This window comes from Hyla sarda, chromosome 9 (assembly GCF_029499605.1).
Source record: "Hyla sarda isolate aHylSar1 chromosome 9, aHylSar1.hap1, whole genome shotgun sequence".
Lineage (NCBI taxonomy): Eukaryota > Metazoa > Chordata > Amphibia > Anura > Hylidae > Hyla > Hyla sarda.
In genome coordinates, this window is record NC_079197.1 from 109,469,807 (window position 1) to 109,591,702 (window position 121,896).

Below are 121,896 nucleotides of genomic sequence, written 5' to 3' on the forward strand. Positions count from 1 at the left end.
TGCTTTACATGTCTTTTTTTATATGTCTAGCTTCTGTATTTGGTTCACAAATTCCTCTATTCTGCTGTTCACTTATTCTGACATCCACTGCTCAGGAAGGTGCGTGAGCCCGCCCTCACTTACCATGCATTCACTTCCTCCTCATCCACTTACTGCAGTTACTCCTTCTGCTCTGTTTCCATGCTAAAGTACAGGACAGGAGTGAGCACAGAGGAGTTCTCTCACCCTCACTTCTTTGACATTGTCCCAGCTTGTGTTTCAGCTGGGGCATGGTTGCTGCTTCAGCCAGACAGGATTATGTTCTGAATGGTTTGGGGACCCCTAGTGGTCAAAAAAGACCATAGCCATGTTTTCTATAAAAGGGAGATAACATTTCTTATGGTGTATAGGGTGGGCCATTTGTATGGATACACCTTAATAAAATGGGAATGGTTGGTGACATTAACTTCCTGTTTGTGGCACATTAATATATGTGAGGGGGGAAACTTTTCAAGATGGGTGGTGACCATGGTGGCCATTTTGAAGTCGGCCATTTTGAATCCAACTTTTGTTTTTTCAATAGGAAGAGGATCATGTGACACATCAAACTTATTGGGAATTTCACAAGAAAAACAATGATGTGCTTGATTTTAACGTAACTTTATTCTTTCATGAGTTATTTACAAGTTTCTGACCACTTATAAAATGTGTTCAATGTGCTGCCCATTGTGTTGGATTGTCAATGCAACCCTCTTCTCCCACTCTTCACACACTGATAGCAACACCGCAGGAGAAATGCTAGCACAGGCTTCCAGTATCCGTATACACTGCTATATACTACTATATACACCGCAGGAGAAATGTTAGCACAGGCTTCCAGTATCCGTAGTTTCAGGTGCTGCAGAATGGGCAAAACAAAAATTGGAAGAGGACCCTCAGTTTACGCAGAAGATTTTGTTCAGTGATGAGGCAAACTTTTATGTGAATGGTGAAGTTAACAAACAAAACCACCGCTATTGGTCTGACACTAAAGCACATTGGATAGATCCCTCCAAGACTGTTGGAACACAAAAATTGATGGTATGGTGTGGTATATGGGGTACAAAGATAGTGGGGCCATTCTTCATCAATGGAAACCTCAAGGCCACTGGATATGTGAAATTGCTACATGATGATGTGTTTCCCTCTTTATGCACTAATGTGAAAATTTCATGAAAAATCTGAAAATTTTGCATTTTTTTCTAACGTTGAAGCTCTCTGCTTGTAAGGAAAATAGACTTTGCAAATAAATTATATATTGATTCACATACAAACATAAAGTAGACATATTGTGTATCATAAAGTTGACCTATTTTTACTTTTGGAAGACATCAGAGGGCTTCAAAGTTTAGCAGCAATTTTCTAATTTTTCACGAAATTTTCAAAATTTGAATCTATCAGGAACCAGTTCAGTTTTGAGGTGGATTTGAGGGGCCTTCATATTAGAAATACCCCATAAATGACCCCATTATAAAAACCGCACCCCTCAAAGTGTTCAAAATGACATTCAGAAAGTTTGTTAAGCCTTTAGGTGTTTCACAGGAATAGCAGCAAAGTGAAGGAGAAAATTCAAAATCTTTATTTTTTACACTCACATGTTCTTGTAGACCCAGTTTTTGAATTTGTACAAGGGGTAAAAGGAGAAAAAGCCCCACAAAATTTGTAACCCAATATCTCTTGAGTAAGAAATACCTCATATGTGTTTGTAAAGTGTTCTGTGGGTGCACTAGAGGGCTCAGAAGGGAAGGAGCGACAATGGGATTTTGGAGAGTGAATTTTGCTGAAATGGATTTTGGGGGGCATGCCACATTTAGGAAGCCCCTATGGTGCCATAACAGCAAAAAAAAAAAAAAAAAAAAAAACACATGGCATACTATTTTGGAAACTACACCCCTCAAGGCACGTATCAAGGGGTACAGTGAGCCTTAACACCCCACAGGTGTTTGACGACTTTCTGTTAAAGTCGATGTGTAAATGAAATTCTTTTTTAAATAAAATGCATTTTTTCCCCCAAATTTACAATTTTTACAAGGGGTAATGGGAGAAAATGTCCCCCAAAATTTGTAACCCCATTTCTTTGGAGTATGGAAATACCCCATGTGTGGATGTAAAATGCTCTGCGGGTGCAATACAATGCTCAGAAGAGAAGGAGACACATTTGGCTTTTGGAAAGCAACTGAAATGGTTTTCGGGGAGCATGTTGCATTTAGGAAGTCCCAATGGTGCCAGAACAGCAACAAAATCCACATGGCATACTATTTTGGAAACTACACCCCTCAAGGAATGTAACAAGCAGTACAGTGAGCCTTAACACCCCACAGGTGTTTGATAAATGTTCATTAAAATGGGATGTGAAAAGGAAAAATTTTATTTTTTTACACTAAAATGCTGGGGTTACCAAAAATTTTTCATTTTCACAAGTGGTAACAGGAAAAAATGTCCCCCACAATTTGTAAATACATTTCTTTGGCGTAAGGACATACCTCATATTTGGATGTAAACTGCTCTGCGGGTGCACACCAGGTCTCAGAAGAGCAGGAGCGCCATTCGGCTTTTGGAGAATTTTGTTGGAATTGGAGTCAGGGGCCTTGAGCATTTACAGAGCTACCATGGTGCCAGAACAGTGGGACCCCCCTCAAGTGCCATTATTTTGGAAACTACACCCCTCAAGGAAAGTAACAAGGGGGTAAAGCCAGTATTTACACCTCACAGTTGTTTGGAACATTGGGCCGTAAAATGATAAAAAAAAAAAAAATTCACAAAAATGCCAGTGTTACCCCCAAATTGTTCATTTGCACAAAGGGTAATAGGAGAAAATGCCCCCCAAATGTTATAACCCCATTGCTTTTGGGTATGGAAATACCTCATATGTGGACGTAACATGCTGTGTGGGCGCACTACAGGGCTCAAGAGTCATAGAGGTCTGTTTGCATTTGAGACCTATGGCTTATCAGTAGCTGACGGTTACATACATTCAGCGAAAATTAACAAAAAGAAACACCCACATGTGACACCAATACAGACATTACACCCCCTGGGGAAGGTGTATAGGGGGGACTGGACATTTGCAATGGACGGGTGTTCCCGAAATTTATTTTCCAGGAATGGATGATGTGTTCTATGGGGAAAATGAAAATTACAATTTTATTACTGACACGCCAATTATGTTCCCAGAATGATGTAAAAAGTAAAAAATATGCCCACCCTAATCCCTATGCTCTGAATCATTATTTTGGGAATGTGATGTGTGTGGCCATCCCTAACCTGTTGCCTCAAATGCGCACCCCGCTCAGGTGGGGAGGGAGCGCTGCGCATTTGAGGCAACAAACCCCCCCCCTCTGATGATAGTAACTCAGTGACCCATGACCCATTTATGGAAAAAATACCCCCAGAGGTCTTATAAGGTTTTTTTTGTTAGTTTTTTTTTAGTGCTCCATGGAAGTGTGATACTCCCTGAAGCTAACCTTAGCGCAGAGGCCCAGATGATCGGGCAAGTGTCACATTGAGTGGTGGTATCCTACATTGTCCCCCTCTTGTGACACACAGCTTTTTTCCAGGATTGTCCCTTCTTTTCAGTGTGGGGGACCTCACCTGGGAAGTGCTGGTCTGGGATGATCCTGGCACCTATATTTCCAGTTCCTTGGGAACTCCAGCCTGCTCTTTCCCGGTCGCCAAAGATCAGGTCCTTTAGGACTTCTTCTTGGAACTGGAGGAATGTCCATGTGTTGCCAGCGTACTGGGACAGTACAAAAGAGTTGTACATGGCAACCTGAACCAAGTAGACCGCAACTTTTTTTGTACCATGCCCGAGTTTTCCACATGGCCATGTATGGCTTGAGGACTCAATCAGAGAGATCAACTCCCCCCATATACTGATTGCAGTCCAGAATACAATCAGGCTTGAGGACCATTGTTGTGGTACCTCGCACAGGGACAGGTGAGTTGCCATTACCATGAATTATAGTCAGCATAAAGACATCCCTGGATAAAATTTAGAGGGAGGCCTCTCTGGTTCTTCCACACAGTCCCACAAGCTAACGTGGATCTTGCGGCGAGGGATGTGAACAAAGGGATACTGGTATAAAAGTTGTCCACGTACACGTGGTAACCCTTATCCAGCAGAGGGTGCCCAAGGTCCCACATGAGTTTCCTGCTAACACCCAGAGTGAGGGGACATTCTCGGGGTCAATACAGGAATCCTGTCCCTCATATACTCTAAACTTGCAAGTGTACCCTGAGGTACTCTCGCAAAGTTTGTAGAGTTTCACGCCATACTGCGCCTGCTTCGAGGGAATGTACTGACGGAAGATGAGTCTTCCCTTAAAACTGATAAGAGACTCATCTACAGAGAGCTCCCTTTGGGGTATGTAGGCCTCCGAAAATTTGACCCTAAACTGATCTATGACCCGCCTTGCTTTGTAAAGTCGGTCATAGGCAGGATTGCCTTTGGGGGGACATGCTGCATTATAAGTGTAATGGAGGCATTTCCGTATGGCCTCAAACCGTCCCTGTGTCATGGCCATACTGTAGATTGGGGTCTGGTAGAGGACGTTCCCACTCCAGTATTGCCTGACACTGGGTTTTTTGATTAGGCCCATATGCAGCACGAGGCCCCAAATGTCCTCATTTCGTCTGCATCGACAGCGTGCCATCCATTGGGGAAAACCAAAAAGTAATCTGGGTGGTGGGCGATGAACTGTTGGGCGTACAAATCCGTCTGCTCCACCATTAGATTCACAAAGTTGTCACTGAAATAAAAACCAAAAAAGTCAATTTCAGTGTATCCAACTATGTCAATCTGGATTCCTGAGTCGCCAACAAACTCAGGAATCTGTGTCTGATATCCCTCTGGGGGTCTCCAGACAGATTCACTGGTAGGGAGCTCCAATATACTTGTATGGGGGTCGGGCTCCTATTAAGAGCAGCATGGCCACTCGTACTAGTGTCGGCCACTGGGTCACTATCATGGAGGGGGGGGAGGGGGTGGCTCCGTCCACACTGGCCGATTCGATGTTGGAGGCAAGTAAGGCATATGCCTCCTCCACCAAATTTGCCCGGCGGGCCAATACTTATTTTCTCTACGGTGGCGGGGGGTGGGGTGGGGTAAGTGTGTGGGTGCAAACTAAATAACAGTGTGCTATTACAAGTCATACACCGTTATATTACAGCAGAACCCCCCCCCCCCCCCTGTGGCCAAAAAAAAGGGTGGCAAATCGCAGCGCCCTGAAGCCCTAATTGGGCCCGAGTCACGCAAAAAAATGTGTAGCGGACACTTGGAGACCTAGTAGGGGGTCAGGGGGGGGGGATTTTTTTTTTTTACTTTTACACCTACCTGTCCCTCACTATGACTCTCCCTGCACTAAGGGTGGCAGGAGGCCACTTTCTGTTATTTTTGACGGGACAAAAATTAGTGCATGCACCATTATTTGCACCGTCAAAAATAATGGACGTTAGTCATAATGGGACATAACTAATCCTAAAGGATGGTAAAAAGATCCCATTGACATTAAAGGGATTTTTTGACGGACGTTTTATGGACTTTCTGACGGGAGTTCATGACGGGAGCAAAAAGGTAGTGTGAAGGGGCCTTTACACAGCTCTTCATTAGAGTCATTCCTATGTAACTCAAACAGCGAGAGAAATGTATTGCCATTTATGAGGATTGCCAGGAGCCTGTCCAACAGTGGTTAGCTGATCACTGCTGCAACTCTCACACTGAAGACAAGGCTACTTGGTAACTTTGGGGGAGATTTACTTGTGTAGAGAAAAAGTTGCCCAGTTGCCCATAGCAACCAATTAGCTCACTTTTTTCATTTTTAACAAGGCCTCTGCAAAATGAAAGAAGCAATCTGATTGGTTGCTATGGGCAACTGGTCAACTTTTCCTCTGCACAGGTTTTGACAAATCTCCGCCTTTGAGTGTAAGATATCAAGTCTTAAGTCGAAAGACTAAACAACCTGTGATTTGTCATCAAAGTGCTGTCATGCAACAATTTTAACCTCTTGAGGACGAAGAGCGTACCTGTACGCCCTTGCCCCACTCCCATTCTATGACGTGCGCTCAGGAGCTGCTGCCAGGACCAGTGCCTAATGCCAGACATAACCAATCAAAGTGATGCCTGGCCCCTTAGACTCCGTGATCAAAGTTGATTGCGGTGTCTAAAATGCTAAAAAAAAAAAAAAGCTTCCCAGCAGCTCAGCGGAACTGATCAGGACCACCGCTGTAAAATCACCCCCCTTTTTACATAAAATAAAATATATATATATGTATACAAAAATAAACATAAACATATGTGGTATCTGGTCAGACCTAAATGTCTGAACTATAAAAATGTAAAATAAATTTAACGGCACAGTCAATGGCATATTCTTAAAAAATACCAGGGTCCGGGTCCTGTACAGTACACGCAATGTCCTAAAAAAGTTAAATGGAGCCGTCCTTACTTGGTGTCCAAAAGGAGCAGCTAACTGTGACATTGGTTATTAGTACAGAACATGTAATACCTCCCTGTACTATAGGGCACACTACCAGACAGTCAGTCAGTGCATACACTTCAGTAATACAGGGGTTTTTACCAATGAACGCCCATTCAGTTTTTCCAGCCATTGACACGTTTTGCAGATCTGGACTGTCTGTAGAATTGTATGTTGAGTCTGGTTTAAAGTTACAATGGTCCAGAAAAGACTGTATGTTGAAACTATTGTATGTTGAGGCCACTGAAAGTTGAGGGATCACTGTATAAGTTGGTTATCATTTTAAATGATGTACCTACAGAATAAAGATAAGGTGTTATTTGTACCGAAAAGTGCGCTGTGTGGAACTGAAAGCCCCCAAAAGTTACAAAATTGCGTTCTTTTTTAAAATTTTGCCCTACAAATTATTATTTTCTTTTTTATTCAAAATGTTTTATTTTGATAATAAAGGGGTACAGGAAAGGAAAAATAAGAAGGGTAGGGGAGAGAAGAAAAACATAACACACATTCCTTCGAGCAACATGCATGTTGATATAAAATGGTTACATGAGGAATGTAAAATACAGCAATAACATCTCGAACAAATAGGGCATATATTGAGTGGGCAATGAGTCATCGATTGCCAGCAGATTAATACGTTTGTTAGGTGTTCACAAACCTAGTATACATGAAAGATCTAAACTTAGTTATTACTATCACATCCATCCTATATACTAATAGTAATATACTAATCCTATATACTAATAGTGTAAATGAGAATTAGATCCTAGGAGTGGAAACCCATTCAAGATGGGGACTCAGGCGTTACCATTGTTCGTGTGTCCCTGGAGTGATAAAGAGAAAGATATTCCAATGACTGCGTAAACGACACCCATGAAAGCCAAAGCCTGGAATTTGATTCAGAATCAGATTTAGGGGTGTAGGGGGTGCATACACTCTATTAACTTCAGCAAACCATTCCGTTATTGACAGAAGGCGTGAAGACTTCCACAACCGTGGGATAACTGTCCTAGCTGATAAAATTAAGAATCTGAAAAGAGAACGAGATGTATGAGTAGGACTACCAGAAAACATAGATAATGACCCTGCAATGCTCCTTTTATCTAATTGCACACCCGTGACTTTATGAGTGATCTCCAACACGTTCGACCAAAAGGGTTCTAATAAAAAGCAAGACCACCAGATATGGCTCATAGTGCCTATTCCTTGGTGGCACCTCCAGCATAGTGCAGATGATTGTGGATAGAATTTATGTAAAAGAGAAGGTACTCTATACCATCTTGTATGTTTATGACAGGAAAAAAAGGATGTGTTCCGTTCAGTCTCCGTGAATGACCAATGTAATACTTTTTCCCAACTCTTCACATAGATAGGTTTATGTTCCTGATTCCCAGTAAGGAGCAGGTTATATATTAAGGAGATAGACTTCATGATAGGTTCAGAAGCTGTACAAAACTGTTCAAAGGGAGTTAAGTCTCTGAATAAAGAGAGAACTAACCTCCGGGCTCTGATAAAATGCTGCAAATGAGAGTATTCCATTAATAGTTTGCTCGTCTGAGGAGTATCTGGGAATCATTCCGAGAGGGGTTTGATAGTTGACTCAGACGTAACCGTTAAAGGGAAGAAGGAGGAGAAGTTTAAGAATCTAGAAGAAGAGAGGCCTGGTTTAAAGTACGGGTTGCCTAGTAAAGGGGTTAATGGACCGTCCTTAGAAAACAGGATGTTTAACCAAATATGTTCTGCAAAATGCTCTAAGAGAATGAGATATAGGCGGGAGCTCCCTATTGATATTAGGAAGAGTTGAGAGGGGCAACCTAAGGAAAAGGATTCCAGAGGAATCCATAGTTTCTTCGTGGGAGCATGGAAACCATCTAGGAGTCTAGAAAGAACAGAGGCCGTGTAGTTAAGTTTACAATCCGGCTGGCCTAGGCCCCCATCCCTCTTGCGTTTAATAAGAGTCCAGTGGGCTATCTGGGGTGGTTTGTGGGACCAAACAAAATTAGTAAAAAGAGATGTTAAAGTAGAGAAGAAAGAATAAGGGAGAAAAACAGGCAGGGTTTGAAAAAGATATATGAACATTTTACCTAGATTACTACCGTATATTTATCCCACCTATCCAAGAGAACTCTAGTTTTTCCCATTTTAACAGATCTGAACGGATTTGGGCAATGATTGGGGGAAAGTTAAGAGAATAAGCTTCAGTGAGGGAAGAGGGGACTCTCACCCCTAAGTATATAATAGAATGAGCATCCCAAGAGAAGTGAAAGTTGGAACGTATCCTGCTCACTTCTTCTTTCGTCAATCCTACATAGAGGCCACACTTTTTGAAATGTTAATTTTATAATTGCTAAAGGAAGAGTATTCCTTGATGGTGGCTAACAAAGCCGGAAGTGATAAATGAGGATTAGTAAAATAAAGAAGAAGGTCGTCAGCAAATGCTGAACATTTGTAAACAGCAGGAGGCAAAGTGAGGCCCTTCATGTTAGGATTTTTACGTATCGCCATCATCAAGTGTTCCATACACAAAATAGACAACATTGGGGAGAGGGGACATCCTTGTCTAGTACCATTTTGGATATACACTCTGGAGGACAAGGACCCGTAAATTCGTATTTGGGCCCATGGATTGGTGTATAGTGCCATAATTCTATCTCGCATGAAGTTACCTAAGTCTATCTGACGATGAGTGGCCTCCAGGAATCCCCAATTCACCCGGTCGAAGGCTTTCTCTGCGTCAAGCATTAATAGCATCATCCCTAGGCGAGAGCGTTGAGCGTAAGCGATAGAGGAAAACGCGCAAAGTGTGTCATCCCTTGCCTCCCTGTGGGGGACAAAGCCCACCTGATCCGGGTGAATTAGGGATTCCAGATGTGAAGATAGACGGATAGCCAGGAGCTTAGCATATAACTTAGCATCAGTGTTAATGAGAGAAATTGTGCGGTAACAAGAACATAATTGTGGGTCCTTGCCCTCCTTAGGTGAGACCACTATGTGTGCTCCAAGAAAAGAGGGTGGAAAAGGAATGTCTTTTCTTAGGGCCGGAGTACCCCTTAAAAGGTAGGGTCACATGTAACGGATCCGCAGCGTATTTTATGCTGTTGATCTGCCGGTGACCAGACCCATTTTGTGCCTGCGAGTCGCCGAGTGCACTGTGACATTGCGGAGCAGCTGCGATGTCTGAGTATATTTGCACTGATGAAGGTGAGGGGACTAAAAATATTCTTTTTTGTATCAAAAATTTAAATATTAAAAAAATGAGTGCATATATATATATATATATATATATATATATATATATATATATACACATACAGTGGTCCCTCAAGTTACAATATTAATTAGTTCTGGGACAACCATTGTATGTTGAAACCATTGTATGTTGAGACCATAACCCTATGGAAACCTGGTAATTGGTTCTAAAGGCACCAAAATGTCATCCAAAAATAGGAAAAAGTGAGAATTAAAGAAAAATAAGTAGATTACTAATATAGATAAAACAAGTCCTTAAATATAAAAGTAATAAAGATCTGCTGGAAGCTGTCACTGTCTATGTCAGTGTTTCCAAAGCAGGGAGCCTCCAGCTGTTGCAAAACTACAACTCCCAGCATAACCGGACAGCCTTTGGCTGTCCGGGCATGCTGGGAGTTGTAGTTTTGCAACAGCTGGAGGCTCCCTGCTTGGGAAACACTGGTCTATGTAGAGGACAGGAGCTTCTTCAGGGTCCTGTACAGTACACGCAATGTCCTAAAAAAGTAAAATGGAGTTGCCCCCACCTGGTGTCCAAAGGAGCAGGTAACCCTGGTACAGGTAAAGTATACAGAACATGTATTACCTCCCTGTACTGTAGGGGGCGCTACCATACACCAGTCAGTGCATACACTTCAGTAATACAGGGGTTTTTACCAGTGAAATATCCATTCTGATCTTCCAGCCATTGACAGGTATCACAGATCTGCACTGTCTGTACATTGTATGTTGAGTCTGGTTTCAACTTATGATGGTCCAGAAAAGACCATTGTATGTTTAATCTATTGTACGTTGAGGCCATTGTAAGTTGAGGGATCACTGTATATATATATATATATATATATATATATATATATACGTCAGCCATCTTATCTAATTGTCATGTATAGGTAATCTCAGATAATACATGTACAATGCCCCTCAGGTTGCACTGTGGTTAGATTGAAGTACTCTTAGTATATACAGTACAGGACATATACAGTACTTCACAATTAATATCTCAACAATATATAACCGTTCCAACAATTGCAGATAAGTTGCAGATAGTAATTTCTCATATAGTCAGGCAGTTATTTGCAAATGATAGTCTCTCATACCATAGTTCTATCATGCATTCAGCAAAATAGGGTTAGTATTATGAGGTTAGTAGATCAGATGCTCTGCTTGTAGTACGTTAGTACAGTGATCTCATATATTCCACAATAGGCATTTAACCATCATAAGGAACATGTCATATATTCTCTGCATTGCTTACTGCAAAAAGTGCCTGTGCCTAACAACTTGTACAGTCAAAGCAACAGTAAAAGTTCAGAAAGTGCATATACAGTGCAAATGGTTATTAAACACATACACCTAATATTACAGAAAAAATACCTGTTTTCCTGGGCATTGCTCCGTCCATACAGCTGGTCCTGATGGAGGCTGGTAGACTACGATTCAACGCGTTTCACTGTCCATTCATCAGGGATCGCTGACAGTCATTGATTTCCATATTTAGAACGCTCGATGTAGCGTGGTGTGCATGGCTTCTGATGGCGGCCGTGTTATTGTATGCACTCAGGTTTCAATATTTTCATTTTTGATACAATAAAGAATATTTTTAGTCCCCTCTCCTTCATCAGTGCAATATATTATCTTTTAAGGAGACTCATTTTTGAACTGTGAATTGTTGTGTGTATATTCACAATCAGTGCAATCTATGCGATGCCTGAGTACACTGCACATGCAGCTGCTCCGCGATGTCAGTATGGACTCGGTGACTAGCAGGCCCCCTGTGTGGCTGCTCATAGCGGCGGATTGCTACTGTGAGCAGGACAGGGGCGGGATGAAGCGAAGGAAGTGGGTGGCAACAGCTGGAGGCACAATGGGTCAGGTCACTGGCGGATCCGTTACGTGTGACCCTACCCTAAAGAACACTTCATGTTATTTTTTTTTTGCCCATATCATGCACACCATCACTAGTCCTATAGCACTATCTGTTCTGTTCGTGCGGGGGTCGACACGCCCCCTTCCCGTGGGCTGTCGGGGCTCCGTACAGGAGATCGCGGGGGGCCCCAGCGGTCAGACCCCCCGCAATCTGCAACTTATCCCCTATCCTTAGAATAGGGGATAAGTTGTTAACCACTGAGTCACCACTGGACTACTCCTTTAAAAGTCCTTAAGGACTGAGGACGTATGGATACGCCCGTGGGAATTTCCGGTCCCCGCCGCTGGCTGATGAACCCATGCCTGCCACATTAGCTAAAACAGAAGCACAGGGCATGCACAAGAACCTCTACATTATTCTCTAATAATCGCCTGTGCTACATTATATATGCATAAAAAACAAGATCAATTCCCAGAGTGCTTCTTTGAAGCCATATTTGGGTTCTAGCTGATCTGAAGAAGTATTCCTTTGCTCAAAACACGCAGAAGCTGCGGCTTCAATAGTTCTGTGGTTCACAAAACAATATTTGTAATCCGTTTGCAAAAATGTTTTTTTGTTTTTTTTTTGCATATATTTGAGGTCACAATTTCACAGCATTGTGGCATAACAAAATGGTGATATTAAAAGCGCTAACATCCCAGCTTTTCACTTCAAACAGTGACCTTCCAGGTTGCTAAGCAACAACAAACCTACTCAGCTAAAAATATGATTGAGTAAAATGGCTGGAAAAAACATTAAATTCACTGTTTGGCAAGGTAGACCTGTCATTAGCGTTGCCGTAATTCAGCAGTACTGCGGCCTCCGCTATAGAGGCTGGTTATATCAAGACAGATAAATTACTGCCCTCCGTCTGCACAGTAAGGCTACGGGTATCGGACCTTTTCCACATACTACAAATGTAACTAAACAATGCTATCCTCAGTTATCCCCCATTGTACCAGCCGGAGTAAAGCTGCCCGACAGCTTTGGTCACACATATGTAATAGCAATATAGCCCATATGTTCTAAATATAAATAGGGGCCCCTACTAATCAAAACTTCTGTCTTTGCCAGGATGATAACCAGACAGAAAAGATTTTATAAGCCAGTGTTTCCCTGCAGTTTTGCAACAGCTGGAGGCACCCTGGTTGGGAAACAATGCTGTAAGCAAAAGAAAGTGAAGCTTAAAGGGGTACTCCGGTGGAAACCCATTTTTTTTTTTAAATCAACTGGTGCCAGAAAGTTAAACAGATTTGTAAATCACTTCTATTAACCCCTTAAGGACCACAGGTTTTTTCACTTTTGCACCTACAGACCAATATGAGGGCTTGTTTTTTGCGCCAACAATTAATTGTACTTTGTAATGATATCAATAATTTCACCACTAAATATACGGCAAAACCAGAAAAAAATATTTGTGGGGCAAAATTTGAAAAACAAACAAACGCTATTTTGTAACTTTTTGGGGGCTTCCGTTTCTATGCAGGGTACTTTTCTGTAAAGATGACACCATATATTTATCTATATTTATGTTTATTTAATTGTGAAAAAGGGGATGATTCAAACATTTATTACTGAAGGGATTAAATCACATTTATTTTTATTTTTTTACACTTTAGGGGACTATTACATGCAATACTTAGACTGCATATACTGAACCATTCTATGCCATAGCATAGCATTGATCAACGTAATGATCGGACAGCGGGAAAGAAAGTATGAAGCCTCCCACTGTCCTCTCAGCTGTTCGGGACACCGTGATTTCACCGCAGCACTCCTGAACTGCTGCACTGAGCTAACCGGCAGTGTTTTCTCTGTTTGATGCCGCAATCAACTTTGATTGCGGCGTCTAAAGGGTTAATACGGGACATCAGCCCAATCTGCGATGCCTGGTAATTGCCGCGGGTCCTATTTACTGATAGCAACCGAAACCTGCCGGGTATGAAGCGCGCTCAGCTCTCGAGTACGCTTCACATAACGGGAGTCGGCCACGGACGTAAATATACGTCCGTGGTCGTTAAGGGGTTAAAAAGATTGATCCTTCCAGTACTTATCAGCTTCTGTATACTACAGAGGAAGTCCTTTTCTTTTAGAATTTATTTTCTCTGACCACAGTGCTCTCTGCTGACACCACTGTCCAGAGTAGGAGCAAATGCCCATAGCAAACCTATCCTGCTCTGAACAGTTCCTGTCATGGACAGAGGTGTCAGCAGAGAGCACTGTGGTCAAACTGAAAAGAAATTCAAAAAGAAAAGAACTTCCTTTGGAGCATACAGCAACTGATAAGTAATGGAAGGATTAGGATTTCTTAATAGAAGTAATTTACAAATCTGTTTATCTTTTTGGCACCAATTTATAAAAAAAAAAAAAAAAGTTTTCCACCGGAGTACCCCTTTAAGGCTATGTTCACATGGTAAATCTCTGCACATACATTGCCCCTGGATGCGGAGTGCTGGCATAAACATTCAGTGTCTCATAGATGGCAATGCATTTCCATGCGGAGTCCGCAAAAAGAATACGTCTACTCTTTCTGCAGATGCCGGAAATTGAATTTCCATGTCAAATGTTTGCAGCATGGAAATTATGCTACATGAACAGGGCAGCAGAGTCCCATAGAATCTACAGTATCTCTGTGCAGAATTCCAATGGGGATTCATTGTGAGAACATAGCCTAACAGTGCTGTCTCTTAGGCTCCAAACACACTAACAAAATTATCCTTCGGAATTTCCAGGAGAAAATTTCAATATGCACTCCGCTTGCAGCAGCCTCCCATTGATTTCAATAGGATTCTGCTGCCTAGTTCAGACATTGAAAGTTCCATAGCGGTACTTCTGACAGGTAACAACATTTGTCTTAAATTGCTCTATTCTGACCCCTCTCTCATTTATCATATACAGGGCTGTATGAGGGCTCATTATTTGTGCTGTAATCTGTAGTTTTAATTGGTTCAACCTTTTGCATATATGTGACTGGAGGTCCCTAGTCCTGGGACCACTATAATCGCTCTGCTGCTCTCAGTGCGCACAAGTGCCCTATTCACACGAGGCACGCTAGCATCCACTCCCACCACTGCTACAATCACACCGACCCTGCTGTCTCCCCGCACTACCGAGAATACACGGCATACCTGCCAGGCCGGTGCCATCCGAGGACCTCGGAAAGATCACAACCGCAGACCCCTAAAGGAGGAACACTGCCGCATCACCTACAGCGCAACTAAGTGCAGGGGACGAAGACCGGTCACCGCCGGAGGCCTGACACCTCCGTGCCATCCTGTCGAGATAGTCACATCAGCGATCCCAGGAGTGGTGCCGTGCACCGGACCCCGTTCTTTGTGCTACTATCTGGACTGTATCAACATTTGATACGTTATATGCAAAAATTGTTACTGTTTATTCAGAGTACCATTGTGGATAAAAACGTATGTTTCTCTGGCTACAATTGAACAACATTATCCATCTGATCTTATGATCTACCTACAGGACATTTACTGATTTTTAGATGCAAGATTATTAACCTCTTTTTTACTGAATCACTTTTTAAATTATTTTTGTATTTTACCCTATCTATACAGTGTTCTATGTCCCATGCAAGGGCCCTGCACGGACTGTGAGCATCAGCAAACATTACAATATATCATATTATTGAATAAATATTTTTAATTTACACCCATCTGGATCACTCTTTATTCTTTACCTATCTTTCTAGTATACCTTGAGGACTGATCTTAACCCCGCCCTTTTTCACCTTAAGGACTCGGCCATTTTTTGTAAATCTGACCACTGTCACTTTAAACATTAATAACTCTGGAATGCTTTTATCATTCTGATTCCGAGATAGTTTTTTCGTGACATATTCTACTTTAACGTAGTGGTAAAATTTTATGGTAACTTGCATCCTTTCTTGGTGAAAAATCCCAAAATTTGATGAAAAATTTGAAAATTTAGCATTTTTCTAACTTTGAAGCTCTCTGCTTGTAAGGAAAATGGATATTCCAAATAATTTTTTTTTGGTTCACAAATACAATATGTCTACTTTATATTTGCATCATAAAATTGATGAGTTTTTACTTTTGGAAGACACCAGAGGGCTTCAAAGTTCCGCAGCAATTTTCCAATTTTTCACAAAATTTTGAAACTCGCTTTTTTTCAGGGACCAGTTCAGGTTTGAAGTGGATTTGAAGGGTCTTCATATTAGAAATACCCCATAAATGACCCCATTATAAAAACTGCACCCCCGAAAGTATTCAAAATGACATTCAGTAAGTGTTTTAACCCTTTACGGGTTTCACAGGAATAGCAGCAAAGTGAAGGAGAAAATTCACAATCTTCATTGTTTACACTCGCATGTTCTTGTAGACCCAATTTTTGAATTTTTGCAAGGGGTAAAAAGGAGAAAATTTTTACTTGTATTTGAAACCCAATTTCTCTCGAGTAAGCACATACCTCATATGTCTATGTAAAGTGTTCGGCGGGCGCAGTAGAGGGCTCAGAAGGGAAGGAGCATCAAATGGTTTTTGGGGGGCATGTCACTTTTAGGAAGCCCCTATGGTGCCAGAACAGCAAAAAACCCCACATGGCATACCATTTTGGAAACTAGACCCCTTGGGGAACGTAACAAGGGGTAATGTGAACCTTAATACCCCACAGGTGATTCACGACTTTTGCATATGTAAAAAAAATATATATAATTTTTACCTAAAATGCTTGGTTTCCCTAAAGTTTTACATTTTTAAAAAGGGTAATAGCAGAAAATACCCCCCATAATTTTAAGCCCAATTTCTCCCGATTCAGAAAACACCCCATATGGGGGTGAAAAGTGCTCTGCTGGCGCACTACAGGTCTCAGAAGAGAAGGAGTCACATTTGGCTTTTTTGAAGGAAATTTTGCTCTGGGGGCATGCCGCATTTAGGAAGCCCCTATGGTGCCAGGACATTTTGGAAACTAGACCCCTCGGGGAATGTAACAAGGGGTAAAGTGAACCTTAATACCCTACAGGCGTTTCACGACTATTGCATATGTAAAAAAAAAAAAATTTTTTTTTACCTAAAATGCTTCTTTTCCCAAAAACTTTACTTTTTTAAAAAGGGTAAAAGCAGAAAATACCCCCCAAAATTTGAAGCCCAATTTCTCCCGAGTACGGCGATACCCCATATGTGACCCTTAACTGTTGCCTTGAAATACGACAGGGTTCCAAAGTGAGAGCGCCATGCGCATTTGAGGCCTAAATTAGGGATTGCATAGGGGTGGACATAGGGGTATTCTACGCCAGTGATTCCCAAACAGGGTGCCTCCAGCTGTTGCAAAACTCCCAGCATGCCTGGACAGTCAACGGCTGTCCGACAATACTGTGAGTTGTTGTTTTGCAACAGCTGGAGGCTCCGTTTTGGAAACCGTGGCGTACCAGACGTTTATCATTTTTATTGGGGAGGGGGGCTGTGTAGGGGTATGTGTATATGTAGTGTTTTTTACTTTTTATTTAATTTTTTGTGTTAGTGTAGTGTAGTGTTTTTAGGGTACAGTCGCACGGGCGGGGGGTTCACAGTAGTTTTTCGCTGGCAGTTTGAGCTGTTGCAGAAAATTTGCTGCAGCTCAAACTTGCAGCCCGATACTTACTGTAAGCCTCCGCCCATGTGAGTGTACCCTGTACGTTCACATTGGGGGGGACATCCAGCTGTTGCAAAACTACAACTCCCAGCATGTACGGTGCATGGTGTAAGGTGACTGCTGGGAGTTGTAGTTTGCAACAGCTGGAGGCACACCGGTCGTGAAACACTGAGTTAGGTAAAAAAAAAACTCTACGTTTCACAACCAGTGTGCCTTCAGCTGTTGCAAAACTACAACTCTCAGCAGTCACCGACAGCCAACGGGCATGCTGGGAGTTGTAGTTATGCAACCAGCAGATGCACCACTACAACTCCCAGCATGCACTTTAGCTGTTTGTGCAAGCTGGGAGTTGTAGTTATACAACAGCTGAAGGTACACTTTTCCATAGAAAAAATGTGCCTCCAGCTGTTGCAAAACCATAAGTCCCAGCATGTCCATAAGGGAATGCTGGGAGTCGTGGTGGTCTGCCTCCTGCTGTTGCATAACTACAGCTCCCAGCATGCCCTTTTTGCATGCTGGGAGCTGTTGCTAAGCAACAGCAGGAGGCTGTAACTCACCTCCTACTGCTGCTCCATCGCAGGCTGTCCCTCGCCGCCGCCGTCGCTCCTGGGGCCCCGATCCCAACATGGACGCCGGGGATCGGGGTCCCCAGCACCCGGGGTCGTCTTCCCGCACCCGCCCCCTGGAAGAGGGGCGGAGCGGTGCGGGAGTGACGCCCGCAGCAGGCGCCCTGATTGGTCGGCCGGTAATCCGGCCGACGAATCAGGGCGATCGTGAGGTGGCACCAGTGCCACCTCACTCCTGCAGACTCTGGCTGTTCGGGGCCATCAGAGACGGCCCCGAACAGCCAGTAATGCCGGGTCACTGGAGACCCGATTGACCCGGAATCGCCGCAGATCGCTGGACTGAATTGTCCAGCGATCTGCGGCGATCGCCGACATGGGGGGGCATAATGACCCCCCTGGGTGATATGCCGGGATGCCTTGTGAACGATTTCAGCAGGCATCCGGCTCCGGTCCCCAACCGGCTAGCGGTGGGGACCGGAATTCCCACGGGCGTATGGATACGCCCTGCGTCCTTAAGAGGTTAAGGTTGATTTTCAACCATCCAATTTATTCCATTTCCAATAGACCTTTGGGTGACGGAAACATCAGTTCACCTCAGGTATGTCTATTCACTGAGTGAGCTACACTCATTTCTTTATACCTTGTTCTTTCAAATTTCAGTTTACCAAGGCTCGTTAAAACATGAAAGTTGTGCTCTGATTGGTTGCTGTGGGAAAAAACCCCCAGACAATTAGGGTTTCAGGCTGATTAATAAATCTCCCCCTATATGTTTATATATATATTTTTTTTTCTTTTCCTTTTTTGGGAAAATAGGAAATGTGGGATGTTAATTTTTATTGCTGGAGGGGTTTATTTACAGTCAGGTCCATAAATATTAGTACATCGACACAATTCTAAAATTTTGGGCTCTATACACCACCACAATGGATTTGAAATGAAACGAACAAGATGTGCTTTAACTGCTGATTGTCAGGTTTAATTTGAGGGTATTTACATCCAAATCAGGTGAACAGTGTAGGAATTACAGGTGTTTGCATATGTGCCTCCCACTTGTTAAGGGACCAAAAGTAATGGGACAATTGGCTTCTCAGCTGTTCCATGGTCAGGTTTGTGTTATTCCCTCATTATCCCAATTACAATGAGCAGATAAAAGGTCCAGAGTTAATTTCAAGTGTTCTATATGCATTTGAAATCTGTTGCTGTAAACTCTGAAGCTGAGATCCAAAGAGCTGTCACTATCAGTGAAGCAAGCCATCATAAAACAAAAACCCATCAGAGAGATAGCCAAAATATTAGGCGTGGCCAAAACAACTGTTTGGAACATTCTTAAAGGGGTACTCCGCCCCTGGCATCTTATCCCCTATCCAAAGGATAGGATAAGATGTCAGATCGCCGGGGTCCCGCTGCTGGGGACCCCGGGGATCGCCGCTGCAGCACCCTGCTATCATTACTGCGCAGAGCGAGATCGCTCTGCACGTAATGACGAGCAATACAGGGGCCGGAGCATCGTTACATCATGGCTCCGCCCCTCGTGACGTAACCCGCCCCCGTCAATACAAGTCTATGGGAAGGGGGCGTGGTGGTCGTCACGCCCCCTGCCATAGACTTGGATTAAAGGGACGGGCCATGATGTCATGAGGGGCGGAGCCATGACGTCACGCTGCTCCGGCCCCTGTATCGCCCGTCATTACGCACAGGGCGAACTTGCTCTGTGCTGTAATGATGGCGGGGTGCCGCAGCGGCGATCCCCGGGGTCCCCAGCAGCGGGACCGCGGTGATCTAACATCTTATCCCCTATCCTTTGGATAGGGGATAAGATGCCAGGGGCGGAGTACCCCTTTAAAAAGAAGGAACGAACCGGTGAGTTCAGCAACACCAAAAGACCGGAAGACCGAATAATTCTTCCCCTGGTGAAGAAAAGCCTTCACAGTTCTGGAACAACATCCTATGGACAGATGAGACCAAGATCAACTTGTACCAGAGTGATGGGAAGAGAAGAGTATGGAGAAGGAAAGGAACATGATCCTAAGCATACACCTCATCAGTGAAGCATGGAGGTGGTAGTGTCATGGCATAGTGGGCATGTATGGCTGCCAATAGAACTGCTTCTCTTGTATTTATTGATGATGTGACTGCTGACAAAAGCAGCAGGATGAATTCTGAAGTGTTTTGGGCAATATTATCTACTCATATTCAGTAAAATGCTTCAGAGCTCATTGGACGGCGCTTCAGAGTGCAGATGGACAATGACCCAAAGCATACTGCAAAAGCAACCGAAGAGTTTTTTAAGCGAAACAAGAGGAATGTTATGCAATAACCAAGTCAATCACCTGACCTGAATCCAATTGAGCAGCATTTCACTTGCTGAAGACAAAACTGAAGGGAAAATGCACCAAGAACAAGCAGGAACTGAAGACAGATACAGTAGAGGCCTGGAAGATCATCACCAGGGATGAAACCCAGCAATGTCTGCTGATGTCTATGAAGTGTCAGAACATACTCTCACATATTGCACCGCCTGGAATCTGAGCTTATATCGTACTGAATTTGCTTTGAAAAGAATTGATAATGGGTTTTGCTGTGTGGATTCCACCAACAGAATAAACATGCTATAAAGGGGGTTATCTAGGATTAGAAAAACAGAGCTGATTTATTTCAGAAACAGCACCACACCTGTCCTCAAGTTGCTTGTGGTATTGCAGAGATTGCGCTGATGCCCGCCATTAACCTTTCAGATGCCATGATCAATACTGATCACAACATTTGCGGCATAATCGATGCTTGGGGAGGGACTCATCGGACCAAATCAGGTGAACGGTGTAGGAATTACAACTAATTCCTACAGCGTTCACCTGATTTGGATGTAAATACCCTCAAATTAAAGCTAACAATCTGGAGTTAAAGCAAATCTTGTTCGTTTCATTTCAAATCCACTATGGTAGTGTATAGAGCCAAAAATGTTAGAATTGTGTTGATGTCCCAATATTTATGGACCTGACTGTAGATTTAAAAACAAAAACATTTTTTTTTAACGAATTTAGTTTTTTTATGTCCTCATAAGGGACTATCTATAGCAATCATCAGATTGCTCTTACTGATCACTGTTATGCATAGGCATAGCACTGATCAGTAAGATTAATGATCTACATCTCTGGTCTTCCAGAAAGCAGATCAGAGAAGAAGATTGCCAGGCCAGCCAGGAGTCAGGTAAAGAGACCTCTGGCGACCTTTAGGACTCATGGAATTCCTGTGATTGGTCCGCTGGTGGTACGATGAGTCCCCCCAAGCAGTGATTATGCTGCAAATGCTGTGATCAGTATTGACAGCTCTGTTTTTCTAATCCTAGATAACCTCCTTTATAGCATGTTTATTCTGTTGGTGGAATCCACACAGCAAAACCCATTATCAATTCTTTTCAAAGCAAATTCAGTACGATATAAGCTCAGATTCCAGGCGGTGCAATATGTTAGGGTATGTTCTGACTCTCTTTTCCATCAGAAGAATACACAGTGGATTACCCTTGGATTTCTGTCACGTATTTCATCCTGGACATGGTTTAGCCCTATTCACTGGGGCTAATCTGCTTTTCCTATTTAAGACATTGGGGTTCATATTACACATTTTCCACACGTATTCTGTACTGGATAACATTCAGGGCTTGAGTGCTGCATGGACTCATGGGAACGGCGTTCCTGAACTTTTTCTACATCAGGAACGTTGTTCCCATACCTTTCAACCATGCCCCCACATGTCCTGCATTTAACTGTAAACACGTCCTATTGACCCTTAAATGCGGTGCTTGGTTGTAAGTTTGACAGAAAAAAAAAGAGTCATATTCTCCTCCCCTTGTCAATCAATCTTGTGGCTGTTAGCAGGAGTCCTGATAGTAATAATAATAACTTTATTTATATAGCGCACACAGATTTCACAGTGCTGTACAATCAAATTGGTCCCTGTCCCCACTGGGGCTCACAGTCTAAGCCTATCAGTACGGAGGAAACCCAAGCAAACACGGAGAGAACATACAAACTTTTTGCAGATGTTGTCCTTCATGGGATTTGAACCCAGGACCCCAGCACTGCAAGGCAACACTGCTAACCACTGAGCCACATAGTAAGTAAAGACTATTCCGAGAGCACACGGGTGCCGCTGCACTCACAGCCAGGATGCCTTGTATAGTGCAGGCTGAGGACAAACATTGCCAGCCATAGCAGACAGCCTGTAGATTGTATCGATCAGCCAATTCCTGCTGTCTGCTTGCTCACTAGAGGGAGAAACTGCAAAAAATGAAGACGGGGAAGGAGGCACACGTAGAGGCGCCGAGGCCCTTTGGGTTTTAGAATTAGGTAAATGCTTTAAAAGAAAAAAAAAAAAAACTTAACTCCTTCCTGCCACAAATATCAGAACATATATCTACTGTCCTAAGGTCAGAGTGCACATAACAGTGCTCACACATTAAAGGGAATACCCAGGAACAGAAAACACAGAGCTATATGTCTTTCAAAAACTGCGCCACCCCTGTCCTCAGGTTGTGTGTGGAATTACAATTGCGAAAAAGGGCTCAGTCCTTAAAGGAGTACTCCGGCGCACACTTTTCCCATTTTATCCTGTCCGCGCTGCAAAAGAAAACACACTTTCTCTTACCTGCCAACGAGCCCCCGGAGCTCCGGTACACTCCGGTACAGATGTTCGGTCCCCGGGCTGTATTCTTCTTACTTCCTGTTAGCCCGGCACGTCACACGGGGCTTCAGCCTATCACCGACCGCAACGATGTCCCGCCTCGGCTGGTGATAGGCTGAAGCTCCGTGTGACGTGCCGGGCTAACAGGAAGTAAGAAGAATACAGCCCGGGGACTGAACACCTATACCGGAGCTCCGGGGGCTCGTTGGCAGGTAAGAGAAAGTTCCTTTTGCTTTATTTTGCAGCCCGGACGGGATAAAATGAGAAAAATGCGCGCCGGACTACTCCTTTAAGGTGAAAAAGTGCTGCGTCCTTAAGGGGTTAATCAATCTGTGATATTGTTGTTATTTCAGTCTGCTGCAAGGACCCTGCGACAGTGCTCTTATTTTTTTTTATACATTTAAGTATTATTTTTATGCATTCATTCTGATTATTCTTCATCTTGGACAACTTATTCTATCTACTTTTTTTCTTCCCATATACAGTCAAGGCCGTAAATGTTGGCACCCCTGACATTTTTAAAGAAAATGAAGTATTTCTCACAGAAAAGGATTGCAGTAACACATGTTTTGCTATACACACGTTTATTCCCTTTGTGTGTATTGGAACTAAACAAAAAAAGGGAGGAAAAAAAAGCAAATTGGACACAATGTCACACCAAACTCCAAATAATGGGCTGGACAAAATTATTCGCACTCTTAACTTAATATTTGGTTGCAGAACCCTTTGGAAAAAATTACTGAAATCAGTCGCTTCCTATTACCATCAATAAGCTTCTTACACCTCTCAGCCGGAATGTTGGACCATTCTTCCTTTGCAAACTGCTCCAGGTCTCTCTTATTGGAAGGCACCTTTCCCCAACAGCAATTTTAAGATCTCTCCACAGGTGTTCAATGGGATTTAGATTTGGACTCATTGCTGCCACTTCAGAACTCTCCAGCGCTTTGTTGCCATCCATTTCTGGGTGCTTTTTGACGTATGTTTGGGGTCATTGTCCTGCTGGAAGACCCAAGATCCCGGACACAAACCCAGCTTTCTGACATTGGACTGTACAGTGCGACCCAAAATCCATTGGTAATCCTCAGATTTCATGATGGCTTGTACACATTCAAGGCACCCAGTGCCAGAGGCAGCAAAACAACCCCAAAACATCATTGACCTCCACCATATTTCACTGTAGGTACTGTGTTCTTTTCTTTGTAGGTCTCTGGTGTGGTTCGTGGCTTTGGGGTAGAATTAGATTTGGCTCCAAAGGTTATACAACCAGTTAAATATCTGCAGACCATGCATCTGAGGTCATCAATGGCTGAAACAGAAGATGGCTGCCACCGTGTGGTCTAGTGAATACAATATATATTCACAAAGACCAGGTTCATTAGACACTTAACTAAGCAGTATTACTGGAGACCAAATGCATTCATAAACACCCCACAGACCAACCTATTTTTTAGGAATTTTGTATGATTTATATCCTAATATTCAATGCACAAACTAGCATTACACACCCAAATACTGGCAGAAAGAAAGATTTTTAATGAAACAATTAACTAAACATATTCTAATTAGGGTGCTTTCCCACAGGGCGTATTCCTTGCTCACTATGCACACAGGGCTTTCCAGCGGCAGCCCTATGCTTGTAGTGAGTTTTAGAGGCGGGGCCGTGTGCCGGCGTGTCTGTGACGAGCGGCTCCGCATCCAAAACTCACTACACGCGTAGGGCTGCCACCGGAAAGCCCTGTGTGTATAGTGAGCAAGGAATACACAGCGTATTTCCCGCTGCTGCCGTAAATTTTGCACAGCGTCAAATAAGCTGCGTATACGCCCTGTGGGAACGCACCCTTAAGGTAGTTAGAATACTTAAAACTGCAGTGTAAGTAACACATGTTCAACAATTATAGCAAAAACACTATCTGTTGGCTATTTGGGTGGATTTTCCTTTAACCCCTTAAGGACCCGGGGTTTTTATGTTTTTGCATTTTCGTTTTTTCCTCCTTACCTTTAAAAAATCATAACTCTTTCAACTTTGCACCTAAAAATCCATATGATGACTTATTTTTTGCGCCATCAATTCTACTTTGTAATGACGTCAGTCATTTTACCCAAAAATCTACGTCGAAATGGAAAAAAAAAATCATTGTGAGACAAAATTGAAAAAAAACAAAAACACCATTTTGTAATTTTTGGGGGCTTCCGTTTCTACACAGTAAATTTTTCGGTAAAAATGACACCTTATCTTTATTCTGTATGTCCATACGATGAAAATGATACCCTACTTATGTAGGTTTGATTTTGTCGCACTTCTGGAAAAAATCATAACTACATGCTGGAAAATGTATACGTTTAAAATCGTCATCTTCTGACCCCTATAACTTTTTTTTTCCGCGTATGGGGCGGTATGAGGACTCATTTTTTGTATTGATAGGACTTATTGATCGCTTTTTATTCATTTTTTCAGGATATAAAAAGTGAACAAAAATACCATATTTTGGACTTTGGAATTATTTTGCACGAACGCCATTGACCGTGTGGTTTAATTAATGATATATTTTTGCATTCGGACATTTCCGCACGCGGCGATACCACATGTTTATTTTTATTTACACAGTTTTTATTATTTTTTTTTAAATGGGAAAAGGGGGGTGATTCAAACTTTTATTAGGGGAGGGGTTAAATGATCTTTATTCACTTTTTTTTTTGCAATGTTATAGCTCCCATAGGGGGCTATAACACTGCACACACTGATATTTTACATTGATCAATGGTTTCTCATAGGAAACCATTGATCAATGATTCTGCCGCTTGACTTCTCATGCCTGGATCTCAGGCACTGAGCAGTCATTCGACGATCGGACAGCGAGGAGGCAAGGTAAGGGACCCTCCTGCTGTGTCACAGCTGTTTGGGATGCAGCGATTTTGCCATGGACATCCTGAACAGCCCCCTGAGCTAACCGGCAATGATTTACTTTCACTTTAGACGCGGCGTTCAACTTTGAACGCTGCGTCTAAAGGGTAAATAGCGCGCAGCACTGCGATCAGCGCCGTGCGCTATTAGCCACGGGTCCGTTGTGACGCGGGACGGGAACGGGAGTGGACTCATGAGGTACCGGTACATCATGGGTCCTTAAGGGGTTAAAGCTACAACTATCATAAATGAAACACACAAAGGAATATAACTGAAAAATAATTAGCTTTGGGGAACCTTTATGGCAAGTATGAGAAACAGAGACAGGCATGGAGAAGTCGCTGCAGTCCTTTGTCTCAGGATCAGGCCCAAACAGGAAGTTGAAAGGGAGTTGGTATGGTTGTTGTCCAGGTGAAGAAAGAGACTTTGGTCCCTTTCAATAGGTTTTTTACTGTGTTAGCTCTGCCCCTTTTTTTCAGCAAACCTGTGGGTTGGCTTTGTTTACAAAAACATCTATAGGTCCCTGTAAACTAGCCTGAGAAACCCCTCCAGGTAAGAGACTCCATCTTGCCTTTGTCTAAACTAACTCCATGTGGCTCTCTGGTACAGGACCACAAAATAGACTGCCATAACAGCCTCATTCCGTTTTCAGTAAACAGTAGAATGATGTGTTTTACCAAAAATCTCTATCTTGGCCTCATCTGTCCACAAGATGTTTTCCCAGAAGGATTTTGGCTTACTCAAGTTCATTTTGGCAAAATATAGTCTTTCTTTTTTATGTCTCTGTGTCAGTAGTGGGGTCCTCCTGGGTCTCCTGCCATAGCGTTTCATTTTATTTAAATGTTTATTCAGACTGAGAATAACATGACACAGCTGCCATAATGAAATGACAAAAAAAAAATGGTATGAATGCAATATGGTTAGAATTATATGTAGAAAAAAATAATTCTGTACTGCTTCTTTAAATAGGACGGACTTGGCCAATCCTCACTATACATGGATGGCCATTCATATGGCTTGGGATTAGAGCTAGACTCTTAAGACTCTTAGCACTAGGCTAATCACCCTGACTACACAAGACAACACCTTTAAATTTCCTCTAATCATTTCAAATAGAAAATAAAACAGAGTCAAAGATTCATTCGCTTCTAAAGTACTTACCAAAATCTTGGGGTCACATTATCCACCCACTGTATTATGTTGTAACATGGATCATAACAAGACACTTAACCTTGCTTATTTATAAGGTCATTGCTATTAACATTTACAAATCAAGTAACAAGTAAAACATGGCACAGTGAAATAAAAATTCATGATTTCATGTATTCTGAGGTAAAAACACTATACAAATACATACTTAGGTGCAAGAGTATAACTTACATGTGGTTACTTCCATTCATTGTTCGATAAGCTTTAAACAGGTGCAGTACATTAAATAGGTGCAATATGGAATTTAAATTACATTGTCAGTTCATACGATTCTTAAAAATCTTCTCTCTTCCAGGCCTGGATCCCTTCATAGAGATAACATAAAACAAGCCTAGTAGGAAATGTCCGCTACTGCAATAACTGGCTACAAGTTACGTCAGCTTCCTATTTCTAAGAACAAAAATACTATATATAAAATAAATGAATGTAAAACTTGGGGACGACTACTATAAACATAACACCACCTGTATACAGTAAACGGCACTGGGGAAACACTTCACTGTAACAGCTGGGAATGCACGGCCTGTAAACAATATTGAATGGTAACAATCATATGTACATATCCTGCATATCGGGAGGAAAAACGGAATGGCTTCCAGCAGTTAATCCTGATATTGTTTCCTTTTGTCAGGTTTGTAGCAGGTGAAGTGTTTATTTACAAAATAAAGAACCCTGAAAAAAGTGGCCAGACAGCTTGGTGTTTCACATGGTATTTCTTCATACACACCAGATGTAAGAGAGCACCTGACAAATTGCTAGTACGTCTCCATACTGGGGCCCTCAGTACTTGTTGCCAGTCACACAGCGGTGTGTACAGGAGTTGCGGAATGTGAAGGGGAAGATCCTCGGTCAGATGAAGAGGACACAGATCTGGTTGTTGCTTCACGCTGAAGTTCTTCCACTTTCTTCTGTAGTTCTGCTCGAATAGCCAGGAGATCCTTAAGATTCTGATGAATTGGCATCTAAGAGAAAAAAAAAGAAGACTATTGATATTGGTGGTGATGATACATTTTTACTAAAATACATCTGTATTAATAATCACGTTGAATGCCCAATACTACTACCTACTGTGCCCAAAAGAATACAGCTATATTCATTGAGACCTATTTAACTGCATTGTCTCTGTATTATTAGCATAAAAAGAAGCTGCTTTGACTATCCTCTACGCTTTACAGTGAAGTACTACTTTTTCAGATTACTGCACTGACTTCTTGTTGAACGTATCATCATGATTTGTGATTTTATCATGATGATTAGAGATGGGCAAATCGAAGCTGACCAAGTCGAATACTTTCCGAATTTCAGGAAAAATTCAATTCTGAACGAATCAGAATTTCCTTGTGCTTCATGGTAACGAATCGCTTCATTCACTACATTTTGTGCGGGCCGGGTAGCTAAAATGGCGGCTACACGTGAGGACATGGGGCAAGGAAGTATGGGAAGGCGGGATCACCCTGAATCACATCAGCAGCCAGCCAGGTGATGTCACAGGTCTACAGTATATATTCGGCAGCCATTGCCGAAGACGGGCATTTTTCGATTTGCTGAGAGAGCAGAGACTGTGTGTGCGCACTAATCGCCGTTACAGTCAATACAGATCTTTACAGCAGCAAATCAATTCACCTCAAGCCCACATTTGTTCTGGCTAGAGAGAGAGCAGACAGTGTGTGGTCACTAATCAGCGTTACTGACAATACAGATCAGCACAGGGGAAATCCATTGGCCTCAAGCCCGCATCACTACAGGCAGGCAGGGAGGGAGAGTTTAGAAGTCATTTCATAGTCTGCCAATTGAGATCATCACAGGAAGCACTCCCCATTCAAAGACTGCAAGCAACCATTATGACGCCATATGGTCTCCTGACCCTGCTGCCACATCCAGACTCCGTCATTGTGCCGCTCTGCTGCAATGATTCTAATAGAGATGACCATAATCTTCATGTCATACTTAATAACAGTATTAGTTCACTATCCCAGCACACTCCATATGCTTGTTACGGCAAGGGAAAGTGTTCTACACCCCTATTGGGGTTCTCTGTAGCCAGGAAATAAACATTTTTAATAGCGATTTGTTGCGAATATATTCGGATCAAACCAAAATTTGGGGGGAAATTCGTCAATCGGCCGAATCGAATTTTTGAAAAAATTTGCCCATCTCTAATGATATGTGATAATAAGCTGTTTATTTAATATGAAAGTGTATCTGTTTGCTAAAAAAAATATATATACATAGTATAGATAGTAACATTATATGTCCATTTTTTATGTACATTGGTTATCATATTTGTATATTTTTGGGTGAAAAAATGCTGTCCCTTCAGCTATTGCCTGTGTGTATCTTAGAGGAGGTCAAATGCAGGAAGTGTGGGCAGGCAAGCAGAGCTCCGTGCAGGCTCCTGGCTTTTCAATCATCTTGCTGTGTGAGCCGGAAGTGAGTCACAGAGCCTCACTGCTTGTCCTCAGTGCACAGGGCATCACTGCTTTTCCTCAGTGCGCAGAGCCCCGCTTGCCCTCGGTGCGCAGAGCCCCGCTTGCCCTCGGTGCGCAGAGCCCCGCTTGCCCTCGGTGCGCAGAGCCCCGCTTGCCCTCGGTGCGCAGAGCCCCGCTTGCCCTCGGTGCGCAGAGCCCCGCTTGCCCTCGGTGCGCAGAGCCCCGCTTGCCCTCTGTGCGCAGAGCCCCGCTTGCCCTCTGTGCGCAGAGCCCCGCTTGCCCTCTGTGCACAGAGCCCCGCTTGCCCTCTGTGCACAGAGCCCCGCTTGCCCTCTGTGCACAGAGCCCCGCTTGCCCTCTGTGCACAGAGCCCCGCTTGTCCTCTGTGCACAGAGCCCCGCTTGTCCTCTGTGCACAGAGCCCCGCTTGTCCTCTGTGCACAGAGCCCCGCTTGTCCTCTGTGCACAGAGCCCCGCTTGTCCTCAGTGTACAGAGCCCTGCTTGTCCTCACTGCACAGAGCCCTGCTTGTCCTCACTGCACAGAGCCCTGCTTGTCCTCACTGCACAGAGCCCTGCTTGTCCACCCACATGTCCTGTATTAGGACTCCTCACAGAAACACATAGGCAACAGCTGTAGGAACAAAAATATACACATTTATTAACCAATGTATATTACAAATATACATATAATGGTATTATCTACATTATATCAAAAGTTTTTGCAAATGGCAGGTACACTATAAGGTCTCTGCTTTCTAAAACTCTTTGCCTGCCAAGCACATGTCTGGAATCGTTTCTGTAAAAGATTGCTTTTGTTACAGATGATCATTCACCCGTCTGTGGAATATTTGTGCATATTGTAATAACAATGAGCAGATTTGCAAACATAGACCTCTGAACATTTCTTAATACCTTAATACTTACTTATGGAGGCAGACTCTAGACTTCTGATCTGCACAGATCATAGTGGCAGTCTAGCCTATGAGATCCAGGGATGTGGAATTCCTATCGCCCGATGCCCGGGACAAGCAGTTTTGGGCGCCGGGCAGGTAAATTTGTCCGGCCCTTAGCAAGGCTTTGGGCAAGCAGGGCCGGACCTGACAAGCGCTGCGGACCTCTGCAGACTGTATGAAGCGGGCATCCGACATCTGCCCGCTCCATACTCTGCAGCCCCCGGCTGTAAAAACCTGTGTCCTCCGAAGCAGAGCAGGGGAGATGAGAAGCTGTGTATTTGTCTTCTCTCCCCTGCTCTGCAGACGTGCGGGGGGAGATGAGGGGGCGTGGCCTATTGCTCCCCGTGCAGACCTGCGTCCTCTGCCTTCACTCCCCCCAGCTGTAGCTTCGGAGAGCTGAGGGGAGGAGGCGCGTCTGCACGGGGAGATGCATGCGGCGCTCTGCAGTATGTATGGAGTGGGCTCGGGATTCCTGCCCGCTCCATACTCTGCAGTCCCCGGCTGTTCTCAGTAGCCGGGGGCCGCCGCTAATAGCCAGCCGCGGCTGGCTATTAACCCTTTAGATCGCCGCTGTCAAAGCTGACAGCGGCGTCTAAAGGGACATGTGAATGCTCCCTGGTGGGCTAGCGTGATCGCGGGGGGAGATCCACTATAGAGGTAGCCAGAGGACTTACCTCTGTGCCCTGCTGTCCCGCTCTGTCATTGATAGAGCCTGGCTGGACCAGGCTCTATCAATGGATCACAGAGCACACAGATTAATAGAGTTCAATAGAATCTATTCATCTGTCTGAGGAATCTAATGATTCCTCATATAAGTGTAATAAAGTGTTAGAAAAAAAAACGTTTTAATAAAAGTTTGAAAGACACACATTAACCCAGTGGTCTTCAAACTGTGGCCCTCAAGATGTTACAAAACTACAATTCCCAGCATGCCAGGACAGCCGTTGGCTGTCCGGGCATGCTGGGAGTTGTAGTTTTGCAACATCTGGAGGGCTACAGTTTGAAGATCGCTGCATTAACCCCTTGCATGTTAAAAGTTCAAATCCCCCCCCTTTTTCTATATAAAAACATGTAAACATAATAAAAATAAACATATTTGGTATCGCTTTGTGCGTAATTGTACAACCTATTAAAATATAACATTATGTATCCCCTACGGTAAATGTAAAAAAAATACCAAACCACAGATTTGCAATTTTAATAATACCCCAGAAAAAAAAGTTAAAAAGCGATTAAAAAGTCAGATCAATACCAAAATGGTACCGATACAAAAAACAGATTATGGCGCAAAAAATGAGCCCCCATACAGCCTGGTATGCGGAAAAAAAATAAAGCTACAGGGGTTAAAAATGGCAATTAAATTTTTTTGAAAAAGTTCAGAATTAGTAAAACATGACGTAAACGATACAAATCTGGTATCGCTGTAATCAGGCGCCTAAAGTATAAAACTAACATGTTACCTCAACCACAAGGTAAATGGCGCAGAAAAGAAAACCACCAAATCTGCAAAATTATCTTTTACTATTTCAATTTCACTTCCCTTAATATATATATATATTATTTTTTTTTTTGTTTGGTTCAGAGAATATGTTATTGAAAAATTAAAAGGTATCATTATAGTAGGTAGTTATGGTTATTATAGGGCGAGGAGGAAAAAATGAAAGTGTAAAAGCGAAAATTGGCCGGGACAAGTGGATCGTCATGAGGGACAAGTAGATTTTGCTCCATTTTAGTCTCGTGGACAAGTAGTTTTTTTTTTTTTTTAATTTCCACACCCCTGAGATCTCTTGGAAATATCAAAATACAATCCTCTGTCTCCTCCAATTTTACTGTTTCTTGGATCCGTACTTTGGACACACAACCTACAATCCATTAATGCATTACTTAACCTCAGCATGTCTACCCAGTCTAAATCATGGCTATGCTGTCCCCCTATACACAGTGAAACATGACCGTCTACTGTAGTTGTCCAGCATCAGTTGTCCTCCTTGACACCTAATATCCACCTTTCTAACTGTTCCAGATTTTTATTTATCGATGTTCTGATGCATCATCTAAATGGCTTTTTAATGATTTCTTAATCCTTTATCAGAGGTAAAAAAAAAAAATCATCCATACTGCTCAAATACTGCCTTTTATGGGAATAGAAGATTTCTGACAAGTCCTATAGTTAAAGGAGTAGTCCAGTATCAAAAAACCTTTCCCCTGTCATCGAGATAGGGGATGAGTGTCAGACTGAGGGGGTCCAACTACTGGGACCCAAGCGATCTCCTGCCTAGCGCCCCAACTCTCTGCATGAATGAAGTGTGTCGGCCACAGCACAAATCTAGGGGATAGCCGGAGATACGTTTTCTATATTCCTGCATTCTAGTGTCAGAGAATGGCAAATAATGTTCTGTTCATAAACCTCAGTGGAAACTGTACACTAATGTGTATATTACGTTATCTTGGGAAAACTGTAATAATCAGCACAATTGAATACTCAATAATCTGCACCATTTACGGTTAAAGCAATAAGAATATTGATGTAAAATATAAAAACAAACCATCTTGGTTAAATATCCTCTTGCAGAGCTTTCATTTGCTTGTCAGATGCTGCAGGTTTTACTTGGAAACGCATAAGATCAGTAAATCAAAAGCCGTGGTGATTCAGCTGTAGACGCCTGCAATCTGCTGATTACAATACATCTGCAGCAGCCATGGTAGCTGCAGAGCGAGGGCTCCACTGCCGCAGACATGTGTACATGCCTTCTATCAACAACTGCTGTTTTATCTTGTTTGAGGCAACTTTTTTCATTAGATAAATGTTTAACCCCTTAAGAACCCATGACGTACGGGTACGTCATGAGTACTCTCCCGTTCTATAACGCAGTGCCACGTGCTATTAACCCTTTAGACGCGGCGTTCAAAGTTAAATGCTGCGTCTAAAGTGAAAGTAAAACAATGCCGGTTAGCTCAGGGAGCTGTTCGGGATCGACGCTGTGAAATCGCGGGATCCCAAACAGCTTACAGGACAGCTGGAGGGTCCCTACCTTCCTCCTCTCTGTCAGATCGCCGAATGACTGCTCAGTACCTGAGATCCAGACATGAGCAGTCATGCGGCAGAATCATTGATCACTGGTTTCCTATGAGAAACCATTGAAAAGATCAGGAAAAGATCAGTGGAAAAGATCAGTGTGTGCAGTGTTATAGCCCCCTATGGGACCTATAACACTGCAAAAACAAAAGTGAAAAAAAAAAGTGAATTAAGATCATTTAACACCTTCCCTAATAAAAGTTTGAATCACCCCCCTTTTCCCATTAAAAAAAAAAAAGTGCAAATAAAAATAAACATATGTGGTATCGCCGCGTGTCCGAATTATAAAAATATATCGTTAATGAAACCGCACGAGCAATGGCGTACGCGCAAAAAAAATTCCAAAGTCCAAAATAGTGCATTTTTGGTCACTTTTTATATCATGGATCAATAAATGATGATCAATAAGTCCGATCAATGCAAAAATGGTACAGATAGAAACTTCAGATCACAACGCAAAAAATGAGCCCCATACGCGGAAGTGTAAAAAAGTTATAGGGGTCAGAAGATGACAATTTTAAACTTATTAATTTTCCTGCATGTAGTTATGATTTTTTCCAGAAGTCCGACAAAATCAAACCTATATAAGTAGGGTATCATTTTAATCGTATGGACCTACAGAATAAAGAGAAGGTGTCATGTTTACAGAAAAATGTACTACGTAGAAACCGGACACCCCAAAAGATACAAAATGGTTTGTTTTTTTCTATTTTGTCTCACAATGATTTTTTTTTCTGTTTCGCTGTAAATTTTTGGGTAAAATGACTGATGTCATTACAAAGCAGAATTGGTGGCGCAAAAAATAAGCCATTATATGGAGTTTTAGGTGCAAAATTGAAAGTTATGATTTTTTAGTGGTAAGGAGGAAAAAACAAAAATGCAAAAATGGAAAAATGAAAAAAAAAAAAAAAAAAGATTTTAAACAAAACAACAATTAACCCCTTAAGACAATTTCATTTTTGCATTTTCGTTGTTTGCTCGTCTTCTAAGAGCCATAACTCTTTTATATATTCATCCACAGACCCATATGAGGGCTTGTTTTTTGCGCGATCAATATTACTTTGTAAGTACATAATTAATTTTACCATTAAAATGTATTGCAAAACCAAAAAAAATATTATTTGTGCACTGTACAGTAGGTTTTCTTTATTCTGTGGGTCTATATGATTAAAATGATACTTGTATGTGCTGCACTCTTCCCCACCCCCTCAGCCCAACCCTATATAAGTAGTAATTAGCTACACAAGGGCCATTTCTTTCCTAGCAGCCTCCCAGTTTGACTGGGAGAGCATGGTAGGTGAGCTATTGCACCTTGTTCACACTGGTGTGGTGCTGTGCGGCGTCCGTTGCTGCCGCGGCGCTGTGTCTGCGGGGAGGTGCGACCCATAGACTGGTTTGAGTGGCATTGGGGCCGCTCTGCCAGTGGGTCGTTTCCCCCCCCCCCCCCCGTGGGCACTGGTGTCGCGGCGGTGGTGGTCGCCGCCCAGTGCTACGCCATTTTATGCTAGGGACGTTAGGGACCCATTCGAAATAGGTGGCCTTGACGTGGCGAGTGGGCTTGTACTTTTTGATCAAAAATGTATACTAACAACCTGTTAGTTTTTGATATTATGCTGAGAAGCAATCAGATCATTATACAAGATTGTAGATGTGCACCATGTCTGTTTTCTACCCGAATTTATACCTGTATATATGCTTTACTATAATTGTAATGCTTTAAAAAAAAAAAAAAAACTTTTATTTTTTTAACAAAATAAGTATGTTTAAAATTGAACCTATTTTGAACCTCTATAGCTTTCTCATTTTTCCTTATACAGAACTGTATGAGGGCTCATTTTTTGGGATCTGTAGTTTTTATCTGTACCATTTTTGTTTTGTTAGAACTTGTTGTTCGCCTTTTTATAAAAAATTTTCTGACATGTGATGTAACCAAAAATCTGCAATTTTTTAAAAACTTTTACACCATTCACTGTATTCTTTTATCGGAAGAGGGGGTGATTGGTTGGGGCATTTAATAGCAATTATTAGATTGCTATGTACTGTTCGGTAGTATTGTATAATACAGTACTGATAAGTAACTTTTTGTACAGCCTAGCTCTCCATGTTGCACAAGAAGCTTGGCCATTCTGACACTGGACAGAGGTAAGTAGACCTCCGGCAGTCATTTGAGCTTATCAAACCCCCACAATTACACAGCGGGGGTCCGATATGATAACCAGAACCTTCGGTTTCGATATAGATGCCGTGACCAGCATTGATCATGGCATCTATATGGTTTATGGGGGACTAATGCCTGATTGCTAAGGCAGTGAGGCCAGGATGCTGATAGCAGCTGGAGCTGACCTGCTATGTAGCAAGCACTGCTCCTATGCACGTTTCATAGCAGCACCATAAACGTACAGCGCTATGCAGGAAGTTACATACTGCAACACTGTACATTTATGGTGCGTGTCCTTAAAGAAGAAGTATCATGTAAAAAAAAAACATTTCCCCTATCCAAAGGGGGTTCGAGCACTGGGGCCCCCCGTGATCTCCTGTTGGGAGCCCCGGCTCTCCTTCACAGAAGCGCGTCACAACCCCGCCCGAAGTGGGGGCTGCCAGCTCTATGGGAGAGTTGAAGATTGGCGAATGGCTCTCCCATATAGAGCTATATGGAGGAGGATTGGTGGCCCCTGTTTCGGGCGGGGTCATGAAGCGCCGCTGTGAAGGAGAGCCGGGGCTCCAAACAGGAGATCACAGGGTGCCCCAGAACTCTCACCCCCAGCGATCTAAAACGTATCCCCTTTGGATAGGGGATTTTTTTTTCCCACATAATACTTCTCATTTAAAGGGGTTATCCACCATAAGGTGATTTTAGTACGTACGTGACAAACAGTAATGGACATGCTTAGGAAGGATCTGTGCTTTTCTTGGGGCTAAATGGCTATGTTGTGAGATTACCATAATACTGTGGCTAGCTTTTGTGAACCTGGTATTTCCTGTTTGACTTTTTTTTTTTTTTACTACAAATCCCACAATTCCATTTTCCTCCCTCCCACACATGAGCCACCCCAGCCATTGAAACATAAATGAGCTGCATCTATTCAAAAGACCTGTGGTTTTCAATCAGGGTGCCTACAGCTGTTGCATTGGTTGTAGATTGATCTCTCTCCCACCAAGTGATCCCTCCACCCATTGAAGCAGACAGGCTCCCTGTCATCAGCTGACTAGTGATTCAGGTCTCAGCCGCATTGCAACCTGGGAACAATCTGAGACAACAGTCATTTTGTATGCTGGTAAAAATAAATAAATATTGGGGTGAAAATCACAGAAAAATTGTGAGAAAACCGTCACATACAGGTACAGACACTATATTATGAACTACACTAACTTTACAGCCCCTGTAGCATCGTCAAATAAAAAAATTCCTGGAAGAAATGTAAACTTTTTAATTTAACAAGACAAGGACCCCCCGACCCCCCCTCCAAGTCAGTATAACATCACACTATGTGATGAAACAAGATACAGATGTAGACACATATAGCCTGTAAAAACTGTTCTCCAAAAGAGAACAACAGTATAGTAATAGAAAATACTTAGAGTACCCTGACATAAGCATAGCATAGCATAAGCATAGCCTGGTAACACATGTGTCTGGGCTTGAACATACTGAATCAATTGTAAAGTATGGTGGAGAAGGATAATGCTATGGGGTTGTTTCAGAACAGTTGGCCTCTAAAATGTTTGTGCTTAAGCTTACCAAGCAATTTTGCATAATTGTTTTCTTTCAACTGTGTAGAAACCATTTGGATTTTGGCCTTTTCTGTTCCAGCATGACTGCCCACACTGCAAAAGAAGGGTCCATAAAGGCATGGTGGATAAACTTGATGGGCCCAGACAGATCTCAACCTTGAGTACCTTTGGAATGAACTAGAATGAAGACTGCAAGCCGGGCCCTCTCATCCACCATCAGTGCCTGACCTCAAAAATTATCTGGATAAGTGGGTGAAAATCCCAAGCCAATCATATGGTATATGTTAGTGCTATATAAGCAATGAAAAACAGATATGCATTATGATGAACCTGCGTGAAACGGACAGTCGTCCAGGTAACGCCACCACTGCATACACTGCTCTTTGTATCACCCACTACACGTTTTGTAATAAATAAGTGAATAAGAGTTGCTACAAGCAGGACTATGATGGTGAATGCCCTGTATGCTTTCTTCTTTGAATCATATATGTAGAGGTCTTTGTATATCAGGCGGTGAGCAGCACCACCACGTCTACCAGAATACTGCTAAGCAAAGGATTACAGGTGTATGAATATTAAGTGGAATCAATCAAGCCAATAGTGCTGAGTTCTGTCGTCTGTGTAAAGTTGTAGTCCCAGCCAACATTGTGTCACCTCCGTCTCTTACATGAAATTGTGCAAAGCACTGTAAAACAATGGAGCGGCGCATATGCGCAGTGATACCGTTTTCTCTCAGTGGCTTCAAAGCATGTTTTGCCATGCATGTGACGTCCATTGTTCCACAGTGCTTGTACAGGATTTTATGAGAAAGTCGAAGGGGGACAATGCAGCCTAGGAGACAATTATTTATTAATTCAAAGCTATGCATGGATTCTGGCCTTAGTTTATACACAAAAAACCTGACGACAGGCTTGTCTTAAGTCTCAAAAATGCTACTTTTTCCCTCTTTAAATTTAATGGGAAAACATCTGTGCGTTCACATGTAGATTTGTTTGTAAATATGAGAGACAGATAATAAAGTGCAATTGACTTCTTTTAAGGCCTTTTTCTTGTATTAACAATAAATACATGTTTGTATTAACAATAAGTACATGTTTAAAATTGTTTTGCACTTTTTTTGGGCCAATGACATCCTAAAAAACAGCTAACGTGCTAATTGCATATTAGTGTTTTCTGTAGGCCCAAAACAATTGATGGAAAATCTGTAAAAATGCATGTACAGATGCCAGAAAATGGTCAAAATACTGTGTGCACACCTAGCCTAAGAGTGGCATAACACAGAAAGACTGCTGCATGATGTGAGTGCTGATCAAGTAGATCGGTGCTTGCTTACATCGCTTCACTCTTAGGCAGTCATGCTTTACCTTTACTTCCATCATTTGTCTGTCACACATTTCCTATCAAATAAGAATATTTGCAGGCCAGGACCAAGGATTATTATTATTTTTTTTTTTTTTTTTTTTTACCTGCAAAAATGATTTGATTTGCTGGCAGATGAGCATTTGCTTGTTCATCAGCTGATCGATTGGCCCATTACAAAGGGCAATGTTGATCGGCTGATAATTTCAAAGTGTAATAGGGCCCTAAGGTGGTGCAGCAAGAGGCAAAGCCAATTCCTGCATAGATATGTTATGCTAATAAGTAATATAACAGTGGTTATTATAGGAGCGGCACAGTGGTAAAAAAAAATATAAAAATATTATATTTTTAGCAGGTCCATCAGACAATATGGGGAAGGGGGCAGACATCTTTCTATAATCAACAGGAGTCTAGGAACGATGATAAAAAGGCTTAATGTGCAGACTCCGGAGGATGGGGGCAGGAGATACATTCTACAAGGTCTTCTGCACAAAGGCTACTCCTATTTACAAAGTGAGTGTCTGGCTGTATAATGTACTAAGCATTAGTCACTCAAGGACACGCATTACCTTGAAAACTGTTAAGTGATGAATCTATTTGTTCCCGCTGAATGAGTCTGTTATTTTTATCTTCTGTTGCAATAGGGAGTCTTGATAGAAAAGCAAATGTGTTTTAATGCCACTGTGTGATCTCCGTCAAATCGAGCCACCATTTATTCCCATTTATCTGCAAAAACACATTTCCTTCAAGACTCCCTTTTCCTGCAGTTCCATTTTCTCCCTTGTTTTTCTTTATCATGAAGTAAAATGCTATCTGACTGGGTATACACAAGAAAGCCCTGACAATTAAATGTACTCGCAGGGAAAGGTGTTATTTAGCCATTAGAAAAGCAGCAATGTGATGTTTCTCAGTGGTGACAATTAGCATTGCACGGCAGTCATCTACAGATCGGCCATTGTGAGATCTATGTACTTTTTAATAACTTCGCCCTCCACAATACACCTGAACTGTAATTATCCATATTATGTAGGTTAGTCATAATATTATACTTTTAATTCAGTGCGTCTGCTGGATCATGTCAGGCTGCCTGACTAATGCTTCTCTACTTTGTAATTGTAGTTATAAGTTTTAACTTAAAACCAGTCCTCATGTGACACATAATCCCATAACAGCATTTGGTCAACGTCATCTGCACTAACAGGCAGTACAGGCAGGTTAGTGCGGCTAACAGTTGGTAATTGCTATTGGTGTGTATCGATACCTATACTCGGGTCTTACATTTTTTTATTGGGACATCCCTATACGTAACTTTGTTGTTTTCCTATTTTAGAAGGGAATAATACCACACAGGAAAACATACCCTTATACAGAAAAGACACTTCTTATTAAGTATTGTAAAACCAAAACTTTTCAGTGCATAAGTTTAGCATAAAAGAAACAGTTACTGGACTTAAAAAAGGAAGAAAGACTGTAGGAAATAGGAAATGAAGGTTGCAAGAAGCTTAAAATGTACCTGTCGTTTTCAGGATAAGCTGCCCTGGGTGTGTACATGAGAAGCAGCACTAGCTGTGACATTATATAGCTTGTATAAAGTATTTTCAACAGATTTTTGCTCTGCATGGATTTGCACTTCATCCAGAGCTGGTGAGCAGAGCCTATTGTCCATACACTGTACATACACACAGAGGAGGGGAGTCTGCACTTATATGTCTCCATACTAGGGCTGCACGATATATCGCAAATGCAATCGTATAGCGCTATTTCATTTTTACAATATAAACATTATATAACCAATATAACACCGGCTCCTGTGTGTCGGCATGGCGCAGCCCCTCTAGTGTGCGTGTCACAGCTCATTGTTGGCATGGCGCAGCCCCTCTAGTGTGCGTGTCACAGCTGATTGTTGGCATGGCGCAGCCCCTCTAGTGTGCTTGTCACAACTGATTGTTGGCATGGCGCAGCCCCTCTAGTGTGCTTGTCACAACTGATTGTTGGCAAGGCGCAGCCCCTCTAGTAAGCGTCTCACAGCTGATTGTCGGCATGGCGCACACCCTCTAGTGTGCGAGTCACAGCTGATTGTTGGCATGGCGCAGCCCCTCTAGTGTGCGTGTCACAGCTGATTGTTGGCATGGCGCAGCCCCTCTAGTGTGTGTGTCACAACTGATTGTAGGCATGGCGCAGCCCCTCTAGTGTGCGTGTCACAGCTGATTGTTTGCATGGCGCAGCCCCTCTAGTGTGTGTGTCACAACTGATTGTTTGCATGGCGCAGCCCCTCTAGTGTGCGTGTCACAGCTGATTGTAGGCATGGCGCAGCCCCTCTAGTGTGCGTGTCACAGCTGATTGTAGGCATGGCGCAGCCCCTCTAGTGTGCGTGTCACAGTTGATTGTCGGCAAGGCGCAGCCCCTCTAGTGTGCGTCTCACAGCTGATTGTCGGCATGGCGCACACCCTCTAGTGTGCGTGTCACAGCTGATTGTTGGCATGGCGCAGCCCCTCTAGTGTGTGTGTCACAACTGATTGTTGGCATGGCGCAGCCCCTCTAGTGTGCGTGTCACAGCTGATTGTTGGCATGGCGCAGCCCCTCTAGTGTGTGTGTCACAACTGATTGTAGGCATGGCGCAGCCCCTCTAGTGTGCGTGTCACAGCTGATTGTTTGCATGGCGCAGCCCCTCTAGTGTGTGTGTCACAACTGATTGTTTGCATGGCGCAGCCCCTCTAGTGTGCGTGTCACAGCTGATTGTAGGCATGGCGCAGCCCCTCTAGTGTGCGTGTCACAGTTGATTGTCGGTGCAGCCTCTCCAGTGTGTGAGATCACCGTAGTTCACCATGCTCCCTCAGCCCCGATCTCTGCGCTTACCGCTGGGACACAGTTTTTTACATTCCATTAACTCAAGCTAATGTCTCCCTAGCTCTCTCAGCACCGTTCTCCACTAATGTCTCCCCAGCTCTTAGCCCCGTTTTCCATTAATGTGTCAACTTCTTCATCCCCATTCTCCCCTGGCTCGGGGATGTAGACATCTGTGTACCCGCTGTAACAGGGTATAGACAGGGGAAAGCGAGGTTAATCCCCTCTCAGAGCACTGTCCATCCCTGCTCTCAATCCTCACTTGGAGCACTGTCCATCCCTGCTCTCAATCCCTGCTCGAAGCGGGGTCCATCCACGTTCCTAATCCCCTCTCTGAGCGTGCGGTTTATACCAGCTCTCCCTTCCACTGACTTGCTTCCTGCTCTCGGAGATGTAGAACTAGAAGTATTGTCATGTGAGTGTGTGTGTGTGTGTGTGTGTGTGTGTGTGTGTGTGTGGGGGGGGGGGGGGGGGGGTAGAGGAGAAACCTGCCACAGGAGGTGTAAAATGAGAGAAATAGCTATTAGGAAGCTGTGTAGGAGCCCTGCCGGGGGGGGGGGGCTGGGGGAGGGGGTAATCCCAACTTCAATATATCCAAATAGCAGCAGCACACGCAGTTGTTGGTGCAAAATAAAGAACGTTTTTTATTGCAACATTCCAGTGTACAGAGAGCAACGTTTCCGCGGCCTCTAGCTGCCATTCTCAAACTTGAGAACGGCGGGGAGAGGCCACGGAAACGTTGCTCTCTGTACACTGGAATGATGCAATAAAAAAAACTTTATTTTGTACCAACTACTGCGTGTGCTGCTATTTGGATATATTAGGGGAATTGGCTATATGAATTCCATATTGCCCTCCACTCCATGCACTGTTACTGTCGACCATGGCGCGAAGCAGTGGCCGACACCCCCTCTATGTATCTCTATGGAAGAGCCAGAGATACATGAACGCTTGAGCTATGCAAAATTTGTTAAAACAACAGGTGTGCTTTAACATGTTTGCAACATCCGATTGACAATTATCCATGCATGTGACAAGATGACATGCACTCTTATCACATCCAGTGGATGGTACTTCTCTATAGTCAGCACCTGTTCAGTCGCTGCCTACAAACAGCCTTCTTCTTGTTAAAAAATATATTAGGAGATGTATTTTTTAATAAACAATATAATTGTACAAGGGTATACAAAATGGCTGAAATTACCTTTGGAATAAGTTGAGCTAGCTTAATCCTATAGAATTTCTAAGCCAAGCAGTATTTCATGACACTATTTCAGTATATACTATTTCAGGGGAATAGACACGTAGTCACATTGAAGTACCATATATGTAAGGTTAGCTGTATCCAATCAGATAACAAGGTAACCATGACATAATGTATACACCCATGAGATATATTCAGCCAACCCACTAGGAGGAAATATATTCTATATAGGTATATTTATGGATAGTAGACACAGGATTACTTAGGATAAACACGCCCACATATATAAAGGACACACTTCAATCATAGTAAACATACCCATAGGTAAGGGTATATAAGAAGGGTTGTATGTAATACAAAGAGGCAACACAAGGAAGAAGCCAAGCTATCCAAGGAGGAAGGAAGACGGGGCCAAGCCAGACCAGACCAAGCCAGCCTTATGAACGACGAATGCTAACAGAGGAAGCCATCTTAGTACACTCCAAGATGAATCCAACACAGAAACCCCAGCTGGTGAGACAAGTCTAAGGACATGCCTACATAACCTTCCTACTGTATGCTAAGAACTGTCATTACATAAAAAGGTCTTGTTTTATGTCTGCCATGATGTCAAAGAAGAGTACAATAAATGTATGTTTCATACAAGCAAGATCTCACTTATTCTCCATGGTTGACATAAACTACCGGTATATTTAACACTTCTCAATTTGTAAATTTTCTAGGGAGGTAAACACTCATATCCACTTAACACTCTTTGATCCCATTAATAGACTTTGTTCCCTGTATATGCAACCTGGATTGCATACTGTAAACAATAAGCTGTGCCTCAGCATGGCACCTTGCCATGCATTATTATTATTATTACTCCAATAATGTGACACTACACCATTAACTCTTCACTTATCAGGTCTCTGCTTTGTTATGCAGCTGATGGAGTCTAGACCATGAGTCACTACTGTTCAAAAGTTTGGAGTCATGGAGAAATGTGTTATTGAAAAAAAGTCACTATTGCTTTCAAAGAACTCTTCTTGCACTTGGATCATTGCCACAACAGCCTCAACTGTGAGACAGACAAAACTAAATAAAAACTATATATCTCAAGTCCATTTAGATAAAGCATAAAATAAACAAAAAAAAAATATCCACCTTTAGAATATGTAATTTCAAAAGGTTAAGTTTTGTTGTAAACATTCAGCCGTCGAAGGGTTTTTTGATCAACACATTTTGATGGGCTTTTCTCAGGACACGCCAACAGAATAGGTGGGGGGGGGGGGGGGTCTCAGTTTACTGTGTAAATGTTGGAGCTGCAGCTTGGACATATAGCTGATCTGTTGGGGAGCCAGATGTCGGCACCCCACTGATCTAATATCTGATCTAGTCTGTGTAACTCATTAATATAGCTGGTGGTCCGGCAGCTATGGACATAGATCTGGCAGCACACAGCTCCTGGCTGTGATGGCAATCTCTGCTTTCTCCATCTTCTTTCAGTTTGTATGTTTGCACAGTGTAATGTTATTAGGGAAAAACATGCATGCAATTCTGAGGGTAGCCTTCGGTTTCTGCCCTGTACAACAGCTTGAATCGCATTTTCAATTGCAGTCATGAATATCGATTATTTAGGCAGGGCTTGGATGCCAAGCTAAGTGGTCGCACGTGCTGGAGCTCCCGCCACTCGGCACTCAAATCGTGATTGAAAATCCTGAAAAGTGGCCGGTACTTACCCCCCTGTTGCTCTCCGGAGCTAGCGGAGGACCTGAGAACCTTGCTGGTGTGCGGTGGTGGCTGGAGCGGCTGTCCGGTGGTGGGCTCTCCTGCAGGCGGGCGGCGGACTCTGTGAGCAGCGGTCTCCTGGTGCGGAAGTGGGGGTCCTCTCTGCTGCGGCTGTCGGGCGGCATCTCTACTGCTCTGCGGTGCCACCTAATGCTCCCTCCAACCCTCAGGCTGAGTTGAATCTTCTTTGGGCGGTAAGGATGGGGCGCCACCATTGCAGGCTCCGTGGGCGTGGCTTCCCTGTCGCCTAGGATACTCCCAGACAACTCAGAGCTGGCCTGGCGCGGTGTCCCTGAGGCTCCAGGCTGCGTCTGCCGCTGAAGGTGTGGTGGACTTCCACAAAATCTTCTATCATTTTCTCTGTTGCCTTTTGCCCTGCCATTAAGGGTGCCTTATAGCTTCATATATTGCTGGACTGTTCATTGGGACTGTGAGTACCTTAGTGACTTGCTGCTGTCTTGCTGGGACTTGCTGTCTTGCTGGTGCTTTGTGGTCAGCCTCTGCAGTCTGCTATACATTGTCGGCCCTGCTCCTGCCCGGTGTGCTTCATCATCTGCATTCCTCGGACGGGGTTTCCAGCGACTTTCTGCCTGCTCTTTGTGTGGCCCTGTTGATCATGGGTGGCCCTCGTAACAAGAATAAGAAATCCAAAAAGTGTATACTGAGGCCTCTCGGACAACTTCTGATAAGGAGGCTTCCTCCGATGACAGGTACTCCCGCTCTGGTGGCCCCTCTCAGCGACATCCTGGTGCTTGAACCCCGTTTGCTACTAAAGTTTCTGTGCAGGCGGCGAAAGCGCTGAGTCAGTTCTCCAGATCTCAGGACCGTCCTAAAGGTGTTTCTCCAGAGCGGCCTCTGTCACTGTTTGAAGGTTCTCAGACTTCCAAGCAGCCGCAGTCCCCTACAAGGCCAGTCTATGACGCTACAGCTATGGACCATAGACTCTCGGAGCTCTTGGCGGCCTTTACCTCCTGTCAATCCGTTATGGTGACTAAAGTGGATGAGCTGCGGCAGTAATTTGTTATCTTGCGACATGAGACCCAAAAGATATGTGAGCGCACTGAAGAGGTGGAGCGCACAGTCTCTGCAGTGGAAGACACCTTACACCCCCTACCAGAGCGGGTTAATTCTCTACAGTGTCAGGTCAAAGGAGTCCTGAGTCGGATGGATGACATGGAGAACCTCTTGAGGCGCAATAATGTACGCTTGGTGGGCCTCCCTGAAAAGGTGGAAGGGAATGATCCTGTGCTGTTCCTGGAAAGCTGACTGAAGGAGATTCTTCCTGTGAACATGTTTGTTCTCATTATTTCTCCATCGAGTTCTGGCTCGGCCGCCTCCTCCAGGTGGCCCTCCACTTCCTTTCCTGGCCAAACTTCTTCACTTCAGGGACTGGGATGCTATTCTCCTGGTGGTGCGGATCAAGGGCGAGGAAACAGGGTGTCCTTTTATCCTGATTCTCTGTGGAACTTTGCAAGCAGCCGGTGCAGTTTACAGAGATCTGGGCGAAGCTGCGTGCCAAGGGTTACCGTTACTCAATGCTGTATCTTGCTCTCCTGAGAGTGGTGGATGGGGCCTCTACAAAGTTCTTCACTTCTCTGACTGAAGCTCTTCAATGGGCTACCCTCCTACAGACTGCTCTACGTGAATGTTTTCCTCTGGGTAGTGGTTAGGGAGGTAGCTTTTGTATAGGGCCTCCACAGGCTCCAGTTTCCCTAAGGTCTCCCTGGGTAGTTCCTTAGTTAACGGCCATTTTAGTTTATTGTCGGGGTCAGGAGGGAACTTTAGTAGTTGTGGTTTTAGTCAATTCAGGTTGCTTTTTAATGCCCCTAGCAGTTGTATTTACGGTCTAGGTCTGCACTGTGTTAGGGACTAGCAGTTTCTTCTGTTCCATTAAGTGTTAGACAGGGTGTTTTTGGGGATGTTTTTGTTAAGCCCGATTGCATTGTTTTAGTGTTATGCGTTTGTGCCCTGTTCGTCTTTCTGCTGGGTGAATGTGGCATGTATGGTCCTAGTGCTCTGCCCTTCTGCCCTTTTCTCTCTGACCCTGTCCTTTTCATAGGGGATTTTAACATCGCTCCTAATCCGCTGCATTGACCGCACGACTGCTGCTGACCCTGGCTCCTCCTCCTTTAATACGTGGCGTTTGGCCTGACCGACCTCTGGAGGTGGAAGTACCCCACTGCTACTTTCTTTTCCTTTTACTCGGCGGCCCATAGGTTGTTCTCTCGCACTGATCTCGTGCTGGCATCCGAAGACCTCCTTCCTTCGGTAAGAGATGTTTCCTACACCACTAGGGGGATCTCAGGCCACTCTGTATTGGTAGTCCTGCACTTAGGCCCTAATCCCCCATTCCGTATCTGGCACATGCACCCTGGATGGCTACATGGGAGGCTCTGGGAGCTGCTCATGCTGATCATTGGGAACATAATGCCGCTTATCCTGACCCCTTAGTTCAATGGGATGCCTACAAAGCCACGATTAGAGTTGCCTTTATAGCGGGAGTAGCGGGCCAGCGGAAACTTAGGTCAGAGATGGAGGGTAGCCTGTTTGCAGGAGGCGAGTGTTCTGGAGGCGGAGTATGTTAGGAACCCCTCTGCTGAGTCTGAGAGGGCGTAGGCCAAGGCGCAGAGGTCCCTGTTGGTCATTAATAAAGATAGGGTGCAGATGCAGTTAGCGGAAAGGGAGGCTGCCCTCTTTGAATTCGGAGATAAAAATGGTAAACTGTTGGCATATTTGGTGAGGGCGAGTCGCCCGGCTGCCTCTATTCCTTGTATTAGGGGCAGTGACGGTGCTGTAATGGTAGACCCCCAGCTGATCAACTCGGTCTTTCATGACTTATACTCCTCTTTGTATGCAGCCCCTTCTTTGCTCTGTCAAGGGGAAATGTTGTTCTTCTTACGGGCCTTGTCCCATAAGAAGATGCTCCCTTTACGGTTTAAGAGGTTGAACTGGCCAAACGTGATCTTCCCCATGGGAAGACCCCCGGTTTAGATGGGATGATAAGTGATTGGTATAGGATGAATGAGGAGCAACTAGCCCCTATATTCCTTAAATTGTTTCACTCGATAGCTGCGGCCGATGTTCTTCCAGACTATGAGGGAGGCATTGATTGTAGTCTGTAAAGGACCCGCTGTTGCCTGATTCTTATAGACCTATTTCCCTGTTGAATGTTGATATTAAGATCTTGGCTACTCGCCTATATGGGGTCATTAACGCTATCATTCATCCTGACCAAACTGGGTTTATGCCGGGTAGGGCCACTGATGTTAATCTGAAGCGTCTGCAACTTAACATAGCTTCGGTGGGGGAGGGTTTTCCTAATGGTCTGTTGGTTTGTCTGGATATTTTCAAAGCCTTTGACTCAGTGTTGTGGCCTTATCTGTGGGAGGCTCTAGGTATGTTTGGGTTTGGTCCCCGATTTTGTGCTTTGGTTTGCTTGCTCTACGATGGTCCTAGGGCCCATATTCGCACTAAATTAGATGTTTCTGCTTCCTTTCTTCTGGGCCGTGGTACAAGGCAGGGGTGCCTGCTATCTCCCTTCCTTTTTGTGTTGGCAATGGAGCCTTTGGTGGTAGCCATACGCAGGGACCCTGCTATCTGTGGTATTCCCATGGGGTCAATTGTAGAGAAGGTTTCCATGTATGCGGATGACACCATGTTAGCGGATGCTAAGGGTTCGCCCCTGTCCCTTATTGATCTACTTGACCAGTTTTGTTTGATTTTGGGCTTGCGGGTCAACTGGACTAAGTCATCCCTAATGGCACTTTCCTCTGTAGTGCCCCTCCCAGCCTCTCTTCCGGCAGAGGTGCAGGTGGTTTCCAGTCTTAGTTATTTAGGAGTGGAGGTAACTGGGTCCCTGATAGATTATCTGCCCCTGAACTTGGACCCGCTTCTCTGCTCCACTGTGGAGTGGCTGACTGCCTTGTCCTCACTCCCTCTCTCCTTAGCTGGCAGGATCAATATTTTTAAAATAATTTTCCTTCCTAAATTCCTTTATCTTTTTTATCGGTTTCATTTAGCTCCCACGCATTTAGCTCGCACCAGCACCATAGTATATATAAAGATCCGTCAGGATCCAGCAGTGTCAGTTATGCAAAAGGTCCGTTTGGCTCCAAACAAACCCTGAACAGGATGGAGCTCAGCAGTGATGTGAACTTAGCCTAAACTGTGTTTGATACACAGGAAATGGGTTAACACAATACAGTATATTTGTAACCAGCTTGTAAGCACTGATTTCCCTCCCTATGATTCCACTGTAACTGTATGTCACACTGTAATCTTTTGTACATCACTACTTAAAATGTTGGTGCTTTATTAATAAAACTGCTATTACACATTGTTCATTAGCTAGAATAAAAAAATAAATAAAAAATAAACAGGTATTCTACATTAAATGAACTATGAAGAATACAGGACAAGAGCTACTGTACTAAACTAAAACTAAACTAACTGTTCTGTCCTATGTAATGTTAGTTTTATACTGCTCACTAAATAAGAAACTGTAGGGGGGTCTTTAACAACCCAAAGCTGTCCAAGGATTTATAAAGAATCAAGTCATATACGGCTGGTCCTGACAGGGTAAGCAGCTGCTTAGTGGAACATGTCTGCATACAGAGCAATAAAAAGCTGGACATATAGTTACAAACCTGAGGTCTGGTTCTCGGATTCCACCTAATGTAATAATTCACCCAGAGTTCCAAGTGGCTCAGACTTGCGACTGGATACAGCACATGGTGCTCATAATTCACATAGAAAGGGTTCGTAAACTCATCCACATGGCTATTAATGTATGACCATAGCGATATTGTCTTTGTCTGCACCTCCTAGATGAGAAAACACACAATGAACAATCACACATTACTACTTCCCACATACATAAAGGAAAGCCAGTAATGCACTAAATGGGATTATGAACAAGAAAATAACTGCCATGTTTCCTTTCTAGAAAGCATCACAATGAATACTAAGTTGCTTATGAATGTAACAGAAGGATTCTATCTCTGTAAAGCTGCAGTAGGCAGTGCTTTACCTCTGATATTCTAGAAACATTATGAACAGGAAAGACGTGAGGAATAATAATGACTGTGTGCCTGGGCCGGAAAATCTGAATAAATACTTTAGCGCCACCATGTGGTTAACACTGTGGTCTACAGTATAAATCAGATCACTTCATGCCTGTGATGTGGAAAACCACTTGTCCCTTCCAGATAGTTACTATTATTACATATTCATCACCATGAATGGTTTCTGATTTCTAAACACTTAGGAGACATTTGCTACTTGTCTGTCTTGACTGTATGTGATATTACGGCCTGACACGTTACCATCTATCTGACTTTAGCAATAGTTTCAGAGAACAGAGCACTGTCTATTTGGTAAGCTGAGATAAAGTAAATGTGATGACTATGAGTGCAGCATATTGTCTGTGTTCTTTTCGACTACGTGTGTCATAAGTACATACCTCCTTCATTCTCTGCTGCTCACTATTGTGCAAGAACGTGCCGAACAAACAGCTGTAGAGATGGTCCAGGATGGTGATGAGGAAAAGCTCATTGAATTCAAAGGCTGCAGGAAACTAAAGCCACCAATTCATAGTGTTACTAAAATATTCAGACTCCATTCGATACCAAAAACATGCAAAATTTTCCTAATAACTAACACAGTCAGAACAATTTGTATACCACAAAAACACTTAAACCAATCAAGCAATATACTAAGTGAGGAATTTAGCATTTGCTACTTTTTGAGCAGTGTTTGGGCTTGCGCTTTCCCTAATTTTAATTCTGCAAACTTTTATTTAGTTGTTGCATTTATAATAAAATGTGTGTAATTTTTTTTTTGTAAAAGAGAACTTGGCACTCAAATGGATGATATGTAAATTATATTTTATTTAGCAATCTTATATACAAAAGCTGACGTTTCGGTCCTGATGTCGGACCTTCCTCAGAGATTTGTGAGGTTAACATATATTAAAAATAAGGAGTATGACAAAAAAAGAAAAAAATGATCGCAAGTAAATGGTACCAAATACATGTAAAGTCTCCCATATGATTTTAAAGAAAATAGGTAAGTATATACATATCTTTCCGGTATTACAGGAATCCTGATTCTAAAATCATTGGTATGAGACTAAATATCCTATTCCAGTATATTATTAGAAGTATATTGTTAATGCATGAGGTAATATGTTGTCTGAGACACAAGGCATATGGAAAACATGTAAAAAATATACTTCGGTAGAGTATAGGGATAATATACAATCAAATGTATACTGGTGGGATATAGGTATGTAACAAAACAATATGCTGGTAGCAATCAGAACATAGAAAATAGGAAAACAAAAATAAAGTATATTCACCCAGAGCTCCTATAAATATTCAGGAGTTCTGGCAATTCACAGACACATGATCAGGAGGAGAGTCCAGCCACCATGTAAATTGATGCAATACAGATGGAACTGTGTAGTAAACCAGTATCTAACTGAACATTAAATAAAATATATCAAGCAACAACAGGCGGGTCACTAGAGCAAGCAACAACAGGCGGGTCACTAGAGCAAGCAACAACAGGTGGGTCACTAGAGCAAGCAACAACAGGCGGGTCACTAGAGCAAGCAACAACAGGCGATTCGCTAGAGCAAGCAACAACAGGCGATTCGCTAGAGCAAGCAACAACAGGCGATTCGCTAGAGCAAGCAACAACAGGCGGGTCGCTAGAGCAAGCAACAACAGGCGGGTCGCTAGAGCAAGCAACAACAGGCGGGTCGCTAGAGCAAGCAACAACAGGCGGGTCGCTAGAGCAAGCAACAACAGGCGGGTCGCTAGAGCAAGCAACAACAGGCGGGTCGCTAGAGCAAGCAACAACAGGCGGGTCACTAGAGCAAGCAACAACAGGCGGGTCACTAGAGCAAGCAACAACAGGCGATTCGCTAGAGCAAGCAACAACAGGCGATTCGCTAGAGCAAGCAACAACAGGCGATTCGCTAGAGCAAGCAACAACAGGCGATTCGCTAGAGCAAGCAACAACAGGCGGGTCGCTAGAGCAAGCAACAACAGGCGGGTCGCTAGAGCAAGTAACAACAGGCGGGTCGCTAGAGCAAGCAACAACAGGCGGGTCGCTAGAGCAAGCAACAACAGGCGGGTCGCTAGAGCAAGCAACAACAGGCGGGTCGCTAGAGCAAGCAACAACAGGCGGGTCACTAGAGCAAGCAACAACAGGCGGGTCACTAGAGCAAGCAACAACAGGCGGGTCACTAGAGCAATATAACCTACACTCTTCCTCTGAAATGTGACACCAATAGAAATGGCAACAAAAACCACCTATGGTAATACTCCTACAATTGTCTACATAAAATAATCACAAGATTCATGCAAAAAATAGTATAAACTTTATTAGGTAAACAATTACAAACGAAAGGACAGACAACCCCACCCCTAAAAAACATATACCCCAGAATAGCACTAGTGCCCTGGTCCTGATTATCAAGGTGGTAAATAAAAGAAACACTGCATAAAATATTATATCCCTCTTACATATCAGTACGGTAGTGTATACATCAATACAAGATCAACACAAAATCAATCAAAAAAAAAAATATATATCCATTAAACACTACCTGTAGTAGGCATGTTCCCACAGGCCATCCAGGGACATAGAGCACCCTCAACGGACGTCGTTTCGTGGGTCTCCCCACTTCGTCAGGAGGTGCTGTCATCTCACCCCTTTGCTCCTTATATATGCCTCCATTGCCGGCGCACGGATCGCGTCCCGGAAGCGGAATCCGGAACCCACCGCATCACAGGGTGTCCACCGTCATGTGACTATGACAGTTTCCGCCCAAACGTGACACATAGGGATCCGAACTTCCGCCCGGGATCGCGATGCGCGCGCACACAGAGGACCCAGACTGGGAAACCCAAATAGTTAATTAAAATACAATTCCCTGGATGGCCAATAGATGTCACCACATATTAGTAAGTAATATAAGGAAACTTATAATGAGTGAACATATTAATATTACCAATTACCGTTGGTTCAGAGAGAAATAGCAATATGCATATAAAATATATATACATTTCATATAGAACATTTCACTAGAGCAAGCAACAACAGGCGGGTCACTAGAGCAAGCAATCAACAGGCGGGTCACTAGAGCAAGTAACAACAGGTGATTCGCTAGAGCAAGCAACAACAGGCGGGTCGCTAGAGCAAGCAACAACAGGCGGGTCACTAGAACAAGCAACAACAGGCGGGTCACTAGAGTAAGCAACAACAGGTGATTCGCTAGAGCAAGCAACAACAGGTGATTCGCTAGAGCAAGCAACAACAGGCGATTCGCTAGAGCAAGCAACAACAGGCGATTCGCTAGAGCAAGCAACAGGCGGGTCGCTAGAGCAAGCAACAACAGGCGGGTCGCTAGAGCAAGCAACAACAGGCGATTCGCTAGAGCAAGCAACAGGCGATTCGCTAGAGCAAGCAACAGGCGGGTCGCTAGAGCAAGCAACAACAGGCGGGTCGCTAGAGCAAGCAACAACAGGTGGGTCGCTAGAGCAAGCAACAACAGGCGGGTCACTAGAGCAAGCAACAACAGGCGATTCGCTAGAGCAAGCAACAGGCGGGTCGCTAGAGCAAGCAACAGGCGGGTCGCTAGAGCAAGCAACAACAGGCGGGTCGCTAGAGCAAGCAACAACAGGTGGGTCGCTAGAGCAAGCAACAACAGGCGGGTCACTAGAGCAAGCAACAACAGGCGGGTCACTAGAGCAAGCAACAGGCGGGACACTAAATAGAAATAGCAGATGGCCACTGTCAAGATGTATACTTACAGATTGCTGCAGAGGTAGGAAGCTTAGAGATTCGCTAGTTGTCAGGAGTATGGTGCTGGGTAGTGTGATCTGTGATCGCTGAATAGTGTGCAGCTATAGTAGAGAGTTCCATCTTTTGAGGCACTCGGCTGGAAGTGTGGGAGTCCCACTTCCAGTATGCCGCGGGCATTAGGCAGGGGACATACTGACAGTAATATAACAGAAAGAATACAAGATAGGAGATGAGGATAGAAGGAGGATAGAAAAGAGTAAAAGAAAGGAAAATGAGAAGAGTTAGAGAGGTGTGAGGTGTGGTCTGCATTGTGTGTCCCGGCAACTAGCGAATCTCTAAGCTTCATACCTCTGCAGCAATCTGTAAGTATACGTCTTCTTGACAGTGGCCATCTGCTATTTCTATTTAGCGGGTGGGTACCTGTTGTTGCTTGCTCTAGTGACCCACCTGTTGTTGCTTGCTCTAATGACCCACCTATTGTTTATTGCTCTAGTGACCCGCCTGTTGTTGCTTGCTCTAGTGACCCGCCTGTTGTTGCTTGCTCTAGCGAATCACCTGTTGTTGCTTGCTCTAGCGAATCACCTGTTGTTGCTTTCTCTAGTGACCCAGCCTGTTGTTGCTTGCTCTAGCGACCCGCCTGTTGTTGCTTGCTCTAGCGACCCGCCTGTTGTTGCTTGCTCTAGCGACCCGCCTGTTGTTGCTTGCTCTAGCGACCCGCCTGTTGTTGCTTGCTCTAGCGACCCGCCTGTTGTTGCTTGCTCTAGCGACCCGCCTGTTGTTGCTTGCTCTAGCGACCCGCCTGTTGTTGCTTGCTCTAGCGACCCGCCTGTTGTTGCTTGCTCTAGCGACCCGCCTGTTGTTGCTTGCTCTAGCGACCCGCCTGTTGTTGCTTGCTCTAGCGACCCGCCTGTTGTTGCTTGCTCTAGCGACCCGCCTGTTGTTGCTTGCTCTAGCGACCCGCCTGTTGTTGCTTGCTCTAGTGACCCGCCTGTTGTTGCTTGCTCTAGTGACCCGCCTGTTGTTGCTTGCTCTAGTGACCCGCCTGTTGTTGCTTGCTCTAGTGACCCACCTGTTATTTGTTTTCCTATTTTCTATGTTCTCATTGCTACCAGCATATTGTTTTGTTACATACCTATATCCCACCAGTATACATTTGATTGTATGTCATCCTTATACTCTACCGAAGTATATTTTTTACATGTTTTCCATATGCCTTGTGTCTCAGACAACATATTACCTGATGCATTAACAATATACTTCTAATAATAAACTGGAATAGGATATTTAGTCTCATACCAATGATTTTAGAATCAGGATTTCTGTAATCCTGGAAATATAAGTATATACTTACCTTTTTTCTATAAAATCATATGGGAGACTTTGTACATGTATTTGGTTCCATTTACTTGCGGTAATTTTTTCCTTGTTTTGGGCATACTTATTAATTTTCATATATGTTAACCTCACAGATCTCTGACAAAACGCCAGATTGCTTAATAAAATATTATTCACATCTCATCCATTTGATTGCCAAGTTGTCAAGACGGGTTGGAAACCTACTTGTGCACCAAAAATTAAGGTGAGTGACATTTTTATTTTTCTGTAATTTTTTTCTGCCCTTTTTTGTCATGTGGGCTGGGCTTCTAGGTACAGTGTAATAAACAAGCTGAACAAAATTGTTTAACTTTCTAAAAAGTCACATATAATAAATGTATCTAAAATATGTATAATAATACATAATAAAGAAAAGCCCCCTTAAACTTAAGCTTACCTGCAACATTGTGTAGCGATAAACAAAACTGCTGTTTCACCTGTATGCGGCCTCACTCACTTCATGTAATCTTATAATAAATCCATGTGAAACTAGCCTAAATTGGGTCCAAGTGTTAGAGCTATTTATATTATGCCTAGTTAAATTCATGAAGTAATCATCTACATGTTACCCAGTCAGCTGGTAGTATACATCAGCAACCAATCAAAAAATATACCATGTAACCATGGTTTACTGGCAGCAGGCCCATTCAGTATAATACCCAGTTTGTCTTGCAAGACTCAAAAGTGCAGCACACTATGGGGATATTTATCAAAGGATTTAGACTGGTTTTTCCTGTCTAAATTTGTCGCACAGAAAGTCGCAGTCTAAAAATGTGCGACTTTTCTGCGATTTTTGCTCTAGAGGATTTTTAGAACGTTATGCATGCAAGTCTATTTTAGACAGAAATGCATTGGAAAATGCATTGGTGCTGAATTTATCAAAAGCGACTTTTCAGCGACAAGTTGCATCGGCTGAAAGTACGCCGAAATGTCAGACCTTGTTGAAGCAGGTTTAAATATAGACTAAAGCATAGATCATGCAGTCTGTGCACAAAATTTATCAAGAGCCGTGCGCAATTTGATAAATTAGGCGCACAATAGACCAGCCAAACACTCTGTAATTTTGTCTAAATTGATACGGGACATGGACAACTTTGATAATGCAGAAAAATGCATATGCTATCCACAGAATCCCCTTCTTACTGACTTGCATTATAAATCAACTAAAAAACAAAAGAAAACACATGTCGTTCAGACATGTCAAACGTTTATATCACACAGTTTCAGTCCCGCTGTGATCATGGGTTATAAGTTGGTGAAGTGGGCAGCAGTGCTTCTCAATCCCCGGCCGGCCGTCCATTCAGACTTTTTCATTTCATGAGGCTCCATGGTCTAATGCAGTGAAATACACTGCTCAAAAAAGACAGGGAACACTAAGATAACACATCCTAGATCTGAATGAATGAACTAAGGGTATTAAATACTTTCGTCTTTACATAGTTGAATGTGCTGACAACAAAATCACACAAAAATGATCAATGGAAATCAAATTTATCAACCCATGGAGGTCTGGATATGGAGTCACACTCAAAATGGAGTGGAAAACCACACTAAAGGCTGATCCAACTTTGATGTAATGTCCTTAAAACAAGTCAAAATGAGGCTCAGTAGTGTGTGTGACCTTCATGTGCCCGTATGACCTCCCTACAACGCCTGGGCATGCTCCTGATGAGGTGACGGATGTTCTCCTGAGGGATGTCCTCCCAGACCTGGATTAAAGTATCTTTCAACTCCTGGACAGTCTGTGATGGAGGGAGACATGATGTCCCAAATGTGCTCAATCGGATACAGGTCTGGGGAACGGACGGGCCAGTCCATAGCATCAATGCCTTCCTCTTACAGGAACTGCTAACACACTCCAGCCACATGAGGTCTAGCATAGTCTTCCATTAGGAGGAACCCAGGGCCAACCGCACCAGCATATGATCTCACAAGGGGTCTAAGGATCTCATCTCGGTACCTAATGGCAGTCAAGCTACCTCTGGCAAGCACATGGAGGGCTATGCGGCCCCCCAAAGAAATGCCACCCCACACCATTACTGACCCACCGCCAAATCTGTCATGCTGGAGGATGTTACAGGCAGCAGAAAGTTCTACATGGGGTCTCCAGACTCTGTCACATGCACGGTTTTGGGCTGTACGCACAACTCCCACCTGTGGACGTAGGGTCCTCATACCACCTTCATGGAGTCTGTTTCTGACCGTTTGAGTGACACAATTGTGGCCTGCTGGAGGTCATTTTGCAGGGCTCTGGCAGTGCTCCTCCTTGCACAAAGGCAGAGGTAGCGATCCTGCTGCTGGGTTGTTGCCCTCCTATGGCCTCCTCCACATCTCCTGATGTATTGGCCTGTCTCCTGCTAGTTCCTCCATGCTCTGGACACTATGCTGACAGACACAGAAAACCTTCCTGCCACAGCTTGCATTGATGTGCCATCCTGGATGAGCTGCACTACCTGAGCCACTTGTATGGGTTGTAGACTCCGTCTCATGCTACCACTACAGTGAAAGCACAGCAAGCATTCAAAAATGACCAAAACATCAGCCCAGGAAGCATAGGAACGGAGAAGTGGTCTGTGGTCATCACCTGCAGAACCACTCCTTTATTGGGGGGGTGTCTTGCTAATTGCCTATAATTTCCACCTGTTGTCTGTTCCATTTGCACAACAGCAGGTGAAATTGATTGTCAATCAGTGTTGCTTCCTGAGTGGACAGTGTGATTTCACAGAAGTGTGATTGACTTGGAGTTACATTGTGTTGTTTAAATGTTCCCTTTATTATTTTGAGCAGTGTAGTCAGATTGGATTGACAGTCGGGGAGTGAAGCACTTCACTGGCTTAAACCATTAAGGACCACAGGTTTTTCCATTTTTGCTATTTCGTTTTTTCCTCATAACCTTTTAAAAATCATAACTCTTTCAATTTTGCACCTACAGACTCATAGGATGGCTTTTTTTTTGTTCCACCAATTCTACTTTGTAATGACATCGATCATATTACCCAAAAATCTACAGCGAAATCAAAAAAATTATAATTGTGCGACAAAATTGAAAAAAAACCCGCCATTTTGTAACTTTTGGGGCTTCTGTTTCTACGCAGTGCATTTTTATTTATATAGGTTTGATTTTGTCATACTTCTGGAAAAATCATAGCTACATGAACGAAAATTTATATATTTAAAAATGTCTTCTTCTGACAGCTATAAAACTTTTTTATTTTTCCACTTACGGGTCGGTATGAGGGCTAATTTTTTTGCACTATGATCTGAAGTTTTTATTGGTATCATCTTGGTTTTGATCTGACTTTATCCCTTTTTATTCATTTTTTTCATGGTATAAAAAGTGACAAAAATACGCTATTTTGGACTTGACCGAGCGGTTTAAATAATATATTTTTATAGTTCGGACATTTACGCATGTGGCGATACCAGATGTTTACATATGTTTTTTATTTACAGTTTTTTTTTTTATGGGAAAAGGGGGGTGATTCAAACTTTTATTAAGGAAGGCGTTAAATCATATTTATTAACTATTTTTTTACACTTATTTTTTGCAATGTTATAGCCCCCATAGAGGACTATAACATGCAGTACATTGATTGCAGGCCCTGATCAATGCTATGCCATAGCATTGGATTGATCAGTGCTATCGGCGCTCCACTGCTCCTGCCTGGATCTCAGGCACGGAGCAGTGAATCAACGATCATACAACTGGGCGGCAGGTAGGGACCCTCCTTGTGTCCGTCCAGTATTAGCCGTGGGTCCTGGCCATTGATAGCCACCGGGACCGACCCGATATGACGCGGGGTTACCGCATGACCCCGTGATATATCGCGGGAGCCAGCGCAGGACGTAAATATACGTCCTGCGTCATTAAAGACTTAAAACTTACAATAACAACAGGTCTCAGGACCTCTAAACATTTGTTACAAAATGTTAGTCATTTGAAAAAATGTAATTGTGAGGTCCACCAGGGGCAGTGTCTGATGTCTGTGACTCTAATCTCTGGACACCCCCTGTTAGAGACCCTGAAGGAGCAGTTCCCAATGAAGGAGACAAAGAAAAATGGCATGGATCTCCATAAGATTGATGGGGAGGCGAGCCTCCAGGGAAGACCAGTGACCCTGGACCATCCAGTCCAGAAACACACTTCCCCAGCCCAGGAGACTCACATTGGTCGTGACGACCTGCCAGTGGAGAGGTAGAAAAGACCGCCTCTGGAGAAGGAGGGGAGAGTGAAGCCACCACAGAAGGGGGACGGACACCCTCCGATAGTGAGCGCCGCTTGTTCAGCGGAAGACGAACCCGAGCAGACGCTGTGACGAAACGGAGACCCATGAAGATAAGAAACTGAGTGGGAGAAATGTTGGACTTCTCCCGGTTGATCCCCCGGTTGAGCCGAAGGTGGACAGGGTCTGCACCGTGAGATGAAGGCTCTCAAAGTTTTGGGACAAGGACGGAGCTTTGATCAAAAGATCGTTCAGGTAAGGATAGACCAAAATCCCTGGGCTCGGAGGATGGCAATCACTGCCGCCATGACCTTAGTAAAAACCCTGGGAGCTGTGGCCAGGCCCAAAGGAAGAGCCACAAACTGCTTTGTCGTCCCTGCGGGCCATTTCCAGAGAAACCGCTGATGGGCCGGAAAAATGGGGATGTGCAGATAAGCGCCCCGGATATCCAGGGAGGAAACTCCCCCTGATCCATGGCTGCGACCACCGAACGGAGGGACCACATGCAGAAATGTTGCGGGAGCAATTGGCGGTTGAGCAGTTTTAGGTCCAGAATAGGGCGGGCAGAGCCCCCTTTCTTGGGGACAACAAAAAGATTGGAGTAGAACCCCGAAAAACACTTCCCGGGAGGAACGGGGACAATCCCTCCCTGAGCAAGGAGGGTACGCAAAGCGACCAGAAAAGCTGCCGCCAAAGAAGGGGAATGAGCAGGGCAGGAACGGAGAAGCGATCTCTGGGAAAAAAAACATACTATCTGGTAACCATCGGATAAGACATCCCGGATCCAGGAGTACTGAACCTGCACTAGCCACACGTACCAGAAAAGAGAAAGACGACTTCCCACCCAAGAAGGGAGGCTTACAGTTACCGGGCTTGGCCGTGAAACTGCCAGAACGGTTGGCTGACTTCTAGGAAGGACGCGCCTTAAAGGAGGGAGCCTTGTGCGATTGCAAGGTCGCCTGTTTGGAAGAACGACCCAAGGTAAAGGGCTGAAAGGAAGACGACTTCCGGCGAAGATCAGAGTGGCGAGTTTTGTTCTGCGGCAGTAGAGAACTTTTACCCCCAGTTGCTTCAGATATGATCTTGTCTAGGTGATACTCTGCGAGAGATTTCTTCGAAGCGGTATCCGCATCCCACGCCTTTAGCCACATGGAGCGACGAATCGCCACCAAGTTACCAGAGGCAAAAGCCGTACAGCGGACGAACTCCAGAGCTGCTGAACAGAGGTAGTCCCTAGCCTGAGAGAGTTGACATGCAAAGTCCTCAGGAGGGGCACCTGACAAGATGCCTTGGCGAAGCTGAGAAGCCCAAACAGAAACGGCCTTGGACACCCAGGCAGAAGCAAAAGTGGGAAGCAGGGACAAGCCTGCCGCTTTAAAGGCAAACTTAGCCAGGTTCTCGATCTCCCTATCCGCCTGATCCTTTGAGGACGCTCCACTAGAGGCAGAGTAGTAGATTTCAATAGACTGAAAACCGGAGAATCCACGGCAGGCGGTGTTGTCCACTTGAAAACCAGATCCTTAGAGAAAGGAAACTGGGCTTGAATCTTCTTGTTCCCCTGAAATCGCTTGTCCGGATGCTTCCAAGCCACGTCCAAAAAGGCGTCAAATTTCATGTGAGAACTGAAAGCCTTAGGGGAACGACGCGAGTGGCCAAAGGAGACTTCCGGATCAGGATCCAAAGTTCCTGGGTCCTGTAGATTAAAGGTGTCCCTAATGGTTGACACCAGGCTGTCCACCATAGCAGACACGAAAGAATGATCCTCTTGATCCGAGGTGGAATCCGACACCTCATCTGCTACTTCCCCTTGAGAACAGGAGTGTGCGGAGGTGGCCTTAGACTGAGGTGAAGTGGACCTGGAAAGGTGGGTCGGAGACCTGGGATGGACACCGGGGGAGAGGCCTCTAGAGCGTGGGGTTCTGCCAGTGAGTTGGAGAAGAGGAGCGTGATCTACGGGAAGAGGGCCCCTCCCAAGAATGAGACTCTGTAGAAGAGCCAGACGAAAGCACTTTAGGGCGCTTGTGAGAGCACTGGAAGTGGGCGTCAGGAGATACTGAGCGAGATCCCATGGAAAGCGTTTGCAGACAAGACCGCTCCATGGCAGAAACCATGGGGGGGTGGTTTGCGTCTGGAGAGGGGGGCACACGAGGAATGGTGCGCAAGGTAGAACAGGCAGAACAGGTAGACTCAGTCGAACCACTGGGCAATTTGGTTTTGCAGCCCACACAAGAGTAATAAGTGACCAGGACTGCGGCCGCCTGTCTGGGGGGAGGTTCGGGTCTAGGGTCGGACATAGGTGCTAGTAAGAGTAGACAGCCAAGAAAATGGAGCAATCTCTCCCAGGTCCTGTGTCCCAAGGCCAGAGCTGAAGAAGCAAGCTGCATCTGTCCTGTGGCTGGAGCTGGAAAAGCAGGAAGCATGGTCCTGTGTCCTGTGGCTGGAGCAGCAGCTAAGGAGAACTTACACACTGAGCCAGAAGAGGAGAAGGGGCGGCACAAGCTGCACTGGCCAGGAAGGAGGGTGGACTCAGGGACCTGTACAGTGCCCCATTGTAGGAGGTACTCAGAAGATGACCCCCCAGAAGTGCATGCACCGTGCTGATAGGCTAATCAGTGACCCCTGGTGAACATGCAAAAACTCATTGGCCGGTGGGGAGAGGTAGGCGGGAGCCCCGCCAGCACGCCCGGGAAACGAGGAGTGGGCGGAACCAATCTCCGCAGCAGACCGCAGCCTCAATGTTTTCCCACCCAGCGCCGGAGTACGGGGAGTGGGCAGAGCTAAATTCAGGAGCCGTTCGCAACTGCCGACTTAAACAATGCTCTCCCCACCACGCGCCAGCAGCGGGCAAAAACTTACGTAGAAGACCGGTTGCGCAACCGCAGCCCAGCAGACAGGTGACGTGGTCGGCATGCCAGAGCACATGTGTGGGGAACCAGGCTGCTGCAAAACTGTCCCCCGGCCTAGGAAGCGCCAGATGGAAGTAAGTGGGGGGGAAAGGGGTGTAAGAGCTACCCCGCAACCCCAACCATCCCAGAGACTGAGAGGGCCAGTACCCCTGCCCCAGAACTTAATAAAAGATAGGGAAGTCCTCCAGGCAAAACGGCAGGGGAAAAAAAGGAAAGAAGGGAAAGGGGGGGGGGGGGGGGGGGGGGGACATACTCACCTTAACCTGCCAATACTCACCTAAGATTTCTTCAGCCAACTATTGTCACTTGCATCACGTCAGGACTCAACGTGCAACCCCAAGCACTGGCTGCTGGCAGGAAGGGGTTAACGGTGCATACTCTATGCCCCGTGCCTCTTAGCTGCATATGGGGGAACAGGTAGGACCATGCTCCTGAACCCCCACCTTAAAAAGAGAAAAGAAAAGGAAGAAAAAAAGCTAATACAGTCCCTAGCTAGAAAACAAAAAAAGAAGACCAGGTCTGGAGAACTCCAGACCTGTGTCTGCTTCCTACTGACACTAAGCTAAAACTGATTAGCTCATGGTTAATAGGTGGGGTATATCCTGCCAGGAGGGGCCAACTTTCTTTTTGTATGCCTAGTGTCAGCAAGATATACCCACGGTCTCTGTGTCCCCCGACCGAAAAATGTAGATAAAACTGCTTAACACATCTATCTGACTTATAGAAATGGACAAGGCAATAGCTATAAGAAAACATTTTACCTGATTTGTCATTTGCCAAACACAGTCAATGAATTGAAGAAAAATTGGGGATCGGTCTGCATCAGCATGATTGTCCTCACCATGGCCCACTCTCTGAAAAAAAGAAACCAATTTATGTTTTCACCTTTCTAAATGTCATGAGACAACAGAATCTGCAGGCACAGGTTTTAAGAACACTATTCTACAAATTCCCAGAGCAAACACAATCCTATAAATGTTTACAGAGTCATATAAAGGCTTGTTGTTTTTGTAGGCTCAAATGTACTTTTAAAGACACCTTTCGGTTTACTGTTTATGGAGCTTACAATGCAGGATAAATATCATACAAGTTTACTAGTTTGGATACTTCTGGACTTTAGATTTTATTAGCAAAAAATAGTGGCATGGCAGTCATTCAAAGCCTTCATAAGTCTCCCATATGTCATGACAATTGATCAGCACCCAGCAACTGTAGCATGGACTTCTTATGTAACCGGCATGTGATTCCTAACTACCCAGATGCCATAGTCCACTCCCCACTGACTGACTGTGGCTGCCAACTGCTGGGTATAGAGAGGGCTCAGCTCTGTAGCCCGTTCTATCCATGCTAGAGCTTGTATAACTTCATAGTAAGACATAGTGTATTGGAGGGTTATACAATGTATATGTACCTGTATTAACCAGTAAATATCTAAAGGGCAGCTACATTTTGGCTGCTCTGTCCATTATACATTTACATTACAGCTAAATTAACTTTTGCTTCCACACACATACCATAGCAAACCTATGGCCAAAGCTTATCCATTCTTTCTCAATCAGAACTTCAAATCCTTTAATTGTCCTGTAATAGCTATCCAGCATTAGCATTGCCAAGGATGTAAGCTGTGCCGTTCTGTCCCAGCCGTCACTGCAGTGAACCACAACTGAGGTCTTGCTTGATTCAACCTTGTCTGCAATCCTCACAGAGCCAGCCAGAAGCATCTGAAAGACCAGCAAATATTACGAACAGTCAGGAAACAGATTGTAAGTGCATCAAATACATAAAATAAGATAAGACCAAAGTGTATGCCCCAGAAGATTTGTGAGCTCCACCTGTGTATATCAATAATGGACCAGGCCTCCATTTGTCCACAAAAGTCTATCATGTAAGGATTTTGTCATCTGGTGTCAGTCTTCCAACCAGGGTCAAAATCTGTAGTATGAGCATCAAAGTCAATGAAAGAAGTGACCTAACTATGATTCTTCATCTTTAATTGGATTTATAAAAGTAGGTGTCTTTATACAGTATGTAAACTGGAGTAATTTAGAGTACATAGGCATGATAGGGAGGAAAGTGATGCCCAGTAGCAGTCACCACTATGGCGGACCCAGCCTGTCCATGGCTTTTATGTATTACCAGAACACATTTCCGTGGCTGGAAAAATGTAAAGCCAGCCAGAGTGTTAAGGGAAAACGGTAATCTGTTCACCCACACTAAACCCAATACACTGGGTTATAGTGTGGGTGAAGAGGAGACCGATGAGGGGTTAATGGGTTAAATATGTACCTGCACGCCGGAGATCTGTCCCTCCGAAGATCTTCTCCCATCTTCAGTGAATTGCGCACTGGAGGTGGGCCCGCCGGCTCAATATGAATATTCATTGCCGCGGGTCATGAGAGCACTGCGCCGACTGAGCGCTCACGTGACCCGCGGCAATGAAAATATTATATATATATATTTATATTGAGCCGGCGGGCCCACCTCCAGTGCGCAATTCACTGAAGATGGAAGATCTTTGGAGGGACAGATCTCCGGCATGCAGGTATGAATTTAACCCATAAACCCCTCATCGGTCTCCTGTTCACCCACACTATAACCCAGTGCATTGGGTTTAGTGTGGGTGAACAGATGACTGTTTTCCTTTAAGAGCTGATCCTGGGGGGTTATAGAAGCCAGATTCATTTCAAGTTTAGTGGTCTCTGACAGTGTAATGGGCTATAGCATTGCCAAAATCTGTTACACTGCCTACCACCTTACCCTTATGTATTCAAGCCAATGTGTTCCATCAATGTTTGTCAACCAGCGAGCCTCATCGATGGATGGATACACAATCTCCTTCAGTTTACGCAGGGATTCCCTCATCACGTGGATGTTGTGTATCTCCAGAAATATCAGCTCCGCATTGGGATAAGCAGTCTCACTCTCGTATCCTCCTCCTTTAGCCTGCAAAATACAAACCACAAAAATAAGTTCTGAAAACACAATAGGGCAAATACATCTTATGCTGAATTTGACCTCACTATGAATATTCTAATGTAAAATGTTTTATTAATTCACTAATCCCTAAAAATTTATTCTAGGCTTTTGTATTTACTATGGGCAGTCTTGTCCATGGGCAGTCTTTTACAGCAGCTCAGCCCTATTTATTTTTACGTATCTTCTAAAATCCTATTTCATTATAAAGAATTATTATTTGCAATAAAGCTGCAGTTCTTAAACATCCAATAACATCTTTCCAGGTTATAATAAACTTTTTAGAAAGCTAATACAAACCAAATAGACATTTCAAAGCTTGACAAGGTACACACAGGATTAGCGACATATTCCATTTGTAAAGAAGACACTATGATCTAGACCTGTCACACATGCTCACAATGAAGGCAAATATTTAGAGATACAGAAGCTCACATAAGTGAGTCCACCCCTCACATTTTTATGTAAATATTTTAGTATATCTTTTTATGTGACAAAACTGAATGGCTGTTGCCCCAGAAGGAAGCCTCTACTTAACCTCCCTGGCGGTATGATTCTGCCTGGAAATTTGTACCAAAAGCGGTACAATTTTTTGCACTGAATTTCACATCTCCCCCCCCCCGCCCATTTCACATCTCCCCCGTCACATTCCCCCCCCCCCCTTATCACATTCTCCTCCCCCTTGTCACATCCCCCCCTCCCTTGTCACATTCTCCCCCCTCCTTGTCACATTCTTCCCCCCTTGTCACATTCCCCTCCCCCTTCATGTTACAATCCCCTCCTCCCCCTTGTCACATCCCCCCCCCTTCATGTCACATTCCCCTCCCCCCCTTGTCACATTCCCTCCCTTTGTCACATTCCCCCCTGTCACATTCATCCCCCCTTGTCTTGTCCTGCAGCAGCATACACTAGGTTTGCCGGGCAGATTTCAAACCTAGTGTATTTGCTGCAGAACAAGTCCATTACCCTTCATCCAATCACAGGCTTTACACCACTGCGGCCTGTGATTGGCTGAAAAGGGAAAGGTCCTAGAAGATGAATAGTGAAGAGAGCAGGGACCGGAGCGCACGGAGGGGAACGACATCTGCAGGGACCGGGATTAGGTAAGCAAAAGTTTTTTTTTATTTTACTCCTTTTTCCTTTGGCTGTTCGGGCATGCTGAGAGTTGTAGTTTTGCAACAGCTGGAGGCCCCCTGGTAGGGAAACACTGACTTTTAGTATTTTTCTTTACCTGCTCTGGCCGGCCCCCGCAACGGGAGCCGACCAGAGCAGATAATCACATGTTTTCCCAGGGGCCGCATCGCTATATCGCATTGCTTTTGCGATATATCGTGCAGCCCGGCCGGCAACTCTGCAATTCTACCCCGAGCGTGACTCGGGGTTACCGATCCTGGCAGGGAAAACTGGAACCATGTCCTGTGGTCCTATGATACTTATTTGGTTCAGATGGTGTTAAGTGTGTGGCGGCAACCAGGTGAGGAGTACAAAGACAAATGTGTCTTGCCTACAGTCAAGCATGGTGGTGGGAGTGTCACAGTCTGGGGCTGCCTGAGCTACAATTCATTGAGGGAACCATGAATGCCAATATGTACTGTGACATACTGAAGCAGATCATGATCCCCTTTCTTTAGAGACTAGGCCACAGGGCAGTATTTCAACATGATAACAACCCCAAACACACCTCCAAGAGGACTTCTGCCTTGCTAAAGAACTAAGGGTAAAGTATTTTTTCCCCCACTCATTCTCAATAATAGAAAGTGCCGCGTATGTACCAGCTCATACATAAAGGTCCTGTAACTCCCCCATGCTGTATATGTAGGTATTGTCCCGAACCCTGAGTGCGCTTTCACTCCTTCCTCTACTATGTAGAGCCCTGCACGGGACTGGTTTTTCAATCCTGCTCCCGGTGACTTTTTTGACCAATTCCGCCCGCTCCCGCTAAAATGTTTGGCCAGTCCCGCCCGCCCGCTCTCGCTAACTTAGGAATGTACATACACTAGAGTGCAATGCTCTGTACATACTCCCCATGTATAGTGGTGTGTGTAGTACATTCCTATACATGGGGGGGGGGTATGGAGAGCATTGCACTCTAGTGTATGTACAGATGTGAATAGCAGTGAATGTGCAGACTAAGAGGCCCTAAGTCACTGACCGATGCAATGCCCTGCACATACCTGTATGTATGTATGTGGCAAATTTTTTGCGCTGTGGTCTGTACTTTTTATCGGTACCATTTTTGTTTTAATGGGACTTTTAGACGGCTTTTTATAATTTACATGAAGTGACCCAAAAAAATTTGGGACTTTAGTATTTTTTTTTTACGTGTACAAGATCGGCCATGCATTTTAATTAACATAATTTTTTAATAGTTCAGACATTAGCACACGTGGCGATACCACATACTTTTTTATCTTTTTACATTATTTTAGTTAAAAAATGGGAAAGGGAGGGATTCAAGCTTTTATCAGGGAAGGGGTAAATGGGAAGGAGCAACATTTTTTACAAAACTTTTTTATTACACTTTTTTACTTTTTGTTATAGCTCCCATAGGGTATGTGAAGGCTGAAGAGTACTGCACCCTAGGGTCTGTACAAGACCCTACAGTGCAATGCTCTGCAGTCTGCGCATATCCCCATGTGCATAGCAGTGTGTGTGTGTGTGTGTGTGTGTGTGTATGTACATTCCTATACAGGTGTGGGTATGTGCAGAGCATTGCACCCTTGTCTGAAGTACAGACTAGGGAGCAATGCTCTGCACATACCCCCACCTGTATAGGAATTTACACACATACTGCTATACACATAGGAGGGTATGTGCAGACTGCAGAACATTGCACCCTAAGGTCTGTAGAAGACACTAGGGTGCAATGCTCTGTCTGTAGTCTTCTCTGCACATACCCCCCATGTGTATAGCAGACTACAGACACAGATGGGAGGATCGCCGACCGCCGGGGCCGCAGCATAGCGCACAGGGAGTGTGTGCTCTAGAAGATTTTCATTTTTACCTTCTGAAAGGGGCCGGCAGCGGGCAGCGGCGCTGGCGGCTGACGACTGCAGTCCAGGGCAGGCTGAGCGGGAAAATGAATGGCGGTTTGAGGGGGAAATTTGCTCGGCACTATGGCGGCGGAGGGAGGAGATAGTTAGGAGGAGCAACAGCCCCATCCTGGTGAGTGATTGGTGAATGTACTCGGAGGGTGGGGCTGCCACTGAGTCTGCTGCCGAGTCTGAGGCTGCGCAGTATTGCAGTATATTAAAAATTTGGATCCTGGAACAAGAAAAACGGTATTCGGTATGAACCGGTATACCGCCCAGCACTACCAAGGTTTAGACAATAGCTATGTGTTGAGTTATTTTGAGTGGACACAACATTAAACATGTTTATAACTCCAATATAGACTAAATAAGTACAGGCAATTCACCACATAGAAGTCTTAAACTTCGTGCTTTATTTCTGGGACATGCAGGTAAAGCGGCTTCCACGCCGCACCGGGATACCGAGCGCTAGTGCGTAATACGATGACAGCTGTTTCCTTCCGTTTCAGGAACTTCAACAGATCGATCTTTTGAAGTTCCTGAAACGGAAGGAAACAGCTGTCATAGTATTACGCACTAGCGCTCGGCATCCCGATGCGGCGTGGAAGCCGCTTTGCCTGCATGTCCCAGAAATAAAGCACAAAGTTTAAGACATCTATGTGGTGAGTTGCCTGTACTTATTTCGTCTATATTGGAGTTGTGAATACCTGAATTTCTTAGTACAAGAGCACCACCAGATGCACAGCACATACTGCTAGTTTCCATATATACATGGACAATCCGAGGGAGATACATCAAGGGAGAGCAGTGCCAACACGCTGTACCTCTTGAAGTTTAAACATGTTTATATAGGCTGTGCACTCACTACTTAAATGGGCACTGTCAGATTCAAAAACTTTTTATATGTTGTACATCTTGGCAAAACATTATATTAACCTTTCTTTTTTGACAAATCTGCTTTTATTGAACAAAAACAAATAAGAGGTATGATACAACAGCATCATGGTAAGTGCATAGGTGGCAAAAGTGTTGCGACATTACAAAAAAAAGTATGACGGGCCATAAGCAATTAGTTCATCACTTCAATGGATAGAGCTTGGATGAAACATAAGAGTTAAAGAAGGAATGTCGTCATAGGCTATAATACTTAGGGACCGCAGACAGGGAGATATACCAAGCATGTAAGACAGCCATGATGTACGATCAGGAACAAGTAACTTCAACATTAACCTTTCTAATATATTTCATAAGAAAATTTTATTTCCATTTTATAGAAATTGTGGCTTATAAAATCATGGCTTTGTCTAAGCTGAAGCATGGGAATGGACAAAGTCCAGTAAGTGAGGATGGGCTACCACTCCTCTGGGCTCTCTACTGTCTGATAGCACTCCTCTGTTCTCTCTCCTGTCCTATCAGTCAGACACAGAGGAGTCCTATGAGACAGGAACGAACACAGAGGAGTTCTATCAGACAGGAGAGAGCACAGAGGAGTCCTATCAGACAGAAGAGAGCACAGAGGAGTCCTATCAGACAGGAGAGAGCACAGAGGAGTCCTATCAGACAGGAGAGAGCACAGAAGAGTCCTATCAGACAGGAGAGAGCACAGAGGAGTCCTATCAGACAGAAGAGAGCAAAGAGGAGTCCTATCAGACAGAAGAGAGCACAGAGGAGTCCTATCAGACAGAAGAGAGCACAGAGGAGTCCTATCAGACAGAAGAGAGCACAGAGGAGTCCTATCAGACAGGAGAGAGCACAGAGGAGTCCTATCAGACAGGAGAGAGCACAGAGGAGTCCTATCAAACGGGAGAGAGCACAGAGGAGTCCTATCAGACAGGAGAGAGCACAGAGGAGTCCTATCAGACAGGAGATAGCACAGAGGAGTGATATCAGACAGGAGAGAGCACAGAGGAGTGCTATCAGACAAAAGAGAGCACAGAGGAGTGCTATCAGACAGGAGAGAGCACAGAGGAGTGCTATCAGACAGGAGAGAGCACAGAGGAGTGCTATCAGACAGGAGAGAGCACAGAGGAGTGCTATCAGACAGGAGAGAGCACAGAGGAGTGCTATCAGACAGGAGAGAGCACAGAGGAGTGCTATCAGACAGGAGAGAGCACAGAGGAGTGCTATCAGACAGAAGAGAGCACAAAAGAGTACTATCAGACAGGAGAGAGCATAGAGGAGTACAATCAGACAGGAGAGAGCACAGAAGAGTGCTATCAGACAGGATAGAGCACAGAGGAGTGCTATCAGACAGGATAGAGCACAGAGGAGTGCTATCAGACAGGATAGAGCATAGAGGAGTACAATCAGACAGGATAGAGCACAGAGGAGTGCTATCAGACAGGATAGAGTACAGATGAGTTCTATCAGACAGGACAGAGCACAGAGGAGTGCTATCAGACAGGACAGAGCACAGAGGAGTGCTATCAGACAGGACAGAGCACAGAGGAGTGCTATCAGACAGGACAGAGCACAGAGGAGTGCTATCAGACAGGATAGAGCACAGAGGAGTGCTATCAGACAGTATAGAGCACAGAGGAGTGCTATCAGACAGTATAGAGCACAGAGGAGTACTATCAGACAGGAGAGAACACAGAGGAGTACTATCAGACAGGAGAGAACACAGAGGAGTACTATCAGACAGGAGAGAACACAGAGGAGTACTATCAGACAGGAGAGAGCACAGAGGAGTGCTATCAGACAGGAGAGAACACAGAGGAGTACTATCAGACAGGAGAGAGCACAGAGGAGTACTATCAGACAGGAAAGAGTACAGAGGAGTGCTATCAGACAGGAGAGAGTACAGAGGAGTACTATCAGACAGGAGAGAACACAGAGGAGTACTATCAGACAGGAGAGAGCACAGAAGAGTGCTATCAGACAGGAGAGGGCACAGAGGAGTACTATCAGACAGGAGAGAGCACAGAGGAGTGCTATCAGACAGGAGAGAACACAGAGGAGTACTATCAGACAGGAGAGAACACAGAGGAGTACTATCAGACAGGAGAGAACACAGAGGAGTACTATCAGACAGGATAGAGTACAGAGGAGTGCTATCAGACAGGAGAGAGCACAGAGGAGTACTATCAGACAGGATAGAGTACAGAGGAGTGCTATCAGACAGGAGAGAGTACAGAGGAGTACTATCAGACAGGAGAGAACACAGAGGAGTACTATCAGACAGGAGAGAGCACAGAAGAGTGCTATCAGACAGGAGAGGGCACAGAGGAATACTATCAGACAGGAGAGAACACAGATGAGTACTATCAGACAGGAGAGAGCACAGAGGAGTGCTATCAGACAGTATAGAGCACAGATGAGTACTATCAGACAGGAGAGAACACAGAGGAGTACTATCAGACAGGAGAGAGCACAGAGGAGTGCTACCAGACAGGAGAGAGCACAGAGGAGTGCTAGCCCATCCTCACATACTGGACTTTGTTTATGCCCGTGCTTCAGCTTGGACAAAGCCATGATTTTATAAGACAGGATATCTATAAAAAGGAAATGATATTCTCTCATGAAGTATTTTAGAAAGGTTAATGTTTTGCCAAGATGTACAACATATAAAAAGTTTTTGTATCTGACCGTGCCCATTTAAATATTTACCAAAATGTGAGGGGTGCGAGATACTGTATATGCATCATTAGTATGCTTACTTGGCGATACGATGATGTCGATTGTAGATTACCACACAAGTACATTTACAAACAATTTGTCAGAAAATGTATGTGAAAATCCATCCATGAAAATTTTTCTATGCAGTGATGAGTAGCAATAACTATAACTCTTCCACTGCTAAGGATGTATGTAACAGGCCATGGCTTAAAATGCTTGCCACAGCTAGAGAATGAGTGCCTAGATTTAGGTTTTGTATTTTGCAGAAAATCTTAAGTTCTCAATACTCAAAGTGCGAAATTCAGTGTGCAGGATTTAAAGTGGGGGAGTTCCAGGTTTTGTGGCTTTAAGGGGCAGGAGGATAACATTTGCAAGTGATATTAGAAGTGATCAGAGGCTTTTACTGTCATCTCTCCCCTACACAGCCTACGTTGACCCCTAGGCTTGAATCCATCTTTGAAAACCATCTGCCCCTGCTTGCAGTTGTGAGTCCAATTGGGGACAGTGACTGATGTAAATGTCAACATTCTTTACAGCGCTACAACATATGTTTAATTGAAAATGCTTTAATTGAATCAGTAAGTAAGGCCTTTTTTTTACATGAAATAACTTTGATCCCATTTTCTGTGATTTGCCCCCAAAAATTAACCTGGACACGTGATCTTCCCCTGCTACCAACCAATGCTCAGCAATAATCTTAGGAGGGGGTACCTAACCATTAATTGCAATACTGTGTATTGCATGGTCATGTAGGGTCTTGCAGAAAACGGTGTTTTGTCACTAGTCTTCCTATTATTAACAATTAAAAATATCTCTGAAATTCCCTCTTCCTATTTATAATATATATATATATATATATATATATATATATATATATATATATATATATATATATATATACATACACACACACACATATTATATATATATATATATATATATATATATATATATATATATACACACACATACACACACACACACACACACACACACACTAAGATAACACATCCTAGATCTGAATGAATGAACTAATCATATGAAATACTTTCTACTTTACATAGTTGAATGTGCTGACAACAAAATCACACAAAAATTATCAATGGAAATTGAAGTTATCAACCCATGGAGGTCTGGATATGGAGTCACACTCAAAGTGGAAAACCACACTACAGGCTGATCCAACTTTGATGTAATATCCTTAAAACAAGTTAAAATGAGGCTCAGTAGTGTGTGGCCTCCACATGCCCTTATGACCTCCCTACAACGCCTGGGCATGCTCCTGATGAGGTGGCGGATGGTCTCCTGAGGAATGTCCTCTCAGACCTGGACTAAAGCATCTGCCAACTCCTGGACAGTCTGTGGTGCAATGTGGCGTTGGTGGATGGAGCGAGACATGATGTCCCAGATGTGCTCAATCGGATTCAGGTCTGGAGAATGGGTGGGCCAGTCCATAGCATCAATGCCTTCCTCTTGCAGGAACTGCTGACACACTCCAGCCACATGAGGTCTAGCATTGTCTTGCATTAGGAGGAACCCAGGGCAAACCACACCAGCATATGATCTCACAAGGGGTCTGAGGATCTCATCTCGGTATGTAATGGCAGTCAGGCTACCTCTGGCAAACACGTGGAGGGCTGTGCAGCCCCCCAAAGAAATGCCACCCCACAACATTTCTAACCCACCACCAAACCGGTCATGCTGGAGGATGTTGCAGGCAGCAGAACACTCTCAACGGCGTCTCCAGACTCTGTCACGTCTGTCACATGTGCTCAGTGTGAACCTGCTTTCATCTGTGAAGAGCACAGGGCGCCAGTGGCGAATTTGCCATTCTTGGTGTTCTCTGGCAAATGCCAAATATCCTGCATGGTGTTGGGCTGTAAGCACAACCCCCACCTGTGGATGTCGGGCCCTCATACCGACCTCATGGAGTCTGTCTCTGACCGTTTGAGTGGACACATTGGGCACATTTGTGGCCTGCTGGAGGTCATTTTGCAGGGCTCTGGCAGTGCTTCTCCTTGCACAAAGGCAGAGGTAGAGGTCCTGCTGCTGGGTTGTTGCCCTCCTACGGCCTCCTCCACCTCTGCTGATGTACTGGCCTGTCTCCTGGTAGCACCTCCATACTCTGGGCACTACGCTGACAGACACAGCAAACTTTCTTGCCACAGCTCACATTGATGTGCCCCCTGGATGAGCTTCACTACCTGAGCCACTTGTGTGGGCTGTAGACTCCATCTCATGCTACCACTAGAGTGAAAACACCGCCAGCATTCAAAAGTGACCAAAATATCATCCAGGAAGCATAGGAACTGAGAAGTGGTCTGTGGTAACCACCTGCAGAACCACTCCTTTATTGGGGATGTCTTGCTAATTGCCTATAATTTCCACCTGTTGTCTGTTCCATTTGCACAACAGCATGTGAAATTGATTGTCAATCAGCGTTGCTTCCTGATTGGACAGTGTGATTTCACAGAGGTGTGATTGACTTAGAGTTACATTGTGTTGTTTAAGTGTTAAGCAGTATATATATGACACACACACTATCAATTTCATATCCTGTTGACTTTAATAATTTATTTCTAGGTTAAGTATTTCTTCAAATGGGAAACCTATGAATCTGTTCATAAGGAAAAAGCACAGCAATAACTATAACATTACCTTGTTCGTGTCAGCAACACTGTTCTGCCGGGCATCAAATATAATAACTTTGTGTGACTGTGCGTTGGCATCCATAATAGTCTGTAAATACTTCTCATCTTCTTTACACCTCTTGTCATTGGGCCCCACCAAAGGCTGGCTGCAACGGGTGATTGTTGCCTGGCTTTCTGGGTGAATCCATGACAAAACCTGTAAAACATAATGTTAGTTACTATCTATCTACTCAAATAAACATGATATTTATTATCAATAGGATCGAAACATGAAACCATAGTGCCATAGAGTGCTGTCACCTACAAAACACATGTGAAGATGCCCAAATATAACATAGTCATACCTTTAGTTGAATTTTAAGGTGATTTCTAGCCATAAAAAACAAAAACAAAATAAACATTAGTAAGGCATCCTGGACATCCGGATAGGTGGGGCCTGGGGCCTGCTATGCTCCACCTGTACTTATATGTGGGCAGCTTCACAAGTGTTTTGCACATAAATCAAGAGTCATAATCCTGATAAAAGAGTAAAAACATAGACAACTAAAAACAAGCAGAAGTCAATGTCCCCTTTAAAGGGGTATTCTGGCCACAGACATCTTATCCTCTATCCAAAAGGATATGGGATAAGATGTCTGATCGCGGGGGCCAGCTGCTGAGACCCATCAGGATCTTCGTGCAGCACCCAGCATTCTGTGCAGGGCTGCTGCTCTAGTCTTGAGAACCTCTGAGATTCTGGGACTGGAGACATGACATCACGCCCCCTTGTGACATCATGCCACACCCCCTCCATTCTTGTCTCTGGGAGGGGGCGTGACGGCCAGCGGCAGGCCCACCGCAATCTGACATCTTATCCCCTAGCCTTTAAATAGGGGATAAGATGTCTATGGACGGAATACCCCTTTACCCTGGAAACAAAATCCACATCTTACTGGAATGCGTCCTTTGGCTCTAAATGCTCCAACCCTGGCCAGATCATCATCTGCCACACTTGTGGGGACAACAAAAACTGCTGGATAAGTGTCACAGAGCTCGTAGGTACTGTTGATCTTTGAAATCTTCCAGCTTTCATTGGGCAAACCCTAAATGGAGGAACGGAAAAAATAAAGTCAACTATGTAATGTGTATGGTCAGCCTTAAGCTCTGTTCACATTAATGTTTTCATCTACTCTCAGGAATTCTCTCAGCTCAGAAACTCTTCCCATTAAAAAATGCCTGAACCCTGAGACACCTTATAAGTCAATGGTATCAGCCTGGATTTATTAGGATTTTCAATCTGAAAACATACAGCATGTCACAGCTACTAAGTCCATGTTGCTAGTGTGAACAGAGCCTAAATTGGTCTTTAAAACCCCTGAATGACCAGTGAAGTGTATACACGCTGTGGTGCACTTAAGAAAATATACCTGGCAGCCTCCAGCTGATTTCAGTAGCGGGGGGCCGCAGCTAACAGCCAGCATGTGGCTATAGCTGTGGCCGGTCATAAAAGTTTTATAGTTGCTGCTTTCAAAGTGTCTCAGGGTACATTTAAATGCCCCCTGGTGGTATAGTGGTGTGTTTTTGGAGCATATGTTATGGAAAAATAAAGGAAGTCATTACAAAGTTCAACTGGTCCCACAAAAAACAAGCCCTCATGTGGGTGCGTAGATGAAAAAGTAAACATGTTATGGCTATTGAGGGATGAGGAACAAAACTGAAAACTGATCCAGTCCTTAAAAGGGCACAGTCAGATTCAAGAACTTTTTATATGTTGTACATCTTGGCAAAACATTAACTTTTCTAATATACTTCATAGGAGAATATAATTTTGTATTTATAGTAATCATGGTTTTGTTCATGCCTGCGCTTCATCTTGTACAAAGTCCAGTCAGTGAGGGTGGGCGAACACTCCTCTGTGCTCTCTCCTGTCTGATAGACACATGACAGTTTATTCTAAATATTATTTTCAACTCACTTGAATAACTGTACTTTTAAGTGAGATTAAAATAGTATTAAGTTAGAATAAGTTGGCATGTGTGTTTACATGACATAGCAGTAGTTCTTGCTATTACATATGGCATTTATCAATAGTTTCCCCTTGGCAGGTTCCACCTCTATTTGACAGTTTTCCCTGAGCTCTGCTTACTACATCTCTTCGCTTATCCTCCCCCCCCCCCTCTCTCCATAGACTTCTATGAGTAACTGTAACATGATCCCTCAGTGATCTGATAATGCCTGAAGATATATCTATAGCAAAAAAGGGATGGGCACCACAGCTATGATAAACGTGGGTGCAAAAAGGTTGCCCAAATACAGAACTAGCACAAAAAAAAAAAAAAGTGGCAACCATGGATAATGCACACCAACACATATATATAGATTAATGTAAATATATCTTTATTAACAAAACCAAAAAATGGGAGACCATATTAAAAACCACATGATAATACACAGAGGATAGGGACGTAACCCTACCTCCACCCCCTAACCTATGCTTAATAGCATGTAAGGTGGAAACTGTCCCAGATATATATGCATATGTACCATACCTAGCCCTATAAGAATGACATGAATATGAATATCCAATAAAAAATTGTGCAATTATAATAAAGTGTTATGTGCAATAACAATAATTATCTATGAAAATATCAATAGAAAAATAAACACCACTATACACTCTGCCAAATAATGAACACTAATGTGCATATAAAGAAAATAATATATACATGTACTCAATACACCAATAAGCTTTCCTCCCAAACAGAGAATTAAAAAGATGGACAATAAGGTATACTCAAAAACTCAAGCCCATGGAAGGTATGCAGGAATAAAAGAGACGGGACAGTTTCCACCACAGGATAAGGGGACAGCTTCTCCCACGCGTTCCGCCACCCGCTACGGCGGCTTCCTCAGGAGTCTGGTGTATTGAGTACATGTATATATTATTTTCTTTATACGCACATTAGTGTTCATTATTTGGCAGAGTGTATAGTGGTGTATTTATTTTTCTATTGATATTTTCATAGATAATTATTGTTATTGCACGTGACACTTTATTATAATTGCACGATTTTTAATTGGATATTTATATTCATGTCATTCTTATAGGGCTAGGTATAGTACATATGCATATATATCTGGGACAGTTTCCACCTTACATGCTATTAAGCGTAGGTTAGGGGGTGGAGGTAGGGTTACGTCCCCATCCTCTGTGTATTATCATGTGGTTTTAAGTGTTTTTAATATGGTCTCCCTTTTTTGGTTTTGTTAATAAAGATATATTTACATTAATCTATATATGTGTTGGTGTGCATTATCTATGGTTGCCACTTTTTTTTTTTCTTTGTGCTAATGCCTGAAGATAGACTATGCATAAAGTAAAAGTGATCAGTGCAGGAGGAGCAGAAGTAGGGGGAGGAATTTTCTCTGAAAATAAATATTGTTTTCACTAGTGATTTATGAAAAAGTACCGTACATCAACTTCTAACACATGAATACTTCTGACACCAATTCTTCATATCTTCCACATAGTTGGCCAGATAATGGTCAAGACCATCAGGCCAATTAAACTGGAATCTTCACTAATACCATTTAATAACCCCTCAAATGGATATATACGGTAACTATGGTGATAAAAAAGGTTTGTAGAATATAGGAGATTTCTATATAATACATTGGTGGCGGTTTTTAGCCATTACCATTGACTACAGCCACTAAGTGCACTGTTTAATAATAATCTGAAATCCACATTATGTATCTTCAGAGGCTCATGATGTTGTATTGATCTTTAGCTAAGCTAAGCATGTGCATGGAGGCTTCGGACTTCCATTACACAGCCAAGACAGACTACTGTGGCTACTAAATTCCAAAGAACACTACCAGTAAATAAAAAATGAAAACAAGAAAAAAAAAAAACACTTTAATACTGTATGATATCCTGTCCTTTTCAAGGATTTTATCTGTGATAACTAAACAAATGTATTTGTATAATTGTAAATGGCAATTAGATTGAACATATTTTCTAGCAGAGACAGCTGCTCTAAAGAAAGCTGATCAATACGTTTTCAGGGATTAGGATCTAAAAAGGAAAACAAAATGTATTGCAGAAAACATACACAGGACAAAGCGATCAATAGCAAATACAGGTTGGGAGAAATAGCATGTAATTATCTGAAACCACATTAACTTTATACATTAAAGGGGCGATCAGCTGGAAACAATAAAGAGGCAGCAATCTGTCATGCAGGCTATTAAAGGGGCTATCCACTGATTTTTTATTTATTTATTTCTCCAATGTGCCCGAGCTGCAAAAAGAAAAATAACAAACCTTAACTTACCTTCCACCACTCCCCCGGTGCTCAGATATCGCTCTCCTGTCTTCTGGCTCAGATCTTCTTTTGCATTCTGGGGCCCAATGCTTCACACTGTGCTGAGCTTAAAGGGGTATTCCAGGAATAAAAAAAAAAAAGGCCTTTTTTCTTCCAAAGACAGCGCCCTCCTTGTCTCCAGTTTGGGTGGGGTTCTGCAGCTCAGCTCCATCGAAGTGAATGGAGCCAAGTTGTAATACCACACCCAAAGTGGAGACAAGGAGGGTGCTGTCTTTGGAAGAAAAAAGGCCCTTTTTATATTCCTGGAATACCCCTTTACTGCCAGCCACAGTGATGTCCTGCCTTGGTGGGTAATACGGCGAGAGGAAGTGTCATGTAACGGCCCTGGGCCCCGCCCCGTTACATCACACTGCCGCTCAGCGTATTACCAGCTGAGACAGGACATCACTGCGGCCAGTAATAAGCAGTTTGACGGCAGAGCCGACTGCTGTAGCTGTTGCTAGACTTGTTTAATGTGCTCAGTTCTGCTGCAAATGCTGTAGTACTACTGAACCCAGCACAGACACAGTATGTTTTAGTCACTCACGTGTCTTTTCAATCCCCGGCTCCTCAGCTTTCCAACGTTGTGCTGCCCCTTAATGATGTCCAATAAGTCTGCAGCTTCTTGCAACAGGTTCCCCCCCATGTACCTCTAGCATACACAGCAATTGTGCATTGTGGCCATTCTGGGTCAGGAAATAAGTGATGTCCGGAACCATTTACCAGTTTTCCACAGAGTTAATGAATTGCCTGTATTTTCAGGGATTACCGTATAAGATAATTCCGTATAAGATAATTCTTCCTATTTGTATAAGACAAATAGCATGTTCTTGAGCTATATTAGCTGACTCTGCAGAGAGAAGCCAATGATATGAATCTATGCATTCTTACAAGAGCACAGAATATGCCAGCACAATATAAATAAAGGATAAGGATCTTTATTTGTATTTACCGCAATACATCTCAAGACTGATAGTTAAATAACCCTTCGATCAGCAAAGTCAAGTCTCTTAACAGCTGCATCTATATTAGAAATGACTCTTACACACATACAGATGCTTCAAGGGATGATATCAGGTGCAGGGGTTTAATACTAACATTTATCATGGTGTATATTTTACATTTTGCTCCGATTTGCTCGGTGCTTCCTGTAATATATGGGAATCACAATGTAGCACTATCACGAACAGCAGCACATAAGGGACACCACTCACTTCTAATGGGATCTGATTTTTTGACAGGAAGAATAGTGCTGCGTGCTGTGCTGTTCTTCAAGGTGGCTGAGTCTCTATAGCAGATGTGACCATAGCCTTACAATAACAAAAATGTGGACAAAGGAAATAAAAAGGACATTGTAAGATTCCAAACTGGAATAAAATGCAGTGAAGTAGAATAACGTACCTGTCTTTTGTATTCTGCTGTGGGGTCGTAAACTTTCCAGCCATTTACTGGAAACTTTTCTTTGTAGCTGAAGGCAAACAGAGGCTGGAAAAGAAGAGATGGTTTTATAAAACTACCTGACAGGAAAAAGCAGAAAGCGAGTCTACCACATACAGCAACCAAGCAATAACCCCTCCTCAATCATCAATGTAAGGACGACACATCACCACATCAGAAAGATCATCCTCATCCTACACAATCCGACACATAAGGTTCTCATAGAGCAAAAGCTCCTCTGTGTGATCTGTAAAACAGAAATACCATAGAATACAAATCCCAACCCCTAAAATGTCCCGTCCAACTTGAATCATCTCTACATTTTACCACTAAAATTGTCAGAATATTTAAAATGTGTGCTCTGCCAATGGTTAACCTATGACATCCTGCTGCCACCCCTTTTCATAGGGATTGCATAGACAGGACTCCATTACCTACTATATCTACAATATCTGCATTTTTCCAGTCTGAATTCTATGAAAAGTTCTGTGCAATCTTTAGGATGTTAATTTATGTAGAAATCCTGGTTTTCATAATTTTTTGCCTCATAATTCCCTAGTTTATGTTGCTCACATTGCATGCAGTTCACTGAGAAGGAGGGGGTGTTCCCTCACATATGATGTGGGGACTTTCTCCCTTTCTCCTCGGAGCTGACAACTGAGCTCCGTGCACTCAGGCTAGGTGACATGGCCCCGGCTCACAGAGCAGGCTGATTGACAACCTGGGAATCTGCAGAGAGCCCTGATTGTCCCGCCCACATTTCCTTATTTTGTCCCAACTGAGAAACACAGGCAATAGCTGCAGGGACAATACAGTGTTCTGCACAGTGGAGGGCCCCCTAGTTGTAATACCTATAGAGCATTTTTATTACTCAAAAAATATACAACTTTTTTAACCAATGTACATAACAAATATAAATATGTTATGACCTACATTGTATAAAGTTTTTGCAAAGCACAGTGTCCATTTAATGTGATTGTGCCCGTTTTTCACCTCCATGATTTATTAAAGAGGTGCCTTCCATTTAATAAATCAAGCATTGAAGCAGCCATGCACCCTGCTTCTGAAATCTATGCCTTCTCTGAGCTAGCGTAGATTTTATCTACAATTTACTCTACCCCTGTAAGGTGAGTTGTGAGATATCCAGGGTTGCATGAGGCCATGCCTTCTGTCAAGACCACTTTACACCAAGTTCTGCCCACTTGGCAAGTATGCAGAAAATTGAAAAGTTGCTATTTTTTTGGGGCGCAAAAAGAAGGTTGGCACAAAAATGTTTCAATTTTACCCAGTCTGCACATAATACACACAATGCTACGATCCCCACCACCACCACAAGAGGTTTTAGATATTAGCTCAGTATTAGTGCATTTGTCAGTATACTAACTAGGACGTTATCCATTGGTACATAACATGGCAGTCACACAGAATGATAGATACTGAACATGAAGTCACAATGTGAACTCATATAATCCAGGTAGATTAAATGTCCAGTGTTGCACTGGCTTCATCCTTTCCAGCACCGCAGCTGTTTTCAGCCATAATAAACTTGTTTTTAAGCTTACAAGATCATCAAAATAGTCTTTACATTCTTCCAACATAACTGTATAGTTTTCCTGGCAAAGAATAGAAGTTTTCAAAGCAAAATAAAACTTGGACTCCATTTGGATCACAGCAAAGCGTTCATGTTTCAGTTCTGTGACTGAACACTTATTCCATCAAAAAACACAATTCCATCCAAATTGATGAGAACATAGTAAAAGTCTTTTATGGGTCTAGTGAGAGTCTGCAAATCCTGACATCTTGGGTGGTGGAGTTAAATGGTCACTAACCTTTTAACAAACTGCACAAATCAAAGAATAGAGAAACTTTGTAAAGTATCTTATCAGAGAAAAGGTTTCTTTCTCCACTTATCAAGTTCTTTTCCTGCTTCCCCCTCCCTCCACAATTCCCTAAGAAAAATTGTTAAAAATATTCATCACTGAGGCATCAGAGCGGAGGGAGCTGCAGAGAGACACACAAGAAGCTGCTGAATGCTCTAGTTAGGGGTTTTCCCAGGGCTTGATTCACAGCTGCTCAGTACTAGTCTATATTCTCAATGCTGCTGCTGCTACTGAGGGTGTACTATAGGGTTATAGGGAATCTCCTCTTCTGTGTGTGCAGTCTATGAGAAACATCATAGCAGCTAGTCTCCATCTACTTGCTAACGGGCAATTGAAAATTAGAGATGGCATATGCTGAGGAAATAAATAGTGAAACAAGCCTCATACCAGTCGGAAATGGTGCTAAACCCCATGTACACAAACAACAGATTATCCTGAAAAGTTTGCTGAAAGATTAGTGACCAGTTAAGGTAGCCATACATCTTAGATATTTTTTCCAACTGCTCCCGCTTATACATACATACACTCTGTTGCAAGTTTTCGCAAGCATGCATTTGTTCTTCCTATTGAGAGGGGGAATAAGCCACTGACAGACCACTGGTAGCAGCATCCTCTTGAGAACAATGGATCAGGTATGAAATCCAACAATTAAAAAATGAGGACAACCTCTTACACAATAGATCGTTGTCAGGTCCCACCAGCATCACAAGGTTCTATAAACCTTATTTCAATATGTTTGACCATCTTTAACCCTTTGATTGCAAAACTATTGGTCATGCAAACAACTGCATTGTCCACATGCAGATTCACAGGTTAAAGGGGTATTCCAGGAAAAATATTTTTTATATATATCAACTGGCTCCAGAAAGTTAAACAGATTTGTAAAATTACTATAATTTTTTTTTTTATCATTTCAGTACTTATGAGCTTCTGAAGTTAAGGTTGTTCTTTTCTGTCTAAGTGCTCTCTGATGACACCTTTCTCCGGAAACGCCCAGTTTAGAAGAGGTTTGCTATGGGGATTTGCTTCTAAACTGGGCGTTTCCCGAGACAGGTGTCATCAGAGAGGACTTAGACAGAAAAGAACAACCTTAACTTCAGAAGCTCATAAGTACTGAAAGGATTAAGATTTTTTTTAATAGAGGTAATTTACAAATCTGTTTAACTTTCTGGAGCCAGTTGATATATAAATTTTCCATTTTCATTTTTTCCTCATCGCCTTCTAAAAATCATAACTCAAAAATCATATCCTAAAATTCCATATGATGGCTTATTGTTTGCACCACCTATTCTACTTTGCAGTGACATTAGTCATTTTACCCAAAAATCCACGGCAAAACAAAAAAAAAAAATTCATTGTGCGACAAAATTGAAGAAAAAAATTTCATTTTATAATTTTTGGGGGATTCCATTTCTACGCAGTGCATTTTTTTGTAAAAATGACACCTTATCTTTATTCTGTAGGTCCATTCGGTTAAAATGATACCCTACTCATATAGGTTTGATTTTGTCGTACTTCTGAAAAAAATCGTAACTACATGCAGGTTATACGTTTAAAATTGTCATCTTCTGACCCCCTAAAACTTTTTTTTATTTTTCAGCTTACGGGCCAGTATGGGGGCTAATTTTTTGCGCCGTGCTCTGAAGTTTTTATCGGTACAATTTTTGCATTGATCTGACTTTTTGATCGCTTTTTATTCTTTTTTTCATGATTTAAAAAGTGACCAAAAAAAACACTATTTTGCACTATGGATTTTTTTGCGCTTACGCCTTTGACCGTGCGCTTTAATTAACGTAATATATATTTATAGTTCGGACATTTGCGCATGCGGCAATACCACATGTTTATTTTTATTTACATAGTTTTTTTTTTTTTTATGGGAAAAGGGGGTGATTCAAACTTTTATTAGGGAAGGGGTTAAATGACCTTTATTAACTTTTTTTTTCACTTTTTTTTGCAGTGTTATAGCTCCCATAGGGACCTATAACACTGCACACACTGATCTTTTACCCTGATCCCTGCAAAGCCATAGCTTTGCATGGATCAGCGTAATAGGGGGTTGATTGCTCAAGCCTGTAGCTCATGCTTGGAGCAATCAAACGCCGATCGGACGTGACAGAGCAAGGTAAGGGGGCCTCCGCTCGCGTCCTAGCTGATTGGGACATTGCGATTTTATCGCGATAGTCCCGAACAGCCCGACTGAGCTTATACTTTCATTTTCGACACGGCGATCAACTTTGATCGCCGCGTCTGAAGGGTTAATAGCGCGCGGCACAACAATCTGTGCCGTGCTCTATTAGCCCAGGGTCCCGGCTAGGAATAGCAGCTGGGACCGACCTGGTGTGATGCAGGGTCACGGCGTGACCTCGTTTTAAACACCGGGACCGGGCGCAGGGCGTACAAAAACGCCCTGCGTCATTAAGAGTTTAATACAGGTAATGAGTGGAGGACAGGGGAGACTGTTAAAGAAGAAGTTACAGGTCTGTGAGAGACAGAAATCTTGCTTGTTTGTAGGTGACCAAATACTTATTTTCCACCATAATTTGCAAATAATTTCTTTAAAAATCAGACAATGATTTTATCGATTTTTTCTCATTCTGTCTCTCATAGTGGAGGTATACCTATGATGAAAATGACAGGCCTCTCTTATCTTTTTAGGTGGGAGAACTTGCACAATTGGTGGCTGACTAAATACATTTTTGCCCCACTGTATTATCATGGTCAATGACATCACTTACCAGCCCATTGGAAGCAGGATATGCATACTTTATAAGATTCTCAAATATTTCCAGCTTGCTTTGCTCTTCCTGCTTGTACGCTAGCCGCAAGTTCCTCATATCCTATTGAGACATAAACAAAGGGCTGTGCAACAAATAAAGCTAAAAACTGGGGTTATAACACTAAGAAGGTTAAAAGCAGAGGAAGTTAAAGAATTTCACTGTTTACAGATTTCATGTGAAAAGAATAGCACACATTTCCTAGTGACTTCTAGTCGCCTCTTTATGGAAAAATCAGACATTTACTGTGGAATAGCCTGCCCCATCACTACAGACTGCTCTATGGAATCCCTGAAGTCCAAACCATTAAGCCTCGAAGGTGGTAGAGATGCAAACTGGTTCCTGAGCCCTTTTTTGGCCCTGCTAAGTATAAAGAAGAAGCCTGAATAGGTTTGGACTGCTGCCTAACAATGCAACCACATCTCTGGCAGCAGATTCTGAGATTACACAAACAGGTCTCAATGCTCTTGTGATGATTGTCACTGGTTATTTTTTTTCCCTTATAATTTTGCTTAATAAATGAACATAATTTCAGGGGAGGTGATTTATTACATTTAAAGGGATTTTCTGGGACTTTTTTCAATAATGGTCTAACCTAAGGACAGACCATCAACGTGTGATCAGTTGTGGTCCAATATCCGAAACTCCTTCCAATCAGCTGCTTGCCAGAGCCGCAGCACTGACATGCTGAAGTAGAGAGCCAGAGGCAGACGGTCCTGTACACTGTGTAGTGGTCATGCTGAGGCTCAGCTTCCATTGAAGTGAAGGGAGCGGAGCTGCAGTTACCCAGCACAGCCACTACACAATGTACGGAGCTGTCTGCTTCCAGTTCTTTATACAGGCTGTCACTGTAGCAAACCTCTTTAAAACAAGCAAAACAATGAAGAAGAAAAAAGCCGGCAGCTCACCAAAGAATTCAACGCAAGCTTCTTTATTGACCAGCGTGTGCAGGTTACAAAACTTGAAGTGCAGGTGCTCTATCCCAAAACCGCACGAACAACGTCCGTTTCGCACTAACTGTGCTTCCTCCGGTTCGTTGTCGTACTATCCCTCCTCCCCTTATGTAGTTCCCCCCAATCAGGATTCTAACAGGGTAGGAGTGTCATACAATTGCGACCATCTCAACTACATCACATCCGTTATGACATCATGTCAGTGCGCGGTCAGCTGACGCCGTTGCCGCTGACCGCGCACTGACATGATGTCATAACGGATGTGATGTAGTTGAGATGGTCGCAATTGTATGACACTACTACCCTGTTAGAATCCTGATTGGGGGGAACTACATAAGGGGAGGAGGGATAGTACGACAACGAACCGGAGGAAGCACAGTTAGTGCGAAACGGACGTTGTTCGTGCGGTTTTGGGGTAGAGCACCTGCACTTCAAGTTTTGTAACCTGCACACGCTGGTCAATAAAGAAGCTTGCGTTGAATTCTTTGGTGAGCTGCCGGCTTTTTTCTTCTTCATTGTTTTGCGATAACGGTCACTTGAGCTTTGCACAGCCTGTGCACCACCAGTTTCTCAAGCGCCAGCAGGTGACTGTGCCTTCACGACTACGCTGGTCAGAGGAAGATTAAGGTGAGGGGTGTATCCGGGAAAGAAGCAGTGCCAGCTGACACTTCTACATTGTATACATTGGACTCTTTAAAACAAGCCACCACAATTCTGCTAAAGCAACAAAAGAAAATGCTTACTGTATTTATCAGCATATAACACAATTTTTTTTAGCCTAAAGTCTATCTGTGTGTTGTATGCTGATAAACTGTTTCTGGCCCTGCAGAAGCCGCTGCAGTTCAATGATTTAAAGTGGGCATTTTAAATCACTGAACTGCAGCGGCTTCTGCAGAGCCAGAGTCCCTCCACTGCCCGATTCCCTCCCCGTCTTTATAGTTATATGTCCTGGGGACCACACTCCTTCATGCTCCGGCGGCATTCTGCACTGTAACTGTGTGCTGCGCAATGGCGAGTGACGTCCTCAACGCAACGTCACTCATCATTGTGCAGAAACAGCACAGGATGCCACAGGAGCCTTAAGGAGCGCGGTCCCCAGGACATGTAACTATAAAACCGGGGATGTGGAGGGATACGGCAGGACTCTGGCCCCGTAGAAGCCGCTGCAGTTCAATGATTAAAAGCGCCCGCTTTAATTCATTGAACTGCAGCGGCTTCTGCGGAGTCAGAAACAGTTTATGTAGGTATACCTGCACACACACGCACCCTCATTTTAACAAGGATATTTGTGTGAAAAAACTTTTTTACCCAAATTTCCTTGGAAAAGTTAGGGTGCATGTTATAGGCCGGTGCGTGGTATAACCCGATAAATACGGTACTTGTAAGAAAGAGATACTATAAGATGTGATGCTGCACGTAACATTTTGATGTCTCATAAGAAGATTTCTGGCACATTTTGGGAAAAACACAGGTGCCCATGGGTAGGTCTAAACAAGCCCCTTTGCCTCCATTATGTGCACAGAGAGATAAAGATACCTTGCAAACAATCTCTATACCACAAGAGTTATTTCCTTGACTTTGAACTCCAATCTTCTCAACTCGGCTAATTACACCGAGAGGAACATCAAGGATAAATGGAGGGTCCTGAAATATAAAACAGGTATGTTAACACCTGAGATAGTGAACTTAAAAAATGTTATTAATTTACATGTCCATAGAAAAAATTACCATCCTTGACATTAACTGGAAATATCACTGCAAAAGAGACAGAGACCTTTCCCACTACAAGCAATGATAATCTAAAATGCAATGAAAACAGAAACTTTGGGCAGCATCACTTTTGTCCTACCTAAATACAGTCAGGCCGTAAATGTTGGCACCCCTAACATTTTTCTAGAAAATGAAGCATTTCTCACAGAAAAGGATTGCAGTAACACATGTTTTGCTATACACATGTTTATTCCCTTTGTGTGTATTGGAATTAAACCAAAAAAGGGAGGAAAAAAAAGCAAATTGGACATAATGTCACACCAAACTCCAAAAATGGGCTGGACAAAATTATTGGCACCCTTAACTATTTGCTTGCACACCCTTTGGAAAAAATAACTGAAATCAGTCGCTTCCTATAACCATCAATAAGCTTCTTACACCTCTAAGCCGGAATGTTGGACCACTCTTCCTTTGCAAACTGCTCCAGGTCTCTCTTGTTGGAAGGCGCATTTTCCCAACAGAAATTTTAAGATCTCTCCACAGGTGTTCAATGGGATTTAGATCTGAACTCATTGCTGGCCACTTCAGAACTCTCCAGCACTTCGTTGCCATCCATTTCTGGGTGCTTTCTGACATATGTTTGGGGTCATTGCCCTGCTGGAAGACCCAAGATCTCGGACGCAAACCCAGCTTTCTGACACAGTGCGACCCATAATCCGTTGGTAATCCTCAGATTTCATGATGCCTTGCACACATTCAAGGCACCCAGTGCCAGAGGCAGCAGAACAACCCCAAACATCACTGAACCTCCACCATATTTCACTGTAGGTACCATGTTCTTTTCTTTGTAGGCCTCATTCCGTTTTCGGTAAACAGTAGAATGATGGGCTTTACCAAAAAGCTCTATCTTGGTCTCATCTGTCCACAAAACGTTTTCCAGAAGGATTTTGGCTTACTCAAATTCATTTTGGCAAAATGTAGACTTGCTTTTTTATGTCTCTGTGTAAGCAGTGGGGTCCCCCTGGGTCTCCTGCCATAGAGTTTAATTTCATTTAAATGTCGACGGATAGTTCTCGCTGACACTGATGCTCCCTGAGAATGCAGGACAGCTTGAATATCTTTGGTACTTGATTGGGGCTGTTCCAGTACAGAGAAAAAAAAAAAAAAAAAAAAAAAAGGGGGCTCAAGGTGACATAAAAAGAAGAAAAAACATCGGCCACTTACCCTTTCCACATTTTTAAAGTACATCTTGAAGTCAGTTACGGTTAGCGTCCCGCTCACCGCTCCCCAGAATGGACAGATATACATGACATCCTTAGCTGTAAAATAAAGCAGTATTTTAAGAAAAGATTTTGAGGCGGGCTGAAGATCATAGGTCAGAATTCACAAAACGTCACCCATTAGCAGTGATCACCATGACTATTCAGCCATATGATACCCATATTCACTTACCAATGGCTTTGATAGACTCGCCAGGAAAAAGTGGTGCCTCCTCCATCTGTGCCAGCTTGTTCCCATCTCTCAGAGCCTGACAAAAAGAATTAGCGTGTCATGCCTTGGTGAACAGTGCCAAGCAGTAGAAGCACTATTCCCCCCTCCTACAGGATGACTGGTGAATACAGGATTAATAGCACGCAGTGGGCTCCATCCAGTCTAGATCTATAGAGATGAGCGAAGTTACAGTAATTTGATTCGTCACGAACCTTGCGGCTCGGCGGTTGCTGACTTTAGCCTGCATAAATTAGAGACTCTCTCCTAGGACTGTATCCACCTTTTCCAGCCCATTGGAGCACCGGAAACCTGAACTAATTTATGCAGGCTAAAGTCTTCAACTGCTGAGCCGCGAGGTTCGTGACAAATCAAATTACTGTAACTTCGCTCATCTCTATAGATAGACTCCTGTCACAATCATTATCTCATGTACAATAAATTCATCTTTCCATGGGATTTTTTATTTTTTGGTGAAACATCATTCTATGGTCAATTATCTAGGGCAGACATCGATTTTTTGGGCCGCTCAGAATAGTAATGCATATGAAGTAATAGACATGCTTGTATTATGAACACCTCCACCAGGAGGTCAGGCACATAAATCAATGTACTGCTTTTATATACAGTGGGAAGCAGGAGGAAAGAATAGAAATCAATGTGAGCAGAAGTGGAGCTTGAATGGAACCCACAAAAACAAGCAGCGAACACAATACGAGCACAGACACAGCCATTAATGTGAGATGCTTTACTTATTGCAGTTTCATCTTAAAATATTAAATGGGCACTGTCACATTTTTTTTTTGCTATTGCACTGCTTATGGTAAATAAAAAAATCCTTCTACTGTACTTTGTTTAAAAAAAAAAAAATGAAGTCTTCTGCCACTAGGTGTCTCCCTAGCTGTCCAGAGCACATTTCCCCTATCTCTTGCACAAACTTTGGACTCCTGTTGGCCTGGCAAAAGTCCAAAGTCCGGAAATGCAGTATGGAGTGCTGAGGGGTGTGTGTGCAGCCTTATCCAATCATAGCTCATCTCACACACTGAACTGCTATGGGCTGTGTGTAGAAGAGTAAGTTCTCTCCTGTATGGCTTTAGGTGATGTCACGCCTGCTGGGGAACACCCTTTCCCAGTCTGTGAACCCGAACCTGAGGCTAAGCAGAAAATACAGAGCAATATCAAGGTATAAAACTAAAAAATAATAAAACTAAAAGGCAGGGGGGTGGTTTATCATGATGGGGGCAGTGAGCTGAGAGGATTATAACATTTAACAAGATCGTGAGAGGTACTCTTTAAGAAAACGTTTAATAAAAATTGTGTCTCAAGTTCAGAACTCTAAGTTCTATGGTGCAGCTAGTCTTATCGACACCCAAAATGCTGACTTTTATTTTTTATATATGTCTGTGTGTGTGTGTGTATATATATATATATATACACACACACACACACACATATATATACACATACACAGATCAATATATGTAAAATACCGTATATATATTTTTGTTGGCACCCCTGAAATTTTTCAAGAAAATGAAGTATTTCTTACAAAAAAACTAAACCAAAGAAGTAGGAAAAAAAGCTAATTGGACATAATGTCACACCAAACTCCAAAAATGGGCTGGACAAAATTATTGGCACCCTTAACTTAATATTTGGTTGTAAACCCTTTGGAAAAAAAGAACTAAAATCATTCACTTCCTATAACCATCAATAAGCTTCTTACACCTCTCAGCCGGAATGTTGGACCACTCTTCCTTTGCAAACTGCTCCAGGTCTCTCTTATTGGAAGCTCAAAGAAAGACAAAATTCAAGCTTCTAGGCGCTGATCGGCGGAGTGAGCTTTAAAGATTTTGTACACGTGATACTTTTATTTTAAATGAAGCTGTACATCTAAACGTTTTGTGAATTCCCTAATTGACGTGCTCTTTGCAAGGACACCATGAGGATATTTATTGTTTGCTCTGCCATCTTTGTGTACGCACCTACCTGATGAAGCGTCCGTTACGGACCGGAAACGCGTTGCTTTTGTGCGAATAAACTTGATTTTAGGACAATAATTTTGTGTCCGTACAAACTCACTCTGCCAGATCAGTGCCTAGAAGCTTGAATTTTGTCTATTTCTTTGAGAATCTTCCCACAGGATCAGTGCCGCTGACACAGTACAAGCCAAGGCTGCAGATCAAAACGACCATCACACTGATATTTGATGTCTTCTGAGGTGTTGTGCTCTTAGCACAACCCCACTTGCTGAGTGCAATTCCACTTATCATTTATAATAGTTTATTTTACATATTACACAAGGGGCACGTATCCCTTTCTTTTGTGTTTTTTCTGTGCATCTCTTATTGGAAGGGCGCCTTTTCCCAACAGCAATTTTAAGATCTCTCCACAGGTGTTCAATGGGATTTAGATCTGGACTCATTGCTGGCCACTTCACAACTCTCCAGCACTTTGCTGCCATCCATTTCTGGGTGCTTTTTGACGTATATTTGGGGTAATTATTCTGCTGGAAGACCCAAGATCTCGGACGCAAACCCAGCTTTCTGACACTGGGCTGTACAGTGCGACCCAAAATCCGTTGGTAATCCTCAAATTTCATGATGCCTTGCACACATTCAAGGCACCCAGTGCCAGAGGCAGCAAAACAAACCCAAAACATCACTGAACCTCCACCATATTTCACTGTAGGTACAGTGTTTTCTTTGTAGGCCTCATTCTGTTTTTTTTAGAATGATGCGCTTTACCAAAAAGCTCTCTTGGTCTCATCTGTCCACAAGACGTTTTCTCAGAAGGATTTTGGCTTACTCAAGTTCATTTTGGCAAAATGTAGTCTTGCTTTTTTATGCCTCTGTGTCAGCAGTGGGGTCCTCCTAGGTCTCCTGACATAGGGTTTCATTTAATTTAAATGTTGCCGGATAGTTTGCGGCGAAACTGATGCTCTCTGAGCCTGCAGGACAGCTTGAACATCTTTGGAACTTGTTTGGGGCTGCTTATCCACCATCCAGACTATCCTACGTTGACACCTTTCCATCCACGCCCAGGGAGATTAGCTACAGTACCTTGGATTGCAAATTTCTTGATAATGTTGCACACTGTGGACAAAGGAAAATCTAGATGGACTTGTAACCTTGAGATTGTTGATATTTTTCTACAATTTTGGTTCTCAAGTCCTCAGACAGTTCTCTTCTCCTCTTTCTGTTGTCCATGCTTAGTGTGGCACACACAGACACACAATGCAAAGACTAAGCTGACTTTCCTTACTTTTATCTGCTTTCAGGTGTGATTGTTATATTGCCCACTACTGTTACTTGCCCCAGGTGAGTTTAAAGGAGCATCACATGCTTGAAATAATCTTATTTTCCCACAATTTTGAAAGGGTGCCAATAATTTTGTCCAGACCATTTTTGGAGTTTGGTGTGACATGTCCAATTTGCTTTTTTTCCTCTTTTTTTTGGTTTAGTTCCAATACATACAAAGGGAATAAACATGAGTATAGCAAAACATGTGTTACTGCAATCCTTTTCTGTGAGAAATACTTCATTTTCTACAAAAAATTTAGGGGTGTCAACATTTACGGCCATGACTGCATCACCAGGGACAAGTGCAGGATCTTGTACTCAGACCTACAGAATGCATCTCTAGACAGCCTAGGAGAGATCACTGGAGATTTAAGGTTCTCACAAGGGAGGCTATTTGAATCAAACATGTGTAAACAAGGGGCCTTGGTTTGAGTTTTAGAACTGACATTATGAACTTTTAATTAGTCGTACCATGGTTATTCTTTATTCTGTGTTTTATATTACATGTATTTACCAAAGTGTTGTAATGGTCTGGTCCCTGTTTACATTGCAGTGTAACCATAGGTAAGCCATGTGTGAGGACATTGGGGGGGTTATCAAAATGTGCAGAGGTAAAATGGTGCAGTTGCCCATAGCAACCAGATTGCTTCTTTCATTTTTAAAAAGGCCTCTGAAAATTTAAGAAGCAATCTAAGCTGCGGTAGACCTTCTCTGTTTTGCCGTGGTTTCGGCTGGCTGACAGTGCTCTGTAATGTTTTCTTGGAAATTGTAGAAAACACCAGTGGTTGTCAGTGCCCTCCTTGCTCCTCTTCCCTGCTTTTATTACCCAACATTTTTGGGCCATTTATCTCTGAATCTATCTTGTACAGGAGCACAATACTAGACTATTTATGTGAGACTCACGTTGGGGGATTAATCCAATGTAGGATTTGCCTGCTAATATATTCAGATACAGTATTCTTATAATCTCACATTAATGAATGTATCACAAAATGAGCAAGTGGAAGTTATAATGCGGTTATTAACCAAATCTACCACTACTATACAAAATGATGTCAACGTCAAGAGATGGTCCTCACCAGTAGGGAAGTAAGAATCAGATTTATTAATACCACTCTATTAGCAATCTTGTACTCATCCTGTATTATAGTCCAGAGCTGTATTCACAATTCTGTTCTGTCCAGATCCGGGCCGCGGCAGCCAGTCATCCGGACCACCCAGCGGATCTCCCCTCATTCATTTGTATAGATGTCTCTAAGACACAGATACAAATGAATAGCCGCGGCCCAGAGCAAGGGAACGCTGTGCTCCCAGCCCGGCCGCCTGGAGCTTCTGTGATGCAGGTAGCGCAATTAGCGCTTCTTGCATAATCTGCTCTGGCCAGACTAGAAGAGGCCAGAGCAGCGGAGCAGTGTGGGACCTGGGACGGGGAGACAAAGCTCAGGTAAAAATTTGTGTTCCCCCACGTGTGACTCTCCAGTTGTTTTAAAACTACAACTCCCCATCATGACCTTCTGTATGTGCATGATGGGAGTTGTAGTTTGCAAAAGCTGGAGAGTCACAGTGGCAAAGTTCATGTGGGGGCACAGCGGCATCATTAATTCTGGGGGCACAGCGGCATCATTAGTTCTGGGGGCACAGCGGCATCATTAATTCTTTGGGGCACCGAGGTACAATTAGGTCGGTACAGGGCTCAGTGTTTGTTGAAATTTATTTGGGGGGAGAATGTGGCAGTAACATTGCAGGGGAATAACATGTGGCAGTAATATTGCAGATTAATAGTGTGTGGGAGTAATATACCAGGGGCCCAGTGTGTGGCAGTATTATATTCAGAGAGTACAGTATGTGGCAGAATTATTTTAAGGGGCACAGTGGGTGGCAGTAATATATTTAGGGGCACAGTGTGTGGCAGTTTGATATTCAGGGGCCCAGTGTGCGGCAGTATTATATTCAAAGGGTACAGTGTGTGGCAGTTTTATATTCAGAGGGTACAGTGTGTGGCAGTTTTATATTCAGAGGGTACAGTGTGTGGCAGTATTATATTCAGAGTACAGTGTGTGGAAGTATTATATTCAGAGGGTACAGTGTGGCATTATTATATTCAGAGGGTACAGTGTGTGTGGCAGTATTATATTCAGAGGGTACAGTGTGTGGCAGTATTATATTCAGAGGGTAAAGTGTGTGGCAGTATTCATGTCATACATCCTCCACACTTCAGTTGTTTGTTTGCTATTTCCTTCATGGCACTAAGGCAGCTAGGTGTGAACCAGGCCTTAGCGTTCAGCTCGGACCTTTACGCATGTCAGAACTGAATAATTATTACAAATATACATATAATGGTATATTATCTACATTATATGAAAAGTTTTTATTGACGACAGGTACACTTTAAGGTGTATAAGCACCTTAAGGAAGTGCATGTATCAACAACCAGCAGAAGCATGAATGCAGCTTTGGACTATAATATAGGCTAAACATTACGATCGGTGTACAAGATGGGTAATGCAATGTACGGTAGTTACAAAGTTACTCAATTTGTTGCATACTGTAGACCAATTCTAAAGATGATCTATTTGGGCAAAGAACTGAACATGTTCATAGAAGTAAATATTTCTTATACAACCTTTTAAACATGTCCTTTCTGTTGTCACAACTACAACATGCTAATAAATTATAAACCCAATTTAAAGAGAAAGTTAGAAGATTGTCACTGTACAGAACCTGAAAAACAACAACAACCTAAAGCTCTATGCTACCTAATTCCTATTACCTCAGATGAAAGAGGTAGAGAAGTTTAAGGTCATGTTCATGGTGGATTTCCTAAACAAAGGACAGTAAAAAATACTAGTGAATGGAGTTTTAAACCCCCCATTCACATGTGGCAGAAACATTCTGCACTGACTTCAGGGTAAGCAGCAGATTTTAAATTTGCAAACATTTTAAGAAATTGCAGTAAAAGCCACAGAGAATGTCTGAACGCAGCCGAACATAACAGTGTTATGAATATTTTTCCTTCTGTGTAGATAGTGTTCTTGACCTGGTTTGTAATACTTCAAGACCACTGCTAAACCATGACTTGTGACTTCAGGGGAACTGTTTTGAAAAAGTCTAGCACCCATTTTGGACATGGTGGTCCAAATGTTTCAGGTCACTTGTTAACACAGGTCCCCAAAATAATATGTAACATGATCTTCTCCCAAGTGAGGAGTCAGACTACCACGCCGATTCCTTCTAAATGAGCAGGAGATTTATATGATCGATTGTACTCGGACAGATCTAAACCTAAAGACATGCACTACAGTGATAGAAAATATAGGGGTACAACTTGCCACCTGCTCAGCCTCCGTTTCGGAATGATAGCCATTGTGCTCGTCCTGTATATCCTGTGTATGCACGAGGCGGGACAGAACAAAGGCAACAAGAGAGAAATAAGCATGCAGACAACAGATAAAAGGACAGGTAAGACTTAAAAGACACAGTCAAGACATTAGCCGTATGTGGGCACAAAGTGGAGAGTGAACATCCTCTTTGGCATGTAAGTCACCACATGCAGGACAGGGAAGCAATGCTACATAGGTGTTATCAATGACTTTTATAAGGAAATACTCCAACTACCAACATTGCAGCAGGAGCATTAGGTGTCTTACACATATTATTTTGCTTAGTATTTGTAGCCAACACCAGGAGTGGGTCCAAAAGGTGCAATTACCTCTACTAGTTGTATTCCTGTTTTGGTTAAAAATACTAACATATAAGTGTGGAAGAAGCTTTAAAAAGGGTACTCCACAGGACAGCATTCAGAACTAAAAGTTCTGAACGCTATTTTCACACTGCGGGAGTCGGCCACGCCCCTCGTGATGTCACGGCCACTCCTCCTCAATGCAAGGCTATGGGAGCTCGCTAAAAGAGGTACTCTGCTGCTCAGCGTTTGGAGCAAACTTTTCCGAATGCTTTAGCCGGCAGCTCGGGACATCATAGCCCCACCCCCTAATGATGTCACGCCCCCTCGATGCAAGTCTATGGGAGGGGGCGTGGCGCCTGTCACGCCCCCTCCCATAGACTTGCATTGAGGGGGCGTGACAGTGACGTCACGAGCAACGTGGCCGACCCTCCCGGCGGGAAAACAGCATTCAGAACATTCCGAACGCTGGCTGCGGAGTACCCCTTTAAGATCCATTTCCACCATGTTTTGTGCCTCTGTGGCACAGATCCAGCAGGAGAAGCTCAGAACATATCTGTGCCAGACCTCACTCAATCCAAAGACTCCAAACACTTGGGTCTTTTTATGACCATATCCAACTTTCGGCCGAGACTGAAAATCGTGGTCTGCTGCGGTTTTCAGTCCAGACCAAAAGTGCTGAAATGCTTCTATTGCACACCATGCAAACTTGTGCACTGAAATTTCGAGAGTGGTGTTCAGGTTACAAAAAGACATAATACAGAATGTAAATGCATTTTAGAATACATAATCTAGTGTGCTCTGGATGCACAGTCTTTGTGATAAACAAGCAATTACAAGATAAGTCAGACACACAACATACATGCAATAAATAGGCAGAACACAAGGGGTTAGTCATGCGGATCAGTGATCAGACCGACTGCGGAGGTGTAACCATCTGAATCATGCTCCTTGCATAAAGAGATTGAATATCAGGAGACAAATGATAGAATTTATAGCTTGAAAAAAAAAATAATGTACTCACAATGACATTTACCTGTAAGCAATCCTGATATTATCAAGGATGCAATGTACAAACACACAATCACTGAAGGAAATGATCCCACAATATATACACACACACACACACACACACACATATATACACACACATATGAATGGATGGACAACTTTGGTAGAAAACCACATTCCCAGAAAAAAATACATCACATTGAGCAAGTATTGTCACCAACTATGGACTAACAATATTGTTTAGTGTGCAGCCGAACAGGACGCGTCCTACAAAAAAATAAAAAAAATTTAAAAAAAAAGTCTACGCCCCATACAGCTGCTAAAGAATGGCCCGTAAGTAAATGTCATCCAATATCTCCACAGTGTACAAAGCCAAGAGGTAGCGGAAGGCTTGAGGAGGGGGGGGGGGAGGAAGACCTTTCCGGTATATGTTAAGGAATAAAAAATCCCCCTCTTGGTCCCTAGTAGGAGTGACATAGGGTTCACTGCCTAAATCTATAACCATCCGTAATATAATCCATGCTATTACGTGAAAATATACAGGAGGTAAAACAGAAACCATGACACTAACATACTGACTTCTTACAGACTAGTTGAAGTGACAGGATAATCTGACCTAGAAACCGGGATGTTCCCTTTCCAGCAGACACCACAGTGTAACGGTGAGGACCAGGAGGACGGTATTGTGTTGAGTAAATGTCAGCTGTGGAACGATACTAAACAATCCACATCACGTAGAGAATTATTGACCGTCCTCCAATGATGTGAAGCAGAGAGCCACAAGGAACACATATCAACTTGTCAAGGATCCAGTATAAAAAAGAAAAATATATAGAACGGTTGATTCAATTTTATTTAAAGCCATTAACCTCTTAAAGGGGTACTCCGCCCCTAGACATCTTATCCCCTATCCAAAGGATAGGGGATAAGATGTCTGATCGTGGGGGACCCCCGCAATCTCCCTGCAGCACCCGGTGTTCGTTTAGAGCGTCAAGTGCAGCGCGGGAGGCTCCTGATCACGCCCCCTAAATGCAAGTCTATGGGAGGGGGCGTGGCGGCCGCCACGCCCCCTCCCATAGACTTGCATTCAGGGGGTGTGGCCATGATGTCACGAGCGTGGCGTGACCGTAACGTCACAAGCCTCCGCCCCCCCATCGCCAGTCATCACAGCCGAGATAGCGGGGGGCCCCAGCGGCCTATCTTTTGGATAGGAGATAAGATGTCTAGGGGCGGAGTACCCCTTTAAGGACTGGCCTATTTCGAGTCTTCAGGACTGAGTGATTTCTTTTTCCCTTCCAAGGACTCTATGCACCATAACCTTTTTTACTTTTCGATCAATAAAATTGTATGAGGGCCTCTCTGTACGCAGGATAAGTTGCAGTTTATATTGGCACCATTTTTGGGTACACATAATAAAAAGTAATTCCTCCACTTTAATTTGCATTTATTTACGCCATATGCTATAGATACAATTATTGTAATATCAAAAAGGTATAGTTTTTTTTTAAATCTTTTATACTAGGGTTTCTTAATTAGGGGACAGGTTATAGCCTTTTTTTTTTTTTTTGCACAATTTTGGGGTAAATATATTGTTTGATTCTTATACATTTTTATAGGGAATGGTGAAAAAGGGCAATTCGAACATTGCTTTTGCATTTTTTTTATCCTAATCAGCATACATAATGTAATGTCTTTTTTTCTATAAATTGTCATAAATAGATTTTTTTTCTATTATTCCAAATGTCATTTATTTTTTCCATATACAGGACTGTATGAGGGCCCATTTTATTTTTTTTCTGGGATGTGATGTGACTAAAAGTCAGCAGTTTCGGATTTTGGCTTTTTTTTTTTTTTTTTTTTTTTTTACACGTGTACGCCATTCACAGTACGGGACCATTAACGATATATTAAAACAGGTAAGACATATCCGCACACAGTGATGCCTATTATGTTTATCATTTTTATGTTTTATTTGTAAAATATGAAAAAGGCGTGATTTATTTTTTATTGGGAGAGGAGCTTATTCACTTTTTTAAAAATCTTTTTTTTTTTTACATTTTTTAAAGAGAAACGGACAATTATATCACCCACGCAAAATCCAATATACTGAGTTATAGTATGGGTGGATAGCTGCTTAAATAGGTAGATAGGTGCTATATTTCCTGACTTGTGCCAGTTTCTAAATCTGCTGGCATTGTGCAGCGCCTGCCTCAATATTCAGCTTGGGGGGGGGGGGGGGGGGGGTTGGGGGGTACTCTCATCCTCATTACACCTGACTCCTACTCATTGCCACCCCCCCTCCCACAAGGCCCTCAAGTCACAGAAGAGGGTAGGCAGGGGAGTGAATATTGATGATGCAGGGGAGCTGGGTGAGCTGGTTTCCCGCCTCCATTGCGTAGAGCTGCCTCAATTCCAGCTGGTTTAGAATTTAATCAGGAAATATGACACCTATATATATGTAAATAATCCCTCTTTTACAGCTCTTTTTTCACCCAAAATAGTTGTCAGTTTCTCTCAAAGTCCCCAGGACTATTTATAGCAATTTATTGATTGGTTGTTACTGTTCAGTGCTATGCTTTGGCATATCACTGATCACTAATATCTGCGATCCACTTGTATAGTCTGCCAGTGAATGGAAGCAGAGTAGCATGGAGAAGGTAAGAAGAGCTCCAGCTGCCATATTGACTCATCGGACCCCTGTGTGATCGCTGATGTCTGCCATAATCCATAAGGTCCCTGCTGCTGATAATTTAGTACCTGAAAGACCACAATTTAAACTTCATAGACTCAAAATGCATTGCCATACAGGGTCTGTGTGCACACCTTTACCATCTACATAAGGTGTTAAACAACCTCTATCCTAATAGAGGACCTGGCTCAGAGTATTACATAGAGCTCCCATAAATCTTTTTGAAAGAGTAGTAGTTCTGCTACTTTTAATGTAAATTTGCATCAATGTCCCCTAAATCCTGTATAAGGACAATTTTTTAGTTTTTCTGGAAATTTTCATCAAAATATTATTTTCAGCAGGTTACAAAATATCATCAATACAAAATCTTGTGGACTCTGTTGTTCTCCGTACACAAGAGCAGAAAACACACTGCACAAAGCATCAAAGGTTTATGTGGAATTTGGCAAACCATAAAATAAAATGCAGGGACACAAGTGACATGAAACCAGAGCGGTCAAATAAAGCACAACAAACGTAAGCAAGAAAATGTGGGCTGGAAAACCAGAAATATGTCTTCACAGGCCAAAGAAGAGACAAACCGCAAACTGAGCATCAAGATCTCCAAATGAACAGAAGAGGTAAAAAAAATTACACCATTCTGGGATCTGTTTAGGACAATTTCAGAAGTTATGCTCGGTAAATCTTTCACAATTCATTTTTGCATCAAATAGAGATCTTGATACTCAATATAACATTTTCAACATGTGGCACATTGGACAAACAGACGTGAGGCCGACTTGCTGGACACCAGAGATATCTTACCCTCGTATCGGGCCTCTTGTAGACCTGTTAAAACGCACAACAATGTCAAGACAAAGTACCTTCCGGGTAGCCTTCATACAAATGTGATCTGTGTAATAACATTCTTTAAGCATTTATTTTGTTACTCCCCTTTACAATTAGATTTTACCATAAAAGATATTGTTATTTAATTCCATTTGTTTACATATGTTAAATTTTATTGTAAATCTATACAGCCAAACAGACACCATCAGCAAGCAGCATAGATAAGTTGAGGGATCTACATGTAATGACTGATCATTTACTCAATGAAAGGAGTTGTGAGTAGAGATATTATATATATACACACACACACACACACACACACACACAGTCATGGCCGTAAATGTTGACACCCCTTACATTTTTCAAGAAAATGAAGTATTTCTCACAGATGGATTGCAGAAACAAATGTTTTGCTATACACATGTTTATCCCCTTTGTGTGTATTGAAACTAAACCAAAAAAGGGAGGAAAAAAAGCTAATTGGACATAATGTCACACCAAACTCCAAAAATGGGTTGGACAAAATTATTCGCACTCTTAACTTAATATTTGGTTGCACACCCTTTGGAAAAAACAATGCAAAGACTAAGTGAACTTCTCTCCTTTTTATCTGCTTTCAGGTGTGATTTTTATATTGCCCACACCTGTTACTTGCCCCAGGTGAGTTTAAAGGAGCATCACATGCTTGAAATAATCTTATTTTTCCACAATTTTGAAAGGGTGCCAATAATTTTGTCCAGCCCATTTTTGGAGTTTGGTGTGACATTATGTCCAATTAGCTTTTTTTCCCTCCTTTTTTGGTTTAGTTCCAATACACACAAAGGGAATAAACGTGTATAGAAAACATGTGTTACTGCAATCCTTTTCTGTGAGAAACACTTCATTTCCTAGAAAAATTTCAGGGGACCCAACATTTACGCCATGACTGTATGTGTGTGTGTGTGTGTGTGTGTGTGTGTGTGTGTGTATATATATCACAACAGGTCTTATGGATAAGACTTACTATCTCATTTCAGGGGTGGGATACATTAGGCAGCGATTGAACGGTGTGTTGGAAGCTGGAAATGGATATGTCAATTCTTGAAGCAGAAAATAATCCTTGTCAGGACCTTCCATCGATGTCCATTTGATTCCACAAGAATTCCATGCAGATTTTGAGACAGAATCCATATGGAAATGTCTGTTGAGATCTGACTTAAATGACTCAGCATGCACTGGTTTTTGTATAGAGAAGTAGAAGATTTCAGTTTTTCCTCATCATTTTCTCAGAGAAGTGGAAATTCAACTAAGGGTGATGGCCTAGATCAGTGTTTCTCAACCATGGTTCGGCTGTCCCGGCATGCTGGGAGTTGTAGTGTTGCAACAGCTGGAGGCATCCTGGTTGAGAAACACTGGCCTAGATGCCAGGTCTTGTGGGATGTTTCTGGTATGAAGTGGATATTTCCTACCCAAAAGTGGTCCAAGGAAGGACAAGCGTTGGTAATGATAGAAAGGTGTCGGGAATATTCTGAGCATCATGAGAAATAATTCAAGGTGTTGACTTCATCCCAAGGATAGTTGATCAGATTTATATTTGGGCGCCAAGCCCGAGTAGTCTCGTCCTTCCAGGACTTTATCTGCTACATATGCCATGGTGTCCAAAACCACGGACACCATCAGAGGCCTTGTAGGATCTAAGACTTGTTGGGTCGGAGCTGTATTGGCAGCATGAGAGGAGTTATCCCTATATTAGATGACTGATCGGTGTATAACTACTCCACTAAATGCATGCCATCAGGGATGTGAAAATCCTATCACCCATTGCCGGTACATGCAAATCCGGGCGCCAGGCAGGTGAATTTTTCTTGGATTTAGCCCTTCAGGCAAGCAGAGCTGGAACAACAACCCCCTCTGATTTTTAAAAAGGCAGCGCTCCGGTTATGGAGTCAACTACATACCCAGCGACCCCAGATTATTGCTGGGGGCTGCCGCTAATAGCCAGCATGTAGCTATTAACCCTTTAGACTGCCGCTGTCAAAGTTTACAATGGCGTCTAAAGGGAACTTTCAACCATCCCTGGTGGTCTAGTAGAGTGCAACCCCCTAATCTAAATGATTCTTTCTTAATGTGGTAAACCTTTTTTTTTTCTTTTTTAAATCAGTAGTAATATTTTTTTTTATATCAGCTGCTGTATGCTCCACAGGAAGTTCTTTTCTTTTTGAATTTATTTTCTGTCTGATCACAGTGCTCTCTGCTGACACCTCTGTCCATGTCAAGAACTGTCCAGAGCAAATCCCCATAGCAAACCTATGCTGCTCTGGACAGTTCCTGACATGGACAGAGGTGCCAGCAGAGAACACTGTGGTCAGACAGAAAAGAAATTCAAAAAGAAAAAAAACTTCCTCAGCAGCATACAGCAGCTGATAAGTACTGGAAGGATTACGATTTTTAAGGAGAAGTAATTTACAAATCTGATAAACTTTCTGCCACCAGTTGATTTTTTTAAAAATGGTTTTCCACTGCAGTACCCCTTTAAGAGTTACAATGGCTCTGCGGACCTCTCGGGTACAGCATCCCCTAGTGTTGGAGTGGCCTATTCATTAGTAATGATTGACTTCAAAGAAGGGTAAATAAGCAGGGGGCGCTCCCTGATGGGGTATATTAACAAGTGTGTACCCTGTACCACACCTGGGTGATATACCAACCTTGTGAAGTGGTTGCACTGAGCTGTGCTGTGCTTCAGGGTGATAGGCTGCTGCTCTCTTACCAGTACCGGATAGCCAAACTGGTGTCCGGTTGTAGTGGCAGATTGAAATAAATAATAAAAAGAAACCGGTTTTGATGAGGCGCTGCCCAGTGGGCAGTCAGAAAAGGAGGACTCGAGTGGCACAGGACAATAAATACTTTTTTGGTGAAGTTGGGACAACGCATTTCGGCATCCACTGATGCCTTCCTCAGGTCCAATTACAGTTCTAAGAACAATACATACACACACATATATATATATATATATATATATATATATATATATATATATATATAAAACACATAATGGAGTGTGACAATTCACAAGGGTAAGACATAGTAGAGGATGTGTGGCTGATAAAAATATGTATATATGTGTATGCATACACACACACATATATATATATATATATATATATATATATATATATATATATATACACACACATATATATACATATATATATATATGATTGAGTAAGGGGGTCAGCCATGAACTAATGCAGTGTTTTCCAAACAGTGCGTGTCCGTCTGTTGCAAAACCACAACTCCCAGCATGCCCGGACAGCCAAAGGCTGTCCGGGCATGCTGGGAGTTGTAGTTTTGCAACAGCTAGAGACACACTGTTGGGAAAACACTAATGTGGCACTGGAGTGTCAGAGAGGAAGTAGGGTGCTGTAGTCTAGATATGTAGCGCAGGACCACAGTGTTTGCTAAACTTTTCAATGTAAATGCCCACTTGGCACACAAGAAATATTAATCTGGAAAAGTGGCAAGATGGAAAGTAATTCTGAGGGGTTCGACTGAACAATTAACCGTCCCTCCTGAAAACATTTAGCATTTTTCCTGGAAATTACAGAATGTTTTAAATGACATTGTAAGCATTTGTCTCATTCATACCATACCAGGAATGAAGAAAATGTCTACACCACAACATTTCACAGCTAAGAATCCAATAGAATGCCCCTCTGATCACAGAAAAGTAACACACAGACATATGTCAATAGGCTCCACCAATATGTCACTCACCCTGTAATCTCGAGAAACATTTTCAGGGGGCACAGAACCGGAGATCTGACTGGATATTGTCGCTGCTATCAGCTGCTTGCACCATTCAACATGTGATCCAGTGGGACTGCAAGAAAGAACACAAACGCATCCAATAAACCAACACGATTTATAGGTTTTTATTCAGCTGCATTTTCCCCTGAAATCAAGAAAAAATCAGTAAACTTATCGATTAATAGGATGAAAACCTGAAATTTAGCCTTTGTCCATGTTCACAAAACGAAACCTGGTGGAAAAATGTCCGCCCATGTTATCCGGACAAACAATGCACAAATTTTCCACCATGTGAACATGGCCTAACAATTCTTTGATTAAAGTTGGAGATGTATGGCAAACTTCGAGAAGGATAGGAATTCCGGCGCTGACCAAGGAGGAGACAATGGAGCCAGGTGTGTAACAAACAGATTTAATCCAATGTGACGCGTTTCACAGGCATGATTAAAATTGAACCAGCTTTACTGTAACATGAAATGTGAAATTTAAAGATCTCCAGGATTGGAAAACATCCCCTATCCTAAGGATAGGGAATACGTTTCAGATCACAGGGGGTCCGACCGCTGGGACCCCCGCGATCTCCCATACAGGCCCTGGCAGTCCGCAGTAAGGGGGGCATGTCGACCACCACACAAAGCGGCGGCTGACACGCCCCCTCAATACAACTCTATGGCAGAGCCGGAGCCCTGCCTTCAACAATCTCCGGCTCTGCCATAGCGCTGCATTGAGGGGACGTGTCGGCCGGCGCTTCGTGCGGAGGTCAACAACACGCTATCTGGCCGGAGAGCCGGGGCCCCGTACAGGAGATGGTGGTGGGTCCCAGCGGTCATACCCCCTGTGATCTGAAACTTATCCCCTATCCTTAGGATAGGGGATCATTTTTTTCAATCCTGGACTACTCCTTTAATGGATTCGCTCACCAAGTATTGCTGTTACTATAATGGATGCCACCAAGAGATCTGCAGGTGGAGAGCAAGATCACAAATTGATAAAATATAAGAACTATTCTTGCCCTGCAATATTTGGCTAAAAACTAAAATTTTAAGAGAAACTATTCTCCGATACATAATTCCACACCTTTCATTTAATCTCTGCTTATTCTCTAATCTATAGGATACAGAAGAACATTTTCCTTGTGTGGGTTTCTAAAACTTCTGCCAAACCTCTGTAGCGTGCCAGGCCCAGTTGTAAGAGCTAATGGAAAGACTATATCAGAACCATTGACATTTCAGGGAGATACTTTAAGCCTTCAGTTTCTTAATATGGTGTTTGGCGGGTGAATTGTGCGGCTAGAGCTGAGGAATAGCTGGAATCGAAACTTTCCTTGTCACAAGCAATCAGGAGCGTCCTAGGAAAGAAATGGCTCATGCTCGGATTAGTCCACCTCTCACTGAAAATGACCTTTAGGGGAAAGAAAGGAAGAAATGATACTGGAAAATGAGAGATCCAATGTCGGAATGAGCTAATGGGCACTGAAGACATAATAATGTGTAAAGGCAATGGGGGAGATTTATCAAAACCTGTTCACAGGAAAAGTTGCCGAGTTGCCCATAGCAACCAATCAGATCGCTTCTTTCATTTTTCAGAGGACTTTTCAGAAATGAAAGAAGCGATCTGATTGGTTGCTATGGGCAACCCAGCAACTATTCCTCTGGACAGGTTTTGATAAATCTCCCTCAATGTCCACATTAACAACCATTATTTTGTCTTATGGTCCCATTCCTTGATGAAAATATCCTACAGCTCCTATGCAGACCTATATGATTCCACGGTAACAAACAACAAATAACCCTGGTATAGTCTGATCCTACAGTCTGTCTATATTTTGTAGGTTAGGAAAAAGTAGGGGGACAGATGGACGGGAATATGGCTGCATGGTCAGGCTACACAGCATTGTGTGACCATACAGAAACATAGATTTCTTAAAGGGGTAAAAAAAAATTTGTAGTAATATGCCCAGCCTGTCGGGTTCACACAACGATTTTGCTATACGGTTTCGGCATACGGTTTAAAAAAATATATTAAAAAAAATGCATGCAACCGCACAGAAAACCGTGCCTATAGACTTCCCATTCAAAACCGTATGCACCATATTGTATACGGTTGTCTCCGTTTTTCAAACCACACTGTTTTTTACTTTATTTTCTAGACAGATAACCATGGCCTACCACGTTTTTTGGTCCAGGTGAAAAACCGTATTAAACCATATACGTTTTTTTTTTTTTTTTTTTTTTTTAAAACATGGGAGTCAATGGGAACCGTACAGAATTGTATGTGTGTACGGTTCCTTCCAGTTTTCACCATACGGTTTTTGACTTTCCACATTTCTATAGCAAAATCGTGGGGTGAACCCACTCTAATAATAAATGAATTAAGCTTTAGGGAAGGGTCACACAACACGGAACTGCAGCGTATTTTACTTTGCAGATTGGCCGGTGACCCGACCCTTAGTGTGTCTCCAGCTGTTCCCCCCTGCTGGAGGCACACTAAGGGTCGGGCCACTGGCAGATCCTGCACGAGACCCCGGCTCTCCCTGGGAAAGGAGCATGTCAACCCCAACACCCCACCACCCCCGCCCCCACCACACACAAAGCGGCAGCTGACACGCCCCTCCTTTATCTCTATGGGAGAGCCAGAAATAGCCAAATGCTTAAACAAGACCATTAGCAAAAAAAGCTTCATTTTCCACTAAGTTAGTGGTCTCCAAATTGTGGACCTCTAGGTGATGCAAAACAGCTGTCCGGGCATGCTGGGAGTTGTATTTTTAAAGCATCTGAATGTCCGCAGTTTAGGAACCACTGATTTAGATCCACTGAAATAATGAATAAAGGCTGCAAAAGTATACGTATCCTATACAAAACACTGTTCCATATGCAAACTGAAAGGCTTCACACACTAACTGCCATGGTACCTGGCAAAATGTGTTTTTACATGAGCCATTCTGGCCCCAGGTAGTGCCTGCAATGGACTGCTGATTGCTAGGCCACTGATTTAAGCTGCAAGTCCACGTGCCACTCAACAATTAACTCTAAGGTTGGATTTACACTCCAATTGTGCCTTCTGTGGCACATGTACATCAGCAACCTTGGGATGCCAACGTATACGAGTTCAGAAAGGTACAGGCTCCCCTGACTTCAGCAGCCTAAACATAGCCAGCTAGTGATTTATTTTAAGTCAATTTTGAATGTACCGTATATACTCGAGTATAAGCCGACCCGAGTATAAGCCGAGGCCCCCAATTTCAACCCAAAATCCCAGGAAAAGTTATTGACTCGAGTATAAGCCTAGGGTGGGAAATACATCATCCCCCCCTGTCATCATCCAGACCCCAGTCATTAACATCCTCATCATCATCACCCTGTCATCACCCAGACCCTCATCATAATCACCTGTCATCATCCCCTTGTCATCATCCCACCCCCCCCCCCTTCATCATCCCCTTGTCATCATCCCACACCCCCCCTTCATCATCCCCTTGTCATCATCCCCACCCCCACTTCATCATCCCCTTGTCATCATCCCACAACCCCCCTTCATCATCCCCTTGTCATCATCCCACAACCCCCCTTCATCATCCCCTTGTCATCTTCCCACAACCCCCTTCATCATCCCCTTGTCATCTTCCCACAACCCCCCTTCATCATCCCCTTGTCATCATCCCACACCCCCCCCCCCTTCATCATCCCCTTGTCATCATCCCACACCCCCCCCTTCATCATCTCCTTGTCATCATCCGCCCTCAGTGGTCTTCAACCTGCGGACCTCCAGAGGTTTGAAAACTACAACTCCCAGCAAGCCCGGGCAGCCATCGGCTGTCTGGGCTTGCTGGGAGTTGTAGTTTTGAAACCTCTGGAGGTCCGCAGGTTGAAGACCACTGCGGCCTTCGACATCATCCAGCCCCCTCTCACCCCCTTTAGTTCTGTACAGTACTCGCCTCCGCTCTGCGCTGGTCCGGTGCTGCAGGACTGTCCGGTGGGGAGGTCGTCCGGTGGGATAGTGGTTCCGGGCTGCTATCTTCACCGGGGAGGCCTCTTCTAAGCGCTTCGGGCCCAGAATAAAGGCGTTGCCTTGACGATGACGCAGAAGTACGTTGGTAATGAACGTACCTCTGCGTCGTCGTCAAGGCAACGTGACTATTCTGGGGCCGGGCCCGAAGCGCTTAGAAGAGGCGCCCCCGGTGAAGATAGCAGCCCGGAACCACTATCCCACTGGACGACCTCCTCACCAGACAGTCCTGCAGCACCGGACCAGCGCCGAGCGGAGGCGAGTACTGTACAGAACTAAAGGGGGTGAGAGGGGGCTGGATGATGTCGAAGGCCGCAGTGGTCTGACGATGGCTGCCCAAGCTTGCTGGGAGTTGTAGTTTTGAAACCTCTGGAGGTCCGCAGGTTGAAGACCACTGCGGGTGGAGAGTTCACTCGAGTATAAGCCGAGGGGGGGGTTTTCAGCACAAAAAATCGTGCTGAAAAACTCGGCTTAAACTCCAGTATATACGGTATTTGTTCTGCAGCACACCACGCTTTTAAGTCTAAGTCAAAACATGTTTACATGTGGGAAATGACCAGGGCATAGTCACTAGCCAACTATATTTGTGCCTTAGGGTACATTCACACGGGCGGATTTTTTTTTGCGGGTTTTCCGCTGTGTATTTGAAAGTGGGCGGGCTCTTCTCGGCTGTCCGCAGCAGATTTTCCACGGTGGAATTTACGCTGCGGAAAATCCGCCACGGAAAATCTGCTGCAGACTGCCGAGAAGAGCCTGCCCCCTTTCAAATACACAGCGGAAAACCAGCAAAAAAAATCCACCCGTGTGAACATACCCTAAGAAGTTAATGGAGCCTATGCCTAACTGTGCTCAGCTCATATATGTCAGCAACCCATTCTGACAGGTTGAACCCACCCTTGAATGTAAGCACTAGCCAGAACAGCCTGTTTAAGAGCACCCCAAAGAAGTTGTGGCCCTCACCACATGGTGCTCACAGCTCACAACATATCACAGCTTAGACCACCCACAGACTTTCTTTAAAGGGGTTAATCATGGGTACATGGGTTATCAGTAAACCTTTTAGAAGGAAACAGGAAGAATCTGTGGCACCATAATATTAGCAATAGTACAGTACTCCTACCAAAAAAACTTCGGAGACCACAAAGCCATAGAAAAGAGAATAAGGCGAGTCTGCCATAGAAAAGAGAATAAGGCGAGTCTGCCACGCTTCATGTGGACACTGGGGCACGCTTATCATGGGATGTGTCAGAGAAATAACGGGATACTATGATTGTTACACAGGCAGCTTATTGACTTGAATGGGTACTGTATATATGTAGGGGGCATGTGTAGAAGGAAATCCGGAAACTCTTGTTTGAAATACAAGTGGAGGTGGTCTGAACATCGACCGCTTGTGAGTTCCCCCTCATTTGTGCCAGCATGGGTCATGGAGAAGCCCCATTAATACTACACGGCCTATCCAAGCACAAATTAACGCCATTCAATGGGCAGCACCAGCAATGTAAAGAGAATATCATGCTAATAGAGTCTTACATACCAAAAGCCCCTATGAAAAATGGGCCTCATTTCTCAAAACGGCCTTTGTTGCCCATAGATAATATATGATCAGTGCACATATAACTGCTGGAACTGAGACAGTGTACGGATAAAAGTGGTGATAGTTAAGTGGGCACAGTCATTACAAAAAGAGATATATACATATATACAGTACAGACCAAAAGTTTGGAAACACCTTCTCATTCAGAGTTTTCTTTATTTTCATGACTATGAAAATTGTAGATTCACATTGAAGGCATCAAAACTATGAATTAACACATGTGGAATTATATACATAACAAAAAAGTGTGAAACAACTGAAAATATGTCATATTCTAGGTTCTTCAAAGTAGCCACCTTTTGCTTTGATTACTGCTTTGCACACTCATTCTCTTGATGAGCTTCAAGAGGTAGTCACCTGAAATGGTCTTCCAACAGTATTGACGGAGTTCCCATAGATGCTAAGCACTTGTTGGCCCTTTTTGCCTTCACTCTGCGGTCCAGCTCACCCCAAACCATCTCGATTGGGTTCAGGTCCGGTGACTGTGGTGGCCATGTCATCTGGCACAGCACCCCATCACTCTCCTTCTTGATCAAATAGCCCTTACATAGCCTGGAGGTGTGTTTGGGGTCATTGTCCTGTTGAAAAATAAAAGATGGTCCAACTAAACAAAAACCGGATGGAATAGCAGCCGCTGCAAGATGCTGTGGTAGACATGCTGGTTCAGTATGCCTTCAATTTTGAATAAATCCCCAACAGTGTCACCAGCATAGCATCCCCACACCATCACACCTCCTCCTCCACACCAGCACACCTGTGAAGTGAAAACCATTTCAGGTGACTACCTCTTGAATCTCAACAAGAGAATGCCAAGAGTGTGCAAAGCAGTAATCAAAGCAAAAGGTGCTATTTTGAAGAACCTATAATATGACATATTTTCAGTTGTTTCACACTTTTTTGTTATGTATATAATTCCACATGTGTTAATTCATAGTTTTGATGCCTTCAGTGTGAATCTACAATTTTCCTAGTCATGAAAATAAAGAAAACTCTGAATGAGGTGTGTCCAAACTTTTGACCGATCAATAGGATGAGCCAGGAGAAGCGCATCCTCTCTCCACTCTGTCATGTGACCAAGAGAGTCATATAATGGAAGTCTATGGGACCTTCTTGCTCACATTGACACTGAGCAAGGAGAGAAGGGTTTAAAGCAGTGGTCTCCAACCTGCGGACCTCCAGATGTTGCAAAACTACAACTCCCAGCATGCCCGGACAGCCATCGGCTGTCCGGGCATGCTGGGAATTGTAGTTTTGCAACATCTGGAGGTCCGCAGGTTGGAAACCACTGGTTTTAAGGGTTCTTGCCCTGTAGTAACATCATCCCGGCACTTGTAGGGGTACAACAGTCATACCTGCTCTGACCTTACACATTTACAGTTGTTGAGGCTAGGGATCGACCGATATCGTTTTTTTTAGGGCCGATAGCCGATAAATTATACCGATATTCCGGTATAAGTTATCTGCTATTTACCTCCCCACACACACACACACACCCACACACACAGACCGCTGCAGATCATTGATTTAAAGCGGGCGCTTTAAATCAATGAACTGCAGCGGCTTTTGCGGTGCCATAGACCGCCGCCGCCACCCACTTCTCTCCCCCTGCCTGTCCGGGGGTCCTCCTGAGTCCTATCACCGCCACCGCCCCCCGAATCCCCCCACCGCTCCGTGCCCCCTACCGCCCCACATCGCACCCCCCAACACCCCGCCCTGGCCCCATTGCCTCCCCCATCCCCGGTTTTATAATTACCTGTTCCCGGTGCCCGGGGTCCACTCTACATCTGGCTCCGGTGGCGTCCTCCTGAGCTGTCACTGTGCGCAATGACGGTGACGTCACGTAACTCGTCATTGCGCACAGCGTAACGTAGGACGCAGCAGGAGCCAGAAGTAGCGTGGACCCCGGGAACAGGTGCAGTGGGGCGGTTGCGGTGCGGAGGGCGGGGCATTATCGGCAAGATAATTGCAGATACCGATAATGCCCAAAATCGTGATTATCGGCCGATCCCTAGTTGAGGCAGAAGTGTGCCCACCAGAAAGAAGTGCAAGTCGTTCCTTTACATTTCTTTTTAATTCCCTCTTGGCTTCAATTAAAAAAAACTGTATCTAAAAGTGTATGTGTGAACCCAGCCTAACAGCTCTCACACACTCCTAAAATACGACAGACCCTCGGATAGGGAACATACAATGTGTGTGGAGGTGTAAGGTGATCATACATGAGTATAAGGAAATGACACAATAAACCATGCCACGTTACCCTACGTTCATACTGTCGTTTGTCTCCGGCACTGTGAAGCTCGTTATTTTAGGATCGCGAATAATAGGAGAAAAATGTGTGCTCACATAAATTTTTCTTCCGCTACTCACTGCTAAAAAAAATAACGGTGAAATAATAGTGAACGGGGTCCATCGTGACCCGTCGGCACTGTCAGGTAATGGGCCCGTTTTCGGACGAAAAAAAAAAAGAAAAAGAGCCCGACGGCAGTGTGAAAGGAGTTACTGTCTCTGTCTCTGATGTATATCTCTCACATATATCTATGAGAGGCCAATGAAGTATTATCATAGGCTCCAATCTTTAAAGGGAACCTATCAGGGTTATGTTTCACCCCGAACATGCTCACTTGCTGGGAGCTGTAGTTTTGCACCATCAGAACACACACTGGTTGGGAAACACTGGGGTACAGGGAGAAATCACTGATGGCCGGCAGGTCGGGGAGTGTAGTTCCACTGCTGTCCAGTTTTATACTATGAATCAGGTCATCGTCCTGGCTCTGGGGCCCAATATGTCACACGGCAGCTCAGCCAGTCACTGACAGGACATCACTACGGGACAAGTGTCAGGAAGAGTCACAAGAAACAGGAAGAGGACCGCACTGGAACTGAGTAAATGCACCACCTCCCTGTATACAGGGTTGGAGCACACATGGCACACTAGGAGATGTATGCCGGTCTGAGGGAGCTTGTTATGTCAGGAAGCACTTGGCTTTCCTCACCAACCCCACAGCTTCTCCTTCATCGCTCCATAAGCCCAGAGTATTCCCAGCACAGCAGCACTCACCACAGTGCCATGCCAGTAAGATGACCGCACTGGGGATCTATCACTTATGAGACTGCCTGCACTGGAGACCTGTCACATATGAGACTGTCTGCACTGGAGACCTGTCATATGTGAGACTGCCTGCACTGGAGACCTGTCACATATGAGACTGCCTACACTGGAGACCTGTCACATGTGAGACTGCCTACAGGAGACCTGTCACATATGAGACTGCCTGCACTGGAGACCTGTCACATGTGAGACATCCTACACTGGAGACCTGTCACATGTGAGACTGCCTACAGGAGACCTGTCACATGTGAGACTGCCTACAGGAGACCTGTCACATATGAGACTGCCTGCACTGGAGACCTGTCACATGTGAGTCTGCCTATAGGAGGCCTGTCACATGTGAGACTGCCTATAGGAGACCTGTCACATATGAGACTGCCTGCACTGGAGACCTGTCACATGTGAGTCTGCCTATAGGAGGCCTGTCACATGTGAGACTGCCTATAGGAGACCTGTCACATATGAGACTGCCTGCACTGGAGACCTGTCACATATGAGACTGCCTGCACTGGAGACCTGTCACATATGAGACTGCCTGCACTGGAGACCTGTCACATATGAGACTGCCTGCACTGGAGACCTGTCACATATGAGACTGCCTGCACTGGAGACCTGTCACATGTGAGACATCCTACACTGGAGACCTGTCACATGTGAGACTGCCTACAGGAGACCTGTCACATATGAGACTGCCTGCACTGGAGACCTGTCACATGTGAGTCTGCCTATAGGAGGCCTGTCACATATGAGACTGCCTGCACTGGAGACCTGTCACATATGAGACTGCCTGCACTGGGACCTGTCACATATGAGACTGCCTACACTGGAGACCTGTCACATGTGAGACTGCCTATAGGAGACCTGTCACATATGAGACTGCCTACAGGAGACCTGTCACATATGAGACTGCCTACAGGAGACCTGTCACATATGAGACTGCCTACAGGAGACCTGTCACATATGAGACTGCCTACAGGAGACCTGTCACATATGAGACTGCCTACAGGAGACCTGTCACATATGAGACTGCCTACAGGAGACCTGTCACATATGAGACTGCCTACAGGAGACCTGTCACATATGAGACTGTCTACAGGAGACCTGTCACATATGAGACTGCCTACAGGAGACCTGTCACATATGAGACTGCCTACAGAAGAAAACTGCAGTCCATCTGAATGACATACAGAACTATCACCTGCATCATCCACCAGAACAGAGGACTCAGACAAGTGTCATGACAGGACAGGTCACGATTCAGACTGCAAAAATCATGGAAATACTAAAAGCAGCACCCCCCAATCTGCCGCTCTACAGCCGCTGCAACTACAACTCCCAGCATGCCCAGACACTGCAGAATGACAACAGCTGAAAAGCCACAGATTGGGGATGACTGAGGCTCCTGTGTACACAGCCATCCATCCATCCATCCCTCACACGAGCCGGTGGGTGTATCCCTGCACACTGGACCGCAGAGCTGACACTCCAATCCTCATCCGGGGCTCTACCTGTCCAGGGTCTCCACGCTGGGCTGCCGGGAGCTGGGCAGTGACGGCGGGGCAGCCGGTCTGGGAGGTTTCCTAGCAGCTGATGCTCCAGCGGTGCCGCCTCCTCCTCCTCCAGCTGTGCTCTCCAGACCCGGCACTTTATCCATGACTCGTCCCTTCCTTCTCCACCTCCTCCCCGGATGCTCGGGATGCAGCTGAGCCGCTTATCTCGCAGGATGGGCCGGATTGGAGGCCTCGCTTCCTGCCGGCTTCCTGCTGTGATGGAGGGGGGAGATTCACTCTGACGTCCCCGCTGTCACCCTGCTAGGACCGGCATGCACCGCGCCAGCGGACAACAACCCACAATGCAGCGCGGCGCAGAGAATCCGAGGAACGCTTCATCTCGTCCCCACAATGCCCCGCGGCGCAGATAAGCTGTGTAGTGCGGGAGCCGCTCTGTGTGACAGGAAATAGAGCAGTGATTACCATCGCTAAACTACAACTCCCAGCATGCTCGTACAGCTTTTGGCTGGAGATGTGTGAAAACTGCCCTATGGAGCCTAAAAAAATGGTGTATAAAATAAAAAGACAAAAAATGTGAAAAAGCCCCATCCCCTAATTAAAGTTTAAATCACCCCTTTTCCCCAATTTTTCAAATAAAATAAAAATAAACATTTGGGGGAAAGCCATGTGCATAAATGTCCGAACCAATAAAATATAATGTTAAGGAAACCGCACCATCAATGTTGTAAACGTAAAGAAAATTGAGAATTGCAGATTTTTGGTCACTTCACCTAGCAGAAAATAAAAAGTGATCTGAAAAGTCCCATCAGAACAGAAATGGTGCCAATAAAAATAGAGGTCACAGCGCAAAAAAATATGTCCCCTTCTGTATATGGGGAAAATGAGAAAGTTTTAGGGGTCAGAAGAGGAGAATTTAAAGGAGTAAAACATATCCTCTAATCAAAGGATAGGGGATACGTTTTAGATGGCAGGCCCCAGCAAGGCGGACACACCCACTTATGTATGGCATAGTGCTACATAGAGGGGCGTATTGGCCGCCACTTCCTGTGGGGGGTCGGCACACCCCCTTCCAAAGGACTGCCGGTGTGAGGTGAGATTTCCGAACCCATGCAAAAGTCGAACCGCTCCTCCCCTGAGGGGAGGAGTGGTTCGACTTTTGCATGGGTTCGGAAATCTCACCTCACACCGGGTGTCGTGCAGGAGATCGCAGGGGGAGGTCCTAGCGGTCAGACTCCCCACAATCTAAAATTTATCTCCTATCCTTAGGATTGAGGATACCTTTTAATAATAATTTTATTTATATAGCGCCTACAGATTCTGCAGCGCTTACAATTATGGGGTACAAACAAAGACAAGTATCAGACATAATATTACACAATAACTATTCAAACAAGAGGTGTGGAGATATGTTGGGGATATGTTGGGGATATGTTGGGGATATGTTGGGGATATGTTGGGGATATGTTGAGGATATGTTGGGGATATGTTGGGGATATGTTGGGGATATGTTGAGGATATGTTGAGGATATGTTGGGGATATGTTGGGGATATGTTGAGGATATGTTGGGGATATGTTGGGGATATGTTGGGGATATGTTGAGGCCAATTAGAGAATGTTATAGGCCTGTCTGAAGAGATGTGTTTTTAGGCCACGTTTGAAACTATGGATGTTGTTGTTGAGTCTGAGGGATTGAGGGATAGCATTCCAGAGAACCGGTGCAGCACGAGTGAAGTCTAGGAGACGGGAGTGAGAAGTTCAGATTATAGAAGATGTTAGTGTGAGATCATTAGCAGATCGGAGAGAACGTGTAGGATGGTAGACGGAGATGAGAGAGGAGATGTAGGGAGGTGCAGCATTGTGGAGAGCTTTGTGTGTGAGACTGAGGATTTTGTACTGTATTCTGGACTGAATTGGTAATCAGTGTAGTGACTGGCACAGGGAGGAGGCGTCGGTGTAGCGGCTGGAGAGGAAGATGAGTCTGGCTGCGGCATTAGGGATGGACTGGAGAGGAGACAGTTTGGAGAAAGGAAGACCTATTAGTAAAGAGTTACAGTAGTCTAGGCGGGAGTGAATCAAAGCAATAATGAGTTTTAGCAGTTTTACTGAAGTCCTCCAATCCCCCATTTTATGTTGGCTATATGAAGTGAGTGGATTGGACATGAAATATGAGGGATTTCACCATTTGTTTCTTATATCACTGTATGGTGGCTTGCCATGATCACACTGATTGGACAGTTGGTAATCCTCATTGGAGCTTCCCCCGATGTGTTCAGAACGTTGTCACAGCGGGTTCCTGATGCCCATAGGAGATAGGGCTGGGTAAGCAACATGTCCCAGTATCTTGATATACAGCATGATATATTGCAGCCGTACATCAAAGGTAAATGTCAAAAATCCTTCTAATGTACAGTGAGGGGTAAAATTATTTGACCCCCTGCTGATTTTGTTTGCCTACAGACAAAGGAATGATTAATACATCATTTTTATGAAAAAGAAAATTTATCAAAACCTGTCCAGAGGAAAAGTTGCCCAGTTGCCCAGTTGCCCATAGCAACCAATCAGATCACTACTTTCATTTTTAACAAGGCCTCTGCAAAATGAAAGAAGTAATCTGATTGGTTGCTGTGGGCAACTGGGCCACTCTTTCTTAGCGCAGGTTTTGATAAATCTCCCCCCATGTCTTACAGCTCACCACTTCTTGGTACTGATTGTAGAAATTTCCAACCCGGGTGCACGGAACATAGACTCACAGCCATTCTGTAATTCTGGAAAAGAGGGTCCAGCACTCCAGGGTATATTAAAAAATTACTTCCAATGTTATTAACGATCCATTAAAATATCCAGTGGACTACAAAACATGTTAAAACCCACGCGTTTCGTCTTTATCAAGGCTTATAGAAAATGGCCCTAGACACGATTATAAGTAGGATATAGTACTTGACACCTTTTTCTACTCATATACCTGGTTGAGAAGATGCAGTGCAAAAGAGTTAACCTATTCCTTGCTACAGAAATCAGTATACAATGACAAAACACAATACTTATGGGCAATGCACCCTCGTAGCGATCGGAATATAAATATGTACATACAAAAATTCACTGTCTATTGCGTTAAAAAATTTTAAAACAGTATACATTGCAAATTGATACAAAATTGCGTAACTATTGAGATCAATAGACTGGTTCACACTAGAAACTGTCTATAAAGATATTTTAATAGAAATACATTATATCTGTCTTGTAATTCAAGCCCTTGGGAATCCTTGTATCCATTTTAAGTATCCAATAGACCTCTCTTGGACCAGACCTACGGGGAGCAAGATTCCTTTTTGAGTTTTTTAAATAATAATGATGACAATTTAAGTTTTACTATGGAGTTTGGAGAGACTTCCATTCATTTTTTGGATACAGAACTCATTGGAGATGTACAAACGGGAAGGATACTTTCCAAATTATATAGGAAAAGCATTTCAGCTAACACATTGTTACATGTTAAAAGCTCCCATGAAAGACACACTGTCAAATATCTCCGGAAGGGAGAATTTATTAGGGTGAGATGAATATGTTCGGAAGATACGTTTTTCCATAATGAATGTGAACAGATTGAGAGACTCCTCAGGAGTAGAGGCTATGCTAAGGGTCTTATAGACCATGCCAAACAACAGGTCGCTTCTAGACCTAGATCTAATTATCTATACAAAGGCAGCAAAACATGAAATAGCCATACAGCAGGTTCCAACATAGTCAAGAATATTCTCAAGTAAAAACCATTATAAAGAGATACTTAACCATTCTAAAGCAAGATCCCATTTTAGAACGCATACTGGAAAAGGATGTACTTTTGTAGCGAAGCGTAATGTTACCCTTGGTAACCAATTATCTCCCAGCTTTTTTCAGAACAAAAACAACATTTCCAAGCAGAAAACCTCTTCTTGGTTACCATACAAAGGCAGTGTTGCATGTGGTAAGCAACACAAATACATGATACAGACTTCTAGTTTTAAATCTGAATCAACACAACAAACATTTAACATTGTCCTCATTTGTGATATATTGCATAACTTGCTCACCGTCCAAAATGCAGTGTATGGGGTCTGCTTTGAGAAAGTTAAGAAAGCGCATCGTGGAACACGTAGCAGGGGCAAAACCTCAGCCTGGGATACACACTAAAGCGGTATCTGGAGCGTCTAGACATTTTAGAGACCCCCATGATGGTTCCTGTTTTGAAATGAAAGTGTGCGTCCTTGAACATGGGGGGGGGGGGGGGGGGGGATTGGGTTAAAAGGTTACAAACAAGAGAGGTCTATTGGATACTTAAAATGGATACAAGGATTCCCAAGGGCTTGAATTACAAGACAGATATTAAGTATTTCTATTAAAATATCTTTATAGACAGTCTCTAGTGTGAACCACTCTGCCTTTCTGCACAATCTTTAGTTACGCAATTTTGTATCAATATGCAATGTATCCTGTTGTCATTTTTTACCACAAGACAGTTGTCTATTGCGGATGTATAAATTTGTGTATGTACATATTTACAGTCTGATTGCTACGAGGGTGCATTGCCCATAAGTATTGTGTTTTGTCATTGTATACTGATTTCTGTAGCAAGGAATGAGTTAACTCTTTTGCACTGCCGTGAGAGTCAATTCTCATCCAGGTGTATGAGCAGGAAGAGGTGGGCTTATCCAAGTTCCATATCCTACTTATAATCGTGTCTATGGCCACTTTCTATAAGCCTTGAAAAAGACATCAGCGAAACGCGTGGGTTTTAACATGTTTTGCTAATGGATTGTTAATAAAGTTGGAAGTAGTTTTTTAAGATACCCTGGAGTGCTGGACCCTCTTTTCCTGAAGTGGAAGTCTTCCTATATATTTTTTATGGTAGATTTTGTGAGACACAGAATAACAAAAAATCCAGAAAACGCATTTCAAATAAGATATTATTTGATTCACATTTTACCTTTGCAAAACATGACTTAGTACTTGGTGGCAAAACCCTTGCTGGCAATCACAGAGGCCAGAGGTTTCTGTAGTTGGCCACCAGGTTTACACACATTTGAGGAGGGATTTTGCTCCACTTCTCTTTACACATCCTCTCCAAGTCATTAAAGGGGTACTCCGGTGGAAAACCTTTTATTTTTTTTTAATCAACTGTGCTAGTTAATTAAAGTTAAACAGATTTGTAAATTACTTCTATTAGAAAATCTTTACCCTTCCAGTACTTTTTAGCAGCTGTATGCTACAGAGGAAATTCTTTTCTTTTTGAATTTCTTTTTTGTCTTGTCCACAGTGCTCTCTGCTGACACCTCTGTCTGTGTTAGGAACTGTCCAGAGCAACATAGGTTTGCCATGGGGATTTTCTCCTGTTCTGGACAGTTCCAGACACGGACAGAGGTGTCAGCAGAGAGCGCTGTGGATAAGACAAAAAAGAAATTCAAAAAGAAAAGAATTTCCTCTGTAGCATACAGCCGCTAAAAAGTACTGGAAGGGTAAAGATTTTCTAATAGAAGTAATTTACAAATCTGTAACTTTCTGGAATCAGTTCATTTAAAAAAAATTAATAAATTCCACCGGAGTACCCCTTTAAGGTTTTGAGGCTGACATTTGGCAACTTCAACCTTTAGCTCCCCATAGTTTTAGTATGGGATTAAGGTCTGGAGAATGGCAAGGCCACTCCAGGACCTTAATGTGCATCTTCTTGATTCCTTTGTGGTATATGCAGTGTTTTCGGTCAGTGTCATGCTAGAATACTCATCCATGGCTCAATTTTAATGCCATGGCTGAGGGAAGGAGGTTCTTACCCATGATTTAACGGTACTTGGGCTCCATCCATTGTCCCTTTAATGCAGTGAAGTGGTCTTATCCCCTTAGAAAACACCCCCAAAACATAATGATTCCATGTGTGACAGTAAGGATGATATTCTTTGGGTCATAGAAAGCATAACTCCTCCAAACACGGCCAGTTGAGTTGATTCCAAAAAATCTTGATTTAGGTCTCATCTGACCACAACACGTTCAACCAGTTCTCCTCTAAATCATTCAGGTGTTTATTGCCAAATTTCAGATGGGCCTGTACATGTGCTTTCTTAAGCAGGGGAACCTTGCAGGTGTTGCGGGATTTTAGTCCTATATGGCATAGTGTGTTACCAATTGTTTTCTAGGTGACTATGGTCCTAGCTGCCTCGACATCATTGACAAGATCACCCTGTGTAGTTCTAGGCTGACTCCTCACTGTTCTCAGGATCTCTAAGACTTAACAAGGTGAGATCTTGCATGGACCCCCAGACCGAGAGAGAGTTATTTTATATTTCTTCCATTTGTGAATAATTGCACCAACTGTTGAAAACTTCTCACCAAGCTGCTTGGCGATGGTCTCATAGGCTATTCCAGCCTTGTGTAGGTCTACCGTCTTTTCCCCGACATCCTTGGACAGCACTTTGGTCTTGGCCATGGGGGTTTGAAATCATTACCTATATAAACGACACCTGGGAGACAGAATTTTTGCTGATTGGTGGTGGTGGGGGTCACTTATAGATTGTTTTCCCATTTTAAATAATGCATAACTTATTTGAAATGCATTTCCTGTATTTTTTGTTGTTTTTTTCTCACTTTTTAAGTCTACCATGCATGTTTTGTATGATCTAATAAAGATCAATGGTTGACTTATCAGCAGTATCCTGGCATGACAATTATTGACTATTATGCCAATGCCCTGATGTGACACTTGCACAAGGGTTGTCCTAATTAAATAATCTACAGTCAATTCTGCATTAAAGTTACATTTAACCCCTTAAGGAATCAGCATTTAGTTTTTGCATTTTTGTTTTTTCCTCCCTACCTTTTAAAAATTATAAACCTTTCAATTTTGCACCAATCCATATTATGGCTTATTTTTTGCATCACCAATTCTACTTTGCAGTGATTTTACCCAAAAATCCACAGTGAAATGGAAAAACACAATTTTGTAACTTTTGGGGGCTTCCGTTTCTACGCAGTACATTTTTCGGTAAAAATGACACCCTATTATTCTGTAGGTCCATACGGTTAAAAGGATACCCTACTTATATAGGTTTGATTTTGTTGCACTTCTGGAAAAAAAATCATAACTACATGCAGGAAAATGTATTCGTTAAAAAATTTCCTCTTCTGACCCCTATAAACTTTTTTTTACTTTTCCGCATATGGGGATGTATGAGGGCTCATTGTTTGCGCCGTGATCTGAATTTTTTTTTTTTTATCGGTACCATTTTTGTTTTGATCTGACTTTTTGATCGCTTTTTATAAATTTAATGGTATAAAAAGTGACCAAAAATACGCTATTTTGGACTTTGGAATTTTTTTAAGTGTACGCAATTGACCTTGTGGTTTAATTAACAATATATTTTTATAGTTTGGACATTTACGCATGCGGCAATACCACATATGTTTATATTTTTATTTACATAGTTTTTTTTATGGGAAAAGGGGGAAGGGGTTAAATCACATTTATTAACACTTTCTTTGCAATGTTATAGCCCTCATAGGGGACTATAACATTGCACACACTGATTTCCTACACTGTTCACTGCCATTGCATTAACACGGCACTGATCTGTGTTATTGCTGCTCGACTGCTCCAGCCTGAACAGTCATTCGGCGATCGGACACGCAGGAGGCAGGTAGGGATCCTCTTAGTGTCCTGTAAGCTGTTCCCGACTGAGCTGGCGGGATGCTTTCGGTTTCACTTCAGACATGGCGGTCAACTTTGATCGCCGCGTCTGAAGGGTTAATACCGGGCATCACCGCGGGTCCCGGCCGTTGATGGCCGCCGGGACCGATCCGATATGACGCGGAGTCACCGAGTGACCCCATGTTATATCGTGGGAGTTGGTGCAGGATGTAAATATACGTCCTGCGTCATTAAGGAGTTAACTTTCACAGTTGTGATTTAAAACAAAAACAACAAACCGTATTTTTCGCCCTATAGGGCGCATCGGCGTATAAGACGCACCCTATTTTTAGGTGCAAAATCTGTCCGGGCATGCTGGGAGTTGTAGTTTTGCAACATCTGGAGGACCGCAGATTGAAGACCACTGCATAGGAGGTAATACTCGCGTGTCCCCGCCGCTCCGGACCCGTCACCGCTGCCCTGGATGTCGCTCCATCGCTGTCGCCGTGTCCCTATCGCTCCGGAACGTCTCTGCTGCCGGCCGGGTATCCTCGCTCTCCGTCGCCGTCAT

At 43.5% G+C, this 121,896-nt stretch overlaps 1 protein-coding gene across 9 annotated transcripts; it reads right to left on the reverse strand.

The window, feature by feature from the left end:
* Positions 1-26,628: 26,628 nt before the first annotated feature.
* Positions 26,629-114,069, reverse strand: MTMR1 (myotubularin related protein 1). Of its 9 annotated transcripts, none has more exons than XM_056541086.1 (18): positions 113,671-114,069; positions 103,419-103,524; positions 99,642-99,665; positions 96,162-96,185; positions 94,791-94,841; positions 88,121-88,196; positions 87,893-87,987; positions 86,495-86,602; positions 83,967-84,068; positions 79,313-79,396; positions 74,498-74,647; positions 73,573-73,761; positions 64,049-64,234; positions 62,806-63,012; positions 62,053-62,145; positions 49,436-49,549; positions 48,621-48,797; positions 26,629-27,569 (listed from the first exon to the last, which is right to left on the reverse strand). In XM_056541086.1, the coding sequence occupies exons 1-18, from the start codon at positions 113,814-113,816 to the stop codon at positions 27,405-27,407; spliced, it is 2,097 nt and encodes a 698-aa protein (XP_056397061.1). In that variant the 5' UTR covers positions 113,817-114,069; the 3' UTR covers positions 26,629-27,404. The 9 variants fall into 9 exon arrangements, with proteins under 9 accessions (XP_056397061.1, XP_056397060.1, XP_056397063.1 ...); XM_056541085.1 differs by having other exon boundaries at positions 94,788-94,841; XM_056541088.1 differs by lacking the exon at positions 96,162-96,185.
* Positions 114,070-121,896: the final 7,827 nt, after the last annotated feature.

Excerpts from the sequence above, each read along its gene's own strand:
- MTMR1 (XM_056541085.1), bottom strand. The coding sequence starts at position 113,816 with ATGGATAAAGTGCCGGGTCTGGAGAGCACAGCTGGAGGAGGAGGAGGC. Across the intron at positions 79,397-83,966 it reads ATCCTGCTTCCAATGGGCTG|CCTCTGTTTGCCTTCAGCTA; the intron begins GTAAGTGATGTC and ends CTTCTTTTCCAG. Across the intron at positions 63,013-64,048 it reads ATTGGCTTGAATACATAAGG|ATGCTTCTGGCTGGCTCTGT; the intron begins GTAAGGTGGTAG and ends CTGGTCTTTCAG.